Source organism: Corythoichthys intestinalis, chromosome 6 (assembly GCF_030265065.1).
Source record: "Corythoichthys intestinalis isolate RoL2023-P3 chromosome 6, ASM3026506v1, whole genome shotgun sequence".
Classification (NCBI taxonomy): domain Eukaryota; kingdom Metazoa; phylum Chordata; class Actinopteri; order Syngnathiformes; family Syngnathidae; genus Corythoichthys; species Corythoichthys intestinalis.
The window spans coordinates 31513615-31643931 of NC_080400.1; the positions used below are offsets into that span (position 1 = coordinate 31513615).

At 39.0% G+C, this 130317-nt stretch overlaps 4 protein-coding genes across 9 annotated transcripts; 2 read left to right on the plus strand and 2 right to left on the minus strand.

The window, feature by feature from the left end:
* Positions 1 to 9311: 9311 nt before the first annotated feature.
* slc13a5b (solute carrier family 13 member 5b) lies at positions 9312 to 24789 on the plus strand. The gene is made up of 12 exons (XM_057839948.1): positions 9312 to 9480; positions 9927 to 10055; positions 13797 to 13933; positions 14403 to 14608; positions 14674 to 14854; positions 14931 to 15053; positions 15126 to 15338; positions 15607 to 15713; positions 15774 to 15895; positions 16538 to 16699; positions 18488 to 18625; positions 23406 to 24789. Exons 1-12 carry the CDS (start codon positions 9382 to 9384, stop codon positions 23529 to 23531), a joined length of 1743 nt encoding a protein of 580 aa, XP_057695931.1. The 5' UTR covers positions 9312 to 9381; the 3' UTR covers positions 23532 to 24789.
* A 5165-nt stretch (positions 24790 to 29954) lies between these two features.
* slc47a3 (solute carrier family 47 member 3) lies at positions 29955 to 50560 on the plus strand. 4 transcript variants are annotated; one of them, XR_009063517.1, is made up of 18 exons: positions 29955 to 30340; positions 38867 to 38968; positions 39049 to 39117; positions 39199 to 39347; positions 39434 to 39476; positions 39882 to 39926; positions 40001 to 40098; positions 40535 to 40632; positions 41675 to 41788; positions 41865 to 41932; positions 42006 to 42114; positions 44711 to 44786; positions 44978 to 45047; positions 45122 to 45254; positions 46035 to 46122; positions 47524 to 47618; positions 48106 to 48139; positions 48314 to 48327. XR_009063517.1 is itself a non-coding variant. In XM_057839524.1 (17 exons), exons 1-17 carry the CDS (start codon positions 30212 to 30214, stop codon positions 48508 to 48510), a joined length of 1629 nt encoding a protein of 542 aa, XP_057695507.1. In that variant the 5' UTR covers positions 29955 to 30211; the 3' UTR covers positions 48511 to 50560. The 4 variants fall into 4 exon arrangements, 3 of the variants coding, with proteins under 3 accessions (XP_057695507.1, XP_057695509.1, XP_057695508.1); XM_057839524.1 differs by lacking the exon at positions 46035 to 46122 and having other exon boundaries at positions 48314 to 50560; XM_057839526.1 differs by lacking the exon at positions 46035 to 46122 and having other exon boundaries at positions 47562 to 47618; positions 48314 to 48426.
* Positions 47700 to 61979, minus strand: LOC130917805 (multidrug and toxin extrusion protein 1-like). Of its 3 annotated transcripts, XM_057839521.1 has the most exons (15): positions 61860 to 61979; positions 61206 to 61307; positions 60820 to 60888; positions 60593 to 60741; positions 60459 to 60501; positions 60343 to 60387; positions 57663 to 57760; positions 57489 to 57586; positions 57298 to 57411; positions 57141 to 57208; positions 56951 to 57059; positions 54727 to 54802; positions 53933 to 54213; positions 52984 to 53078; positions 47700 to 49757 (listed from the first exon to the last, which is right to left on the minus strand). In XM_057839521.1, the coding sequence occupies exons 1-15, from the start codon at positions 61968 to 61970 to the stop codon at positions 49485 to 49487; spliced, it is 1731 nt and encodes a 576-aa protein (XP_057695504.1). In that variant the 5' UTR covers positions 61971 to 61979; the 3' UTR covers positions 47700 to 49484. The 3 variants fall into 3 exon arrangements, with proteins under 3 accessions (XP_057695504.1, XP_057695505.1, XP_057695506.1); XM_057839522.1 differs by lacking the exon at positions 60343 to 60387; XM_057839523.1 differs by lacking the exon at positions 61206 to 61307 and having other exon boundaries at positions 61860 to 61960.
* Positions 61980 to 65932: 3953 nt separating this feature from the next.
* Positions 65933 to 97246, minus strand: LOC130917758 (multidrug and toxin extrusion protein 1-like; the record flags this gene model as incomplete). Its single annotated transcript, XM_057839426.1, has 17 exons — positions 65933 to 66614; positions 69076 to 69207; positions 69277 to 69371; positions 69451 to 69583; positions 69662 to 69731; positions 69877 to 69952; positions 70021 to 70129; positions 70215 to 70282; positions 76609 to 76722; positions 76902 to 76999; positions 82167 to 82264; positions 88124 to 88168; positions 88246 to 88288; positions 88363 to 88511; positions 88586 to 88654; positions 96948 to 97049; positions 97115 to 97246. Coding segments are annotated over 17 exons (1779 nt in total), but the record flags the coding sequence as incomplete, so codon positions are not given.
* Positions 97247 to 130317: the final 33071 nt, after the last annotated feature.

The window sequence follows — 130317 nt, forward strand, 5'->3', positions numbered from 1 at the left end:
GCAATCATGGCGCGAACAAATCGGCAGGCGTACTAGTGATTCAGTTCAATAATTTCCAAGGCAAAATTTTAACTACAGATAGGTAGGGGTGAAAGTGGCTAGAATTTCTTGCCGGAACTCCCCGAAGTGAAGGTCGCCACAGAGCCAGAAATTTTATTTATTTATTTGTTTATTTATTTATTTATTTTCTTTCATTGTGTGTGTGTGTGTGTGTGTGTGTGTGTGTGTGTGTGTGTGTGTGTGTGTGTGTGTGTGTGTGTGTGTGTGTGTGTGTGTGTGTGTGTGTGTGTGTGTGTGTGTGGGAAGGGGGGGGTCAAACCTCCTAAACTACTGAAACGCAAAGAAAGCTGTTTTAGCACAGATATTTCTATAACACATACAAAAACTGATTTTTATTCAAAATTGTAATTTTTCAATGATTTGCAAAATAAAAGTTAACAAAAAGAGCAATAACTCCAACCTCCATCTCCTAGTTTTTATTTTCCCTCATTTCCTCACATACTAAATGCCAAATCTCAATTCTAACTACTTAAGAACATAGGATGTATATTCAAATTGAAGTTAATGTAAACATTTATTTTTTGTGTTTTTTTTTTTTTTTTTAATAATAAAGATATAAGTAACATACATTCAGAAAAATAGGTACAAATGACTTATATTATGCAGAGTGAAATGGAATATATTTTGAAGATTGCGCAAACATTGACTTTTTTAAATCATAAGGAAATGAATAAGTAGCCTAACATAAATGAACAAATTTAAGTCCAAAGTGCACATTGACAGCTAAGATGTTCTGAACCTCCCCATCAGAGCAAATAAAACTAAATATGATAAATAAGCCTCTTCAACTCTTTCGTTGCTCTTAAAGATGTGATCCATTTTATGTTGCATTGCCCTTTTTGTCGCATCAATTCAACAACCTTTTTCCCTTTTTTGCTGTTCCAGAAAACATGCGGATTTGAACCAATCACAGCTAACGATCTCTGTTGATCACATGTCAGTATGACAGCCAATTGAACGGATAAATGAGTTCAGGCATTTTGCTTTGCTGCGTGTATTCGCACATTGACGTGACTCATCATCGTCAGACTTAAATAACTGCAGCAGCTGGGGAAACCTCCATTCTGTCTGTGGAATAAGAAAAATAACTAGGCCTGCAAGCAGGACTGAACGGGCCCTCGCAATCTAGCGCAACTCAGATGTCACGCAACTCGGACAGTGTGCAGGTCAGGGTGGTGGCAGATCGTCCTCTCTAATCATCTCATTAGAACCAAACATGCTCGAAAGTCGCCTCTTTACATTCACACACCTAAGAGATAAAAACCCCTATTGGAGAGATTACTACAAAAAAGGAGGGAATAAAGGGTCGTCACGGCAACAGACAGAGACATGTGGACATGGGCCGTAAAATAAGTATTTCAAAAGGTCTTGAAACTACAATGACCAACCTGAAAAGAACTGGACATATATTAGAAAAATCAGTGACTTTCTATTGCCACTAGTTGGCGCTGTAGGGTTGATGCAAATGACCCCTACAGGACCCTTCAGAGTATGACTCAACAAGCACGAGATGTTTGGCGCAGATATGTTGTAGAAGTTATGACTGTTCAAAACTTGTGGTGAGACGAAATGGCTTCAGTCATTTTCACTTCTCCTGTTGGACTCTTCTGCTTCAACCAAACCTCAGTATTTTTCATCAGGCACCTGAACACATGTCTTATGGCTCCCCTGATGCAGGTTTCAGGTGAATATATTTTTTTCCTTGAAGGAGGAGCCTGTTTAGTAAAAAAAAGGCATCTCCTGTTCCCACTAGGGGGCGCTAGGCCTAATGGGTAATGTTTCAATGCACTCGTGTTAAGGGTGGGATCCCGCACATACATGCCAAATATGAAAAAGATTGAACGTTGTGTCAAGGAGCTATTAGTCTTTTACTGAATTTGTCATTTTGCCAAAAAAATGGCCGACTTTGGCACCACGCCCAGGTCAGACCCATGAATAAAAACGCACCATTTTGAAAATTTTAGATCTCCTATGTCTCCTGAATAGTCTCACCAATTTTGAAGATGATCCAACTAACTCCCTCTGTGACAAGGTCTCAAATGTGCACCCTGTTAATAGATAAAAATTTCACATTCGATCCAAAATACCTGATTTCCTGTTGGGTTTGGAATATGGGTTCAAGAGACTTTTTGGAGCAGTTTTGCACAAGGTATTGACTCCCCAAATGTCATTGCTCTACGTTAAAAAAACCTAATAGGAAATGCCTTTTTGAAAAATTCGAGGGGGCGCCACTGAGCTATTTCGTTACATATTTTTGTACCATTGCAAGATTATCGAAATCCATGCAAAGCCGCATGTATGTGCAAAATTTGGTGAGTTTTCGTGCATATTCAGGCCTCCAAATGTAAACTATACTACAAATGGATAAAAATTTCACATTCGATCCAAAATACCCGATTTTCTGTTTGATTTGGAAAATGGGTGCAAGAGACTTTTTGGAACAGTTTTGCATAAGGTATGGACTCCCCAAATTTCATTGCTCTATGTTGAAAAAACCCAATAGGAAAGGCCTGTTTTAAAACTCCTTTCTGTCGCCACTAGTTGGCACTGTAGAGTTGATGCAAATGACCCTTACAAGACCCTTCAGGGTATGACTTTCAACAAGCACGGGAAGTTTGGCGCAGAAATGTTGTATATCTGCTAAGTTATGACTGTTCAAAGTTTTTTGCGAGACAAATTGTTGACCGTCATTTTCACGGTCCTGTTTGGACCCCGCCGCTTCAACAAAACTTCAATATTTTCCATCAGGCACCTGAACACAGGTCTTAAGGCTCCCCTGATGCAGGTTTAAGGTCAACAGATTTTTTTCCCTTGAAGGAGTAACCTATCTCGTAAAAAAAAAAGCATTTCCTGTTCTCACTAGGGGGCGCTAGGCCTAATGGGTAATATTTCAATGCACTCGTGTTAAGGGTGGGATGCCGCACATACATGCCAGATATGAAAAAGATTGAACGTTGTGTCAAGGAACTATTAGTCATTTACTGAATTTGTCATTTTGCCGAAAAAATGGCCGACTTTGGCACCACGCCCAGGTCAGACCCGTGAATGAAAACGCACCATTTTCAAAACTTAAGATTTCATATGTTTCCTGAACAGTCTCACCAATTTTGAAGATGATCCAACTAACTCCCTTGGCGAAAAGGTCTCAAATGTGCACCCTGTAAATCGATAAAAATTTCATATTCGATCCAAAATAACCGATTTCCTGTTGGGTTTGGAATATGTGTGCCAATGCTTTTTTGGAGCGGTTTTGGACAAGGTATAGACTCCCCAAATTTCATCGTTCTACGCTGACAGACCCTAATGTTATAGGCCAATTTTTAAATTTCAAGGGGGCGCCACTGAGCCATTTTGTTACATTTTTTTTGCAACGTTGCAAAATTATCGAAATTTACAATTTTCCGAAGGTATGTGCAAATTTTGGTGACTTTTCGTGCATGTTCAGGCCTCCAAATTGGCCATTTTCATTTGCCCTGAAAAAAAAAAAAAAAATCCTCTGCAAAACAATAGGGCCTTCGCACGCTTAGTGCTCGGGCCCTAATAATAATAATCCTTTGCAAAACAATAGGGCCTTCGCACGCTTAGTGCTCGGACCCTAATAAATATAGTTGAAACGGATTGCTACACAAGCACTTTATTATGCTTGTTGTTAACACTTGTGTATGTAAATCTGATGTTGGTAGATTGTTTTCTTTTTGGAGATGAAATGCATGAGTGGCAGCTGAGCATTTTTTTTCTTCCTTTTTTTTTTTTTTTTTTTTTTTTTACATAGCGTTTTGACAGTTGGCGTCATATTTTCGGAAACAAAGCACCGTGTACCGGAACAGCATTCTGGCCCTAAATCTTATACCGGAACTGCGTTCTGGCCCTGGATCTTATACCGGAACTGCGTTCCTGACCGTTCTGGCCCACTTTCACCCCTGCAAATAGGGACCCTTCAGGCCACTGCATTACTTATGTCTTTGAAACAAATGAGGATCTGCTCATTATTGGAAACATTTATGGTTACAATAACCTTAGCAAGAACAGAAAAATGACAGTTAAAATCAAACTGTAAATGATCTTTATCAAAGGTACCCTACTAAAAATCAAATTTTTGGTGGTGATTACAATATGGTGATGGATGAATGGCTGGATAGGTATCCATCAAGACACCAAACACATATTTACAATCCTGTTTTGCTGGATTTTTGTTAGAAATTCAATTTGAAAGATGTGTGGCACATTGAAAATGATAACCCAGATTCCCGAATTTATATTTGTTTCAGACCCAATGGTTCAATGAAATCCAGAATTGAATTCTGGCTTGTGCCTGAGTTTGACCAAGGGATGGAAGCAAAATTTTCAATTTTGGCTGCACCTCTAACAGATCATAGTATGGATAAAATTAATATCATTTCTTTACGCTCACAATATAAAAAGGGTTTCTGGAAATTTAACTCAAATTTACTGGAAAATGAATCTTTGTGCAATGCAATAATAGAGGTGATAAATGATATAGTTGGAGACACAAACTTCGAAACTTGTCGAGAAAAGGGGAGTACAGTATTTGAAATATAAGTTACGTCAGATTTCTATATCAAAGAGTAAATTGATAAACAGGAATATCAAGAAGAAAGAAGTTGAAATAATCAAATAAATAAACTGTATTTGCACTAAATTTTTAGTAAATGAAGATGACGGACAAAAACTTTTCATTTTACACTCTTCATTGGATAACATTTATATCTCTAAAGACAAAGGGGCCTACATTACTGTAGATCAAGAGTGAAATGGATAGAAGAAGAAATGCTATAGACAAGTTTTCGAGGTACTTCCGTTTTACTTCCTTATGTCTGCTAGCAACTTCCGTTGTAGAATTTCTTCATCCAAAACAACAGTGGAGCTGAAGTAACATTACTCATCGAAATCCCTTAAAGAAGACCATTTAGAAATTCTGCATCCATCTGCCATCATCATGATAGGGGAGGACAACATGTTCATGAAGGCAGATATGGAACCAAGCTCGTGCCACCACAAAGACCCGGTGTTTTTGTAATCATGTTGCCCCTGTGTTATAGAAGGTATGTTCTTCCCATCCCTGCATTTTCATATGTCCGGTGCTCAAAAAATACTAAAGCTAAAATCTTGTGCATGAAACGACTTGTCGCCTTTGATATTGTTATTACGATTGTGATTGTAATTATAATGATCTTTAATATTATTTTCTACAACTACTGTATCTGCTTCTAGCCTGTTGCTAATCAGTATTGTAGATGGCACAATTATGTCAACGCATAAATGCGTTACAAGTGTTTTGTTCGTTTCTTTACAGGTGGAAAACACTGATCGGCAAGGGAAGATAAATTGATGTGCCTCACAGCAACACTTACTGTACGTTGATGGACATATATCGAGACTACGTCGTTCTACCCGGGGATGGCCTACAGGCTGGGGCTGGAGGCGGTGGCTCGCCTCGCGGCGGACCGTCAGCTCAGTCCCAAGATCCAACTACGAGCTTTTAAACTGCAGCAACTTTAAGATACGCTATTGGAGCTGGAATTACCGAGGACAGCGGGAGAAACCCCGTCTGTAGGCCGCTGACGGTCTGCGTAATGTCGGGCCAAAGATTTGCGAGGATCTCAAGCCGCTCCGGAGCTCTGCTGTCACATTGTTGTATGCTACTTTTTCGAATAATTTTATAAATTGTGATTTATTGTCATGCTTTGCACATGCAACAATCGTTTTGAATAAAACAAGAAATGGAATCATGTTGTCCAAATGTTTTATTGCGATCAATAACTGCAATAAAAAAGAATTACATGCTATTTTTGTTTATATGTACAATACATACCTTGTAGTATTTGCTTGTAACAACAAAATCCGTGTCAGCCCTGCTGCATTCGGCAAATGTAATATAATTTGTAATTTCACCTAATTTTGGTCACTCAAGTGGCTGGCGGACCAATCTATACCTCACGTCAACACAGGTTGTTATAAATTTGTCCACGAGTGATCAACAAAGTGTTAAGAATAATCATACAATCTCATCTACGTCATGCTGAATCCATTTTTGGAGATTCCGTGAGTTCCTCTGCTTTAATTTTGCAGTTTTAACTTTTGTCAACACACCCTTTAATTCAACCGTAATTTATGTTGTTTTTTCTGAACCGGAAGTACAGAGTAGACATTGTCCAAGATGGCGCCACCTATATTTCGCTCAGGAAACTTGTCTCTAAGAAATTTATTGATAGATGGTCAACAGTGTACCGAGCCAAGTTTAATTTCTAAAGAAATCTTCAATTCTAATAGTAAACTTGTTGAATGCAACATCTATCCTCCTACATTGCGGCCTAAAATTTTTTGAGTGTCTCCATATTTTATGACTCCTTGCACACTGTCAAGGCACCTACTGCCAGAGGCAACAAAACGCCTTCAAAACATCATTGGACCTCCACCATGTTTGACCATAGGCTTTTTGTTCTTTTCTTTGTAGGCCTCATTCTTTTTTTGTGGTACTGGGTGCCTTGACAGTGTGTAAGGAGTCATGAAATATAGAGACTATCAAAATGTTTTGGGTCGGAATGTAGAGAGGCCTGTAATTGTCAACATGGGTAAACCTCAACCGTGAGAGACAGAATGTGGAAAAAAACACAGAAAATCACACTGTTTGATTTTTAAAGACTGACAGGGCTCAGAGAACAAACGGACCCAATAATGCAGTGCTCAGAGCAGATTTATTAACAATGGTTTTGAAAGGAAGAAGTCTTGGCTCTTGGAGAGGCACGGAAGGCTGTTCGAGCGGGGGGGACGAGCAAGGCGAAGGCCCAGGCAGGATGCGTCTAGAGCCGGTCCTGTAGCAGGGTTCAGGTCACAGAAAACAGGCAGAGGCACAGACGAGGAGCAGGCTAGAGGCAAAAATCCACAAGGTCAAAAGGTGTATCAAAAATCCGGCAAGACAAGGTATCTAGGAACGCTCGTAAGTGCAGTGAGGGCTAACAAACTCGCAATGGAGCAGAGGGCTGTGTGTGCTTATGTAGGGAGGCTGTGGTAATGACCAGGTGTGCAGAACAGGTGTGTGGAATGAGTGCTGATGACTGAGGAGAAAAAAAAGGAAAAAGGTATACAGGCCTGCTGTGGGGCTCAAACAAAGACTTTATTTCCAAATTACAGTGGAAAATAAGCATTTGTGAGTATTTGTCTCTCATGGTTGAGGTTTACCCATGTTGACACTTACAGGCCTGTCTAATTTTTTCAAGTAGGAGAACTTGCATAATTGGTGGTTGGCTAAATACTTATTTGCTCCACTGTATATATGTATGTATATATCTATATCTATCTATATATATGTATATATATATATATATATATATATATATATATATATATTAGGGCTGTCAAAATTATCGCGTTAACGGGTGGTAATTATTTTTTTTAATTAATCACGTTAAAATATTTGACACAATTAACGCACATGCCCCGCTCAAACATTAAAATGACAGCACAGTGAAATGTGTACTTGTTGTGTTTTTCGGAGTTTTGTCGCCGTCTGTTGGCGCTTGGGTGCGACCGATTTTATAGGCTTCAGCACCCATGAGCATTGTCTAAGTAAATATTGGCATCAACAATGGCGGGCTACTAGTTTATTTTTTGATTGAAAATTTTACAAATTTTATTAAAACGAAAACATTAAGAGGGGTTTTAATATAAAATTTCTATAACTTGTACTAACATTTATCTTTTAAGAACTACAAGTCTTTCTATCCATCGCTTTAACAGATTGTTAATAATGGTAATGCCATGTTGTTGATTTATTGTTATAATAAACAAATACAGTACATATGTACCGTATGTTGAATGTATATATCCATCTTGTGTCTCATCTTTCCATTCCAACAATAATTTACAGAAAAATATGGCATATTTTATAGATGGTTTGAATTGCGATTAATTGCGATTAATTACGATTAATTAATTTTTAAGCTGTAATTAACTCGATTAAAAAATGTAATCATTTGACATATATATATATATATATATATATATATATATATATATATATATATATATTAGGGGTGTCAAATGATTACATTTTTTAATCGAGTTAATTACAGCTTAAAAATAATTTTGACAGCCCTAATATATATATATATATATATATATATATATATATATATATATATATATATATATATATATATATATATATATATATGTATATGTATATGTATATGTATATATATATATATATATATATATATATATATATATATATATATATATATATATATATATATATATATATATATATATATATATATATATATATACACAATTATCGCGTTAACGCGCGGTAATTAACGCACATGTCCCGCTCAGACAGTATTCTGCCTTTTGGTAAGTTTTACAGCAAGGCTTTTTGTGCTAGCTTTGGAAAAAGTAGACGCTTCGGAGTGAGGACAGCATAGACAGATTTAAATGACAGTAGAGTGAAATGCCCACTACAGTCCTTATGTACCGTATGTTGAATGTACAGTGGGGAGAAGAAGTATTTGATACACTGCCAATGGATTTTCCCATTGGCAGTGTATCAAATACTTGTTCTCCCCACTGTATATATCCATCTTGTGTCTTATCTTTCCATTCCAACAATTTATTTTACAGAATATATATAATTTACAGAAAAATATGGCATATTTTATAGATGGTTTGAATCGCGATTAATTGCGATTAATTACGATTAATTAATTTTTAAGCTGTAATCAACTCGATTAAAAATTTTAATCGTTTGACTGCCCTAATATATATATATATATATACATATACATATATATGTATACACACACACACACACACTAATTGGCAATATTTAAGCTTTCTTTAATGACAAAAAAAAAAAAAATAGTCACTTGTCCAATAAGGTGTTCGAGAGTTAGGGTAAAGCTTTCAACTGGGGTGTCAACTTTTCAATAGCTGTCCACTCAAGTGACCACTGTGCTTGAAGTTGAAAGGGTTGATAAATATACTGTAATCACCACTTAAAACAGATTTTTATGTTTACTTAAATGAATGGTTTGTCTTTTTCAGATTGTTACATCTATATCTATCAAATTTACTATATGATCATTATGTGAGAACCTTAAATGAACAGAACATTCAGTGTCTTTTTTTTTTCTTCATGAGACTCAGAGACTGCACAATTTTGCACCGCCCCCTTTCCATTGTGCGCTTTCCCCCCTGTCTCTCTACTTGATTCGCGTGGGACTATCCTTTCTTTCATTACGCCTCAACCAACACGTATTAAAAAGCTCGACCAGTTCCCGATCGCGCCTTTAAATCAGAATGCCTTTGCACAAGCGTTTGCTGTCGGTGAAGAATGAGCTCATACTCTTCACAACTCCGCTCCTTCTTTTGCCTCTGCCGCTCGTTATCGCCACCTCGGTAATTATCTTTTTTTTTTTTTAATGCATGATTTTGTTCTTAAAACGCAACCCGAGCTAGGTGAGGTCCTCTTTTTGTTTCTTTAATATTTCTCTTTGACCTGCACCTGTTGCGCGTGAATAGGCCCACATGAAATGCATGAGAACGTGACTTTGCGGGAAAAAAGCTGTTATTTTAACATGAGGGGTCTCTTCCAGCGTGGGAACATTCTGTGTCCGCGCGAGTTGTGACAATGGTGACGCACAATCACAACGGTTTTGTGATTAGACTTCAAATCATAAGCTGCTTGTGGGTTTATAAACAAAGTTCAGAGATAGACTCATGAGTGCTCATAATAAACAATAAGTCAACCAAAGTTCTGATAACATTGATCAGCACTCTTTGACCATCATATCTTTTTATGACGTAAGAAGTGATTATTAATGGTCGGATGTGTTACTTTACAGCAAGCAGAATGTGCCTATGTGATCATCCTCATGGCGGTGTACTGGTGCACCGAGGTCTTGCCCCTGGCGGTGACGGCCTTGCTCCCTGCACTCCTCTTCCCTCTTTTTGGCATCATGGAGTCCCAGAGTGTGAGTGAAAAGTGGGACCAAATTTCAGCAGATGGATTGGTTTAACCCTCGAATATACTGTTGTATTTTGGTAATTGAGGGCAACAATGAACATAATCAGATACTCATTATATGAATGCAATAATATTAATTCTCAACACTCGATATCAACTGTAAATATTTATAAATGAACATAACAATATGATGGTGCACAGTACATAATATCATTTTCCCCCAGCAAATATATATATATATATATTTTTTAAATATGTGAAGTCATTTTTAGAGGTAAAGTATATATATATTTTTTAAAATAAAAAAAGTTTTTTACTTGTGAAAACTGCATAGTTACTGTAAATCATGAGGATTTATTTTTATATCGTTTTCCCCAAGACTTTTACCCCATATTTTTTGGACAGTTTTTAAGAAAGACTGATATTTTTAAAGTATTTTTTACTGCTTTGAGAAATAGAATATTATTTTCACTAGTCATATTTTCATTTTAAAAAAAAGAAAAGAAAAATCCTCATTCTTTTAATTTAAAGATAAAGTAGTATGTCATTCAGATTTTCATTTAAAAAAAAATCCTAATTCTTTAAAAAAATAAAAAATAAAAAAAAAGTGGTATGTCATTAAAGATCATTTATAAATAATTTGTGGGAGAAAAGAAGATATTTGAGACTCAATCTGCGTTTACCAAAATTAAATTGTTTCTAAATTTGGTAAAGGAATTTTTAAGGGTGTAGGTTTGGTCTCAATATATAGGAACGATATAACAGCATAACCTGCATGTACACTTTTTGCTGGGGACGGGACATTAATAAGACCAAACACATTTCTCATTAATAAGCTGTATTGATTTATACTAACTTTAACACTGCAAATTTACAGTATAACTTCTTAATCTGATATTTTTTCTTAAATCTAGTCAAATGATTTTATACATCTTGTTTTGAATGTTTAAGGCTAGCTATCAGATTAAGGCATCAGATTTTTCCACTTACTTTTAGTAAATATTAGTATTTGTTTATAAGCAGCCAACTTAGCACAATGTCACTTACAGCTACAAATCAAGTCAGAAACCTTGGCGTAATTATTGACTCAGACCTAAAATTTGATAGCCATCTAAAGTCCGTCACTAAATCCGCTTATTACCACCTAAAAAATATAACCAGAATTAAGGGGCTTCTGACTCAACAAGACATGGAAAAACTTATGCATGCATTCATTTTCAGCAGATTGGACTACTGCAACGGTATATTTACAGGTCTTGATAAAAAGTCAGGCAGGAAGCTGCAGCTAGTACAGAATGCTGCAGCCAGAGTCCTCACAAATACAAGGAAGCTGGACCACATTACACCGGTTTTGAAATCGCTACACTGGCTTCCAGTGAGTCAAAGGATAGACTATAAAATACTACTGCTCGTCTACAAAACACTTAATGGCCTTGGACCAAAATACATGCTTGATTTGTTAGATTCCTATGAGACATCTAGACCCCTAAGGTCGTCTGGAACGGGTCTTCTGCATGTTCCAAGAACAAGAACCAAGCAGGGTGAGGCAGCATTTAGTTATTATGCTCCTCACCTCTGGAACAAGTTACACGAACGTCTGAAGTATGCTCAAACTGTTAGCTCCTTTAAATCAGGGCTAAAAACGCTTTTTGTTTAGCACTGCATATCCATAACTGTCTATATATTTCAATCTACCTGCCTTCTATTCCTCTTGTGCTTATCTCTATTGCTGATTTCAATGATTATTAGTAGTAGTAGATTTTGCTTTATTTTTATTTTTGTTTTATTTTTATTTATTTATTTTTTATCTGTGATTAAATGCAATCTTTTGTCTTGGTTTTTACGTTGTGTTGATTTAAATGTGATTTTTATGGTCTTCATGTGATGTAAAGCACTTCGAATTGCCTTGTGTTGAATTGTGCTATATAAATAAATTTGCCTTGCTTTTGTTTATATTAAACCCATTCAACTAAAAGTCGGTAATTCTTCACCTAGAGAAAAAAATGCTTTCAAATTATGTTTTGAACAATATCTATTCTTGAACATTTCTGAAAAACATTTTTTTAAAGATTAACTATACAAACCTTTTGCTTAAAATAAGTCTGTTAAGCTTATTTTCGGCTTACTCTTATTCTTATTTCAAGAAATCTGATTAAAATTTACTTGAACCACTGGCAGATAATCTCAGTTATTTGGCAGTGCATATGTACTGGTTCTGGTGATACAACTTTCGATTCAAATCTTTGTTTTCAAAAACTACTAAAGAAAGATTTTGATAACTTCCTGAATAAATGTCTGGATTTTTAAAGCTAATTTAAATTGCATTATTTGAACACAAATTATATTAACATACACAATAAATACAAACTTGTTAATCATCTCTTAAGCATCCAGAAATGCAAAAAATAAACATTTGTCTTAATACCACTCAAAATTGTCTAAATAAATTAAATATAACAAAAACCCTTCTTAGGTAATGACAAAAATAAATAAAGTTTCAGTTTTATTTCTATTGTGCTAGTCGGCTATGGCTTGATGATACAAAATCATTCAGTGTCTTTTGGGGCTGCAGCTATCGAATATTTTAGTAATCGAGTAATCGACTGAAAATTCTATCGATTAATCGAGTAATCGGATAAAACAAATATATTTTTAGGTGAAGAGCAATTATAAATATACATGAGAAAACAAGACATTTCATCTAATTTTGAACCATTTTCAGTCAATCAATGTCTTTATTTTCGATGTATATTGTTGAAAACAGCCAACAATTGCATCTCAGATGTAACTAGAATTTAAAAAAAAAAAAAAAAAAAAAAGACTAATTCACTGCTTTCACTCAAAAAACTTTAGATCTTATTACAAAAAATATATATATATCTTACCTAAAAATGCCGTTACGCTTGATAACACACATCACTTAAAAGTTTGGATTTTTTCCCACGTCTTTCAATTGAATTTCTCTTTGTGTCAAGCCATTTTTAAGTTCTAGTTAAGTTTTAAGTTAGTCTAAACTGTAAGTCCTGATAGGATTTTGAGTTTTTGCAGTGTTCAAAATAAATGTATGATACAGGCTGTATTGGAGCACATTAGCACCAGTGCTACTTGGTGTTTTATCCAGCAATGACTACTGAGCTAAAATTGATAGTTAGCATGATTAAGTTTTTATTTTACACCCTCATCACTCCACAATGCTATGTTATGTTAAAGCCTGTATGTAAGACACGTTAGCCAAGCATCGACAGTGGTCATAATTAATAGAAACCTAGCCCTCCGCAGGGCTAACGTTACTTCAGAACAGTAACGTTAATCTTATTTATTAGCGCTTAGCGCTCTTTATTAGTGCTTAGCGCTCTACTGCTTTAAGATGGCGGCTGTTTACTAATGCTGCCCAGACGCGGCCGAGTCTGTCATTTAGCATCTAGTTCAACATACATGTGATCTCTATGAGACGCATGAGACGCTACCTGTACCAACGTAGCATCGTGCGGGCTAGTATTTAGCAACGTCGGCGTCGTTTGTGGCAGCTGTCGGCTGCAGTAAGTCCCCCCCCCCCCCCCCTTCTTCCTCTCCGCACGTGACAGCGCGTTGTCCCGCATTAAAAGTAGTCCGAGCAAAACGTGATGCTTAGAGCTGTCAAAATAAACGATTACTCGAGGTGAATAAAATTACTCGGATCAGTTTTTAAACTCGAGTTACTCGAGTTGCTCGAGTACTCGTTTCAGCTCTAGTGCCTTTTATCTCTCAGGTATGCATGCAGTACCTAAAAGACACCAACCTGTTGTTTGTCGGTGGTCTGATGGTGGCTGTGGCCGTGGAACACTGGAACCTACATAAGCGAATCGCCTTGAGGGTGCTCCTGCTCGTCGGCGTGCGTCCTGCACTGTGAGTTGAATCAGGCGTCCTGTTACCGCTGCCAAGAAGTTTGTCTGTTCTCAATTATTTGATTGTTTGCAACAAATGGTCTAGCGCAGGGTCTTTCAAATATATGTTTGTATTTGTTTAATGAGACAGTGCTAACAGTGTTTAAAAGAGAGTTTTAAAGAATCAACTGTCTGTGCTTCATCCCTTTTGTACAGGCTCTTCCAGAAACATGCACCTATTGGTTTTTAAAGGGCAATGAGGACATTTCTAAATATCAAAAGAGAAAAACAATCTAAGACTAATAATACAGAGCCTACATAGTAAACCGTAAGGTCAAAAGTCAAGTCAAAATATCAAAATAAGGTTGCAGGCGCCTGCAAAAAAATGTACATGAAATGTCGTAAATACATTTCTGTTTTCCATACACCTCCAGTGGATACGTGGACAGTTTGAGGAACACTGCAGTTGATATTTGGTATCTTGTCTTAAGGCTGATGCTGGGCTTCATGGGTGTGACAGCCTTCTTGTCCATGTGGATCAGCAACACAGCCACTACAGCCATGATGGTGCCCATCGTCCAAGCTGTGCTGGAGGAGCTCAACAACAGCGAGGGGCAGATGCCTGTCATCCTGAGCTCAGAGGAGTTCCAGAAGCCAGAAGTAGACATCAAGCAGGAGAAAACAACGGAAATGACAGGTAAAAGGCTGTTTGGTACTGTGTTTTTATGTTACAACGGTCAGACTCTGGTTCCCTGTTTGAAGGCCCCATTGTGGTGACTTTCTTGGACGCCTCCGTTGAAGTGACACGACAAAAGGAGGCACAGGAAAGACAGAAGATATGCAAAGGGATGACCCTTTGCGTTTGCTATGCCGCCAGCATCGGCGGTACTGCTACGCTGACGGGGACTGGTCCCAACTTGGTGCTCAAAGGACAAATGAGCCAGTGAGTACTACTACAACAACAACCTTTTGTTTTTCGAACCTAAAACTAATTTACCCCAAAATCTATTGTCTTTCAGACTGTTTCCTGGAAATGGCGATGTGATCAATTTTGCTTCCTGGTTTGGATTCGCGTTCCCCAACATGATCCTCATGCTGGTGCTGGCCTGGCTGTGGCTGCAGTTTGTTTTCATGGGATTCAAGTGAGTGAACGGATGGCGAGAAACCACACAGTGGGTGATTGTAAATGAACGAAGAGGTGTTGTCATTTCCAGCTTCAAGAAAACGTGGGGCTGTGGTGCTGAAAAGACAGAGAAGGAGGTGGCTGCCTACGAAGTGATCCGGGGGCAACATCGCCGTCTGGGGCCCATGTCCTTTGGAGAGCTGAGCATCCTGGGTCTCTTCATTCTGCTTGTGGTTTTGTGGTTCTCCAGGGATCCCGGGTTTGTGTCCGGCTGGGCCACACACATCTTTAACTCCAAAGCAGAGTACGAATCCCGCATTCACAACTTCACACCAGAAACTTTTATGAGTCTCTTTAGTTGATGAATGACAACAGATTATGGTATTTTCTGAAATCGAACTGGGGTTTGTAAAGCATAATTTTATGATTTAGAGTCCTATTTTTGTATGCCGCCTAAATCTGGACTAAATTGAGTCTGCAAAGTGAAGAGGCGTTTTAGGCCAGGTTTTGGTAATTTTGTGTCTTCATGTCTTGAAGTCACCTTCACAAGACAACTGCTTCTCTTCACTTAGGTATGTCACAGACGCCACTGTGGCCCTCTTCGTTGCCATCCTCCTTTTTATCCTTCCCTCCAGACCTCCACCTTTTTGCTCATGGAGGACACAAAGTTTTGACACAGGTTAGTCCATCAGTTGTCACCATGCAATGATACAACACTGACATTTCGCTCACTCTGTAGTATCCCATCAGACATCTAGCTCTGCTCCACGTCTGCTAACATGGAAGGTGGTCCAGAAGAAATTACCATGGGGAATTGTACTGCTTCTTGGTGGAGGATTTGCACTGGCCAAGGGGAGTGAGGTGAGAGGGGGACAGGATGATACAAGGGACTGAACAAGTTTGCGTCTTTTGTACCACCTCCCAATTTGTCTGTTTGTTCTTCAGACCAACTAACTTATTAAACAATCAAATTTATTAGTACTACTCACCTACTGTCTGTCAGTCAGTCTTTGTATGCACAACTTACTTAGTGTCTGTTTACCATTTAATCAGTGGGCCCTACCTCCCTAATTAATCTGTCTGTTGACTACCTAGTTACTTACCTTCTTACACATCGATCTACCTATCTAACTACGACCAAAAAGTATCTACTAACTCCTCTGTCAGTCAGTCCAGACATCTTATTTTACAATTTGCCCAATATATATATACCAGTAGTTAATAGGTCGGTCTTTACGCGACTAACCAACATTCTCGGGAATGTAAATAAACATATTTCTTGATAATACGATCTCAATTCAATAAGGTGCTTCCAGATGCCACTGAAAAAGGGGTTATGGTATTTCTTTGTGGTAACTTTTATTTAGTTGATTCCAGAATGAAGGTGTGGATGACTAACTTCCTGGTGGAAAGACTCTTCTGACGATCCAAAAGATGCATTCCTATAACATGATGCTTTATTTCAGTGAAGACTTGACTGTGAAGACCTATGTTCTTTTTAAGGTGTCAGGACTTTCCAGGTGGATGGGAGACCAAATGAGCCCCTTGCAAAGTATCCCACCCTGGGCAATTGCCATTATCTTGTGTCTCCTCATTGCAACCTTCACAGAGTGCACCAGCAATGTGGCTACTGCCACGCTCTTCCTGCCCATTTTAGCATCAATGGTAAGAAATTTATTGAACTTTTTTTTTTTAAAGGTGGATTTGTTTAAAGACAATCATGTCGCAGTCGTTCAGCAAGATTATGTAATTGTCTTTCATCAGATTTTCTCCCCAATTGGAGTCAAGCTTTTAAACCCTCCCAGTGGCACTTTGCCCATTCTCCTCCTGTTTTGTCACCCATCTAGTTGCTCATTCAAGCTGAATGTGTTAAGCCCCGTTGCCTAGGGGCCCCTCCTCCCATTCGTAACCCGCCAACATGCCAATTCAGGTCCCGGACCTTGCAATGCAGCCCTCTGTGGCGCGGGCTGAAGAATGGCATTACTGTGCACTATAGTCAAGGCCAGTGAGCTGGGTTGCAAAAGACAGTACCAGGTGTACTGAAAGGGATAATTATTCAGGGTGAGGACAAGAAAATGAAAAGAGAATCTCAGTTACTGTAGATTCAGTTGAAAGCGCGGGGGGGCTAAGTTATAGTGTGTGACTTCCTCTCAGAAACACAATTTGCAAGGTAAAAAATGTCTGGCTGGTGACATTGGATGGATTTTCACCAGACAGCACTTAATGCCAAATTGTCAACATGCAAGTTTGGAAGAGTTATTGAAGCCATACAATTTTGCCAGTAGGTGGCTCCTATGAATCTTTTCAGGAGGCATCATCACATTGAAGTGGGCCGACTTTAATGTGGCTCAAAAGGGGCCTAGAGAGAGTCATCAAACCTCACCACTATGCTCTACTTACATTCAATGACAAAAACTGTAATGGAAATGTGGCAGCTCCAACAATTTATTATATGTAGGTAAAAATTAGTGGTAAATATCTTGGATTAGTGCATTTTTGAAGGAATCCTAAAGATGCTGCTTTAAAATAAATACCGGTATACATCTTTTGGATGGTTACCTGCGTCACATTTGTGGATCTACTCATGATAAGTGTCTACCAAATTTCATATTGCTATCTTAAATTGGCTTTGAGGGGTAGAATTACCGGGAAAAACATCCAGTCGGCACAACCAATCATGATAAAAGTAAACTAAATTTTTTTGTTCCTGACGGCAACAGATATCAAATCCATTCAGCTGGGAGGTGTGTTCAGTGACACATTTTGGTGGATCTACTTATGACTGATATGACTACCAGATCTCATGTTGTTGACTAAAAGTGGCTTTGAGGACTGGGGGAAAAGCCTTCAAAATTATGAATTATTTAGCCCAGTAATGCAAAGTTATCCCTTTTGGCCGTCTTACCTTATATTACGGCACATGCATATCCACACTGTTTCACCATGGTCATAGTGGGTTCGTCTCAAATTCTACGTGTGACGTTTTTTCTCATAATGAAAACTGGAAGACCGAAAGGGGTGACGGTTTAGCATTCTTTAGTGTTTTTTTTGTGTGTGTGCGTTTTAACAAACTCCTTTATTGTTGAATTTGGTTGATGTGGGTCAGTAATTTCAAGTAAAACTCCATGACTTCTCTTGCAGAGTGTACATGTTGCTAGCCACAGCCTATGAATCAGTGCGGTCACGATTCCAATGAAGGGCTGTTACCTATTTGCTGTATTTTGAGAAGCAGAAATTACTGTTCCCTTATGAAGTGCTGTGCTCACAGAGTCATGTTTGTAGGCTGCTATTATTCTTAGCAATCTGACGTTTTTCTATTTCAGATGCCGTGAGTCAGCCCTGACTTTGCAGGAAAATGTCTAAATTATGCCCATCTAATAAGAGTTTTTGCTTTAGCGGTTACCAACTGACGTTGAGTGGAGGATTGAAGTTGATCCTTGTTTGATTCCACAGTCGCAGTCCATTGGAATTAACCCTCTGTTCGTCATGGTGCCTTGTACTCTGAGTGCCTCCTTTGCTTTCATGCTGCCCGTGGCCACGCCACCAAACGCCATAGTCTTTTCCTACGGATACCTCAAGGTTTCAGATATGGTGAGTGAGGCCTTAGTTTGTCATTCTGTACGTGAAATGGGATCACAAGGAACTAGCATCTAACTAACGGATACCAATATCTGGCAGTCTATTAATCAGTGCTCCTGACTTCCTATGTGTGAGTAAGTCTACCCGTTTGTGCCCCCTCAACTTTCTCCCGCCACTGTAAATTGCATCACTTGTCTATAAAATAATTATAAGTACACCTCTGCATGACATTGCGTCTTTGCTAACAATAAAGAAAAATAATATAGATCAACTTCCTATAAAGTATTACTTTATTAACATTGTTTTTGTTTATAATAGATAAGACTGAAAGCGCATCAATTTGCCTCAGTATAAAAAAAAAGAAAAAAAAAATCACATCACGATTGTAAACATACATTGAAGGTGCATTTTTTGACCACTTGATACTGAGAAATAAAATAAAATTAATATATTTATATATATTCAAATTGATTAGCAAGATTAACTCGGAGCACAATATGACAAACAATTTCACCGAAAAAAACCCACAAAAATTAGTTAAACAAAAATGACAGTGTCATTACACGGTTTTATGGTGTGGGGTTTTTTTTTTTTTTTTTTGCACCTTATATGATGCTAACAGTGCTCGCTGGTTTACTGATGTAGTACTTACAAAACGGGACGATTTTTGGCAATATTCATCATGTTTTTGCGGGAAAAAAAGCTCATCAATGTGATTGGGGTTTAATGTAGACATAGTCGACGTAATCGATGACGTAAATCCGTCGACGAGCACAACATCCCGTCGACGGTTAATGAAGGGTTAAAAAAAATATATGCGTGGAAAGTTAGAACGTCGGATGCTCTGTTTGCAAGCGGGGAAAGCGGCACAAAGCCAAAAAAGCGCACCAGAGTGTCCAAAACATTGCCTTATTTCAAAGAAACAAAGGAGAGGCATTGCCTTATTTCAAAGAAACAAAGGAGAGTACACTCTTCTTCTGCCCTGTCTCTTCAATGCCAAGCTTGGCTGCACGTCGGCCGTGAATAAACACCTCAAGCGCCTTCACGCAGTTTGTAAATTTTTTTTCATTTTTTGTACACCAGAGGGTGCTGTCGCCTTACTAAATAATAATGTTTCATTGACAATGTGCCTATAAGTGCTATTAGTATTGTTCTTAATGCTAATTGAAAGGTTTATTTCATGTTATGGTTTATTTTATGGTATAGAAAATTATATAAGGTTAAAAGGTCATAAATATATACAGTATATACAGTGATTGCACTCAAGGGAGAGATTGTCAATGATAAGGTAATAAATTAAGGTAAAGGCAATTCATATAGGCAATTCATTGATATATAAATAAGGTTTAAAAGGAAAAAGGTGAAAAGTTTTTGTTAATTTCTAATTGTGTTGCTTTATTTGTGTGCACCGTAGCTCTTACAGTGTGTTTACATCAAGGATGGAATAAAAGTTGTAAACCATCAGTTTAAGAGACCATCTTTTCAATCGGGATGCTACACTAGTTAATTCTTTCAGCATTTGAACTCATTGTTTATTTGTGATTTATTATTGTTATTTACGTGTTTATTTGTACTTTAATAAATAATTTGAGTGTTCCAATATGTTTTTTGTGAATTGATAAGCGCCAACAAAAATTTCATTGCTAAATTAGTAAAAAAAAATAAAATAAAATAATAATAATAATTATTAGATTAGTCGACTAATCGTAAAAATAGTCGGCTGACTAATCGGGAGAAAATTAGTCGTTTGGGACAGCCCTAGTTTAATGTCTTGAAGTGACGTCTTAATTGACTTGGCTTCATGCTGTATGCTGCCAACATTTTTAGACACAGTAAACATACCGGCAGGGCCGGCCCAGGCCATTTGGGGGCTCTAAGCAAAATAAAGCCAAGGGGCCTATATTTTTGTAAAAATGTGTTAAAATTGTAACCTTTTTTGCATCTTTCTTGATTCTTGATCTCAACTATGTACACCACATTGCCAAGCATTACCTTGAAATTTTTGGGGAAAATTTGGGGAAATCATCACCTTGTGAAGAGGACGGCACTCCACCTCCAATTCCAAGACACTTTTCAATAGTTCCTTTGAATCATCCGAAGTACAAAATAGGATTACATGGAACAAAATTCAGCCCAGGAAAATATTTGTCAACAAAAACGTGTACTGTGGGGAGTGCGCAACTAATTACCGGTAAGAACATTCAACGTTGGCTGATACATGGCATACTACTTTATAATAATGTCCGATATAAATGGAATGACTAGGCTACGTCTACACTAGGACAGATAATTTTGTCCAGCGTATTTTGCCCACTATTTTTGTACCTTTCCACACTTAGTTCAAGGTGCGTTTAGTCGGCATTGAGTTGGGAGGGGCGAGCCCCGCAGCTGGCTGATCCGAGACAACTCGGGAGACGAGCTCCGTAAAGAACGCTCCTCTCCACCTCATCCGCGATGGGAGGACCCCAAATGGGCACTGATTTGAAGCATATTATTGAGACGTAGTTTGAAGGTTCATGAAAAATGTGTGGAAAAGAAAATAGCAGGAATGCCACCTCGTGATCGCCCGCCTCCATTGTTTACGATGCTGAATATCCGAATGTTGTACGGTGACAGTAGTCCATATTAGGCGGCGCATAGGCGGCAAGTAACATTACCCGCCTACATTAACCGTCTTACAACTAATCCGGGTAATAGGCATACTAGTGAAGCCGACCTTTGGTATAGCCGACATGTGGTATAGTCCAAGTAATTACACGTTTAAGGCCATTATCCATCCTAATGTAGACGTAGCATTACGCTCTCCAGTCCAAATGCATATTATGCCAATATTTTGTTTTACTACAATCAGCGGAAGCCATACATTTGTCGTTGCCGACAGGTGACAACTTGCTTGGCTTTACTTGTTTCGCTCTGGGCCTTCGCCCTGCGGCTAGTTGGGCAAGAAGCTCCGACGTTCAAGCCGGAGTGTCTTGCACAACAACTTCAACAACATGCTCTATTACTATGATACTGTTGTTTCTTTTCTTCTCCAATTTTCTTCTTCTTTCGTTTCTCTGCTCCAAAGGATAAATTCTCTTTGACATATTCTTGCATCTATTTTCCAAGCAAGTTTGAGCACCAATCATCGCAAAGCAGGTTAACGTCACTCCCCAGGTTGCCAGATTGTAATGACAAGAAAATGGATTTTTGCATAGATAAACAGCAATGCGTGCCACATTATTCACGATGCTCTATTAACAACGTATAAAATGCGGTTGCCAGATTGGGGGCCCCCTAGTGGTGGCCCTAAGCAGCTGCATAGTCTGCGTATAGGCTGGGCCGGCCTTGCATACCGGTCGTTCTTTGTCTCCCACAGTATTAAAAGTGAAGCCAAATGCTACATAGGCTTTGTCATATTTCCTCGTCTTAGTTTGGGGAGACATCTCCAACAACCCTGTCTAATATATTTTCATGTTGTCTCGTGTGCCATGTCACTGAAGGGTTAAATTAATGCACTTTATATCTCCTGCTCTTTCCCGTGGGGCCTCCTCCCCAAAAGCATGCTTTTGTTTGGTGCAAAAATACTGCGCGTACTATGAAAATGAGAGCGCCACTGCCACCCTCTGAGTGGATGTGAAATTACACTTTATTCTTGTATAGAAAAAAGTATATTCCCGGAGGTCACATGTGGGGGCACACCCCACTATTAGAAAAGGAATGCTATACTGTAATATCCTATCAGTCTGCCTGTTTTCCTTTTGAGATTTCTGTCTGGTATTCAGGTCAGTCAGTGTCCTGCCATCTGCATACTTTCGATCAATCTTAACATATTTGTTTACCAACCTACTTTCTGTATGCTGGCTCCCATCAATTTATTCACCAATCTACCTCAGTCCATCCATTGGTCTATTAGGTTGCAACATATGCCAGTCAATCAGTTGGTAGGTCTGTCTCCAGACTAGATTCCTACTTACCTATAGTACCCACTCAATGACAATGAGTCTGTGGGTCAATGGTGTACCGCATGCTAAACAAAAGGGAGACTGACTATACTAGTATATACATACGGAAGGTAATGGGGAACGGGCCGAATCAATTGGTGATAAGGGAGGACATGAGGAAGGGTAAGTGCTCTGAAACAAGGAGGAAAAGACTTACAAAATAAAGCAGGAAATGACCGTGACACGACAAACCTCACCACGGTGTGATATTGGTTTCGGGAAACGTATGAAGTGAAATCTTTCATATGTCGTAATGTCTAGAGTCGTTTCTGCAAGTTCCATAACAGCAATGTTTGATCGGCATGTTCGTTTTTGAAGATTACCGGAGAAAAGTAGCAGAAATATAATGCTTTGCATGCTGCTTTGCTTCTGCTTTACGATGCGACGTCACGGTCTAAAAATAGCATTCGTGCGGTACGCTATTGGTTGATTTGCCCGCCACAAAACTACAGACAAAATTTGTCGTTACCCAACATTTACCTATCACCCAGAGTAGCTTTCAGACTGTCCATTGATCTGCCGCCTTGTCTGTCCATCAATCAGTTCATCAGCCTGAGTACTATCTGTCGCTCTGTCCTTCTGCCCATCTTCCCACTCTCTAGCTGCACTTTTTCCAATACTATGTCCCCAATTACTACTTACTGTATTTATCGATTATCGTCTTTTTGTCCATCTTATCTACCTACTGACCTACCTGCTAATCAGATCAGATAGTCCATCTGTCTCACTACCTATCGTTCAATCTTTCTGATGTGCTGTCTGCCCATTGATCCCTCCATTCATCTTTGTCTGTTTGTGTCATGTTTCAGGCAAAGACTGGAATAGTCATGAACATCATTGGCATAATGTGCATCACACTGGCCATTAACACCTGGGGGCGGGCCATGTTTCACCTGGATTCCTTTCCAACATGGGCCAACGCCACTGGGCCGTGACGCCGACCTGTTTCCTCAGCGCCTCGATCTACTGCTCTCTAGTCAGAGCCACAGCACTGTCTGAAATGATCTGTGCTGCTGAGACATAAGTCGCCTATCAAGTTTATTTTCCAGTTCAATGGGTAATGAATCAGTAGGAGAAAGAAACACCTTCATTTCTACTGGGATGAACAAAGATAAGGTTTTTCATGTTAGTAAAACACTTTGCATGAATAATACAGATGTCAACAGTGACGTCAGTGATACTTTGCCTGGTATCAGAATGCTGACATGGTTTTTTTTATAAGAACTAATCCAAACACTGCAGTATGAACATATCAGAAACAACAGTTCTGCATAAAAGGTGTGCTTTTAAACAAAGCCAAAAAGCCTTAAAAAAAAATATATATATATATATGTAGAATGCTGCATAACCATTCACACTTAAGTTATAACAATGCAGAAATAGATCACAGATCCTTTATTTTAAAGCTTTCTTCTAATTATTGACATTTTTTAATATATTTAATTTTTAGCTGCTAAAAGAAACCCGTCTATATGCTACATATGAAGAGACATGATCCCCCCCTCACTGTCTGACATTATTCTTTTATTATTACATTATTCTTTCAGGTGAACCTGAAAGAATAATGTAAGGATGTTGCTTTTTTTTTTTTCTTTCATAAAAGTCAAAAGTACACATTTTAATAATAGTATTACTAATTAGTATTGATAGTTTTCATACCATCAAGTTTAATTATCATGATGACTGAACAGCTGCTATTTAGCTATACATACTATTTTTCCATTCATTCATTCATCTTCTGAACAGCTTATCTTCACGAGGGTCGTGGGGGTGCTGGAGCCTATCCCAGCTAGCAGCAGGGAGGAGGCAGGGAAAAATAACTTTTTGTGTCTTTAGTATAGTGCATGTAAAGTTCAGGATTCAATTGTATATTTTGAATAACAGCAAGACTCGTTCAAACATTTTCATTTCCCTTCAAATCAGTGCTGTATTTGTGGCAGTTTGCAACAATAGTGATGAACTACTGCAATAAAGTGTTCTATCTATCAAGTTTGCTGTATTTTTCGACAGTTGTATATATTTTGTGTGTGAAATTGGTGAGAAAATAAAGTACAGTGGTACCTCTACATACAAATGTAATTCCTTCAGGACATTGTTGAAAGACAAAATGGTCGTAAATCGATTGGGGTATTCCCATCAGAATATTATAATTCAATTATTTGTTCCACAGCCCAAAAACCTTCATTAAACCCTTAATAAATACTGCTGGTACAAAAACAAATTGCAAGTACTCACAGAAAAACAAAAATACAAATCGGAACAGTAATATTAATGTAGCAAATCGGGTTCTAATGTGGCAGTTGAGTTTTGCATACTGTTCCTCAATGCACCGTGTGACTGACGACAGAGTGAGAGAGGTGCAGAACAGTTTTTACTTTCTCTTTTCATGTTGTTGTTGGCGTCTGCTACGGCCGACAGTAGCCTGTTGTGTTGCACAAGTTCTGAAATAAATGATTAAAAACGTGATAAAGCTGGCGATTGCCTTGCCGATGTTACAATAATAATAAGTGTCACCTTAACATATAAAAACTGGCAAACAGGTCTGAGGATGACCGTTGAGATCGTAGACATATTCGGGCCGTATTGTTGAGCCAGTTTACTGGCGCACACACCACACTCCTATTGCTCTATCATTTCCATCCTAATTTCAATGGTAAGCATCACCTTTTTTCACCACCTGCATCAACCTCCTTTGTACCCATATTGATTTATCTCAAAAGAAAATCTGCTGTACGTCCATCTTGTTGGAAAACAATGAATTGCGACACTTAAATTGTCGTATTTCGAGCATATCGTCATATGTCGAGACAAATGACGAGTCAAATTTTACATTGGATGTCGAAAGGATCGTATGTCCACGCGATCGTTTGTGGAGGTACCACTGTATCTTTTTTTCCCAACATGATAAAAGGTGTTTCACTGAGGTATTTGATTTCCATTTAATATTTTATACATAAGAGCAATTTGATTCCTAATAAAAGTAATTTTTCTCTTAATTTCTAACGGAAAATACAACCTTTTTTTTTTTATCTCTGGCTCACAACAATGAGAAAAGACCGAGAACTGGTTGATCCATTCTTAATTTCATAGGAACACATAACTACTTCTTGGCTTGCGTTTGGGTGTGCAATCCAGTAAATACAGTCAGTTTGAGTGAAGCGGTAATGCTTTGATAGAAGACAACTCCTATTGTGTCAGGTTTTTTTTTCTTTTTAAGTGGTTGCGCAAAATGACCTTTGCTTGCATAAGTCAGCTATGTACAGGATAGCATAAATAAGCCATTGAATTTATACTGCTGTTTTGTACACCTGTACTTCATTTGAGAATTAATTACTAGTTCCTACAATTCTTTTCAACTACATTTGAAAACATCTCTCCGTACTTTCTTACTTTCAACACGGGCATGTTATTTTCTACTATGTAATAAGACACACTGGAGAGAGGTCAAGTCAACAGTGAGGTCTTATATAAGGTGAAAAAAAAGAAAAAAGACAGCAGTGGAGGAGGCATGAATATTGGGTTAATTGAGGACTTCAAATTTTCTTTACTTGTTAACCATTGGTTACTCCTCAAATGGGAGGGCATACTTAGTAAATAACTGTCATAGGAGTGAAAAACTACATTCCTAGGATCATGTATCAGTTGCACTGGAGGACAATGTAGGCCCTGCGATAACATCATGTTAATTGGGGGGGAAAAAACAGAAGGTTTGTCCTTGTATATCAGCTGCTTGAAGGATAACAGAGGCTTTTTCTTCATATTCAGTGAGCTGAAATATATCGTATTTCACCTAAAGATACGTTTCCATCAAGTGGCATGGTTCATTTCAAACTTACATGTGCGATTGCGGAAGGCGTGCATGTGGCTTCTTGGCTCAACTAGCAAAGACAATGTCGTCAAAAAAGCTATGGTAAAATTAGCACGATTCATTTCTTGACTAAAGAAACAATAAAGGTCCTACAATTTGTGTGCAGCACAGTAACAAGACAATGGTTGTTCTCTTTCTGTTGTTCTTTTGTTTGTCCTATTATTTATATTTTAATGAATACACTTTGGAAATGGTTTTGGGTTTTAATGCATGCAGTCATACTATTTAATCTCATTAATTTAAAATGACGATTAATATATTTTTTACAAATGTGTATGTGTGTGCATGCAAGGGTATAGGTTTGGTCTGAAAATTGGTAGGGACGATATAACTTAACCTGCATGTATCTTTCTTTACGAAAAGACTGGGTGAACGGCAGTCAGGGCTACATTTCTCCCCAAAAAGAACCAAATTAATTGATAGGCTAAATGAATAATGCAAAATAAATCTGTAATGATTTATACTTTCACACTGCAAATTTACAGTATAACGTCTTAATCTGATAATTTTTCTTAAATCTAGTCGAATAATTTTATCCATCTTGTTTAGAGTGTCAAACACTCATTAACACATTGAGGTGTCAGATTCTTCCACTTACTCTTTTTAAATATTAGTATTTGTTCTTATTAAGCCCATACATCTAAAAGTCGGTCATTTTTCACCTAAATTAAGCAAAAACTGCTTTCAAAGAATGTTCCGAACAATATCTATTCTTGAACATTTCTGACAAACAACTTTTTTCTAAGATATAAACATTTTGCTTAAGATAAGTCTGTTAACTTATTTTCAGCTAGCTATTTTTCTTGTTTCAAGAAATCTGAGTCAAATTTACTTGAAACACTGGCAGATAATTGAACTTATTTCTATTAGATTTACATTGAAAACAAGGGAATTTTTGAAAAGAAGTTTTTTTTTTTTTTTTAAGGTAATGGGTTTTTGCAGTGTATATGAATTGGTTCAGGTGATACTCAGTTTGAGTCAAACCTTTGTTTTCAAAAACTACTAAAGAAATGATTTGAAAACTTCCAGAATAAATGTCTGAATTTTATGGCCAAATTTAAATTGCAATATTTGAATACAAATTAGGTTAACATACACAAGAAATAGAAATTTGTTAATCATCTCTTACAGTGTATCACAAAAGTAAGTACACCCCTCACATTTCTGCAGATATTTAAGTATCTCTTTTCATGGGACAACACTGACAAAATGAAACTTTGACACAATGAAAAGTAGTCTGTGTGCAGCTTATATAATAGAGTGAATTTATGTTCACCTCAAAATAACTCCAAATATAGCCATTAATATCTAAACCCCTGGCAAACCCCTGGAGGAAGCCTCTTCTGAAGACGGTACACAAGAAACAGTTTGCGAAGACAACAAAGCAGTTGGATTACTGGAACCATGTTCTATGGTCTGATGAGACGGGCGGGCTTTCTTGTGTACTGTCTTCAGAAGAGGCGTCCCCCTGGGGTGACAGCCATGCACACCAATTTGATGTAGAGTACAACGTATGGTCTGAGCACTAACAGGCTGACCCCACACCTCTTCAATCTCTGCAGCAATGCTAACAGAACTCCTGTAACGGGTCACATGACATTTTGATGAGAAAATGACAAGCAGTACTCAATTTGGACATTTAGGGATGTGCATTTTTTCATAGGGGTGTACTCACTTTTGTTGCCAGGGGTTTAGATATTAATGCCTATATTTTGAGTTATTTTGAGGGAAAAATAAATGAACTCTATTATATAAGCTGCACACACTACTTTTCATTGTGTCAAAGTTTCATTTTGTCAGTGTTGTCCCATGAAAAGATATACTTAAATATCTGCAGAAATGCGAGGGGAGTACTCACTTTTGTGATATACTGTAAGTGTTCAGAATGCAAAAAAAATACATAAACAAACATTTGTCTTTCTACCACTCAAAATTGTCTGTTTGAATAAATTAAATATAACAAAAAAACCTCTTAGTAAGGGAATAACAAAAATAAATAAAAATAGAGCCTTCTTCAGGTAAAACACTATTGCTTTTGTCCACAAGCACAGCCAAACTCAACAAAAAATGAAAGCTACTTTGGGCTGTTTTAAGACCACATAAATAAAATAATAAGTAAAACTGGGGGAGAAGAGCGTAAACCTTGGTTCATTACGTTTCTTACAGTTTACTTAACGTTAACAGTTGAAAACATCTGGGAGGATATTTCTCTCAAAGCAGCTTCCTCCTTGAGTTCGAGAAATTCGCACAGATGAATGTTATGCTAACTCTGATACAGGTCGGACTTTCAGTAGCAAAATTAATGGTGTGTTCCCCACTTACATAACATTTAAATTTTTACATTACTTACAGTTATCATGTTTTTGTTCTGAGTTGTTCTTCATGACATGTTTGTGTTCTCAGTTGTTCTTTGTGACGCATTAAGGCGCACACTATCTTTGTGACGCATTGCAAGTGCACTGTATTTAAGGACGCTTTTGTGTTTCAGCTGTGTCGAACGATTGCCTTGATTACCGCTCTGTGTGCCCTCATCTTCATGCTCTCCAACGTTTCCTCCAGTTTTATCCTACTTTGGTCATTTGTTTTTTCATGCTCTATTTTCTATTAGACTTTTATTAAATACAAACTTATTCGCTATTTCTGGTCTCTGAGTCTGTGATTTAAGAGCCACATAAGCGGGGGGTGAATGCATGTGCGTGTGTGGGGGGGTAGTCAAGTGATCAGCCAATCAAACGTGCGTTTGAGGGGGAAAAAATGGACTGGCACATTCAGCAAGTGTAATGGGGTCAATATAAGTCTGAACATAATTAAAGTACCGTAATTCACTTAATAATGGCAGCGTCAATTCTATCCTTACAACATACGGGAAGACAAACTAAATTACCTATATAGTGAAGTCATTATATAATGCCAATAAGGTTGCTTAAAGGTTGGTAAGGACAATTTGAGCTTCCTGAAAAGTTGGTAGTGTTATGTCTCTACCGTCCCTATGCAAAGCTACGCTCTGGTGTGCATGTACTCATATTTCAATGTTTTTTTTTTTCCCACCACGTTTCTTGCTATTTCAATAAATATCAAAATGCATCCAATTTCTATTCAATAAAATGACAACTATTATTATTTACTGATACAAGAATCATTGGGAATAATACGATCAGGAGCAAAATAGATGTATGTATAGTTTATTATTGATGTCAGTGATAACAAGATTTATTTATTTATTTTGTATTTTTCTTTTTATGATTTGAAATAACTTCCCGCAATGGTACTAACAGCATGAGTGTTGTGATTTTTTTCCTGTTCTGTTTGGTGGCATTAGTTTCCCAAATACACATTCACATCATTTTCATATGGTGTCAGAAAGTTCAGAGCAGGATTCAAATGCATGGGCCTTAAAATAATAGTTAAAAAAAAAAAAAAAAAAGACAGCAGCGCCATCTCCTGGCAAAGGCATAAATTAATTTTAATCCAACGGACAATCTATAATCATTAACCCAGGAAGTAGTTTGTCCGAGTTCGTTTACCAAACCACGCGAAAGCCCTCTACTGGGTGTTAATATTTCATTCATTTTTTTTTTCTATGACCATGTTGTCATTGAACAGTAAATCCAATGGACGTTACCGGCACGAACAGTTGCTCTTTAGACGCCGGTTTATACATGTTTTTTGGGTCCTCTTTTTTATAGTTTACTACGTCTAACCGATAGCTTCCTTCGTCATATTTTACTGGGATATTTAAAAACAAAAATGACGGAATGTGGATCCATGTTTTCCTCCGTATGGAGAGAAGCTCGTCTACTTCGGACAGTACGCTCGCTTTTCCCTGTGGGTTTCACAGAGGAATTGAAAGAAATAGCTATTTTGGCTGCGCCTGCGGTGAGTACACTCACCACAATCCATCGCTAGTCATAAACTGGGATTTATATCCCCAAGTTTTAAGACGAATTCTAGGCATTTTAACAAAAAGTACTCATCTTTTTCCACAAAATAGAATGAAAACCAAAAATTCCAGGTAGAAATTAGGCTATAGCGGAAAATAAGAACTGTTATTTGGCATTGAGACAATAATAAACCTTATTGTTTTTTTTTGTGTTTTTTTTTTTAATCCAAATTGGGATCAGTTTTGGTAGATATTAATGTTTTAAACCACATCTCAGCCATTTAAAAATCTTTAGTACATACTGTACTCTTTATGACATGAACTTCATGTACTTGACGTTTGACCTGACAACTTGACCTTTGACATAATTTAGGCACAGTCCAGGTACTCGCCAATATGGCAAGGCATTGAATTTTATGGCATCATCAGACCAACATCAGATTTCACATACAAGTACTATAAGATGTAAACAACAACATAACAGGTAAAAATCAAACCCAGACATCCTTTTTCATCATCATTCTGATGATGAAAAAGTGATGTCACGATGACGTCATCGCGTATAGCAACGTGTGAATGAATGAATGAATGAATGAGAATGCTTTATTTTGGACATGAGAAAATAAAAGTAATAAAACAAACAAACAAAAACAAAACAAAAAAATAGACAAACCAATTATAATATTTGAGATTAACAGCAACAATATTTAAGATAATAATAGTAATAATAATAAATATTAGAATTTATTCATTGTGTCCAAAAAGGAGTAGGATGAAGCATTTGCTTATTAAAACCTACCCCCTTTTCTATTCCTCAATAATATCAGTCCGCCCTATTTAATTAGGCCTCATATCAACAAAGAAATAATGCAACCATATACATAAGATGCAAGACAAAATAAAAATAAAATGAAATAAAAAGTACCAGCCAATAACAGATATGTGAAAACCTCCTGTATTAAAACCCTTCCTCTTCCCTATACCATGTGAAAACCATGTGTTTGTACCACTTCCTAAACTGGGTCATGCTTAAAACATTGCTTGAGCCCCTCATCTAACTTATTCCACAGCCTTACTCCACGAACAGAAACAAAAAATGCTTTTTAATATAGTCCGTACTCTCTGATGCTGTAAGTGAAGCTCCCCTCTCAAACTGTAATGACCTTCTCTGTTAGAAAACAACTTGTGTATATTGCCAGGAAGTAACATGTGGATAACCTTATACATGAGCTGAGCTCTTTGAAAATGAACCAAGTCCGTGAGTTTTAAAGTTCTGGATTTTAAAACTAATATTTTAGTATGATCCCTATAACCAGCATTATGTATTATTCTTATGGCACTTTTTTGCAAAATGGGTGTCGCCATTTTGAGAGGGGGGCACGCACAGGTAAACATCCGTAGACAAACGTTGTCTGAAATTCATATACTTCAGCTGTGTTTTGTGTCTTTTTTTCATAAAAACGTATTAAACATGACTTACCATTATCACGAGTCACTGCCGACAGACGTGAGGAGGCGATACAACTTAAAATTAGCGTGTATTGGCCTGCAAATCTGCCCATACAAAGTCGCAGCTGATAGCTGGATAAACAATCCAAAGGAATTGCCTGCAGTGGAGTTCGGAAACATCTTCAACTACCTCATAAGTCACCCAGTAAGTTTACCTTCATCAATTACGTGGAATGTGTACTGTGTGGAACTAAGAAAACTGGTAGCATATACGGAGTGATTATTTCTGCCGTAACCGGTAATTCGCTTCCAAGCATTATTTAGCCGTGAACACGTCACAGCAAAATAACCAATTCCCACTAGGCCAATAATATACCGATTGACCGATCAGAGCAGTTTACGGCAAAAGAAAAATAACGCTTTGCGAGTTGTCGGTTCCGGTAATAATAACCACTGCCTAGTCTATTGAATCCGAGCAGGTAATTCGTGAAAAAAAAAATCAATTAAAGTTTACTCACCAGTAATAAAATGTTGGCTGCAAACGTAAACGTGCCTGGTCCACGGAACCGTCTTCTTTTACTGTTCCTCGATTGATTGCTTTCAGCCAATTGCTTGTCCTTTTCTTCTCCTAAGGAAGAATAAGGTACTTCAAATGCGGCTCCGAACTCTTCCTTGTGTTACAACACGCAACACGGCAACTTTTCGTCATTCCGATGGGAAAAAAGACCGCAAATAAGACAAAAGTTCAATGCGTTTGTACTACAATGCTCGACAGAGCAACTGCTTGTGACTCGTGTTTTGCCCCTATTTCAATATGGCGACGCTTTGTTGTGGCTGGTGACGCCATTAATGCCCGGATGTCTGACTGCGAGAATTATGGCTTTGAAAAGTTCTGATGATTGAACATCATCAACAAGTGACCTAAACTAAACACAGCACGCAGCGGTGACGCCACCATGTTGTGTCAGCTTTATAATCAAAAACTGTGACCCAAATAAGTGACTAGGTGCACAGATATGGCTTCTGATCTAAGCTTCCGATAATTCGACAGGGAGAGTTTGAGGTTTCGAGGACCAGAGATGGGTAGCATAGGAAAACTTTTTATTCAAGTAAGAGTAGCATTACTTCTAAATAATATTGTAAATAATGATGATAATAATAATAGTGAATATATAAAATCTATTTTTAAAAATATATTCAAGCAAAAAATTTGTTGAAAATATTTGTTGAAAAGAATACTCAATTAATGAGTAACATTGTAATTAACCGCTCATAATGTCTGATTTTTTAAAATAGTATTTTTTTTCTCAGCAGCACTTCATTTACATGAACTGTTATTATTATACTGTACTATAACCTATTACATGGCCCTATCACGCCAAAAAGATGACACAAAAATAATCGAATTCAGACCAGAACAACACTTGAAATGTCACCCGTCAAAAGAGCATGAGCACCCTTTAGTTGAAAAAAAAAAAACATTGTTACCTCTGATAAAAGCATGTGCCGAAGGTATGATAACCTTAAGCAAAAATATCACTGTCTCACGGTATCACTGTATTGCAATTAAAGCTCTAAAATGTGTTACTTATATCTGGGTTAAAAAAAAAAAAATCCATTGAACAGAATTTTTATTTTTCAAAACATATTGCCAAATTGGAACATAAGTATAATGTTAAGTTAAAAAAAAAAAAATAATAATAATTAAATTAAAATTAAATTAAATTAGAATAAATGAAGTCCTTTAGGTGAGCCTAAACCAACAGCCAAAGCTCAACATTATTATCGTCAGAACAAAAGTAATTGAATTATTGTCCATAAAAAGCATGTGTGTATGACTCATATCATGTTTACATTATACACTCGCTTTCTTACCACAGACAGTTGCCAGAGAGAAAAAACATGTTTTACCACCGCTAGACACACTAAACACACTGGAGTTGCTAACCTTTAATTTTATAAAAATGCGAAATCATATTGGATATATTGCCTCCATTGCAGGCACCCTCCGCAAACATGTTTTACATGTCTGTTGGCCCTCCTCTAAGCCGCGGCCATCTGTAACTTTTCTGTGGCCGAAGTATTCCCATACCTTTGATTTTGTTTTCTTCGATGGGGGAAAAAGTTCAGGAGTTTCACCTCCTCCAGCCATTATGTCGCACAGCTGACTCACTGACACTGAGAAACAACCGGTGGTGGAGGGTTGAGCCTTACAGCTGCAAGCAAGGGATTTCTCCATGCATTTTTGCGACATAAAAAAATAGCTAATACAATGGGGCAAATAAGTATTTTGTCAACCACCAATGGCGTACCGCAAGCAACACGTCACTTCCACTCATTAATATTCATGACATTAGCTACTGTTGCTAAGTAGGGACAAGCCGCCGTTTGTCCCTAATAGGAAATGAATGGAAATCGTGTACGAAGGAGATGTTTACTGAGCTAAACCTACCAATTCTCTCCGAAAATGATGTGCCTGGTGCCAAATTCACTGGCAAAGATGTGGAAGAACATAAAAATGTCCAGTTAAAGAGATGGCTTGAGTGTCGAAGGCTGAAAAAGACGAAAAAAAAACGAGCCGACCTAAGCATAGCTTTAGGTTTTTTATCGACGCGACTGACAATGACATTCTCCTGTTTCAACAAGCTATCCTTTACCATCAGCCCTGTCTTTCTTATATATCCTCTTGTTGTCCTACGTCTCTTACCGTTCTTGAAAGTAATTTAGTTAGTTAGCTTTGTGTAGCGATCGCAAATGCTACTCAGTGACAGCCAACGAACACTTAATTTTTTCATTGATAACACATCTTAATTCTATAATTTATTTACACTTCCCCTTTCCTAAAGTTGTTATATATATAACAGAAACGGTAACAGTGGCAGTCCAATACCATTGTAATTCTTTTCAGGTCATTCATTGTCAGACAGAAGCAGTACGGCACAACGTTACGCCAAAAAATAAGTTAAAAATATAAAAATGGCTTACCTGTTTATCCTCTGAAAAACCATGCCAACCCAACATAATGTTTATTGCATATGAAATGTGAATGGATTCACCGAGCTGGTGTTAAAGTCCGCGCAAGTCTTCACATTATTTCCTCCTGAGTTTTTGGTTTCCGGAAACGTATGAAGAAAACGTCCTTCATGTGTCGTAATGTCTAGAGTCTTTTCTACAAGTTCCAAAAAAGCAATGCGTGATCGGCATGTTCGTTTTTGAAAGATTACCGGAGAATAGTAGCACAAATTACGTTGTGTCTATGCGAGGGCGGGTCTATAATGTCCCACTTCGGCTTTACTTCCGCTTTACGATGCGACGTCACGGTCTAAAAATAGCCTGCGTGCGGTACGCCATTGTGCAAGTTCTCCTACTTGAAAAGATTAGAGAGGCCTGTAATTGTCAACATGGGTAAACCTCAACCATGAGAGAAAGAATGTGGGAAAAAAACAGAAAATCACATTGTTTGATTTTGAAAGAATTTATTTCCAAATTAGAGTGGAAAATAAGTATTTGGTCACCTACAAACAAGCAAGATTTCTGGCTGTCAAAGAGGTCTAACTTCTTCAAACGAAGTCTAACGAGGCTCCACTCGTTACCTGTATTAATGGCACCTGTTATCGGTATAAAAGACACCTGTCCACAATCTCAGTCAGTCACACTCCAAACTCCACTATAGCCAAGACCAAAGAGCTGTCGAAGGACACCAGAGACAAAATTGTAGACCTGCACTAGGCTGGGAAGACTGAATCTGCAATAGGTAAAACGCTTGGTGTAAAGAAATCAACTGTGGGAGCAATTATTAGAAAATGGAAGACATACAAGACCACTCACTGATAATCTCCCTTGATCTGGGGCTCCATGCAAGATCTCACCCCGTGGCGTCAAAATGATAACAAGAACGGTGAGCAAAAATCCCAGAACCACACGCCAGGACCTAGTGAATGACCTACAGAAGGATCGGACCGCAGTAACAAAGGCTACTATCAGTAACGCAATGCGCCGCCAGGGACTCAAATCCTGCATTGCCAGACGTGTCCCCCTGCTGAAGAAAGTACACGTCCAGGCCCATCTGCGGTTCGCTAGAGAGCATTTGGATGATCCAGAAGAGGACTGGGAGAATGTGTTATGGTCAGATGAAACTGAAATAGAACTTTTCGGTAGAAACACAGGTTCTCGTGTTTGGAGGAGAAAGAATACTGAATTGCATCCAAAGAACACCATACCCACTGTGAAGCATGGAGGTGGAAACATCATGCTTTGGGGCTGTTTTTCTGCAAAGGGACTAGGACGACTGATCTGTGTACAGGAAAGAATGAATGGGGCCATGTATCGAGAGAATTTGAGTGAAAATCTCCTTCCATCATTAAGGGCATTGAAGATGAGACGTGGCTGGGTCTTTCAGCATGACAATGATCCCAAACACACAGCCGGGGCAACAAAGGAGTGGCTTCGGAAGAAGCATTTCAAGGTCCTGGAGCGGCCTAGCCAGTCTCCAGATCTCAACCCCATAGAAAATCTGTGGAGGGAGTTGAAAGTCCGTGTTGCCCAACAACAGCCCCAAAACATCACTGCTCTAGAGGAGATCTGCATGGAGGAATGGGCCAAAATACCAGCAACAGTGTGTGAAAAGCTTGTGAAGAGTTACAGAAAACGTTTGGCCTCAGTTATTGCCAACAAAGGGTACATAACAAAGTATTGAGATGAACTTTTGGTATTGACCAAATACTTATTTTCCACCATGATTTGCAAATAAATTCTTTAAAAATTTAACAATGTGATTTTCTGGGTTTTTTTCCACATTCTGTCTCTCATGGTTGAGCTTTACCCATGTTGACAATTACAGGCCTGTCTAATATTTTCAAGTGGGAGAACTTGCACAATGAGTGGTTGACTAAATACTTATTTGCCCCACTGTACCTTAGGGACGGTATGATGGAAAAGTTTTGTGGTTTTGAAACCATGACGTTTTCATACCGCGTTATACCTTGAAACCGGTAATCGGCACATGCCTACTCTGATTGGTATAATGGAGCCATGTGGTTACTGTTGCGATGTCTCATTGGTGAAACTGAGAACCACGGTCGGCATCGCTGTCTAAAATAAAGTCAATATGTAGAATAAAGAGGAAAAATGTAACGACTCTAGTTTAGCCCAAAGTAGCAGAGTAAGAGCAGGGTTTCTTCTTCGCAAATCTACTTGAGTAAAAGTAAAAAGTATTGCGTGGTAAAAATACTGTAAGAAGTACATTTTTCTCAAAAAGTTACTTAGGTAAATGTAACGGAGTAAATGTAACGCATTACTACCCACTTCTGTCGAGGACACATGTATTCATCGTGTGTCGTTTTTTCACGTTACAACAAAAAAGGGTGCGATACAACACTGTAGTCGGCTTTTTAAGTGAGAGGATTTTATCGTCTCATTAAACACATTAAAATCCTTTTTTTTTCCGCTTGTTGCATGTTCTACTTCTGTGTCAGTTACACGTAATAAAGAAATTGGGAACACCATTGTTTGTATTTTGCTTTATTGCTGTTACTGCAGTTGGTGCGGCGCAAGCACTGGCCTTGAGCGCTAAAGCCGAAAGTGGTCCACCCTCTACGGCGACGACAATGAGAAGTAGTGGCGAGAGGTTCTGAAATGAATTTTCTTCCAAAAATACCCATGTCGGGTGGCCCAGTAAGTTAATGCCAGAAACCAGTCTCACATGGCTCCACTTTTGGCTTTTTGGCAACAACAACAACAAAAAAAACAGTGGTATTTAAGGGTAGAATTCCCAAAATCTTTATGTGAATACTGTACGTTTATCTGTGCTGCCTGTCACACAGCAGTGGTGTTGTTCCTGACCATATTCTCTTGCATAAGCGTAACTGACAAAACAGAAAACACAACAGACGGAAAACAATTATTTAATGTGCTTAATGTGACATTAAAATTTGTTTGCTTTTAGACCGGTTTTACAGGATCGTCGACAGGAAAAGCATGGAAACTCACTCAATCTTGATTATAACGTGACGAAACAGCACACAGCAATTGTTACTTACGTCCTCGTGGCCTGTATGGAATATAGCCTTTTTTTCATCAGTGGCGCCTCCAGAAATTGTTCATAGGGGTGGCTAGACAGGACCACTTAAAATCTTGGGGTGGCACACCAATGCCCTTCAAAAAAGATATAGACAGTGATGAGGAATAAAAAAATGTGGAAGCACAGGCATAAGTGAATGACTTTGCTGTGTATAAGGTAACGGTTAAAGTAATGATTATAGACCTGTCTGTCTAAAATGCCATGTTTTTAATCCCCCAGTTATACCAGTGGTAAAGCATTATTTATTATTTATTTATGATAACACTAGCAGGTTTAATTCTTTTTTTTCTAGAGCTGCTGCATATAATTAGTATTTTTTGCTTGTAAGATGTTTACATTGAAAGTTTGCACTTAAATTACTTACCTACTGTGTTCAAAACACGAGAAAATACAGTAATTAAATTACTGCACTTTATTGTTGTCTGTCACTGGAGTTTTATTTTATTATCAGTCCCATCCAACAAAATCACGGTCATATAGTAAGCTTTATTTTTTTTCATTTAAAAAAAAAAAAAAAAAACATAACATTGGTATGAAATTTTGTTGTTTAATCTTTAATCTTTTTTTATATGTTTAAAATGCTGCACGAACACTCACAACAAATGTTTACTATCGTATCGTTTTCACTCTGTATTGAACCGTATCGTTCTTAAGCTGTATCGAATCGTATCGAATCGCTCGGCCTTAAAAATGTATCGTTTTTTTAATCGAATCATAACCTGTGTATCTAGATACATATCGAATCTGCTTCATGCCAGAGATTCCCAACCCTAATTAAAAGGTCCAATAAGCCTCGGTTTAACACCAGGGGGTGCTGCAGCACCCTCAACACCCCGCTTCTCGCGCCACTGTTATACTGACCACTGAGGTGGCCAGTACGGTGGCCCAAAAAATTATATGGGGGGCCGTGGCCACCCCTGGCCACCCCCTGGCGGGGCCATTGTTTTTCATGCTCAAGCGGCTCATTCCTTAAACATTTTATCTGGCTGCACAGTGTCTGGCACATCTCATGGGGCTTTCTGTGAGTTTTATTAGCACCATGTTCTGTGGTCATTTGGGAAGGGTGGAGCTGGATGCTGTATCTCTGGCCATAGCAGTAAGTGTCACGTTACACAACACCGGTCTGATTAATATGTGGATGACGCATGAATAGGCATTTACTTATTTCACCTGCAGGTGGTGAATGTTACCGGCATATCTATTGGTGTTGGACTATCATCAGCGTGCGATACTTTGATTTCTCAGGTATGAGAAATGAAATACTTGTGCATAAAGACCATAACAGCTTTTAATAGCTGTCCTCTGTAGTGACTGATTTATTGTCAGATTTATGGGGCTGGTAATCTATGGAGAATTGGGGTGATCCTACAAAGGGCAATCCTTATCCTCATCCTGGCCTGTTTCCCCTGTTGGGCCTTACTCATCAACACTGAGTCCATTCTGTTACTTTTTGGACAAGAACCAGAGGTTGCCAGGTCTGCCGATTTCTTCCTCTTACATGTTGAGCCTTTTTTTTCCTTTAAAGACATGTGTCTATCACTTTAATTTTTGCTCTCCTCAGGTTGTCTCAGGTTTACGTTAAGATCTTCATGCCAGCACTTCCTGTGAGTATTCAAGGGAGTAACAGAACAATGAACTCACTCTTGAATAATGGTAATGCAATGCAAGAGCTTTATCAAAAACTCGAATGGCCATACTTAGTAGTTTGGGTTTATGTGCCAGGAAAGAATAAAAAAGCGATCGAAGTGGCTTTCAAATTTTGACACTTCACAACCTGAAGTACTGTAAATAAAGCTGTATGAAAGTCTAGTGTTAATGTCTGAAATCTTTTAAAATACATTGCATTGTATTCATGAGGTATTGGTGTCCAAAGAATCCATATCCTATTGTATTCTCATGAAGTTGGTGATTTACACCTCCAAGAGGAACTAAATGTTTCAATGTGGTAGAAGTTTTCCACTTTTCTGTGCATTTTGTGTTCATTAAAATATCGATGTCTTTGTTTACAGGCTACATTTATGTATGAACTGCTAACGAGATACTTGCAAAATCAGGTAACATCAGCTGGTTCTCTACTAAGATACCATTCAAAGCTTTGTAACGTAATAATCTTGATCATCTATTTCAGGGCATCATTTGGCCACAAGTGATCACAGGCTTTGTGGCCAATCTCCTCAATGCTCTCATAAACTACATCGTTCTCTTTTCATTAAACATGGGAGTAGTGTGAGTACTGAATATTGATATTGCTTTGCTTCAACTTGAACGAATATAACATTTCAGCCCCAGATTCAATTTCAATGTAGCAAATTGGCGTTATCATGATTTGACAAAAAAAAATGTTTTAAACGCAAACTAATTCCCCCAAATTTTGTCCATTCTCGACAAAAAATTGTGCCATATGAAAAGTAATAGCAGGGCAATGCTAAATCATGGTGGAGTAGTAATTTGGTGGTGAAAGTTTGATTGCTAGCCCTAAAATACAGAACTCTATTAACTCAAAGGTCGTATCTTATCCAAACATGTAGTTTTTTAAAAATGTTTGTACCATGAAAACTTTTTTATCTGTACGTTAAGAAATGTATAGACTTTGATTCAGAGTTCACTTGGGTCTTGCATTCGTAATGTTTAGCCTTGACTCATTTGCTCTTATCTCTGGTAGGGGTTCGGCTCTTGCCAACACCGTGTCACAGTTTTTCATGGCTGGCATCCTATATGCTTACATGCTGTGGAGACGTCTTCACAAGGGGACCTGGGCAGGTGAGTGCAACATATTGTGGCGGAGCTGTGTTAAAAATGAATATAAATGAATAATTTCTTCAAGATGGTCTTACTGTATGACTTCAAATGGAAGCTTTCATAGTTATTCCATCCAAAACAATGCATTAGAGAACGCCTCAGCAATTGTGGGTGTGACGTCACAACCATAATTGATGATCATACCTAGCTTACTCGGGCTGCCCTAACTAGTATATGCTGACAGAATGACAGAAGCGTCACACGGCAACAACAGAATTATAAAAAGCCTATGGATAGCATACAAGCCGACATTAAAACTTCAATCCATGTAGATGATCCAAGGTACATGATTTGGAGTAAATAGTCATACATTTCCGAACATATAGACAAACTTGATCACTCACGGTACTCTGCTTGTCATGCTTTGTGTGGGATTAACGGCATTTCAATTCCAATCCGAATTTCAACTCAGATCGGATGAACTCAAGTCATCTGAGAATGGACTTGACTGTTGACTAGTTACAATGATGAGTTCGTACACTCACCCTGTCGATAAGCGCCCGAACAATGTAGCTCAGCAGCGAATCTCCAGGTAATGGCCAGTCCTCCACCCTCAGTGGCACATGGATGCTGTCTGTTGACTTCACAGAAAGAAACACAAGATTAAACCAGAAGACAAAACTCTGCTCTGTGTGTGATCTTCTGTTTGGAGATTTTTTTTAGTGGGCAAGGCGAAGGTAGCTGAGAAAGGAGGGCTAATTAGGATCTGGATTTGAATTTACAGAAGAGGGGAAAAAAGGATGTACTTTCATTATTAAGCCTTTTTTGTAGTTTTTTTTTATAGGATTTGTGTCAAAAATATGGTCTGATATCATTTCGCTGCTATCATGTCCAAGCATTTCATAGCACCTTTAAGTGTAGTAAATACAGTACGAGGGAATAAAATCATATTTGAATACCAGTGAATGATGCAAGAGCTCAGCATAGAGATAACATGTTATTCGATATAAATATGAATAAAGCCATTAAAAATATTGTACACATTCTTGAACTGTCACCACAGGTTGGTCCATAGAGTGCCTCCAGGACTGGGGCTCATTCATAGACTTGGCCATCCCCGGCATGGTCATGATGTGTGTAGAGTGGTGGACTTTTGAAATTGCCATCTTTTTAGCAGGTACTGTAGAGCAGCAGATTATATTATATTAGAGTAGGTCATTTACAAAAGAAAATCACATTTTTCCTCTGGATAGGTCTAATAAGTGAAGTGGAACTTGGAGCTCAGTCAGTCATCTATCAACTCTCTAACATTGCTTACATGGTGACTGGAATTCAATGATTTATTCGATATCGATGATGAGAGACTATTGATGCTGTGTGTTTCTGTCTGTCAGTTTCCTTTAGGTTTCAGTGTGGCAGGCACTGTAAGAGTGGGAAATGCTCTAGGAGCTGGAAAAACCCAGCAAGCCAAGTTGTCTGCAAAACTGTCAGTGTTCTGCGCAGGTTAGCCCGACTGTGTAAACAATGTTTCCTTTTTTTTCCCAAAAATTATATATGGCGTAAAACACAGACAAGACTGAAAAAGCTGTTTCTGCTCTTGCACTCCTCTTTAAAAGAAACTGCTGTATTTTAAGCCAAAACAACTGTTGTGTTTGATAGAACAATATGTCTGTAGGCTGCCATAGCAGATTCATGGCACATTAAGCCGCTGAACTATTTTTAATTTGTCCGTTTTACCCTGGAAACCCCCGTTTACAGATGTCGCACAACCGCTTTTGTTTCAAGCCAGCCATAAAACGATGGTAATTAATTTATTATTCAAAATGTCTGTCATTTTTAACTTAGAATCATTAATTGATGTCTTATATTTCGTTTGAAAAAAAAAAAAGAATGAATGAAAAAAAATGGTGTACGTAAAAAAGTCACGGATATCTACCTCATAACTATCGCTTAATTGTATTTTTTTGGTTACTGTCGCATTTTCTCCGATATGTTAGATGATAAATAATCGATCCCAACAAAGAAAAATTGGGAAAAAAAGTTTAAGAGCGTAAATGAAATGAAAAAGAAAATCTCGACCGCTCCTTGATGTCTGCGATTTCTGCATCGTGACCCTTGTTATATTACCATGATTCACCCATAAAATCCCCCCAAAAAATCCAGCTCTGGCCATTCACAGCTTTGTCTTGAAACTCGGTGAAACATGCTACATGGAGTTTTTGGATCGAAACAAGGTAAGTATACGATAATATCTCGTTTAAGTTAAGGCGTCTGTAATTCTGCTCTTGCGTGCTCTCACCTCCAGATAGGGTTTTGCTGTTTAAAAAAATTGTTTTTTAAAAAACAAAAGCCCTTCTGTTCACAAATTTTTTCTTCCCCCAGAAAATTGTGATTTTAAGCTCTCCAATGATGTATCACACGTGCATATCAGACAATTTTGAAATGTGGCCAAACTGGGGGTCTCAGAGCAGAACTTCAAGTCCCCTTAGTGTTTTCCGCCATATATAAATAAGTGTTGATGAAGCACCACTAAATCTTTGGTTTACCAAGTATATTTGTCAAGTAGTACTCAGAAAATTAGAATATCCTGAAAAGGTTGTTGCATTTCATCAATTCAACTTACAGTACTGTGGGGCAAACTTATTTTCCACTCTAATTTGGAAATGAATTCTTTAAAAATTCTTTAAAAATCAAACTGATTTTCAGTATTTTTCCACATTCTGTCTCTCATGGTTGAGGTTTACCCATGTTGACAATTACAGGCCTCTCTAATCTTTTCAAGTAGCAGAACTTGCGCAATTGGTGGTTGACTAAATACTTATTTGCCCCACTGTATAAGGTGAATTTGACATATTAAATGAATGAAGATATTGAATATGAATGATTGAATGCAAATCAATATATTTCTGGCTCAATAAAATTGGTTGGTTTCATCTTTTATGTTAAATTGCCAAAGGTAAACAACTTTTATTTGATATTCTGATTTTTTTGGGTAGTGCTGTATGTTATTTAACTGGTAGTCCTGTAAGATGCTTGTCAATATCAAGTATGAATCCTTAGGTAGACATTTATAATATTTCCCAAAATAAGTAGAGAAGGCACTCAATTTGGTTGAAAAGCTTGCAAGGAGAAAGAGGAAGCTAATTAGCTTCAGCCATCGTTCTAAAAAACTCCTCCTTCCCCCATCTTTTTATTCGGGATAGCCCTAGCAACAAGAGAGGTGCCAACCCTAAAGGGATGGGGAGCAAAGCGGGCGACACCTCTATGAATTTGGTTGGTTATTTGTATGCATGCAGGTGGGATTAATACATGTGTGTCAGCACATTCCAGCAAAGCGAAAACTGTCTTCTTGTTGCCTTTTGAGCTTGGTAGGGCAAGAGTCTTCAAGGCTTCTTCAAGCAAAACATTCCCTCTTCGTATGTGTAATAAGTAAAGCATTTCTTCATTGCAAGTAGCTTTTGATTTGAGCAATTATATCCTAAACATCTCAATAACTATCACATCAAATAGATTTCATGAAGCAATAGCATTTGACAAGTAATAAGTTGCAACAATATGATTTCTTAAATGTCCCAGATAGTTTAGATCTCATTGTCTGTGGCTTGTCCCTTGAAGTTGACCTGTGGAACCTGGGCCGTTTTAAACCGGTCAGAGTGACATCGCAGTTTTATCAAGAACTAAACACGTCTATACACTGTAGTTATCAATCACTAAAATGTCTCTCTACTGCAATCAATACTTATTTGTGAGCCTTCATTGGTAAAATCAAATATTTAATAACCATTTAATAATTATCAATGGTCTTGCATCACTTTATATTTTATTTCAGCACAAATTCTGAGAAGATAAGATTAGGTGTTGATTCTCGTCACTTTAATCATTAGAGAGAAATGTGCTGGGCGTATGTTGAGTACATTATTTTGCCATCAAAGCCATTTCTCAATCTTGATTTGGCATTTTACAGTTTTGGTATAAACAAAAGCAAAACATATTATCATCAGAGTCACTATAGTGCTTGTAGCATTTCACCAAAACCTCCATTTACTTTTTTTTTGTCGAACTTATAATACTCTTACAATAATATTCTTTCTCCCAACAGTATCAGTCTCTATATGTTTTGCGGTCATCATTGGGAGCCTGAGGAATTACATTGCTTATATCTTCACAAATGACGAGTGAGTATATCAGTAACATTTTATTGAAGATTAAAAACCTTTGTTCACGCCAAGAGAAATCATGACCCGGGCGAACTTTTGCTGTAAATATTAACTCTGTAATGCTCCTGGCAGCTGTCTGGCTCATTGATAAACTGCAGAAAATCATGAATATTTTTGCACGTCATGCTGAAAATGCCCTTGTGTAACAGACAAATCCGGCTACTGGTTAGTGATGTTGTGAAGTTCTATGCTCCGTTCTTGCTGATGGAGGCAACTGCAGTAAGCATGTTTATCAAATTAACAGCAAACAGCGAATTGTGCGTTTGCGGCAATCGCCAAGTATGTTTTCACAGTCGGCCGCCGGAGGGGTCATCAGGGGAACAGGAACACAGAAGGTCGGGGCTCTCTGCAGCGTTCTGGGTTACTTTGGTGTGTGTCTACCTGTTGGTGTGTCGTTGATGTTTGCCGCCAAACTAGGAATCAAGGGTATGTGATTTTTTTAAAAATACGGTGATCCCTCGTTTTTCGCGGTTAATGGGGACCCCTACCTCCCGTGATAATTGAAATCCTCGAAGTAGAGGTTTAGCTTCTTTACATTTAAAAAAAAAAAAAAAAAAAAAGGGGGGGGGGTGTTTAATGTATTTACAGTCGTATGAAAAAGTATTTGAACCTTTTGGAATTTCTCACATTTCTGCATAAAATCACTATCAAATGTAATCTGGTCTTTATCAAAATCACACAGATGAAAAATAGTGTCTGCTTTAATTAAAACCCTCCAAACATTTATAAGATTTCATATTTTAATGAGGATAGTATGCAAGCAATGACAGAAGGGGAAAAATAAGTAAGTGAACCATCACATTTATCCGTTTGTGCCCCCCCCCCCCCCTTTGGCAGCAATAACGCTTCCTGTAGCTGCAGATCAGTCTGGCACATCAATCAGGACTATTCTTGGCCCATTCTTCTCTACAAAACTGCTGTAGTTCAGTCAGATTCCTGTGATGTCTGGCATGAATTGCTGTCTTTAGGTCATGCCACAGCATCTCAATGGGGTTCAATAACTTTGACTTTGACTTGGCTACTCCAGAACTTGTATTTTGTTTTTCTGAAGCCATTCTGAAGTTGATTTACTTCTGCGTTTTGGATCATTGTCTTGATGCAACATCCATCCTCTTTTTAACTTAAACTGTATGACAGGCGGCCTCAGGTTTTCCTGCACAACATCCTGATAAACGTTTGAATTCTTTTTTCCATTAATGATTGCAGGTTGTCCAGGCCCTGAGCTAGCAAAACAGCCCCAAATCATGATGCACCCGCCACCATGCTTCACGGTGGGGATGAGGTGTTGATGTTGGTGAGCTGTTTCATTTTTCCTCCACACATGACATTATGTTTTACTCCCAAACAATTCAACTTCGGTTTCATCAGTCCACAAAACATTTTGCCAAAACTTCTGTGGCGTGTCCAAGGGCATTTTTGCGACCATTAAATGAGCAACAATGTTTTTTTTTTAAACAGAAGTGGCTTCCTCCGTGGAGTCCTCCCATGAACACCATTCTTGGCCATAGTTTTACATATAGTTTATGTGTGCACAGAGATATTGGACTGTGCCAGTGATTTCTTTAAGTTTTCAGCAGAAACTCTAGGTTTCTTCTTACCTCTACGAGTATTCTGCGCTGAACTCTTGGCTTCATCTATGGTGAACGGCCACTCCTTGGGAGAGAAGCAACAGCGCCAAACTCTCTCCATTTGTAGACAACTTCTCTGACTGTCGATTAATGAACAGCCAGACTTTTAGAGATGGTTTTGTATCCTTTCCCAGCTTTATACAAATTAACAATCCTTGATCGCAGGTCTTCAGACAGCTATTTTGACTCAGCCATGATGCACATCAGACAATGCTTTTCATCAAGACAATTCTTACCAGGTGTGTTTTTATAGTGGGCAGGGCAGCGTTAAACCACTCATCCTTGATTGGGCACACACCGGACTTTTAAATTGTTTGGTAAAAATGGGTTTCAATTGCTCTTTAAATCTCCTTAGGCAGAGGGTTCACTGACTTATTTTTCCCCCTTCTGTCATTTTTTGCATGCTGTTCCCATTAAAATATGAAAACCTATAAATGTTTCTGTGGTTTTAGTTAAAACACACTGTTTTTACATCTGTTTGATTTTGACAAAGATCAGATAACATTTGATGATTTTATGCAGAAATGGGAGAAATTCCAAAACGTTCAGATACTTTTTCATACCACTGTATTCGGATTTAGCATTGAAAAGAGATACATGTAAAACATGATTTTCCCCCTTTTTTCACCAAAGTATAATTATTAAATGCTTCAGTGAGTCCTCTCAAATTAACTCATGCTGCGTCGACCAGCACACAACACAACACTATGAGTTGCCATACCACACTACAGCCAATGTTTAACAAGTTAAACGAATCGGTGCCTTTTAAAGGTAGTACTCTCAAGCTTCCCTGGCAAGTTCAAAGAAGCTCCCTTGTCACTCATTGTTAACTTTAACCAGCTGCAGCTGCCTGGTGAGAAAGTAAAGCTTCAGAAGGCAGAGTGAGAGGCTGTACATGATTGGATGGGGCATCTCTATAAAATCATGCGTTTATTTATTTTTTAATTAAAAAACAATCCATGATGGACTGAGGCCGCGATGTTTGAAGCACGATTTAGTGAGGGATCACTGTATAATTATTAGATTATTTTCACATCCTTAGCTTTGTGATGTTCTGTTGTTTGCAGGCTTGTGGACAGGTTTCTGTTCCTCTGTGTCTCTGCAGAGCTGCTTCCTGGTTGCTTACTTGGCAATAATGAACTGGGACAAAGTTACACTTGAGGTAATGCTTTTGAGATCTATTTTCTGCAAATAATGTGTACAGTGGTGCTTTGAATAATATTTTATCAGAGACCAAGAACAAACATGATATATTATAGTAATAACAATAAAATGGAGAACAACAGGCTAATAGGCATCTCTTAATGTAACACATTTTCAGTTATTCAACTTTAACTACTGTACAGCCTAAACAGAACATTTACCAAACTCTAGATTACACTGTCAAATCAAATAAAGTCTTCATCTTTAGTATTACTTCAACTTACTACAACTCTGCCAAACCTGCCTTGACTTGAATTGTTTGCTGCCTACAGTGCCGTGGATCAATTGTTGTTTACATTTCCTTCAAAAAAAAAAATGCCTGTACAGTGAATAGTATCTTGAAAAATTTTAAAGGTTACTTAAATCTCAATGTACCACTGTATTATTAGTATTATTATTGTTATCACCATTGTTGTAACTATCCACTGATTTTTTTTCCCATCCAGGCTCAGATTAGAGCTGGTGTGAACAGGACGTCAGGTAAATTTCAAACGATGTTTTTTAAACTGTTTGCAAAATCAAACTAGCATATGAAATGCAATATCAAGTTAAGAATAGAAGAGAAATTTAAAAAAAAAAACACACAACAGAAATATCAGAAGTTGTTTAAATGACTGACATTTGCGACTAATTTATGCCCCTTGTCCACTGTAGATGAAGATGGCCAGGAAGAAAGCGACAGCAACATGTCAGAGCTGCAGTTCATCGACGAGGACGCGGGAATCGGGATAACCCAGTATCGCGGCCGTAGGAATTTATTCCTGCGTCGTGGTCTCGTCGGGGTCCTCATGCTTTTCATTCTGGCTGCCGGGATCGTGCTCAACCTGCTTTTGAGCAAGCTGATCACGTGATTTGACATTTGTCACATCCATTGAAGTTCATTGGGATTAGATTGACATTTTATGAATTCCGGTTGTGCCTATTGACCGCTCATCTATTTAATGAAGCATAACCGTTTTATACTGCTCCGGTAACAATGCTCAAGACAAACATACATGATACAAAATAAATTGTTGCAAGAAAAATGATGAATGCAGTGCATTGATCCATTAATGCACCGTATAATCCGGTGTGCCCTATGTACAGGAGAAAAAAAACTCGTTCACTGATGCTGCGCCATACGATTTGGTGCGTCCGAAAAATGCGGATGTAAACTACTACTAGTCAAAGAGCTGCAGTTATAAATGACAAAATCTTGCAAAATTCCACACGATCGGGACATTTAATTACATTTGTATTAATGTATTTTTATGGCACAAAATATCAGTGATTAAAAATACTACCATGTATTAAATTTGCTTTTCAAGAAAAAATGGAATATTCCCTACTTTATTTTACTTATAAACTACAGGGCTGTCAGCAGGATCTGATGTTGCGCTATGGAACAAAAATATATGCATGTGTACATCTTAAACAGAAAAAATATAAACAGGCCACCCCAAAAATAAATAGAAACAAAGTAGTAATATTAATTATATAATAATAATATTAATCCCTATTCTTGATTTTGAGCAATACATACCAATTTTTACTGGTATTCCTATAATGGGAAAAAAAAGAAACTATTTGTAGCGACGGTGCACTTTTTGAGAATCCTAATAAATATACAGTATGTACTGCATGTATCGCATACTGTATGTATAGCGTGTGTGTGTGTGTCTATATATATGTATATATATTATACAATACATACATACAATAAATTTGGTAAATTATCACAACTATTAAATATACAAATGACTGAAAAACATTATTTATACAGCAGTTGCCTCTAATACTAAACTATGATTTACATAAATATGACAAGCTTTCCATGACCACAGGATTAATAGTGTGTGCTATTGCCCCATTCTATTGCAGTCAGATTACTTTTGGAGGGCGGGGCCTCCGGGAGAGGTACCAGCAAGTACACGCAGGTGCCGATTGCCAGCAGAGCGATGGCAGCCAATAGCGTGAGACCTCGCCTGAGCAGCAGCTGGCTCACTGGGAGCTGGTCAGCATTAACCTGTTGCTGTGGTACTGCGTTGGCCTCCCACATGACGGGCTGGTACTGTTCCTGTTCGGCCACATGTGTATTTTTTTGGGCACGCTTCACAGCCTGGAAATACAGAAAAGATTGCAATTTCTGTTGCAACTACTCACAAATACTGACAAGCATGTGAACAAATTGAATCAATTAATTTTTGTAATGTAGACCATGAAATTTTAAGTTCTAATCATGAGAATCAAGTAAAAATGAAATATTTTAAAATTTTACTGCGTGACTGTCCCCTTAACAAAATTATTCTCCTAAGGTATGAGTACAAAAGCACAGCGCAGCTTTCCAAGTGAGGTTTAAAAAAAAGTCATCTTGCATTACAAAATTAATATTTAGACTTGCTTCTCATTTCTTTGACTCCCACCCCCAAGCCTGTTCGAACTTTGGTTCCCATAGAGAGCTTTCCGAGTCATATTTGTATCCGTCATGGAATGTGAGCAGGCAGGTGGTGAGTGACCCAAGTGCAGGGAAAGCGAATCGAGGCAGAAAGGCGGTGCAAAAGTAATTTAATTACAGCAGACAGAAAAACAAAGTATAAACCAAGACTGTGGTGATCCCAAAAAACACAGTAGCAAACAAAACCCAGGGTATTGACAAAAGACCGGATTCAAAAACGTACTTACTTACCACAAGGGCTGAGACTTAGGAGCGGACAAGAATTAAGAATGAAGACAATGTCGCGACAAGACTCAACAAAAACGGGGAGCTTATTTAGACACGGACACAGGGTAACAAGGCAACGAGGAACAGTTGGGTGACACAGGAGGATGTAGGTTGGACCATACACTAGTAGCAGGCATAACCGCTAATATCAATGGGCAACCACAGGGACAAGTCACACTAGGAGGGAAAAAAAAACACAAAACCTAACAGCATCTTCCTCAACTGTCCGCTGTACAACTCAGTAATTAACAGACCATGTAAATCAGAAAATTTAAAAGTCAAATAGTGTTTCTGCTCTCACACTGTTTTGTTTACAAGACACTGGTATCTTACTGTGATTGTGTCATTTGGAGCGCCAAATTGAATACTCTAACACCTTTGTTTCAAGGGCGTATGTTTGGTCTCAACATTGGTAGGGAAGATATGGCATAACCTGCATGTACACTTTTTGCTGAGGACGGGACAATCTTAATGATCAATGCAAAATAAATCTGTATTGACTTATACTTTTATGTGTATTGGTTCAGCCTACAATAACAAACATTTGTTTTCAAAAATTACTAAAACATTTTGAAAACTTCCAGGAAAAATGTCTGGATTTTATGAGCAAATTTGAATTGCGTTTTTTGAACATAAATTATATAATCATACACAATAAACTACCTACTAGAGTTTTATGTTAGGCTAACTCTGATGCGGGTCAGACTTTCAGTAGAAAATTAGCGTTGTGTTCCCCACCTCCAAAACATTGGCGTCTTTTAAAATTACATACAGTGGCTGCTGCTGGCCGAAAAAAAACCTAATATCCCTCCTCTTCAAAGGGGATGGAGGAGGCGGCATTTTTTTTCACAGGTATTTCTTTTGGGGCTGTGTGAGTGTGCGTGTGTCAGGGTTTGGTCAAGTGATCAGCCAATGAAACATGCGTTTGAGGTGGGAAAAATGGACCGACACATTCAGCAAGTGAAAAGTGGTAAATGTAAGTTTGAACATTATGATAATATAATGAATATAATGAATAATGTTAAGCTAACTCAGATGCAGGTCGGACTTTCAGTAGCAAAATTAGTGGTGTGTTCCCCACTTCCGCAACATTTCTTATAGTGACTGCTGCTGGCTGAAAAAATCTATATATCCCTAATATCTAATGGGTATGTGTGTGCGTATGTGTGTAGTCATCAGCCAATCAAATGGGCTTTTAGAAGAAAAAAAATGGACCAACACATTCAGCAACTGAAAAGGGGTGTCAGTTTGAACGTGATGAAAATAGTTATGAATATAAAGAATAATGTTACGCCAACTCTGATGAGGGTCGGACTTTCAGTAGCAAAATTAGTGGTGTGTTCCCCACTTCCACAACTTTGACATCTTTTTACATTTCTTACAGTGGCTGCTGCTGGCTGGAAGAAAAAAAACCTTCTAATATCCCTAATACCTAATGTCTGTGGGGGGGTGTGGGAAGGGGGGGGGGTCAAGTCAACAGCCAATCAAATGTGCATTTAGGAGGAAAAAATGAAAACACTCAGCAAGTGAAAAAGGGTACCTATAAGTCTGAACATAATGAAAATAACTAACTTAATAATAGTGGGTTCAGTTACAACAATTAAAACATATGGAAAGACATTCAAAATGACCTGTATAACTGAAGTCATTATATTACGCAAATAAGGTTGTTCAAAAGTTGGTGGGGACAATTTAAGCATCCTGAAAAGTTGCTAGTGTTTTGTCCCTACCGTCCCTATGCAAACCTACGCCCTTGCTTTTTTTGGACTGGACACTTCTTTGTTTAATGCAAAGTTGCCGAAACGAGATTCAAAGTAATACCTTTCACATGCCAACACCACTGTTGACAGAGCTACTGTGCATTAAAAAACAAGTAATAATCATGAATAGGAGTACGGTACATGGAAGAACTCAAAGGAGGCAGCTGTTGGTACTGGAACACATTTGCAGAGCACTTGTACGTACTAGTATACATTCAGTGGATAGTTGTTTGGAAGCAGTGTTGTTTTCGTCAACGATGATGATAATGAAAATATTCCGTCAATGACGACGTCACGATGATGAGCTAAAAACGCATCTCCAGAGACTAAAAAGAAAGATGGATGCCAGTTGTCGTCTGACGAGACGAAAATTTTCCATAGTTTCCGTCATAAGTTCGCTTTTTAGCAGTGTTTGGTCGTGTCAGTCATGTGACATGCTGCCCCTCCCCCCACACTCCGCCAGTAAATGGTGTTAAACTTGTATAGCGCTTTTCTACCTCTTAAGGTACTCAAAGCGCTTTACACTACATTGCCATCTACCTACTGGTGACACAGCACCCAGTAACAATCAGAACTTCTTAAATTCCAGGATGTCCCGCGCAATCCGTAGCAACCCTTATCCCAACTGTGAATCATGTTGGAAACAGCCTTGTAGTATGGGTGTGCTTAGCTTCCTCAGGGCCTGGACAGCTTGCCATGATCAATGAAAAAAATTAATTCACAAGTTTGTCAAAAATCAAAAGCAGGGGGGGGAAAGTGATGGTATGTGTCCAAGGGCTTTCGTAACAATAGTGTTCCAAAAACAATTACAACGATGTGGACCCAGGTCTAATAATAAAATTTATTGGCAAAGCGATTATTACCTCCTCTGTCATTCTCTCCCAGTCTAGCCTGAAGATGACAATGATGAAAAGTGTGGACTGCAAGATCACACATATCAGAATCCCCAGCCAGAAACCTTTGAACATAATATATATATGTATAAGTTACATCTGTTTGTGCATTCATAAAACGTTGTATCACAAAAGTGAGTACACCCTCGCATTTCTGCAGATATTAATATCTTTTAATGTGACAACACTGACAAAATGACACTTTGACACAATGAAAAGTAGTCTGTGTGCAGCTTATATAATAGAGTTAATTCATTTTCCCCTCAAAATAACTCTAAATACAGCCATTAATATCTTAACCCCTTGCAACAAAAGTGAGTACACCTCTTCGCCGGTCTCATCAGACCATAGGACATGGTTCCAGTAATCCTTCAGCATGTCTTCAGCAAACAGTTTGCAGGCTTTCTTGTGTACCGTCTTCAGAAGACGCTTCCTCCTGGGGTGACAGCCATGCACACCAATTTGATGTAGAGTGCGGCATATGGTCTGAGCACTAATAGGCTGACCCACCACCTCTTCAATCTCTGCAGCAATGCTGACAGCACTCCTGTAACGAGTCACATTATATTTTGGAGGGAAAATGACAAGCATTACTCAATCTGGACATTTAGGGATGCAAGTTTTTTCAAAGGGGGTGTACTCACTTTTGTTGCCAGGGGTTTAGATATTAATGGCTATATTTTAAGTTATTTTGAGGGTAAAATAAATTCATTCTATTATATAAGCTGCACACAGACCAAGTGTCATTTTGATAGTGTTGTCCCATGAAAAGATAGACTAAAATATCTGCAGAAATGCGAGGGGTGTACTCACTTTTGTGATACACTGTAGCTGCAGGAAAATAAGACAACAATGGGTGTATGAACCTAGACCAATGCCTTTCAGACCAACCTTTCTGAACATTAGTGAATTTCATTACCCAAAATTCGGAGCTTTGCCACAAACATGAGCGTAACGCTCAATGTGAGTCCAATGCCGTAGTATCCGACAAAGTTAGCCACAGCCGGAATTTTCTGTTTTCCAGCTCCCAAGAAGATGCCCGTGCACACACACTTATAAGAGGGTGAAAATGACAAGTATTGATTATTTTTGTTCACTCTGATTAATAAATGAACAAGCTCGAGACTCACCACAAGGCCATCAAAGAACTGAAGGAAGCAGTATGCATTCATCAAGAGGGACACCAGATTGACAATCTTCCTGTAATTACATATTTTTTATCCCAAAAAATTAAAGCAATAAATTATTTCATGACGAAGAGATATTTAATTTTTCATTGGCTTGTTTTTCAACACTTATTGTAAAGATGTACATTGTTGCTTTTCTTTATTGTGATTGCGTCTTTGCCACATGAGACTGAATAACACAGACATACATAAACAGTCATATGTAAGTCTTACGTAAAACTTTCTAAAATTGGTCTCTCCTTGTAGAGGATAAAGATAACATGCTTTTGAAGTCCAGATTTAATGAGAAAAAAAATTGTGAGAGAACTCGGTTAGGTGAACATTAATGCAAATGTAATTTTTTTCCCCCTTTTTGTTTTTGCCAAAGCTATGATCAAGTTTTAAGTTCAAAACCTTAAAATATCATTGTTAAATGTCTGCGTATACAAAGGTTTCAATTTAGTTGCAGTTTGAGTGGAATGGAGGAATGGATTGTGTTTTGTCTTTAAAGCTCTCCCAGTACCTATATGAAGAATTGTCCACTCACTGATCAGAAGTGAAGATGTAGCCAATCTTTGATTTAGTTGCACCAAGCACGATACCTTCAACCACTGCAAATGCACCTGAAGACAAAATGTAAACACGCTCTCTAATATACCAAGGACTATTGACAAGAAGACAAATATGATGTAAAATATGAAGAACTATGAGGAAAGAGTGAAGCTGGATTTCTTGTTAGGGAAATAATGCATTGTAACAAGGACTAAGTAATAAGAAGATATAACAATGGTTTCATTTGTATTAGAAAAAAGGTCCCAATCTAACTGAAATAAGGCAATAAATTGCAATCACTTGAAAATTAATTTTTTTTTAAAAACTATTTTTCGAGAAATGTATGTAGTTTTGATGAAAAATTATTATGATTTTGGCAAGTTTTTGTCCTTCGAAGTAGCAGGGGGGAATTTAGCTAAAGCTATACCTAATGATGAAATCCTTCATTTACAAATTTTATTTTAAAACTGATGTGAGCCGTTTTTTTAAGAAAACTCATTTTCTGATAGTTAAAACCGTAAAAACAGCGACCCAATTTAGTTCATGTAGTTATTCAGATTTAGCACTGGAAAGATATAGGCACAAAACACAGACAAGACTGAAAAAGCAGTTTCTGCTCTTGCACTCCTCTTTCAAAGAAACTGCTGTATTTTAGCCCAAAACAGCTGTTGTGTTTGATGGAACAATATGTCTATATGCTGCCATAGCAGACTCATGGCGCATTAAGCTTCGGAAATATTTTAAATTTGTTCGTTTCACCCTGGAAACCCCCGTTTACAGACGTCGCGCAACCGCTTTTGTTTCAACGAAGGTAATTATATTTATTATTCAAAATGTCTGTCATTTTCAGCTTAGAATCATTAATTGCTGTCTAATATTTCGTTTAAAAAAAAACAACTTTAAAAAATTATTCACTTGCATATTATAAACTTTTAATCAAATGACATCACAATGAAAAAAATGGTGTCTATAAAAAAGTCATGGATATCTACATAATAACTATCGCTTAATTGTATTTTCTTTGTTACTGTCGCATTTTCTCCAATATGTTAGATGATAAATAATCGATCCAAACAAAGAAAAATTGAAAGGAAAAAAAAGTTTAAAAGGGTAAATATATGAAAAAGAAAATCTCGACCACTCCTTGATGTCTGCGATTTCTGCATCGCGACCCTTGTTATATGACCATGTTTCACCCAATAAATCGCAAAAAAATCCATCTGTGGCCATTCACCTCTGTGTCTTGACACTCGGTGATACATGCTACATGGAGTTTTTGGATCAAAACAAGGTAAGTACGCGATAATATCTCTTTAATGTATTGGCGTCTGTAATTCTGCTCTCGCGTGTTCTCACTTCCAGATAGGGTTTTGCTGTTTAATTTCTTTTTTTTTAAAATGCCCTCCTGTTCAAAAATTTTCTTCTCCCAGAAAATTGAGATTGTATGTATTGTATTGAGATGATGTATCACACATGCATATCGGACAATTATGAAATTTGGCCAAATTGGGGTTCTCGGAGCGGAGCTTCAAGTCACCTGAGTGTTTTCCGCTATATACTGATGTTTTTTTTAAACACTTAAAATCTAATATCCTAAGTTTAAAAAATGTTACTGTCCCATGGAATTATTTTTAAACAAGATTAAGGAAGATGCTTGACTTTATTAAATGCTTCATTGAGTGAGTCCACTCAAATTTGCTCAAGCTGCTCACTTACACACAATGAGTTGACACAGCAACTGTTTAACAAGTTAAACCATGATTGACGCATGTGGCGCTCTGAAGTTCGCTCCTCTGGCAAGATCAAAGATTAAACGTCTGTCAATCATCGTTAACTTTAATAAGCAATCCAATGCACTTACTGCCTGACCAACAAAGAGCAGGGAGAGGGAAGGAGGGAGAGACTACGCGATCGGCTCGGGATAGCTCATCTTTATTTTTTTTTTAAATCGAAAAAAAAAAATCCACGATGGACTGAGGGCGCGAAGTTTGAAGTGCGACGTAACGAGGGATCACTGTATATTATTTGGTGAGAAAACAAGCAGTTTTGTTGAGGAATATATGTTACATTTATGGAATGGAAAAGTCTGAAACGTAACCAAAAGCCATCAATTTCTTACATTACTTTTATTTATCCATTTTTTAAAAATATTTATTTAAAGCTCCTTTCTACTAAACACATTATTTTGCTGGTTAAATCAAAATAAAATCTCAAGTGACCTGCAAGGGTGAGCGACACCTTGCAGGCGATGATGGCTCTGCCCGTGTCTCCTGCCCCGAGGGCGTTGCCCACCCGAGCGCAAGCAGCTGCCTGGATGCCGAAAGGGAACTTGTGAGGGGGAAAAAAGTGTTTGAGGTTATGTAAGCAAACAAGTGTGTTTGCCAAATACAGATTACTGCAGCGATTTACCATGTAGGCCAGTAAAGTCACCATCATCACTGCATGTTGGGCGGCAAGCTCATCATCACTCAACATGCCTGAAGGGCAAAATGACTTAATTACTACAAATCTGCAAAATCAAACGGTGTATTGTTGGTAGATTGGCTGTAAAAATGTCAGTAGTTACCAGCAAAGAATCCCCCAAACTCATAGATCCACCACTCAAAACACTTCATGAGCATGCTTGGAACAGCTAGCCTCATGTAGGAGCCCCATTCCTGCAAAGATTCAACTGACCAGCCTATAGGAGAAGACAATTAAACAGTCCAACTGGGGAAAACAAATGTCTGGGTGGGCACACGGGGTCACCAGTCTCACCTCCCCATGTTGATACATGCAACTTCTTCCAGTGAATGTAAATAAACAGCGAAGCACAGATGCAAATCTGAGAGAAAGCGTTTACAACAGCTGAGCCCCTAGACATATTGACGTTCCATTAATAGTGTGTTTGCAAAAGTGCTGCTTGACTTCTTCAATTAAAAAAACACTTACGTCACACCTAAATCGAGCCAGTGTAAGAAGACATAGTTCATCAGCAAGTTGACAACGTTTGCCATGGCTGCAGTGTACATTTGTGGAAGTATTATACCCTAAAACACACATAGACAGGCCTCTTAGATGTTGCGCTACCAAGGATTGTTAGGGCTGCAGTGAACAGGAAAAAAAACAAAGCAATGTAAATGTAATTTGTGGACAATAAGGCCCATCTGAGCGTTAGTTGCACGCACCAAACTTTACCCCCCAAAAACTGCATATATCAGGGGCGCTGGAAGTCACTCAGAAGTCGCTGAGGATCTTTCTTAGTTTTTCCCATCCAAAAACAGCCGTTTTGGTCCAAATTTGTCATGCTCACGCCTTTTCTCCATTCAGGTCATGCACAATGGCACTACACATGCATGCTGGATAGTTCACATTCTACTACTAGGCTACTAAAAAGACAGCATTCTATTTCACCTATAATGTGTGTTAGTTTTTGTATTGGAAACAAAAACGTCCGTGTATTATAATGCAAATCCCCGCAGCTAGACGGCGCAATGACACACAAACCCATTTGACAACTAAAAGGGCCAATAAGCCTCGCGTTAACCCCCCTTTTCACAGCACTAAAATAAATTGCACACGAATATCCAACAGCGCTCTGCACGGCGGAAGCTCAACAGCAACAAGAAACAATTATATATGGCTACAATGCAAGTATGTCTTATCTATTTGTAGACACCAACTGGACAATCATCTTCATTTTCAACCTCGAATTTAATTTGAGGAAATGTCGCTTTTAAAAAGAAAAAAAATCGCTAATTCATTCAAAGAATCTAAGAATCCACCTAAACACTTTTTTTTCTCCCAAACACCAGGAGGTGCTCCAGCACCCTCAGATTTTTTTTTCCCCGAATTACAGTGTTAAAACTAGGGTTGTTCCGATCATGTTTTTATGCTCCCGATCCGATCCCGATCGTTTTAGTTTGAGTATCTGCCGATCCCGATATTTCCCGATCTGATTGCTTTTTTTTGCTCCCGATTCAATTCCAATCATTCCCGATAATTTTTCCCGATCATATACATTTTGGCAATCCATTAAGAAAAAAATGAATAAAACTCGGACGAATATATACATTCAACAAACAGTACATAAGTACTGTATTTGTTTATTATGACAATAAATCCTCAAGATGGCATTTACATTATTAACATTCTTTCTGTGAGAGGGATCCATGGATAGAAAGACTTGTGACTTTGTATATTGTGACTAAATATTGCCATCTAGTGTATTTGTTGAGCTTTCAGTGAATGATACTGTAGCCATGCCCAAATGCATGATGGGAAGTGGAACCATGACTGTGCGTAGTGCTACCAATTGATATATCTTTTCTGCGTTGGGAAATAACATAAGGTGTGAAGAAAAAGATCAATTGCTACCTTGCTTCCCCACATTGCTTCCCATGATATTTCTAATCGTAGGGAGAGGGATTGTAAGGCTTTAGCCAATTAAAAAAGGGCTCCAAAGGCTGCCAAAATTCACTCTACTCATTTTACGCTGCCTTTTATCTCTCTATATAGGTAAAATGGCACCATTACAGATTGAGCACAACAATGCGTGAGTGGGTCGTGCAGCGCATGCATTAATTGCATTAAATATTTTAATTTGATACATTTTTAAATAGATTAATTACCGCCGTTATCAGGATAAATTTGATAACCCTACCTAGAGCCTAAACTAAAGACTCTGGATGAGAGTAACATATTATGTCTGTAACGTTAAATACAATTAGAAAAGGATTTAATTAAAAAAAAACATATATATATATATTTAAAAAAGGCATGGCCGATATTTTTTTTGCCGATTCCGATACTTTGAAAATGACGTGATCGGACCCAATCGATCGGGACATCTCTAGTTAAAACCTAACCTTTCAAAATTTGGCCGTCACATGTGTGAGCCTTACATGTGTAGAAATCCACTTTTTGAGCCAATTAATGTAAAAATATATATATAATTATTTGAAATATTTCTTTATTATTATTTTTAAATACCATTTAAAATTTTAAATTTATACAATATTCATAATAACGAATATTTTTAAAATTAATATTCTGTTTTTTAGTTTTATTTTTACAATTATTTTAAAATGTAGTTATTTTAAAATAAAAAAAAATAAAAAAAGGAATAATTAAGGCTGAGTATTGCGGCTTGGAGCTTATTCTGATATGATCCAAAATGGCAAAGGTATATTGCAATATATTAGTCATTGCTTGTCAATATTTTTTGTTTACAAATGAATGAAAAACAGAAAACAATGTTTAACTACATGATTCTATTTATTACATGTTACTGCAAAAAAATGTCAGGAATTATAGCTAGTTGGCTATAGCCAACTAGCTAGGCCTACATATTTGACATTTGTATCAACCAGTAAAATTGGTTAAAGAAAGGCAGAAAATGGCCGAAACACCCAATGATGTCAAACCGAAAAGTGATTTTTACATGATAGGATTGGATAACTCGTTGCCAAAAAACGGTCATTGATTTATCTCCTATAAAAATAAAAAAAAAATCATTTGTGGCAACCCTGCTCTACACACTTTTGCGTGTATACACAAACCTAAAAGGCAAAGTAACACCTCTAAAGTGAGGTTATCCCAAACTATTGCAAAACCTTGAACAAACACTTACCTGGTTCTGCAAGTAAGACACTTGAAGATTGTGTAGAAACATTGCCTAAAAGAGCAGACTACAATATGACACATTCTTAATGAGATCCAATAAAGCACAGTAATGTTGCAACTCACTGGCACAGCTGGTAGGAAGGCAATGATGTACACTTGTGCTATTCTGAAATAAAGATGAAGGCTTATGGATTCAAATACACATGCTTATGTAATATGAAGTACTAAAGCAGCTCTATGGTGAGTGTGTGTGTTACCGGGTGACCTCAGGGTCCTGGCCCATGAGCAGCAGGAGGCTCTGGGCGTTGAGAAGCAGACCCCAGCAGGGCAGACAGAACAACAGCAGAATTACAACACCTCGCTGAAGGATCATTCCCACGCGCAGCAGGTTTTTACCACCAAAGGTCTGTTGTGGACACCATTTGGTGGATATTTGGATTAAATAAGAAGATATTTGTAACATCACATGAAGGCTTTTCAATACCTGGGAGACCAACGTATCACAAGCAAGACTAAGACCGTATCCGGTAGCCGCCGTGGTCACATTAATGGTCTGAAATGGAGCATAAACATGTGAGTTCAGACATCTACCATCGTCAATTGTAGCGAATACGATGTAATAGTTTCTACAGTGTAATAAACAGATAGACATAAATACGAAGGGTTTCCTAAAAAACTGACACTAAGATTGTAGCGTAATGGTCTTTTAATTTGATTCTTGGATGTGCGTAGTGTTTTCTGAAGTGTGAGTTCATCACAATAATTCCCAAAATAACATTTAGATACAATAATTTCCTGTGGGATAGCGAGTGCGTCAATTATTTATTTTTAATTTTTATTTTTTTTGTCAAAGAGGAGACAACCACTTACAGCAGAAGCTAATCCAAAGCCTGCCATCACATCATTGCCCAAACGTCCGCAGAACATGGTGACCACGAAGGGAAGCAGGTAAATGAGGACCCTAGAGAGCAACTACAGAGACATAAAATGTATCAAATATTTATATGAAGGTTTTATGATTTTTTTTTTTTTTTTTCATTTGTCAGTTCATTTTGCAGGGGAAGTATTTATTTTGGGGTACCGCAGGGATCTATCCTGAATCACATTTACTTTTTAAAAATTTTTTTTAACAAAACAAGCTAACTATCGTTTTTTTTTTACTTGAAGGTTTTTGTTCATTTATGTATGATATATATATATATATATATATATATATATATATATATATATATATATATATATATATATATATATATATATATATATATATATATATATATATATATATATAAAATTATCATAAGTTAATCAAGTTTTTGGAGCTTTAGAATGATTTGGGGTTGGGGGGTGTTGTGGGCCTTGATGTGTGGCCATGTGTTACTTGATGGAACTGGAAATTATCCGCACAAATAAGCATGCATGAATAGCTCTATGCCAGTGTCAAAATCGACATTATTATACACCTGGTCAACGTACATACAAGTATTTAGAATTTGGTGTCAATAAATACAATTTCCATCTTACCAGAGGCCCAGTCATCCTTAAAATGTGGTACATTTCCTCTCTGTGGTTCAGAGGCATCTTCAGACAGATCAACCTACAGAAAAACATCTTGTCGCCCGATCTCCCCGCCATGTCTTCTTCTACTAAACACAGTCAGGTATGCTCCACTCTGACGTTTCCCGTCTCTTGTTGTCACATCAAAAGCCACTTCCAGGATGTCAGGGAGGATGGAGCGCTTGCTTGCTTGCTTTCTTTGGAGCCCCACCAAGTGCAGCTGAAACAACTCAGATTGATGAAAAAGAAGAAAGCACATGTTGCAATCCGAAACAATAGCTCGCAAAAGTTCATGTTGCGTAGTGTTGAAAATAGTGCTTTGGAAGATTTGGCAACATTTTTACAACTTTTAATTCTGCTCGGCAAGGAAGATGTTTCCGAAAGAAGGATTCAATTACTGTATTAGTATGTATGTATGTACTATGTATGTACTATGTAACTATGTATGTATGTATGTATGTATGTATGTATGTATGTACGTACGTACAGTGGTGCAAATAAGTATTTAGTCAACCACTAATTATGCTCCCACTTGAAAATATTAGAGAGGCCTGTAATTGTCAACATGGGTAAACCTCAACCATGAGAGACAGAATGTGGAAAAAAAACAGAAAATCACATTGTTTGATTTTTAAATAATTTATTTGCAAATCATTGTGGAAAATAAGTATTTGGTCAATACCAAAAGTTCATCTCAATACTTTGTTATGTATCCTTTGTTGGCAATAACGGAGGCCAAATGTTTTCTGTTACTCTTCACAAGCTTTTCACACACTGTTGCTGGTATTTTGGCTCATTCCTCCATGTATATCTCCTATAGAGCAGTGATGTTTTGGGGCTGTCGTTGGGCAACACGGACTTTCAACTCCCTCCTCACCCCGTAGCATCAAAATGATAACAAGAACGGTGAGCAAAAATCCCAGAACCACACGGGGGGACCTAGTGAATGACCTACAGAGAGCTGGGACCACAGTAACAAAGGCTACTATCAGTAACACAACGCGCCGCCAGGGACTCAAATCCTGCACTCCCAGACATGTCCCCCTGCTGAAGAAAGTACACGTCCCCGTCTGCGGTTCGCTAGAGAGCATTTGGATGATCCAGAAGAGCACTGGGAGAATGTGTTATGGTCAGATGAAACCAAAGTACAACTTCTGGTTATAAACACAGGTTCTCGTGTTTGGAGGAAAAAGAATACTGAATTGCACCATACCCACTGTGAAGCATGGGGGTGAAAACATCATGCTTTAGGGCTGTTTTTCTGCAAAGGGACCAGGGCGACTGATCTGTATAAAGGAAAGAATGAATGGGGCCATGTATCGAGAGATTTTGAGTGAAAATCTCCTTCCATCAGCAAGGGCATTGAAGATGAGACGTATCTGGGTCTTTCAGCATGACAATGATCCCAAACACACAGCCAGGGCAACGGAGGAGTGGCTTCGTAAGAAGCATTTCAAGGTCCTGGAGTGGCCTAACCAGTCTCCAGATCTCATCCCCATAGAAAATCTGTGGAGGGAGTTGAAAGTCCGTGTTGCCCAACGACAGCCCCAAAACATCAATGCTCTAGAGGAGAACTGCATGGAGGAATGGGCCAAAATACCAGCAACAGTGTGTGAAAGGCTTGTGAAGAGTTACAGAAAACGCTTGGCCTCCGTTATTGCCAACAAAGGGTACATAACAAAGTATTGAGATGAACTTTTGGTATTGACCAAATACTTATTTTCCACCATGATTTGCAAATAAATTCTTTAGAAATCAAACAATGTGATTTTTTTTTTTTTTCACATTCTGTCTCTCATGGTTGAGGTTTACCCATGTTGACAATTACAGGCCTCTCTAATATTTTCACGTGGGAGAACTTGCACAATTAGCGGTTGACTAAATACTTATTTGCCGCACTGTATGTATGTATGTATGTATGTATGTATGTATGTATGTATGTATGTACGTACGTATGTATCATAATATTCAGACTATAAGCCACACCCGACTATAAGCTACTACCCACCAAATTTGACACGGAAACAGCATTTGTTCATAGATAAGCCACACCAGACTATAAACCGCAGCTGTCTTCACGGTATTATGGAATACTTACACCAAGAGATTAATCGGTAACACTTTATTTGACAGTGGCATCATAAGACTGTCATAAGACCAAATGAACCACAATGAAGCTTGGAACCAATCGACTGCAAAGCTTCATTGCTTCAAGAAGCTTCATGTAGCCATCACTGCTTCCCTGGGGAGACAGTCAACCTCTGTTGCCACCGGCTGTCAACACTGTTTTCGTCCAACATGCCTCCTAGTATGCATTGCAGCGCTACAGATGTAAATAACAATCTAAATTCATGTTCTGTGCTAATTATTTCTTCAGTTACTGTTCCAGTTGTTTAATTAATTGCTAGTTATGGTATTTGGTAGCACTTTATTTGACAGTGGTGCTAAAGGACTGCCATAAGACCATCATAATTATGACGTGACACTGCCATGAGAATTAGTGAATGCTTATGATAATGTCATTTTGGGTCCTCCGGCAAATTATGTCACTTTTGAATGGATGTAAAAGATCCAAGCTGGACATAAATGGACATAAATGGAGTTCGTGACATAATTTGCCGGATGACACTTAATGACATCCGTCATATGCATTCATTAATGCCAATGATAGTGTAATGTCATAATTATGACGGTCTTATCGCAGTCTTATGACACCGCTGCCGTAAATAGTGTTACCTATTAACCCAAATAAATCAACAAATAAGCCGCAATGGACTATAAGCCGCAGGATTCAAAATGAGGGGAAAATGTAGCGGTTTATAGTAAAAAAATTACGGTATGTATAAGTATTTGTATGTATTTGCTTCGCAAAATAATAAATTTAGTATGACCTGCAGTTCAAAAAAGCTGAACCCTATTCTGGGACAGTGGACATCTATTCAACATTTAGCATTAGCTTAATTCGTTTACTGTGGTGGTTGGATGCAAACATTTCCCTTTTACCCCTTGATGTTTGAATTTACATTGACCAAATAGACATTTAAAAAATGATTGGGAAATACATAGATGTACAAATAGTGATTAAAAAAAAACCACAGACCTGATCAAAATCTTTAGATCAGTTTAAAAAATTTTAGACCTTAATAAGGTTTTAAGTAGAGTTACAATATGAAAAAGCAAGAAGGGTGTGTGTGACAAAAAGCACTTTGAAAAATGATTTAAAACAAGAATTAGACTGAAATAGGCTGTGTATTAGCTAATCTGCCACTGAGAGTGCAAGACGCTTTATCCGAACGTTCATTCATTCGCTGCCAGCCCCTCCCACTTCAAATGGATTGGATGTTTACTCGTGACAAACTCATCGATAAAAGGATGATTTGATGCCACATGATTGGACATTAGGCATCGTCAATGCCACTGAAAGATTTAAATGTAAATTCAAGCATCAAGGGATTAAAGCAGGTGGGAGTCAAGTAAACTTTTGTATGACAATAACATGAGCATTTGTAAATGAATTATAAATTCATTCATTTTTTTCCCATTATTGATACCGTATTGGCCCGAATATAAGAAGGCCCTGATTATATGACGACCCCCTCTTTTTCAAGACTCAAGTTTGAAAAAAGACTTTTTGAACACCAAATTAATTTTTATACAGAAAATAATTACAGTACATCCGAAACAAATGATTATAACAATATATTTGAGAGAAAAAAACTGTTATTTTGCCTCATTCAAATCTTAATATATGAACATTTACATATGTAAACTAAAGTGCAATCACATTCATAAATGAATGGCTTCTGGTTTTTGAAATGTAAATAAACCAATCTATTGTGATAAAACAACAAAACTGCAATAACTGCATTAACCATCAAAGTGAGGTCTAACTGTAACTGTAGTCTTGAAACAAATATGAAGAAGGAAAAACATTGCAATAAAATCATGCAAACTAATTAAACTTCAGAGTAGCTGAGATCTGTCATGACAGAACATCGCTTCAATGATATCTGGCGCCATCTAGCGTCGTGAATGGGGAGAGTAGCTGAGATCTGTCATGACAGAACATCGCTTCAATGATATCTGGCGCCATCTAGCGCCGTGAATGGGTGTAATGTCTAGACCGCGAATATAAGACGACCCCCTCTTTTTCAGTATTATTTTGATGCAAAAAACACTGTCTTATATTCGGGCCAATACGGTAGATTTCGTATTCCTGTTTTTCAAATAGCAAAAAAAAAAAAAGGATTCTTCATAGGGTTTAAGTAGGAAAGCCATTTTATTATATATATTTTTTTCACTCTATAAGACAATTAATACAAATGAGAAGCAAAAGTAAGTCAAGCAAACTAGTACAAATGCACTTACAGTGACCTTGTGGCTACAGAGCACAGAGAAAAAAAAGTGATCAACCTTCAGAGTCTTATTTCCTGTATGACCTAGACAAGAAATGAATTCTGAAGTTGCTTCTTGTCTTCACCAGTCCAGCATTGTAACAGTTTGAAGAGGACTGTGTGTGGTGTTGACGCTTGTCAGGTTGGACTCAAGCAGCAGCGGCGTGTTCCCGGGCGGCGGCACCAGGAAGTGTATGCAAGTGCCCACCACAAGGAGGCCAAACGCTGTAACCATGGTGACGCCTCGACGGAGAACCAGTTGGGAAACAGAGAGATACCTGGCGTCCTCCATGTTGCTGAGTGGGATCTTTGCACTGCCCTCTGTTGACTTGGGAAAGGTTTAACCATTACTTCATTTTTATTTCGTTTTTAATCACAATACACCGCATTAGGCACTTTTAGGTGTACATTGTTAATTGTTAACTTTCTTTAGTTAGTTAGTAGGTTAGTCAGTTACTAAGTTAGAGTGTAAATCAATTTCAGGATAATAAAATACAATATCGATTCTTTGGACACCAATACCATATTTGGCGTTATTGTTAAGACTGCAACGATTCGATTTCAATTCGATTCAAGGGCCTCTGATCCATTTAATACAATTCATATTTAACATAATAAGTTCATTTCACCCGATGCAATAAAAAAACACATCGATTTTGATGATTTTGACAATTTTGTTGATTAAACTTTTTTAGAGATTTAAGTAAGCCTTCTTATTAAATAAACGGCATATCTATAGAATGACAACAGTGATCAATGTTTTATGGTTTAGATCAGGGGTGTCCAAACTTTTTGCAAAGGGGGCCAGATTTGGTGTGGCAAAAATGTGGGGGGCCGACCTTGGCTGACGTCCTTTTCGTAGACCAATATATTTAAGCAAATTTTAGCAAGCCGTTCTGTGTGTCACATTTGTTTTATTATAGGGCTGCAGCTATCGAATATTTTAGTAGTCGATTAATCGATGGACTAGTTAGTTCGAATAATCGAGTAATAGGATAAGGAACATGAAAACTTAAAACACCTGAGCTGAGCCTCAAATGATATAATTTAATTTTAAAAAAAGAGGATCTGTGTACAACAAAAGAACAATTGGCTAACTTGGATAGAAAAGTCTGCTAGCTTAAATGCTATAAAATGTTAAAGTCTTTTTTTTTTTTTTTTTTTTAAGAATGCTCTTAACAAGTGGTTCAGACACATATTCCCACAAAAAACGGCTAAATATACCTACAAACTAAATTAAGAATGCATTAAAAAAACATTCACTCAAACAAAAACTTAGCTTATGTTGGTCTTAACAGGGAGCAGTTGGATTCAGCCATGTGAAAAGAGGCAGACCAGAGGACATTGTATCCACCCTCATCAGTAAAATTAAACGCAAACACTTTTAAAATCAACCATTACAATGCCACTTTAATTAAACGAATACTCGAAGCAACAAAATTTAGTTCGAATATTTTTTTCTAATCGAAAACTCGAGTTAATCGATTAATTGTTGCAGCACTACTTTTTTTTTTTTTTTTTAATTAATAATTTCAACAATTTTGCAAGTAGCCTTTGTGGTGTTCTCTTTCGACTCTCGGGCTCTTGCGAAATACTGCTGCTGTGAAAAATAAACTAGCTTCAAGTTGCTTCAATTTCTCGCTACGTAGTATCTACCCTGTAATCTTGTCGTACATGTCAGCGTGTCTTGTTTGGTAATATCGCCTCATATTGAACTCTATAAAAACAGCGACTGTCTCTTGGCAAATGAGGCAGACACAGTCGTTGCGTATGTTAGTGACGAAATAGCCCAGTTTCCACCTATCTTTGAAGCGCCAGCCGTTGCAGTCAACTTTTTTTGTTGTTGATTGTCGCCATTTTAGAAAATTGGGAGTAAAGGGTCACATGTGGTAATGTTGCTTAGAGTGCTGCTCCCTTTTAGTGGGTAAATGAGGAGCAGCATTTAGTGTGTAAGCTACTTCATATGCTTGTAGCAGTACTGCTGACCAAAGTCTGTGTGCGGGCCAGACATTATTGAATTTATGACAGAGGCTGGGGGCCGGATGAAATCCGACCACGGGCCGCATTTGGCCCCCGGGCCGGACTTTGGACATGTCTGGTTTAGATCAATCTGATAGGATAGTTGCTTAACCAGTTGATGCATTGTTACATCAAATACATTGATTCATTGGACAACGAAATGATATTTGCTGATGTTACTGTCTGCCACGATTCAAGACGAAATTTGATTGATGTATCGATCCAGATCAAATGCCTAGTTTCACTTTTATCAGTAAGTTGGTCTCCCATAGTGATTTAGTTAGTTATTTGACCGGAACTGAGACAGTTATATAGTAAGGTAGTTTTCGCTTTCATACAGTGGTATGAAAAAGGCTCTTTTGAGCGAGCCATGATGCACATCAGACAATGCTTCTCATCAAGACAATTCTTACCAGGTGTGTGTTTTATAGTGAGCAGGGCAGCTTTAAACCACTCATCAGTGATTGGGCACACACCTGACTTAAAATGTTTGGTAAAAATTGGTTTCAATTGCTCTTTTAGTCTCCTTAGGCAGAGGGTTCACTTATTTATTTTCCCCCCTTCTGTCATTGTTTGCATGCTATCCACATTAACATATGAAAACCTATAAATGTTTGGGTGGTTTTAGTTAAAGCAGACACCGATTTTACATCTATGTGATTTGGACAAAGATAAAATCACATTTGATGGTGATTGTATGCAGAAATGTGACAAATTCCAAAAGGTTCAGATACTTTTTCATTCCACTGTAGTTTAGAGCCGTTTCAGGCTGAGTATGTACAATGTATAAATCTTTGACCTACATTGAGCTGGAGTTGCGTCTGTTCTCCACTGTGGTTAAGAACAGCATCACCCATGTTAAGTAACGGCACATTTATCTTCGTCTTGGCTCGTTTGACTGCCTGGACTCAGCAAAAACAGTCAGCTCATTGTTAGACTCATTAGAAAACCCTGAACTTCAACACTCGCACCTCCTCTGTGATGCTCTTCCAGTTGAGTCTGAATATGACCACAATGTAGAAGAGTGATTGTAGAACCACACAAATGAGAAGCCCCAGCCAGAAACCTGCGAGAGAAAAAAACAACCACCACAGTGAAAGACGAGCCCATCTAGTTAGTGTCAAGACAAGTTCTCAGGTGAACACCTAAAATGGCGAGTTTGGCGACAAACATCAGAACAACACCGATGGAAAGGCCGAGGAAATAGTAGCCAATGAAATTAGCCACCGCTGCTATCTTTTGCATGCCCATTCCCATTAAGATGCCACTGGATATACCCTGGAGGAGAGCGAACAAAAGTGGACGGTGCACTTTTTAAAATGCAATTCTTGATCTTTCAAAGTATTTGTTACGCACCACAAGGCCATCAAATATCTGGAGGAAGCAGTAAATGGTCATCAAGGGAGACAGCAGACTGATGATCTTTCTGTAAGTAGCTAGTATGTTAGCAAAATGCTATTGAAATATTTCAGTTTTAATTTTTTAACTTATTTGACTTTTAGGTGAGATGACACACACACACACAGACACTATTCACACAAATTAATGGCTTCATACTCAGAGATACTCACGGATCAGATGTAAAGAGAAAGCCAATGACAGATTTAGTGGCTCCGAGCACGGTGCCTTGAACAACAGCTAAGGTGACTGCACCAAAACAAATAAAACACATGATGTTGACCGCTCACACCATCTGAAGGTGACCAGCTTCTGACCTGAAAGAAAGTACGCCACCTTGCTGGTAAGGAGCGCTCCTGCTGTGTCACCTGCCCCAAGGGCGTTGCCAACTCGAGCGCACGCCGCCATCTTAATGCCAACTGTTACCTGTCAGTTTGGATGAAAATTTTTACAGTGACTGTACTGTATGAAGACACAAAATAACCACCTGAATGAGAGTTCCTCACTATACCATGTAGTTTAAATTTGCCACCGTTATCAAGGCATGATAGACTGCCAGCTGGTCTTTGTGAAACATCCCTGTCACATAGAAACACAAAGACAGCAATATTCAAATTTAGACTACTTAAAATTATATTAGTACTGATAGTAATATCAAATGGGCAGCATAAAGATGAAAACTAAATACTTTAGACCATCAACTGTGCATGCCCTCATAGATCTTATGGAAGAAGATACAAACAGTTTGGACAAATACCAATATGACATTGAAATCTTTATGGATGAAAAAAAAGCTTTTGATACAATTGCTCATAATATACTCGTAAACAAAATGTCTAAATATGGCATACAATTGTATGAAAAAGTATCTGAAAATTTGGAATTTTCACATTTCTGCATAAAATCACCATCAAATGTGATATGATCTTTGTTAAAATCACACAGATGAAAATACAGTGTCTGCTTTCACTGCTTTCAAAAATTTTCATATTTTTTAATGAGGATAGCATGCAAACAATGACATATGGGAAAATATGTAATTGAACCCTATGCCAAAGGAGACTTAAGGAGCAATTGAAACCAATTTTTACCAAACGTTTTAAGTCAGGTGTGTCCCCATTCACTGATGAGGGGTTTAAAGCTGCACTACCCTCTATAAAACACATCTAGTAAGAAATGTCTTGATGAGAAGCAGCGTGTGATGTACATCATGGCTCGGTCAAAAGAGCTGTCTGGAGACCTGCGATCAAGGATTGTTGATTTGTATAAAGCTGGGAAAGGATACATACAAACCATCTCTAAAAGTCTAAATGTTCATCAATCGACAGTCAGAGAAGTGTTCTACAAATGGAAAGAGTTTGGCACTGTTGCCTCTCTTCCAAGGAGTGGCTGTCCACCAAAGATGATGCCAAGAGTTCAGTGCAGAATACTCAGAGAGGTTAAAAAAGAACTCTAGCGTGTCAGCTAAAGACTTACAGAAATAACTGGCACAGTCCAATATCTCTGCACACATTAACTACGTATATGTAAAACTATGGCCAAGAATTGTGTTCATGGGAGGACTCCTCAGAGGAAGCTACTGCTGTCTAAAAAAAAAAAAAAAAAAAAAAAAAAGACATTGTCGCTCGTTTAATGTTCGCAAAAAGGCACTTGGACACTCCATAGAAGTTTTGGCATATATTTTGTGGACTGATGAAACCAAAGTTGAATTGTTTGGGAGTAACATACAACGTCATGTGTGGAGGAAAAATAGAACAGCTCACCAACGTCAACACCTCATCCCCACCGTGAGGCATGGTGGAGGGAGCATTGTGATTTGGGGCTGTTTGCTACCTCAAGGCCTGGACAACTTGCAATCATTAATGGAAGAATGAATTCAAAAGTTTACCAGGATGTTTTGCAGGAAAACCTGAGGTCGTCTGTCAGACAGTTGAAGCTAAAAAGAGGATGGATGTTGCAACAAGACAATAATCCAAAACACAGACCTAAATCAACTTGAGAATGGTTTCAGAAGAACAAAATACACGTTCTGAAGTGGTCAAGTCAAAGTCCAGACTTGGACCCCATTGAGATTCTGTGGCATGACTTCAAGACAGCAATTCATGCCAGACCTCCCAAGAATCTGACTGAACTACAGCAGTTTTGTAGAGGAGAACGGGCCTGATTGATGTGCCAGATTGATCTGGGGGATGGCGTAGCTCAGTGGTAGAGTAGTTGTCCCCCCAACCCAGAGGTTGTGGGTTCAATTCTCTGCCCTGATGAACTCGCCTAAGTATCCTTGAGCAAGATACTGAACTTGAGCACCTTGAAAGGTGGAAAAGCGCTATACAAGTATAACACCATTTACCATCTGATGCTACAGGAAGCATCTGGTTGAAATTATTGCTGCCAACCGGGGCGGCACAAAATATTAAATGTCTCTTCTGTCATTGTTTGCATATTATCCTCATCAAAATATGACAACCTATAAATCTTTGGGTGGTTTTAGTGAAAGCAGACACTGTTTTTTAATTTGTGTGATTCTGACTAAGATCAGATCACATTTGATGGTGATTTTATGCAGAAATGTGAGAAATTCCAAAAGGTTCAGATACTTTTTCATACCACTGTTAGAAGAAATCCACTTAAGTGGTTAAAATCTTGCATCTCAAACAGATAGCAGTTTTCATCAGATACAAGTATGTTAAATGTGAGGTTCCCCAGGGAACGGTTCTGGAGCCATTATCATTTATCTTGTGCATTAATGACTTATGCAGTCTCTCAAAACAACTGAAAATAGTTCTGTTTGCACAACTGTCCTATGCAGTGGAAAGGAACTGTGACAGCTTTTGGTTGATGTAACTGTGGAAATCGACAAATTAAAAAATTGGTTCAACTACAACAGATTGTCTCTTAACCTAAAAAAAAACAAAAGTAATGATTTGTGGAAATACAAAACATAAATAAGATATAAGTAATAAGAAATAAGAAAGTAAATATGGAAATTTATAATGACAACATTGAGTGCCTAGAATAGGTACTCAGTTCCTTGGAGTAATACTTGAGCAAAAGCTGTCCTGGAAATCTCAAATAGCCAAAACCAAGTCAAAGATAACTAAATCCATCACTCTTATGAGAAAACAGAATTGTATATTAAACTGAAAAACCCTATTTACCCTATTTATTGCACATTTGTATTACCATAATCAACGTACTGTCTTGAAGTTTGGGGGAAGTGCTTATAAAACCAATCTAGAATCTAGAATTTATTCATTTATTTATTTGGTTTATTTATTTGTTTTTACAGAAAAGAGCTCTTTGCATCATGCACAGCTCGGGTTTCAGGGAACACACAACCCCATTGTTTTTAAAATTTTGTGAGTTGGAACTAGAAGATATGATCAAATTTATGTACTGCAGATTCTGTTTAAGTAAAGACTGTATTTGCTTCCTTGCGAAATCCAAAAATTGTTTGGCAAGACACGCAAGTCTATAATAGAAGATAAAACTTTCAAAAACTGGGATCTTCTACTGTACAACTTTGGGGGAAAATGTATCACAAGGAGAGTAGTTGATTTATAGAATGATTTTGTGGGAGACCTAAAAAATAGGACTTCTCTCAACCAATTTAAATGTGCAAACTGAAAATACTCTACTTTTATGCCAGTAAAAGGGAAAGCATTTTAAAACTACGTACATTCACCTGTAGACAGACACCCACGCTCCGTGTGGGAAATTCATGTATGAGTCAGCAAAATTTTTGCTTCTAAATATATACTATATTCAATATTCCTGTAAATTTTTCTCTTGCAAAGTATTATCTACCTTTGTAGCAACAAAAATGCTTTTACTTGATAACTATCAATTTTGAAAGTGGGAGGCCACTATTATCTTCAATTGGCATCTGTTCACAATAATATGTATAAATTTATATTTACATGTACCTATGTACTGTTGTGCAATAACATGCTCAAAATAAAATAAAGAAATGAAATATGAAGAAAATGACATGGTTCTCAAAGTGTTGCACAGGTAGCACCAGTAGTGTGGAGGCTCCTTCGAGTGGTGCACTAAAAATCGACTGAATTAAATATTTAAATGTTTTTTTTTCTTTTTTTACATTGACAACAGTGCATTTATTAAGCTAGATTCTGTTGCATTATACATAAACCACTAAAAAAACAGTTTTTTTTTCAGCACCAGTTGCCAGTATAGTACTTATTAATGCCGGTACTTCTTTATCTGAAAAATGTCCCTATGTCAGACTACTCTTCCTTCCTCGTGACACCGATTATTATATGCATCTGAGCTTTAAACTATCAATTGGCTTCATTTACGCGCACATATTTATTCAGATGAAAAACTCGTTTAATGTTCACACCCCATTTGGAATATTCTAACCAGATCAAACCCATTCCAATCAAGATATTATTCCAAACAAGAGGCGTAGTTTATGCCGATATACTGTAGCGAGCATGAAAAGACTTATTCCATAGTTTTGGAAGTCTTTACGGCGCATGTCTCTGATGTCAGTATACATGTTTCTGATATTCCCGGAAGTTAGTAAAAACAAGACTGTCGCAAGACTGAACTGGTCTGTATCTGACAAACACGTTGCCAGGGATGTCAAAAGATCCTACAATTGTTGAGAGACCTGACAGTTGAAAAACTGGAAAAATATGTGAAATAATGCAAATTTTAGAGTAGAAATGGATTTCTACTACTATTTCCTGTATATTTGGTCAATCTGCGCATGTCAAAATATTATGTTCCAACCGAATGTGTGATACCTGAACATGCAAATCCTAGTTTGTTGTGTTCGTCAACGATGACTATAACGAAAATAACATTTTTTTCATGATGATGACGAGACGATAATGAGCTAAAAACGTGTCTCTGGAGACTAAAACAAAATGAATCCTGTTTCAGTCTGATGAGACAGAACGAGACGAAAATGCGCCATAGTTTCTGCCACATGTTCACAATGTGAGACATTTTTATGTGTAGTTAGCTTGCATCGTAGCAGTGTCTGCTTGTCTCGCCACCCCCAACTGGTGTTTTCTCCATGCTTGCTTGTTTTGGAACACACAGTAAGACATGCTTTCTCATCATGGCAAGAGAAAATATGCAACTTCGCTTTACAGTAGTCTTTGAAGTTCTGTGCTGAGTGATCATCACACACCAAATGTAACTCATAGCATTAGCATAGCATTCGCATTGGCATTAGGCTAATGCTGGTGTGTTTTCTTAAAGTCTCAGACTTTTTTTTTTAGACACTGTACAGTCCAAGTCGGTATAATTATTGAAAATAATGTACCACTACCAATAATGTATCACCAGGAAGTTTGCATTGTCCTTGTAGAGCTACAATATGTGCTCGTCTGTCAATATTCATTCGAACTTGATGGATTTTATTTTTGGACTAAAACATTTGAATTTTATAGACGAAAACATTGAGTAAAGGTTGACTAAAACTAGATGAAATTTGTCTGAGTTTTGGTCAACGAAAAGTAGACGGGGACAAACACATTTTGAAATGACTAAAATAAGACCAAGACTAATAAATATTTTCATCCAAAAGACGATGACTAAGACGAACATTAAAAAACAACAACCAGAGGTTGGCAGAGTAGCCAGAAATTTTACTCAAGTAAGAGTAGCATTACTTCAAAATAATATTACTCAAGTAAAAGTAAATGTAGTCATCCAAAAATGTACTCAAGTACAAGTAAAAAAGTATCCAGTGAAAAGAATACTCAAGTAATGAGTAACATTGTGAGTAACTGCTGATATTTTGGATGGATTTTTTTTTTTTTAAACAGTGGTATTTTTTTCTCTTAGCACAAACTTATCGAAAGTATATGAACAGTTGCTATAATGATACTGTACAATAACCCATTACATAACCACATTAATCCAAAGAAATGGAAAAAAAAAAAAAAAAAAAAAAACTTAAAGAGAGGGGGGGATCAGCAGTCATGAAGCATTATTTGTCCAAAGAGCATGAGTGCTCTGCCCTCTAGTGGGGAAAATAGTTCCTAGTTTGAGTAGTGAATACTGTGAATACTGTTCCTTCACAGTTACTATTATGAAATTAAAAGGATCATATCTCCGGTTTTCCATGGTCAATCGGTGCCAAATAAAAACTGGGAGAGAGTTTTAAATCCGCGATTTCAAATCATGTTGAGGGCAGCGCTCTATGTCGAATACTTCATTTGTTATGGTGCTTTGAAGATACGTGATTGAACCGGGTTGCGTTATCATACAACGGCTAGCTTGCGTCTGATTGGTGTAATGGAGTTGTGATTATTGCTGCGACGTCTCATTGGTGAAATTAGCACTGGCAATAGCATCTCTAGCAAAAAAAAAAGAAAAAAAATCTAGTGTGTTGAATAAAGAAAATTGTAACGACTCTTGTGTTGGCCAAAGTAGCAGAGTTGCGTTTTTTCTTCTTCACAAATCTACTCAAGTAAAAGTAAAAAGTATAGCTTAGTAAAACTACTTTTAGAAGTACATTTTTCTCAAAAAGATACTCAAGTAAATGTAACGGAGTACATGTAATGCGTTACTACCCTCCTCTGTTTAAACCTCTACACTTTTGTGAACATTTTGTGCTCAGGTATTTTAGTCATTACCTTGCACTGCGATAGAAGTCCAAACCATTTTGACTAGGGGTACTAGCAGCGATCATTTACTGACAGCCTCTCCTAGTTAAAACAGATAGGACCTATAGTACCATCAACGGCAAGAAATAAGTAAATGTTGACCCTGCTGATCTTATTCTATACTAAGCGTTCTTTGCACTGGTACTTGCCGTAAAATGTTTGATAAACCACTTTGTAAAACGGTAACAAAAGTGATAAAATGAATAAATAAAAAAATAATAGTATAATTTAAGAAAACATATATATGAATAACATTTTTACCAGCAAAGAAGCCCCCAAACTCAAAAATCCACCATTCAAAACAGGTCATGCATGTGCTTGGTATCGCCAGTTTCATGAAGGAGCCCCACTCCTGGAGCGACTCCAAAGACCAACCTGCAGAGGGCGAGAGACACACATTTATAGAGACACTTGCCAGCCACAACATGAGGGATGATTCTGTCGCATCTGGACATTGGTGTACTACTTTCTAATCTTTCGCACTTTGCAATACTTTGATTTAACAATCAGAATTCTTAACTTTTGATTACGAAGGATTAAAAATGTTACATTACCTCCCCATGTGGACGTATAGAGCTTCTTCCACCAGATGTAAGCAAACAGAAAGGCACAGCTGTAGAAGTCTGCCAGGGCGTTGGCTGCTGCAGAGCCACTGATATTAAACATTAGAAATGTCTATGCCATGACACATACTAGTCCTTATAAAAAATAAAAAAAATTAGCATATTGTGATAAAGTTCATTATTTTCTGTAATGTACTGTTAAACATTAGACCTTCGTATATTTTAGATTCATTACACACAAGTGAAGTAGTTCAAGCCTTTTTATTGTTTTAATACTGATTATTTTGGCAAAAAAAGTCAAGAAAACCCAAAAATCCCTAAAAAAAAAAAAGCATATTTCATCCGACCAATACAAAAAAGTGTTTTTCAAAACAAAAAAAGTCAACCTTCAATCAATTATATCAGCTATGCACTCAATACTTGGTCGGGATTCCTTTTGCAGAAATGACTGCTTCAGTGTAGCGTGGCATGAAGGCAATCAGCCTGTGGCACTGCTGAGAGGCCCAGGATGCTACGAAAGCGGCCTTAAGCTCATCCACAGTGTTGGGTATGGTGTCTCTCAACTTCCTCTTCACAATATCCCACAGATTCTCTATGGGGTTCAGGTCAGGACAGTTGGCAGGCCAATGGAGCACAATAATGCCATGGTCAGTAAACCATTTATCAGCGGTTTTGGCACTATGAGCAGAAAATGAAATCTTCATCTCCATAAAGCTTTTCAGCAGATGGAATCATGAAGTGCTCCAAAATCTCCTGATAGCTAGCTGCATTGACCCTGCCCTTGATGAAACACAGTAGACCAACACCAGCAGCTGACATGGCACCCCAGACCATTGCTGACTGTGGGTACTTGACACTGCCCTTAAGGCATTTTGGGATTTCCTCCTCCTCAGTCTTCCTCCAAACTCTGGCACCTTGATTTCCAAATGACATGCAAATTTTGCTTTCATCTGAAAAAAGTACTTTGGACCACTGAGCAACAGTCCAGTGCTGCTTCTCTGTAGCCCAGGTCAGGCGCTTCTGCCACTGTTTCAGGTTCAAAAGTGGCTTGAGCTGAGGAATGCGGCACCTGCAGCCCATTTCTAGGTTTCTGCAAGTCCCCAAAGGTCTGAAATCGGCCCTTCTCCAAAATCTTTTTCAGGGTGCGGTCACCTCTTCTGGTTGTGCAGCGTTTCCTGCCACTTTTTCCTTCCCACTAGGGTTGCCACCTTTCAGAAATAGAAATAAGTGACGCCCCCCCCTCGCGCCCAAAGCCTTACAGGCGAAAAAAAGGGCCATCCCCAAAACTCCTAAAATGCATAGAAATGTATGTATTTTTAGATGAGAAAACTGTATTGTGCACTTTGTGGGCATGGCAGTTTCCTTGCAGAAGATTGTTTTTTTTTTTTTTTTCAGCAGGTTAGTGAAAACGGAGTTGTGAATATCGTAATTAACATTTGTGTTGTCGGCACTGAATCCGGTCATGTGATGCATTGACAAGCCAAATATCTTAAGGGAATGTTCCAGGATAGCTACAATTCCAGCAGCTGACTCGTCTGCATTCTCTATGAAGTCCAGCATTTTGTTGGTGAGCCCAGACTCTGGACTGAAGTACTGGACAGCAAGGGGAACATCTTCCTGCTCAATTTATTCGAGGCATCGGTCTGTATGGAGAATGGGATGGGTGACGTGGTAAGATCTTGAGCACATCACCCACTGCCTTTGGACCCAGGACTTGTTTCAACAGTGCCTCTTGCTTGTTCTCCCCAAAGTCATTTTCTTCACCATTTTGGAATCACATAAAAATCTTCTGATTGAGCCTGTGTTCACAGTCAGCACTATTGTAGCTCTGGCTGGCTACGTTTTACTGTGTGGTATACCTGTGTCACCTCAGCTGCAGTAATTTAGAGGGTAGGAGTGGGATGATGTCAAACTCACTATTAATCAATCAATAGATAGCATATATTTGCAGTAGGACTATTTATTCAGTGTTTATTTGCTGTTAATCTATTAGGAATAATTCCAAATGAGTAGCATTAGTTAGTGTAACAAAATAACATGTTCTTTATGGGTACATAAATTCATTCCATATTGAGTGATAATAAATGCATGTTTAAAAAAAAATCAACATTCCTAAAAATAATCAACCATACTAGCAACTGAAATAGCCGAGCTATGCTCCTATCAATGCAAGATGTATGAAGGTAAATATAAATATAGCCTACAGCCGGGAGGGTTAGGGGTTTTCCCATTGGCAGTGTATCAAATACTTGTTCTCCCCACTGTATATGTTATACATATACAAGAGCATAATAAAATACCAAATCAAGCTCAGGGGATGTTTCAGGTACAAAGAATTGTGACGAAGGCTCTTCTGGGATCTTATATTCCATTTGTGGAGGTCCCCTGCAGCATGCCGTTTTACACTTCCGTGAGACACTGCAAAAACTTTCCTGCCTGCCTTGCAGTTCGCGTTATAATCATCATCATCGGTGACTCTATCGAGCCACTCCAGTCTATTTTTTGGAGACGTTTCCCCTTTTGAGGATGACGTGGGGTGTCCTGAACTCCTGATGTTGAAGAGACATGTTAGTTTTGAAAACGCGCGGGGCGGTGCACTGAGCAGAGAGAGCGAGGTAACTAGGCAACGAACCCGGAAGTGGGGCGCAGTGCAGGGCAGGCAGATAACTATCTTGCTGTCTTTAACCCTTGAGAGTCGAAGGACGCGCCGGCGCGTCCTCAGCGCACGTCGTCTTTGAAGCGCCCTCGCGTTTTAATTACGTCACCCACATGCCGTTGGTTGATCTCGTTTTAAAGTGCGGAAGTTGCGGTTTACTCTCGTTGTTATTTGAAGTCAATCGACCAACTAAAACTTGAGATATTGTCATTTAAGTTTTACAGTTTTATTGTCCTCTCAAAAAAAAATTAAAACGCTGCATGGATCATTTGTTTATGTCTATATTTCCATCATTTCTTGTCCTTTTTCAAAACGGAAGCTCCATGAAAAAAACACAAATCAAACGAACCCTTTCGAAGTCACAGTGGAAGCACAAAATGCGTTTTTTTTTTTTTTTTTTAATATAACTGCCGTGCGAGGTTCCACCGAACGAGATGGAGGAGTGTTCTGAAGCAGCGAGGTGGCGACCGACGGCCGTTTGAATCGAGCGACTTTGTGTGACTTTGAGTATGAACGGACAACTAAATTTAGCGCAAGCAATTGTGCTTTTTGATCAACTTGAGGAAGAGGATGGTCCAAATTCGTCATCATCGCCTTCTTCGGAAGCGTCCTCGAGTGAAGATAGTGACGGATTTGAACACGTGGGTGACGCCATCGACGAGCAGAGGTAAGCCAACTCACTCTTTTTTTTAATGCTGAAAACGTTTCTTTTGAAAGTTTCTTTTGATATTGCAAGACAAAGTTAATTTTGATGCAATATAAGTGTGTGTTTGTGTATATAATAATGAAATGTGCATATCAGATCAAAGTCGTACGTGCACTGTGGGTATCCCAGGCAGGAATTTATAATTTGTGGTGTTCTTCTTTCTATATGAAGATTAGGGATGTAGCACATATTCAGCTGTGGTATTCTTTCTATTGTCATACATATAGATTTCCATTATTATTTATTTCTGTATATATTTTTAGTTTATACTTTATTATTTTCATAAATACTGACTTTTTTTTCATGTACATTTATAGTGACAATGAAAGTAAAGTGAAATGAAAATGGAAGGGTGGAAAGAGGACCGACACCCCATGGAAGTGTGGGCTGTGTGATGTAGCTCTGTGTCTAATTCCAGGACGGAACTGCTTTTCGGAGTGGCGTGCCTGAAAAAAATTTAACTTGTTTATTGTAAATATTTTTGAAAATACTTTTTTTCCCAGTGTTATATATATTTTTTTTCCCCCACAATCAGTCTTCTCAATTTGTGTATAAAAATGTGTGTTCAAGAAGCTTGATTGTGTGTACATAGTTTTAATCAGGTGATGGGCCGCAATACCTAAACTCATAAAGAGATGGCCTCTAAACACTTTCTGTGTTAGATGGTATATTTTTTCACTGTTCTTCACTGTTTGGTCTGCTGTATATAACCTGTTTTGACTAGAGCACGTATAAAGGCAAAAAACGCCTATGGCTATACCTGTTGTTTATGTTGAATTGTCAAATATAAGACTATTTATTCTAAATTTTTTTGGTTGAATGTTCATCCTAACATGTTGAATAAATATTACAAAGTTTCAAAACGGTTCGTTACGCATGTTTGGTTGTCAATTGGTCATCAATATTAAAAATTTTGACAAAACGATTTTGGAATTTTTGGTCTTTTTGGGCCCAAAATGATGATTTATAATTGGTCAGTGAAGGAAACAACAGTTTGGACATGAAGTTCAAGGTGTCACAAAAAAAGGGACCAAACCAGGCCATCGTAAACAATTCTTTCTTTGAAATATAAAGGCAACTTCAAAGGCATGCAAAATCCGACAAAATAGGCCCAGACCTTAAAGGGTTAATATCTCCTGCCCTTTTTGTTCATTATTGTTGGCTCAGTGGTCAGTCATGAGCGCAGGTGTGTGTTTGTGTGTGACAGACGTGCATGGGCTGGGCGCACCGCCGCCCGCCACGCAGGAGCCGCGGGTCGCGCGGGGTCGACCCATGGGACAATTGTGAAATACGGAATAAACTGCGTTCCGTATTGGTTCCATACAGAACGCAACTTTTAATTCCCAATTACGGAACGATTCCGTATTTCAAGGGACGGGTGGCAAGCCTACTTCCCACTGAGGTGCCTTGATACAGCACTCTGGGAACAGCCTATTCGCTCAGAAATTTCTTTCTGTGTCTTAGCCCCTTGCTTGAGGGTGTCAAGCTGCATTCTGGACAGCACTCAGGTCGGCAGTCTTTCCCATGATTGTGGTTTTGAGTAATGAACCAGGCTGGGAGTTTTTAAAAGCCTCAGGAATCTTTCGCAGGTGTTTTGAGTTAATTTGTTGATTCAGATGATTAGGTTAGTGGCTTCTTTAGAGTACCTTTTCATGATATGCTAATTTTTTGAGATGGAGATTTTTGGTTTTTCTTGTTTTTGCCAAAATCATCAATATTAAAACAATAAAAGGCTTGAACTACTTGTGTGTAGTTGTGTGTAATGAATCTAAAATATATGAAAGTCTAATATTTATCAGTTCATTACAGAAGATAATGAACTTTATCACAATATGCTATTTTTTTGAGAAGGACTAGTATAGTAGGATCTGTGCGTGTGTGCATGTGTACTCACTACACTCCAAAATCGAGTACGCTGATGAAGATGTAGTTTGTCAGTAAGTTTGCCACGTTTGCCAAGGCAGCAGCGTACATCTGTGGTAGTATTATACTCTTGAACAATGACAGAAAAGTTCAATATGAATGGATGATCTCGAATATGTTGGCCACTCATCGTTTAGGTGTTTTCACTTTTGTTAATTTTACTTTTGAAAAGTAATTAATTACAGTTACAAATTACGTCTCCCAAAAAGTATTTGAGTTAGTAACTCAGTTACCTGAATTTATGAGTAATTAGTAACTTGGCAATGTGTTACTTTTCATGTTTTTTTCCCCTCATTTAAAAAAAAACAAAAACAAAACATAGGTCACACATGTATGTGAAAAAAAAAGTTTAACTAGACACAGTGGCATTGCGGATATGGAGATAACTAGATAGTAACCTTTGCTATGTTTGAAAGTCATTTAATGTTGTAAAATCAACTGATGACGCTGTTGAAATTGCTCTCGTTATTGCATTAGTGCCCTTCTGTCTACTTTCAACATGTGAACGTTTTAAAACTTTCATCATTTAAAGATAGATTCAAGTCATGATTTTGCCGATTTAGGAGTATTTTACATAAAAAGTTACTTAGGTTCGCTAGGAAAGTTCTTTACAACAGAGCCTTCCTGAGATGTCTACTGCTTTAAGATGGCGGCTGTTTACTAACAGCGACACCTAGTTTTCTATACAATGTGCCGACGCCGCCGAATCTGTCATTTCGCATCTAGTTCTATACACATGACATCTGTAGCATCATGTGGGCATAGTTTGTAGGCTATCATCTACAGTCATGTATTATTGGAGCCACCTAGCATCACGTTTGCAACGGCGTCACAACTCCCCTCCCTCTCCCCCACTCCCGCTCTGCTATCTCTGTGAGTACTAGTCTCTCACTTTTCTCGCGTCATTCAACCAATGTATTAACGCATAATAACGCACGCTTCTGCATCCTCAGTAACAGTAACGGCGTTGCAAAGATGAGAAAAGTAATTACCGTAGTGGCCCGAATATAAGACAGCCCTGATTATAAGACGACCCCCTCTTTTTCAAGACTCAAGTTTGAAAAAAGACTTTTTGAACACCAAAATAATTTTTATACAAAAAATAATTACAGTACATCTGAAACAAATGATTATAACAATACATTTCAAAGAAAAAGCATGTTATTTTGCCTTATTCAAATCTTAATATCTGAACATTTAAATATGTAAACTAAAGTGCAATCACATTCGTAAATGAATGGCTTCTGGTTTTTGAAATGTAAATAAACCAATCTATTGTGCTAAAACAACAAAATTACAATAACTGCATTAACCATCAAAGTGAAGTCAAACTGTAACTGTAGTCTTGAAACAAATCTGAATAAGGACAAAAACATTGCAATGAAATAATGCAAACTGGTTAAACTTGTAGCTGAGATCTGTCATAACAGAACATCGCTTCAATGATATCTGGCGTCATCTAGCGTTGTGAATGGGTATAATGTCTAGACCGCGAATATAAAACGACCCCCTCTTTTTCAATCTTATTTCAATGCAAAAAACATCGTCTTATATCCGGGCCAATACGGTAATTAGATTACTCACTACTGAAAAAAACAATGCCATTAGTAATGACGTTATACTCTAACGCCGTTATTAACAACACTGCTGGCCACAGCAAATAGCATCTGTCATGTGATTTAAATCGCTTTCAGTTAACGCATGTTTTAATGCAACTGGTGCATATAGATAATATAACAACACTTACTCAAAGGCATGCATTCTTTATCCTCTGCGAAGAACTAATATTACCACAGCTACTTTGAGAATTCTGAACAGCAGTGAAGCCTATACACATTGCGTTGTTCGTATTATATTACTGCCTGGTGGCCAAGGTGTGCACACAAGAAAGAGCAGCACACTTACTATTGAAATAAAGTGGGGAAAATGGTTTCCTTACATTCCACTGAATAAAGCTGGTGTATGATTTTATAAAGAACATCATGTAATTATTTTTTCTTCATTGATTAAAACCATTGTTTTTATTATTGATTTTAACACGTTTTTTTTGGGGGGGGGTGCAATGCATTATTGGGCATTTCCATTCATTTCAGCGAGCACAAATGATTTACGAAATGAGTGTTTTGAGCAGGCACGTGCAGAGCGGGGCGGAGTGCCCCTTTTGACTGGGCTTTTTTTTTTCTTTTTTTTGTATGTTTATGCTGGCCACCGAGTACTTTTCCTGAACACCGAAAACACATTTAAAAAAAAAAAAAAATTAATTTAAAACGCCGTCTGTGTGCCGCTAAACCGACGCATAAACCCTCTCACCCTCCCCTGCACGCTGTTCCTCTGTTACCTGGGTGTGTGGTGAGGAATTTGGGGACATCTGGTTGTTGAAAACAAACGGTGTTACCCTATTAAACCGTGTTCGAGCAAATACTGTAGTGAAAATACTTACACCAGGTTTATTGTGGGGATTAAAAAAAAAAAAAAAAAACCCGCATGTCTCTACTCTCTATAGGCAACCATATTTGTCCGTTCTCTTCACATCGTTATCTAGAAAGGTACATATCTTTAAGTTCTCTAATAATGAAATAACAGTTTTGAAAAAACTGTACTTATGATGACTCAGTGAACATCTAATTTGGTTTGTTCTCAGATGAACAACAAGTTGAGTAAAGAAGTTTTGATTTAGAGGTTGATGGAAGAAAAGAGGCAAAAGAGTCACAGCCAGAAAGTGTTGATGACAGTGTTGATTTCTATCCATTGTTCCCCCCTCCCAATTAAAGTCTGCCACAGTCACAGCCACTTATACTGTAAAGCTGGTTAAACTGGAAGTTATGTTGTTGTAAGGTGTATTAAATTATTGTTCATGTGCCCCTTTTGATCTATGAGCACCTGCCCCTCCATCGGTCTCTGCACGGCCCTGGTTTTGAGTGTGGGGCGTAGTACTAAACTCATATCTCAAAGATCCATTGCACATATCAATTTTTTTACCATCTCAAATGAAATATTGTAGAGTTTGAAAGAGAGCAAGAGAGAGAGTTTTTCCCATTGCACTTTGAGGCAGTTAAATTTCAGCCCCTTGGTAACATTGCCTAGCAACAAGTGACCGTGCGAAACCAGGAAATCTTTGGGAGAGTTGAGGTATTATAGTTTCCTATTTTATGGCACGTCATCAAACGCCACTGCCAGACTTCACCCAGTCTCAATGAAAAAAAAACGTGCATTTTTCCATACGTCTACCAAACCTTTTGAGTCCATTTTTCATTTAAAAAAATCCCAATGCAGACCTCCAGCAAAAAAAAAAAAAAATCAATTTCTATTGTCTTCATTGAAAAGGAATAAATCAAATCAATTTTTACTCACTCATTGTGACACCTGGGCTTGTTGTATTGCAGTAGGTATCATTGAATCTTCAGTGAAAGTTAATCCTGCAATGTCCTGTTCTTCTTTACAGTCTATGGAAAATCCCACTGAAAGATAGCTTTCGCTATATTGTCTCATGACAGAGACCTTCTGCGAGAAAACATTATTTGCTTTCTTTTGACTGCCACTCAAACTCAAGCTTTTATCGGGGTCAGAATTTTGTCCAGCGTCCAGTTCTGAGTTAACATGTTTCCTTTTGAAAAACGTTTCCATCACTGTAACAATTTTGCTAGCGGCTAGTCACAAAGCCACTGTCAGCTCCTCCACCAGATACATCGCTAAACAAAGTATCAACACTAAAAGACGTCTAAAAGAATTGGCAACCTTTTTTTTTTTCCCAAACACTGCTTATTATGACTTATTTTGTGTGTCTTTTTGCGATTGACATGCAAATCCAATTTCATGTTATTATGGTAACCTGGCTTAGAATTTTCAAAACTACCAAGAGTCATTGAACTTTGCTTCAATGCGCTACAATGTTACTTAATCCACCTGTCTAGTGGTTCAAATTGGGCTGCAAGACTCTTTTGACTTTGATGGATTAAATGATCCTTAAATTAGGGTGACCAAAAGTCCTCTTTTGCCCGGACATGTCCACTTTTCACGTCCTGTCCGTGGCGTCCGGCTGGGTTTTATAAATTCATGAAAATGTCCAGTTTTCATTATTTTTCACAGAACCAATCCGCATGTGTTGAAACTGACTGACACTTTGCACAGAATACTACGGTACTGTGCTGCCTGTGACGTGTTCCCAGAGAGCCTGCCCAGTTAAGAGATTTTTTTTTACGATCAATACGTATATAATCAAATGCTCATGTACCCAAAATAGTAATTAAGTCAAAAATACCTTCATTCTACTTTGGATACAAATTTGTGCATGCGTGCGCAGTCACAGACTGGCTTTATCATGGCGTTAGCTGTCAATTCTCATTTACAAACAAACCTTCGTCACAACAGGACCTCACATGCTACAGGTACACTTGCTAAACTTACTTTCTGGCAACTGTTGACTTCTGTCAAAGCTTTGTACTGGTGTGATCTGTAAAATCCCGTTTGGTGTTGCATCGTTGTACTGCCGACAAATGTAAATTTTCATAGCAATGTTTGATTTTGACTCGGCTACCGGTGCTTGCTAACAGGGTAGCTATTAGTGAGCTAAGCCACGCTAGGCATAATGGGAAATATAGTTTTGAACTGCTGCATTTGGAAACGAGCTGGTTGAATAGTTGATTTATTTCAGTTATTGTTTGCGTGCAATCTACAATATTGAATGAGAATAACAAGTGAGTGGGAATAGCAATTCGTCAACGACAGTTGTGATAGTAACTTATAAAAATGATTAGTTGGCACATTGTCTACTGTCGGGATGGGAATCGAGAACCGGTCCCTACAGAGAACCGGTTCCGTGTGTTTTAATTCCATGGAATCGTTTGGCAGTTTATCTAACGATTCTCTTATCAATTCCAACCAGCACGATTCAGGTCACATAACTTACGCATGCTATGCACTTTCGATTCAGTAAGCAAGACCACGTGATTACTTTCATAGAAGGGCTACTCACCAAGTATAATCTGGAGAGTCATCGCCGAGTGATTTTGCATTGAGTTTCACAGACCATGTCATCATTCATGAGACTACTTATAGAAATGATGATTCCCCCCCCCCAAAAAAAGTCTATTAATGGGTCTATCGTATTTCTCGTTGAATACTTTAAAAGAAAAATATAACCTATATGCATCTAAAATAATCCTAAACGATATTATTAGCAATTTTAATACTTCTGTTAAAAGGGGTTCATGTGTATGCGTTTGTTCCCATGGCAACCAGTCAGTTACTTCCTGTTATTGTCCTACGTCACACGTGCTGCGTATTCTGGGACCGAGAATAGGCGTAAGATGCGCATTTCGGGCAGAGTGCAAATGTAAGTATTTCCTCTTCATGTCATAAAGTTCTTACTATCGATTAGTTAGAGCCGTCATAAGCGCGACCATTTCGTGTTTTTACTGTTACTGCTGGTTGCTCCCACTCGTCCTCGCTGCGTCGAGGCGAGCGTGGTTTACATTATATTCGCATTGCACATTTGTGTTACGAGGGAATGTGCTAGTTTAGCATCTTAAGATGATGTTGTACATCCATATAAGTGTAAAGTGCTTAGTTTTCGCCTCTTTTATTGAACATATTGAACCTCATACAGTCCATTAGTCCAAATTAGAATCGATAAGAGAATCGCTGAAGAATTTAATCGTCAAGCAATATCGATAATGGAATTGGAATTGTAAAAATCTTTTCAATTCCCATCCCTAGTCTACTGTGTATGTATTGACTGGACTACATTTCCATGAGTCTTCTCGGGCATAATAGACATATCTCTTAAATTTTAGTATGGCTAATTTAAATTATCCTAAGGGGTCAACTCTTTCAACTGGACGAAAGGGCACGATAAAACCCCTCAAACTGTTGCCTCATTTGGTGACGAAATGATAAAAAGGACCAAATATGATGAAAGTGTTCACTCACCTGATTCTGAATGTAAGACACTTGAAGGTGATACAGAAACATTGCCTAATAGACAGACAGATAGTCACACATTTATGATTTGTATTTACCAATAAAGTTATTATCGTAAAATAACAACCTACAGGTATTGCCGGGAGATACGCCGTGATATACAACTGCGCAATTCTGTAATCACAAAGTCCATTGTGAGGACAAGGAGGCGTTGCTGATTGCGTCAGCGGTGCTGAGGTGTTAATTACCTGGTGACCTCAGGGTCCTGGCCCATTAGCAGTAGGAAGCTTTGGGCGTTGAGAAGCAGACCCCAGCAGGGCATACAGAACAGCAGCAAGATGATGACGCCTCGCTGCAGGATCACGCCCACACGCAGCAGGTTTTTACCACCAAAAGTCTGTTGCACGTGGTCTTTATTTAGCATTCAAGGCCAGATACAAGAGGTGTCATTGTATGTAAATTTTCCCAGACCTGAGCCACCAAAGTATCAAGTGCCAACCCTAAACCCAGACCTGTTGCTGCTGTAGTCACATTAATGGTCTACAAAAGAAGGACAACAAACAGCAGTCGATTAAACATTTAAAGAGTGATTATGTTCGCACATTGATTAAATCACAATGTTACTCAGTGATAAGCATGTTCTGTATCTCTAGTGAAAAACATTTACAAAGGCTTATGGCCTGTCAAGTCACAACCAGAGTAGTTGTTCTTGTTCTTGTGGACACTAACTTTTAAGTCCTTCTCTTCTGTCATTCGAGAACCAATAGCGTACCGCACCTAACACGTCACCTTTGCTCATTAATATTCATGATGTTAGCAACTCTTGCTAGGGGGGTCAAACTTGCTTTTTGTCCCTCATGCTAGATGCATGTAAATAGTGCACGAACGTGATGTTTCCTGAGCTAAACCTACCACTTCTGTCCGAAAATGATGTCCCTGGTGCCAAATTCACTGGTAAAGATGTGGAAGAACATACAAACGTTCAGTCAAAGGGACGGCTTGAGTGACGAAGACTAGAGATGTCCCGATCGATCGGATCCGATCACGTCATTTTCAAAGTATCTGAATCAGCAAAAAAATATCGGCCATGCCTTTTTTAAATATATATATATATATATATATATATATTTTAATTAAATCGTTTTCTAATTGTATTTCACGATACAGACATAATATGTTACACTCATCCAGAGTCTTTAGTTTAGGCTTAAGGTAGGGTTATCAAAAATATCCCGATAACGGCGGCAATTAATTTATTAAAAAATGCGTCACGTTAAAATAGTTAATGCTATTAATATATGCGCTGCAGACCCTCTCACTCATTGTCGCGCTCAATCTGTAATGACGCCGTTTTACCTATATAGAGAGATAAAAGGCAGCGTAAAATGAGTACAGTGAATTTTGGCAGCCTTTGGAGACTTTCTTCTATTGGCTATAACCTTTCAATCCCTCTCCCTATGATTAAAATATCATGTGAAGCAGTGTGGGGAAGCAAGGTGGCAATTGATCTTTGTCTTAACACCTTAAGTTATTTCCCAAAGCAGAGAAGATATATCCATTGGTAGCACGAAGCACAGTCATGGTTCCACTTCCCATCATGGTTCCACTTCCAATCATGCATTGGGGCATGGCTGCAGTATCATTTACTGAAAGCTCAACAAATACACTAAAGTGCCTTGCAAAAGTATTCGGCCCCCTTGAATCTTGCAACCTTTCGCCACATTTCAGGCTTCAAACATAAAGATATGAAATTTAATTTTTTTGTCAAGAATCAACAACAAGTGGGACACAATCGTGAAGTGGAACAACATTTATTGGATAATTTAAACTTTTTTAACAAATAAAAAACTGAAAAGTAGGGCGTGCAATATTATTCGGCCCCTTTACTTTCAGTGCAGCAAACTCACTCCAGAAGTTCAGTGAGGATCTCTGAATGATCCAATGTTGTCCTAAATGACCGATGATGATAAATAGAATCCACCTCTGTGTAATCAAGTCTCCGTATAAATGCACCTGCTCTGTGATAGTCTCAGGGTTCTGTTTAAAGTGCAGAGAGCATTATGAAAACCAAGGAACACACCAGGCAGGTCCGAGATACTGTTGTGGAGAAGTTCAAAGCTGGATTTGGATACAAAAAGATTTCCCAAGCTTTAAACATCTCAAGGAGCACTGTGCAAGCCATCATATTGAAATGGAAGGAGCATCAGACCACTGCAAATCTACCAAGACCCGGCCGTCCTTCCAAACTTTCTTCTCAAACAAGGAGAAAACTGATCAGAGATGCAGCCAAGAGGCCCATGATCACTCTGGATGAACTGCAGAGATCTACAGCTGAGGTGGGAGAGTCTGTCCATAGGACAACAATCAGTCGTACACTGCACAATCCGGCCTATATGGAAGAGTGGCAAGAAGAAAGCCATTTCTCAAAGATATCCATAAAAAGTCTCGTTTAAAGTTTGCCACAAGCCACCTGGGAGACACACCAAACATGTGGAAGAAGGTGCTCTGGTCAGATGAAACCAAAATTGAACTTTTTGGCCACAATGCAAAACGATATGTTTGGCGTAAAAGCAACACAGCTCATCACCCTGAACACACCATCCCCACTGTCAAACATGGTGGTGGCAGCATCATGGTTTGGGCCTGCTTTTCTTTAGCAGGGACAGGGAAGATGGTTAAAATTGACGGGAAGATGGATGCAGCCAAATACAGGAACATTCTGGAAGAAAACCTGTTGGTATCTGCACAAGACCTGAGACTGGGACGGAGATTTATCTTCCAACAGGACAATGATCCAAAACATAAAGCCAAATCTACAATGGAATGGTTCAAAAATAAACGTATCCAGGTGTTAGAATGGCCAAGTCAAAGTCCAGACCTGAATCCAATTGAGAATCTGTGGAAAGAGCTGAAGACTGCTGTTCACAAACACTCTCCATCTAACCTCACTGAGCTCGAGCTGTTTTGCAAGGAAGAATGGGCAAGAATGTCAGTCTCTCGATGTGCAAAACTGATAGAAACATACCCCAAGCGACTTGCAGCTGTAATTGGAGCAAAAAGTGGCACTACAAAGTATTAACGCAAGGGGGCCGAATAATATTGCACGCCCCACTTTTCAGTTTTTTATTTGTTAAAAAAGTTTAAATTATCCAATAAATTTTGTTCCACTTCACGATTGTGTCCTACTTGTTGTTGATTCTTGACAAAAAATTAAAATTTTATATCTTTATGTTTGAAGCCTGAAAAGTGGCGAAAGGTTGCAAGGTTCAAGGGGGCCGAATACTTTTGCAAGGCACTGTATATTTTCAGGATCAATAGCAATATTTAACATATCATATACTAGTCCTTCTAAAAAAATTAGCATATTGTGATAAAGTTCATTATTTTCTGTAATGTACTGATAAACATTAGACTTTTATATATTTTAGATTCATTACACACAACTGAAGTAGTTCAATGACTTTGGCAAAAAAGTCAAGAAAAAACAAAAATCCCTTTCTCAGAAAATTTGCATATTTCATCCGACCAATACAAAAAAGTGTTTTTTAATACAAAAAAAAGTCAACCTTCAATTAATTATATCAGCTATGCACTTTTTTTCTGCACCTTTTGCAGATATGACTGCTTCAATGTGGCGTGGCATGGAGGCAATCAGCCTGTGTTATGTAGGCCCAGGATGCTTCGATAGCGGCTTTAAGCTCATCCACAGTGTTGGGTCTGGTGTCTCTCAACTTCCTCTTCACAATATCCCACAGATTCTCTATGGGGTTCAGGTCAGGAGATTTGGCAGGCCAATTGACCACAGTAATGTCATGGTCAGTAAACCATTTAGCAGTGGTTTTGGCAATGTGAGCAGGTGCCAGGTCGTGCTGAAAAATGAAATCTTCATCTCCATAAACCTTTTCAGTAGATGGAAACATGAAGTGCTCCAAAATCTCCTGATAGCTAGCTACATTGACCCTGCTCTTGATAAAACACAGTAGACCAACACCAGCAGCTGATATGGCACCCCAGACCATCACTGACTGTGGGTACTTGACACTGGACTTTAGGCATTTTGGCATTTCCTTCTGCCCAGTCTTCCTCCAAACTCTGGCACCTTGATTTCCGGATGACATGCAAAATTTGCTTTCATCTGAAAAAAGTACTTTGGACCAATGAGCAACAGTCCAGTGCTACTTCTCTGTAGCCCAGGTCAGGCACTTCTGCCGCTGTTTCAGGTTCAAAAGTGGCTTGACCTGGGGAATGCTGCACCTGTAGCCCATTTCCAGCACATGCCTGTGCACGGTGGCTCTGGATGTTTCTGCTCCAGACTCAGTCCACTGTTTCTGCAGGTCCCCCAAGATCTGGAATTGGCCCTTCTCCACAATCTTTTTTAGGGTGCAGTCCCCTTTTCTGATAGTGCAGCGTTTCCTGCCAGACGTTTTCCTTCCCACAGACTTCCCACTGAGATGCCTTGATACAGCACTCTGGGAACAGCCTATTTGTTCAGAAATTTCTTTCTGTGTCTCAGCCTCTTGCTTGAGGGTGTCAACGATGGTCTTCTGGACAGCAGTCAGGTCGGCAGTCTTACCCATGATTGCAGTTTTAAGTAATGAACCAGGCTGGGAGTTTTTAAAAGCCTCAGGAATCTTTCGCAGGTGTTTTGAGTTAATTTGTTGATTCAGATGATTAGGTTAGTAGCTTCTTTAGAGTACCTTTTCATGACATGCTAATTTTTTGAGATAGGGATTTTTGGTTTTTCTTGACTTTTTTACCAAAATCATCAATATTAAAACAATAAAAGGCTTCAGTTGTGTAATGAATCTGAAATATATGAAAGTCTAATGTTTATCAATACATTACAGAAAATAATGAACTTTATCACAATATGCTAATTTTTTTAGAAGGACTTTGTTTTTGCCCAAAATACCAACTTATTTTTCTCTTTATACTGCATGTTTTCAACAGCTAATAAATCACCCAATTTTTCCATCAGAAACTTAATGATTGAGGAAAGCGTGCGGAATAAATTATCATATATATATATATATATATATATATATATATATATATATATATATATATATATATATATATATATAGTGCATGATAAGTTAAAACCTCAAAAGTTAATTGCAAGTATAAAATCTAAATAAACAAATCTCAGTCTTGATTCTTGGTTAAAAGCAAAAGAAACTGTGCAGGTAGTATTTATGTTACGTAAATATGGCGAATGTGCGGCTCGTCTGTAAGTTCACTGTGGCGCTGCCTTACTACAACAAAGAGCGTTTTATGTTAAAATTCTTGTGAAAAAATGCTTAAATCCCTGAATTATTTATCGATATGGACGTAAAACAGGCTCGATTCTTGATTAAAAGCAAAAGAAACCGTGCAGGTAGTATTTATGTTACGTAAATATGGCGAATGTGTGGCTCGTCTTAAGTTCACTCTGGCACTGCCTTACCACATCTCCACAGCAAAGAGCGTTTTACGTTGAAATTCTTGTGAATAAATGCTTAAATCCCTCAATTCTTTATAGATATGGACGTAAAACAGTCTCGATTCTTGGTTAAAAGCAAAAAAATGGGTAGTTTGAATTTACTTTACGTAAATCTGTCGAAGAATTATGTTAGTCTGTGGGCTCATTGTTATGATAAGGGGGCTGCCACAATGGCTTTTTCTGTTCAAAATTCTTGTGAATAAATGCATAAATCCCTGAATTCTTTATATATATGGACGTAGAACTGTCTCTAGTCTGTTAAAAGAGAAAAAAAAAAAAAAAAAAAACGGGCAGTTACAGTGGAGCAAATAAGTATTTAAGTTCTCCTACTTGAAAAGATTAGAGAGGCCTGTAATTGTCAACATGGGTTAACCTCAACCATGAGAGACAGAATGTGGAAAAAAAAAAACAGAAAATCACATTGTTTGATTTTTAAAGAATTTATTTCCAAATTAGAGTGGAAAATAAGTATTTGGTCACCTACAAACAAGCAAGATTTCTGGCTGTCAAAGAGGTCTAACTTCTTCCAACGTGGTCTAACGATGCTCCACTCGTTACCTGTATTAATGGCCCGTTTTAACTTATTATCGGTATAAAAGACACCTGTCCAGAAACTCAGTCAGTCACACTCCAAACTCCACAATGGCCAAGACCAAAGAGCTGTCGAAGGACACCAGAGACAAAATTATAGACCTGCACCAGGCTGGGAAGACGGAATCTGCAATAGGTAAAACGCTTGGTGTAAAGAAATCAACTGTGGGAGCAATTATTAGAAAATGGAAGACATACAAGACCACTGATAATCTCCCTCGATCTGGGGCTCCATACGAGATCTCACCCGGTGGCGTCAAAATGATAACAAGAATGGTGAGCAAAAATCCCAGAATCACACGGGGGGACCTAGTGAACAACCTCCAGAAAGCTGGGACCACAGTAACAAAGGCTACTATCAGTAACACAATGCGCTGCCAGGGAATCAAATCCTGCACCGCCAGACGTGTCCCCCTGCGGAAGCCAGTACACGTCCAGGCCCGTCTGCGGTTCGCTAGAGGGCATTTGGATGATCCAGAAAAGGACTGGGACAATGTGTTGTGGTCAGATGAAACCAAAATAGAACTTTTTGGTAGAAACACAGGTTCTCGTGTTTGGAGGAGAAAGAATACTGAATTGCATCTGAAGAACACCATACCCACTGTGAAGCATGGGGGTGGAAAAATCATGCTTTGGGGCTGTTTTTCTGCAAAGGGACCAGGACGACTGATCTGTGTAAAGGAAAGAATGAATGGGGCATGTATAGAGAGATTTTGAGTGAAAATATCCTTCCATCAGCAAGGGCATTGAAAATGAGACCTGGCTGGGTCTTTCAGCATGACAATGATCCCAAACACACAGCCAGGGCAATAAAGGAGTGGCTTCGTAAGAAGCATTTCAAGGTGCTGGAGTGGCCTAGCCAGCCTCCAGATCTCCCACAAAAAATCTGTGGAGGGAGTTGAAAGTCCGTGTTGCCCAACGACAGCCCCAAAACATAACTGCTCTAGAGGAGATCTGCATGGAGGAATGGGCCAAAATACCAGCAACAGTGTGTGAAAAGCTTGTGAAGAGTTACAGAAAACGTTTGGCCTCCGTTATTACCAACAAAGGGTACATAACAAAGTATTGAAATGAACTTTTGGTATTGACCAAATACTTATTTTCCACCATAATTTGCAAATAAATTTTTTAAAACAAAAACTATGTTATTTTCTGTTTTTTTCCCCCACATTCTGTCGCTCATGGTTGAGGTTTACTCATGTTGACAATTACAGGCCTCTCTAATATTTTCAAGTGGGAGAACTTGCACAATTAGAGGTTGACTAAATACTTATTTGCCCCACTGTACACATCTAGTTTAAGTATATATGCCGAAGAATGACGCCAATGTCGTAGCGGTTCCCATTCTGCCATTAATTTTTTTCACTACGTTTCAGAATGCATGCATGGTACGAAAAATAAATTATTTACCTTGAATCCTCGAACAAATCACTCCTGAGACAATCCCTTCTGATGGTATGCAGTACAGCTTTCGTAGTTCTTCCAAAAATCCAAGCTTAAATCTAGCTTGGATAGAGCGTGTGCCGTCATCGGTTGACTATTACTAAATTAACCTTCAAGCTCGGCCCCCTATGGTAAGACGTGACGCAAAGAATGACAAAGTGTCATGTCAATAGATAATAAAGTCTATCAGCAGTGTTTATTCGGCATGTTCTTTTTTGAAAGATTACCGGCAGAAAACAAGCAGTACTAACATGGGTTGTATGCGAGCGCGCTTCTATGTTGACCCCCTTCTGGTTTACGATGGTGATGTCATGCAGCTTTGCCGTCTAAAAATAGCATTCGTGCGGTACGCTACTGTCTTGAACTTGGTAGCTGTGTGGCGTGGGCTTGTATCAATCAATCCTCGGAGCCCAATTTTTTATTTTTTTGTATAAAAATATGTATAATTAATTGTGGACTCATCGTTTCCCTGGATTATGAGTTGACAAGGGCATGCTCAGTCTCAGTCACAGCCTTCAGCCTGTACTGTGCTGCAGCACACTCGTGCTTGTTTTGTTTAGAAACGTGATTCTCTCAGGACAACGTATTTTGTTTACCTAAGAAAAGCATGTGCCCCAACGAAGAGTCCATCTGTAAGTCTTTTTTGTTTGGGGAGGAAAAAAATCATGTATTTCCAACATCCACAAAAATGTTTTTTTCTTTTTAGAAAAAAAGGCAGTGTCCAATAGAAATGCATTACAAAGAAGTACAAAATTACTTTTTCCACTTTCTGTTGAAAAAAATGTTGGTGCTGGTGAGAAGCAAATCGTCAAACAGTGGTGTCGCTTCGCTTCCCTCAGAAATCATTAATCTCCAGATAAATCCATGAAAATGTTTTGCTGTTATTGTTTTATAAAAAAACAAAAAACTAAACTGTTGCCCAATGGCATGTCTCGTCAATAAAATGTCTGTTTTCAAAAATATGCACAAAAGACAGAAAACGCTGTTTTGGGGATAAAACTATGTTGTCCATCGAAAAGCATGTATTTGCAAATAAAATTCAGTCAATTTAAAAAAATTGCACCCAGTTTTTCATTCAACAACATGAGAAATGTTCAATTTTAGACCTGAACTACATGTTCAATTATTGTTTTTTTTTTTTTTAATGTTGTTATTGGGAAGTAAAAAAAAAGGGGCAAAAACATTTTTTCCACAAACACAGTGTATACCGTATGTTCAAATTATTTATATAATTCTGGGGCAGGATTGAAGCAAAAATGATAATCCATACTCTTATCTGGAAAATGGTAATTTTTTTCTTGCACAATCATGACTTACAGCAGAGGCTAATCCATAGCCAGCCATCACCTCATTGGTGAGGCGTCCGCAGAACATGGTCAGCACGAACTGAAGCAGACAACTGAGGATTCGAGTCAGCAACTAAGAAGAAATGATGTTTAGCGACCCCCTCAACTACATGGCAAAGCAAACCATTGTGGGCTTACCAGTGGGCCCATCATCCTCAGGAGGTGGTACACCTCCTCCCTGAGAGGCCCAGGGAGTTTGCGGCGTATCCAACTGCAGAAGAACATCTTGTCACTGGCAACTTTCTCCATGTTTGTGGAGAGCGCGTAGTCTCACTCTCTCTCTCTCTCTCTCTCTCAAGTGCAGCCGTTTGACACTGTCACCGTGTCTACGTTTTATTATGCAAACCTTAAAGGTTACTAATTAATCCCACGGAGGCTAGGCAGTTTGCCACTGTGCTAACCCAGTGGGTGGTCAGACAAGCTTGATCTTCACACCCTTAATGATCTTTGTATTCTGATGATGATGATAACCCTGTTACAATCTAAATACAATGTGTAGCTTATAATGATGTTACCTTAATGTTATGTAGCCTACTCTTTAAAGCGCTTTTTGGCTGGGTTTGAAAGAGTTACATAAGTAAACTTGAGTTGGTCTTAATTTAACTACTGTATAAAGATAATGTTTAAAAAAAAAAAAAAAAGTTAAAAAGTTACGAGTGTTTTTGTATTGTGTTGTACAGGTAAATCTAATATATTGTTTGACCCTTTCATACATACACCCAAACTTTTTTTTCCACCCTTAGCGTGGACTCATATAACTCACTAGCAGTGTTGTTAATCTTACTGAAAAAAAGTAATTAATTATAGTTACAAATTACTTCTCCCAAAAAGTAATTGCGTTAGTAACTCAATTACCTGAATGTAAGAGTAATTAGTTACTTGGCAAAGTAATTGGTGATAATTACTTTTTTTTTTTTCCCTCAAAAAAAAAAAAAAAAAAAAAAAAAAAAAAAAAAAAAAAAAAAAAAACATCGGCCACACTATGTGAAGTTTTTGTGAAGGTTTTTGGTACAATTGGCCCGAGCCCAATTCTTTATCCTAATTTACCCTTTACCCTGAATCAACTGTTAAAAGTTGTTAAAATTGCTCCCATTATTGCATTTGTTCCCTTCTCTCTACTTTCGACATATGAAAGTTTTAAAACTGTTTCATTATTTAAAGATAGATTCAAGTCAAGTTTTTGCCGATTTAGAAGTATTTTAGATAAAAAGTTACTTAGGTTCGCTAGGAAGGTTCTCTACAACAGAGCCGTCCTAAAAAGTCTACTGCTTTAAGATGGCGGCTGTCTACTAACGCATTTAGTGCCATGCAGTGTTGTTAATTTTACTTTAAAAAAGTAATTAATTACAGTTACAAATTACTTCTCCCAAAAAGTAATTGCGTTAGTAACTCAGTTACCTGAATGTAAGAGTAATTAGTTACTTGGCAAAGTAACTAGTGATATTTTTTTTTTTTCCTCAAAAAAAAAAAAAAAAAAAAAAAAAAAAAACACAGGTCACACAATGTGAAGCTTAAAGGGTTTGGGGGACAATTGGCCCTAGCCCAATTCTTTACCCTCCACTTAACTAGACACAAGGGTATTGCGATAACTAGCTAGTAACCTTTGCTATGTGTGGAAGTCATTTAAAGTTGTGAATCAATCGTTAAAGTTGTTAAAATTTCTCCCGTTATTGCATTAGGTCCCTTCTGTCTACTTTAAACATGTGTAAGTTTTAAAATTGTTTCATCATTTAAAGATAGATTTAAGTTAAGATTTTGCCGATTTAGGAGCATTTTAGATTTTAAAAAATTACTTAGGTTCGCTAGGAAGGATCTCTACATCAGGGCCTTCCTGAGAGGTTTACTGCTTTAAGATGGCGGCTGTTTACAAACGCATGTAGTCCTTAAAACATGTTGGCAATGCAGCAGTGTCTGCCATTTGCATCTAGTTCTATAATATGATATCTACCGTGTCATGTGGGTGTAGTTTGTCGGCTATGGCTGCAGTCAGGTATTATTGGAGCCACCTAGCATCGCGGTTGCAACGGCGTCTTCCCCACTCCTGCTCTGCTCTCGTCCCCGTGAGTCCGTTTCTCTCAGACTTTTTTTTATTCAACCAACTTAGTAACGCATAGTAACGCACGCCTTTCCCGCCTCAGTAACGGTAACGGCGTTGCCAAGAAAAGTAATTAATTAGATTACTCATTACTGAAAAAAATAACGCCGTTAGTAACGCCGTTATATTGTAACGCCGTTATTAACAACACTGCTCACTAGCTGCCATTGACGCAGTGGCTCCTCCAGAAATTTTTCGTAGGGGTGGCCAGATGGGGCCACTTAAAATCTTGGGGTGGCACACCAAAACTAAAAGCCATAATTTCAGGTTTTCATTATATTATTGCAGTAAAAAGGTCAGGGGAAAACTATCAGAAAGACTTAAGGACACGGCTACTGATATACTTTGGTGTATTGTGTAATATTTGATGTTACTAATGATTTAATGTGCATAGTCCATAACTGTCCAGTCAACATTTTGAGTTCCACAACAATTCTGTTTTATTGTGTTATGTATATATTAGGCATAAGGTGTACATTTAACAAAACAAAATAATTACTGGGGAAAAGCAGGTGCTGGCAGATTTGCATTTGGGATGAAATGCATAACTGATGCTACAACAATCTAATGATATACTGGCCAGCGGGGTGGCCAGTGGGGTGGCTAACAAATTTGGCCACCCCCTGGGGGCGCCACTGCATTGACGGCATTAGACGTCCATTCATTTTGACTGGGGGAATTCAATGAAGATAGCCAGTCAGGCCAGGTAAATCAATAAGGGAAGCCTAACAGGCCTGTCAGGCTGGCGTCCAGGGCACCAGATGTGAGGCGACCAAACGGGTTGCTCGGGCGGCGTCCAGGGCACCAGACGTAAGGCGATTTAACGGGTCTCTCGGGTGGGCGTCCGCGATGATAGTAACTGGCGTGGGGGTCTGTGCTGCCCGGCCTTGGCAGGAGACGTGTTGCCGTGGGCACGACATCGTCGAAGCAACGATCAGGAGCGGGCGCCTGCCGGAGAAGGTGCGGCACCAGCATAAGCGGATCTACTATTCAGGCGAAGTAGGCGATCGCCTTAGGCCCCCAACCAGTAGGGGGCTCCCAACAATGTTCCCTCTAAGCTGCGCGCGTGCGCAATCGCGCACTGCTGGCACCTACTCTGCGCACAAGAAATTCAATGCTGCGCACAAAAAAAAAAAAAAAAAATCAACAGAAACGTGTGTTGTAACTCAGTGAGTGACAGGTGTCCAGCAAATGATACGATAAGGTTCACTTCCGCTACGCAGCCAATCATAGCATTGACATTGCTTGTGTATTGCCCAGCCTACACGCGCGGTGTAGGTTAGCAAGCTGACAACAGTGCGTGAGTGCAGCGGAGTTGAGAGACGTAAAGGCCAACCCCTTATCATGGCGAAACGAACGGGCAGCGACACATCCACTCACCAAGCCAAAGTAAAAAAGAAATGCGGTCCATATAAGAAGGAGTGGCTGTCATAGCATGTGCAAATAGACGAACAAGCGGTGAAACTGAAGCCAAAGTGCCAAGTGAGTTTTCAGAGGGAAAAATGTGGACTGAATGGAAGTTGGACTACCTCAAGTGTCATATTCAGCAGAAAAGTCATTTGAAAGCTGTTGAAAATGACAAAGACTCATGATGCGACAGGGGATTGGTACATTATTGCGGGAGAATGCAAAAGACCGACAGAAGAGAAACAAGCTGTCCCACAAAACAAAATCTGACCCAGAGCAAGTTGAAGTTCTCATTGACAATATTTTACTCACCATCGAAATGAATGCTTCAATGGTGTCAGTTCAACAAATCCACAATCACATGGCAAAGTATGTGAGTATACCAGAAAGCTGGCGAAGTAAAAACTATGCCTTTGAATTTGTAAACTCAATCAATGATATAGTGGAGAACGAGACTATGTGCAGTGTTAAAAATGCACCCTGGCGTACACTGATAGTAGATGAGAGCACTGACATATCAGTACACCAAATGCAAGTCCTATATATGTTAAGACGTGAAAATAAGGTACAATTTAAGTCAGATTGGTGTGTATTCCAGTGACATTTATTAAGATATTTTAATTATGGATATTAATCATTAAATGCTCTTACTAATGGATAATTTACGGGCAGTAGAAATGCTAATAGGCATGAAAAGGCATGATACTGTTGTGTGGCCGCTATGTACCGTATTTTTCGGACTATAAATCGCAGTTTTTTTCTTAGTTTGGCAGAGGGTGCGTCTTATTTTCTGGAGCGACTTATATGTGAACTTATTCATACATTATTATATCATTGTTGCTAGTTAGCATGTTCTTTATGCTATAGTTATCTGAATAACTCTAAATAGCTATGTTACATTGACATACCAGGCATGTTCTCAGTTCGTTGTTTATGAGTCATGTAATGTTATCATACCGTACACTTATTCAGCCTGTTGTTCTCTATTATATTTTTATTCTAAATTGCCTTTCAAAATGACATGTCTGTTTTTGGTGGTGGATTATACCAAATAAATTTCCCCCAAAAATGCAACTTATACGCCAGTGCGACATATAAGTTTTTACTATTTCATTGCGCATTTTTTGGCTGGTGCGACTTATAGTCCAAAAAACACGGTACACATCTGCTGTTGCTCACCGTGGGCCGCAGTGTGCTCAGGGAGATTGTGTGTTTGCTCAGGCACATGAAAAATTAGAGGGAACATTGGCCCCCAACCAGCTGCCCTTGCCCCAACGAGCAACGGCTTGGGCCACCGGAGCCAGCAGCACCCCCAACTATTCGTCATGTATAATTATGTCAGCATACCAAACAAACAAATAACAAAACAAAAAAGAAAGCCATTTGAATGCTGCATTTATATTATCTCTCCCCCACACACATGCACTACAATGGACTGTTCCACGACTACGGACTGAGTATCAGTCACGTAGCTTCATTTAGCGCCGGCGTAGCTTCATTTAGCACCGTTTAGCTTCGCTTAGCTCCGTTTACCATCGCTTAACTCCGCTTGGATCCGTTTAGCATCGCTTAGCTCCGCTTAGCTGTTCGTTAGCTTCACTTAGCTCTCCTGCGTTTTTCACGCCACTAAGCTCGCTATTTTTACAGCTCACTCGCTACTTTGCACGTCGGCTATCATTTATGTCGAACACATGAGCGAACATGCTCTCCATGAGAGCCAAAGTGCAGTGAGGGAGAAGTTGAGAACAGGCCGCTAATGCCTCTTTTGACTTTCTTCTTCTTCTTCTCACCGAACATAAAATAAATGACAGCACACCCTGTGGCGAAACAATGCAGTACAGTTCCAATCAGTCATACAATAACACTCAACAGCTGGTTAACAGCATTTGCTAACAAAAAATACATAAATCTATTAGTGTAACCACAAGCAATGACGAAGAATGTGTTTTTACGGAGTGTAAAGCTTTCGGTTAGCGGTTTAGCGAACGTACCTCCGGTGAACATTTCAAAATAAAAGCACGTCATGTCGTCACATAAATAACGATTTCTGGAGTTAATCCCACATATTTCAGAATTAGTATTACAATATGTTGAGTAAATACTACAGAATGCAGATTCTACACTAAGAATAGCTTTCAAATGACACTCTTTATGGTAAATATGATTGGCAATGAATAATTATTATAATTATTATTCTACTATTATATATAATAGTATACTATAATAATAATGCTAGAATTTTTTTAAGAATTGTTTTGAATAATGTTGGAAAGGCAAAGTCACTGTTCTGAATATGTTTACTTCCCATTCTTTTGCACTAGTAAATGCTATCAGCATTTAACCTCATTGTTTACTTGTGATTAATTATTGTTATTTACATGATCATTTGTACTTTAATCAAGAATTTAAGTGTTCCAAAATGGTTTTATGAATTAATAAGCGACAACAAAAATGTCATTGCTAAATTAGTAAATAAAAGGAAATTATTAGATTAGCCGACTAACCGTAAAACTAGTCGGCTGACTAATCAGGAGAAAATTTGTCGTTTAGGACAGCCCTAGTGTACCGAAACATATTTCCTCCACACCCTTCTCACGTTTTTAACCCCTGACCCATGAAGAGGGCCCCTCGATATGTTCGCCTTAGGCCCCAAAATTGCCAAGTCCACCGCTGGGCACCGGAACTGGAGCAGGCGGGTAGTTGCAGCTGTGGGGAGGCACCCGCAGGAGACGGGGCGGCACCGGAGCTGGAGGGACGTTGCCGCCAACGGGAGGTGCCTGCCGGAGAAGATGCGACATCGGAACCGGAACGTGAGTGTCGCCGGGGAAACCAGCAGCCAGAACTGGAGCTGCGTCGCCATCGGGAAAACCAGGGACCGGAACGACATTGCCGCCAGGTGGCGCCGGCCAGACCGGACCAGGATGGGAGCTTGACGGCGAAAAGCCGGGAGGTCTGTACGGGAACCTCGGGAAGCCGGGACATCTGTACAGGAGCCTCAGGCTGCCGGGATGTCTGGACGGGACCATGCTGTCGGCGTGGACGAGCATGCTGAGACTTCTGGACGGTGGTCTCTGGCAGACTTGATGGCACGTTGCATGGTAAAATCGAAGGAGGGGTGTAGGCCACCATGCCGTGGTCCAGGGAAGATGGCCAACCGGGAACCCAGGTAAGGGTCCAGCGAGGAAGGCTGGGAAGGGGACGTGGATAGAGGGAGCTGTGACAAAAACTGAGAGGGTGAAACAAAGGGCGGGAAGTCATAATCTGGGTCCGAGTTCGAAAGGAGATTTACCAAATCGAGGCCTTCTCCACAATCAGAAAAAGTTCAGAAAAAATATGATAGGGGGATGCTTGTGGGGGGACGTGATGATGGCGTGGCTGAGTGATCAGTTGACAAAAAAGTGACGAAAGCATGAGCATTGGTGGCTGATTACGGGCAACAGGCTGGTGGCAGGCAGATGGGCGTCGGCGAACACGCTGATGCCATGTTTTTCCCGATGGGACCATATGTCGTTGCGTCGTTCTGTCATGTAGTGGAGGCGAGGTGGAAAAATGGTGACGGGAGGCAGGGTGGCAGAAAACTAAAAAATGCTTTAAACAAAACCAAAATTAAAAAAAAAGACCAAGGGGTCAAACAAAAGGTATCAAAACTTACTAAGGTGAAGCAGCAGGAACACGAGGGCTTGGACGCTGAAATCGGCAATGACACAACAAGATCAGACAGCACATGGGGAACTTAAATACAGACATGGGGTAACAGGACAATGAGGCACAGATGGTTGACACAGGAGGCAGCGAAGTAGTCAACACATAACGAGTAGGCCACAACAGGTGAAATCAATGAATGGGCAATCGCAAGGACATGACACACTAGGGCACGGAACTCGACTCAAACCATGACAGTTTGTTTACTTTTTTTTATCCAAACGTTGTTTGTGACGTCACAACCAGAAGGCACGACTGTGCCTCGCATTATGTGCTGCGCTATTACACGTAATACTCAACAAACAAGTCGCACGGCAACAATTGAAAAGAAAACCTATTCGTAGAATTCTTGCAGGCTGCAAAATCTACAGTTCGTTCTGGTTGAGACGTTTGTGAAGTTTGGTTTGGAGACACTGCAAGTTTGATACCGTTTTGTACAATTAGTGGTACGACCAGAGACACTTCCTGGAGGGCTGACACACATTTTTGGGCCTATGACGCTGTTTGAAATTTTTAAAAAAATTCGGCCGTGGTACGTTGCTCATTCGTTGGTCCAATTTTTGTGAGTCCGATGAAAAATCTCTGTGCTCCGCTCACCCTGCCCCCCTTCGGACAATTGAGATTCTCAGACTGAAATGATTCAAATTAATGAGGGGGCGGTGCAGACGACCGACACGGCTGAAAAGCCTATAGACAAGTTTCTGAGGTACTTCTGCTTTACTTCCTTAGGCCTGCAAGCAACTTTCATTTTAGAATTTCTCCATCCAAAACAACAGCGGAGCTGGAGTAACATGACTAATCTAAATCCCTTAAAAAAGATAATTTGGAAATACTACATCCATCTACCATCATCACGACAGGGGAGGACAACATCTTCATGAAGGCAGATGTGGAACTAAGCGTGTGCCACCACAAAGACCAGGTGTTTTTGTAGCCATGTTGCCACTGTGTTATGGAAGGTATGTTCTTCGTAACCCTGCATTTTTATGTGTCCAGTGCTCAAATAATACTAAGCTAAAATCTTGAGCATGAAACTACTTGTTGCCTTTGATATTGTTATTACAATGATGATTGCAATTATGATGATCTTTAATATTATTTACTACAACTATTGGATTTGCTACTAGCCTGTTGCTAATCAGTCGTATAGCATGGCACAATTATGTCAACGTATAAATGCAAATGTTACTAGTTTTTTGTTTGTTTGTTTGTTTACAAGTGGAAAGCACTGTTAAGCAAGGGAAGACAAGTTGATGTGCCTCACATCAACACTGACTGTACATCAATGGACATATGTCGAGACTGCGTGCATTTCACTCTGGAGTGGCTGAGAGGCTGGAACAGATGGTGGCTCGCCTCGCGACGAACCGTCAGTTTGATCCAGAGATTCAACTACGAGCTTTTTAACTGCAGCAACTTTAAAGAGTATAAAAACACCTGGGGAAACGCTAATATTCCATCATTTATCCATAAACCCGTGCCTTTTGGATTCATACCATGCCACTTCGCGTAATTAAACACATCGCAACACCAAGGAAACAATAGAAATTTGGATCGATTGTCAAGCTAAAACGACCGGCGCCCAAGATCCCGGAAATCTAGCATATTGTGTGCGTGACGTCACAACTAGGAAACAACCGGCTCAGTGCTTAGTACTGAATGGCGGCGATGATGGCAGACAATTTTGTTTCTAGTTGCAGCAACGAATCCGACATAATGAACGTTCTTCTAATGGTGACGAGGAGAGTTATGAACCTTTCTTTGGTGTTTTGGGTTATCAATTTGAGCCCAAACGAAAGCCAATGCAGACTAATGAAACGATCATTGAGGGGAGCATTCACACTGATGAAACACCGGCAACAGATCATGTGGGAAACACCGAATGGTTTGTTTTGCATTTCTTTTTGTGAAACTGACACACCGTTACCGCAAAATAATGTATAGAATAATTATCATTTATTGTGCTATCATAGGTTTTCGCTCTGCCAACAGATACAAATATGAATGGGATTAGAGGATTTGTTGTGTATATTTTACGAGCGATAATTTATACGTGTCCAGTCCTATATCCAATGCGTGATATGTTTTTTATTATAAAAGAGTACTCACTCTGGCCATTTCGAGCTTGGCTCCTTTGCTTAGCCTGGGGTGGTGGGGTAGTCTCATCAGTGCCAGTCATCGTCCTCTTTCTTGATATCTCGGGACATTTAGGTGGCTGCGCGTGTATGGTGGGCACCGCATGTGCTTTCAGCAGCAATTTCTTAGCAAAACCTGATTTCATTTGTCCATAGTTCGAATAGCTTTCAGGTGTATGCGCACCACACAAAACCGTGCTGGAGGCTGGGTCTGCAAAATTAGCCCTCTTTGCACGGACAAACTTTACTCATTGTCTGCATAGTCCAGCTCTTTTTCTTGCGTTCGGGAACTCATGGGTACTACATTGCGACAAATGGCTATTTGTACACCGCATAGCATGAACCATTTTAGCAATTTTTTGGTAAAACACGAACGCAATTCTCTCGCGATAAAAAACGATGGCACCTGCCTTGACCTTTTGTTTCCTGGCTATGACGTCAGAGCCCCATTCGGCTGTTTTCGGAATACTTTCGGAAATGTTCACAATTTTCGATCTATTTTCAATAATTGCTCTTGAATGTGATTAATTTTTTTGTTAACTTTATTAATATTTGTTATCTTGCCACATAACGGTTCTATTGATATCTCACAGCCCCTTAGTATTATAATTCTCTTTAAGATACTCTCTTGGAGCTGGAATTACTGAGGACAGCGGGAGAAAGCCCGTCTGGAGGCCGTAATGTCGTGTGAAAGTTTGGCGAGGCTCCGGAGCTCTGCTGTCTGATATCACATTCTCATGTGCTATTTTTTCTAATAATTTTATAAATTGTGATTTATTGACCTGTTTTGCATATGCACGAATCAATAAAACAAGAAATGGAATCATGTTGTCCAAATATTTTATTGCAATCAATATTTTCAATAAAAAAGAATGACATAGTATTTTTGTTTATATGTACATACCTAGTAGTATTTGCTTGCAACAACAAAATCCACGTCAGCTCTTCTGCATTTAGCAAGTGTTATATAATTTGTAATTTCACCTCATTTTGGTCACTCAAGTGGCCGGCGTATCAGTCTATACCTCACGTCAACACAGGCTGACAGGTTATTATAATTTTGTCCACGAATGATCAATGAAGTGATAAGAACAATCATACAATCTTATCTACGTCATGCTAAATCCATTTTTGGAGATTCCGTAGGTTCCTCTGGCTTGATTTTGCAGTTTTAACTTCGTCAACACACTGCTAACTTCAACCGCAACTCATGAGGTTTTTTTCTAAACCAGAAGTTGGAAGCAGAACTTTTGCAAGATGCCACCGCCCATATTTCGGTCAGGAAACTTGTCTATGCAGGTTGATACGGTGGAATTTAGAAGAATAACCAACATGTTTATTCACTAAAAAACCTGTAAAGCGTCAGCAAAAACAGGTACGTCGACAAGCAATGTCACTAAAGTGGCAGCGGCGCCATGTTTCATGTGCGTGCACACGCGTGTGTATGTGAGAGAACTTAATCAATGAGTAGACTAGACTCAAATTTACAGTGTTGTTTGAGGCAAGCAACTGTTTTTCTATAAAGTCAATTTGCAGTGCTACAGTTTACTGCATAACTATTATTTCCACAATGTTAAAAATTTATAACAATTTATATTTGTATGTATTCATTTCCCCACGGTGGGATAAATACCGTTTTTTCAAATTTCATCTTATGCTAAACTGTTAACCATGTTTTTGAAATTCGTAGCACCAAAAAATACAACAGTAGTTAATTAATTAGTTAATAATAAATACATTTTTAATAAATTAATTAACATCATGTGTGCGGCGTATAATTTATTCAACTGCGAATGCAATTTAAATGTATCGACAATTTTTCGGTTGTCAATGGACTTCACAACATTTTGAACAATTAAGCAAAATGTGTAGCTCCCTGTAGCATAGCTATTGACATTTTGGGCAACCAAATCAGAGTCAACGAATTATCACACATCTTATTTACTTCATGTGGTAAAACGCTCCAAATGAAAAGTCTTTCGCTGCAAGTCAGTTATCTGAGTTTAATGGGCAAATTCTCAGTGACACTGTTAACATCCAATGCGCTGTTGTTTTTGTTCGCAACTCAATTAATAATAATAATAATAATAATAATACATTTTATTCATCAGGCAAATACATATTAGCGTATACTGCCCCTAATTTAACATTCTCTTTGACACTGCACAGTATATCTGTTTGCAGCAGGACCTCTCACTTGTGCATTACTTAGCAAGACAGCTCCAATGAAATGAGGCTAAGCACTTATTGATGATAACATATAAGAATTTCTCCCAGTTTCTTTTTCCCTGAAGTGGCTGCAGTAAATAATTGTACCGAGCTTAGTACCGGCACTATTCGAAGAAATACACAAACAGCCTGCTCCTTACAATCTTTTGGACTATTCACAGATATCGTTTTCTAATCATTTTAAAGCCTCCCTTTTCCCTCCTCTCAAATTAAATCCTTTATATTTCCCAATACTGAAAATGATTGCATATTGCAAAGGTGAAGCAACCGCCATCAAGTGACAGCAAAACATAATTTCCACGTCTGGGTTATTGAAGATGATGACGCACTCATCTTCTACCCATCGAAAAGCGTCCAGATTTGCCGCCGCAAATGCGATCTCATGCCGACTGGGGATCATTATTTTCCTCACAGGTGGCTGTAAAATACACAAAATGATTTCCATGCGTGACTGAACGCTGTCTCGCGCTTCGTCTGATTGGGTCTTGTTGAGATACGCTCCAAAGGGCCTTGAAGCACTCCTCTGGAGAATCTAATTTTCACTGGATGGCCGCAAATGTGTGGCGGGGCATGAGGCAGGGCGTCATTTCGCCTGTCAGCACAATATCAAGTAAATAACAAGTAAAGGGTCCAAATATGGAGCCACCCAGGTGTCTCCATGGAAACAGAAGCACGGCAATGTGTAATGTCGACGTTGTAACTCCCAAAAGAATCATTGTTTTTAAGAAAAAAAAAATCAGGAAATGATCCCAATCAGGTAATGAGTCTGAGCATCAGCCATTCTGGTTAATAATCCTCCGAAGTTGCTAAGACAAGCATGATGGTCTCAGGTGTCACTGTAAGCATTAAAACAACTAACAAATAAAGTGGAGGCCAGTACATAGGTAAATATGGTACGTAACAAAAATGTCATTAAAAATGCTGGAAGAAAACATCTTCAAATTCGTATCTAACAACAAGATCATTCAAATACGTATTGTAATAATAAAAACAAAGAACTGTTTCGTTCACATAGAACAAAGCGTGACGCTGAGTGGAAGTGACATCTTTGCTCAGTGCAAAACGACATCACGTCCACTAGCATGTTGTGTTTGACGTGCAACGAGTGCGACAAGCCCTAAGAGCTCCTGGCTTCAAATTAATTAATCAGCGCCAGTGGCTGCAATGTGAACCGGGCAGCTTCACATATTTGGATCTGCCACTTTTTATCTACTTGTGCACCGTGACTAGCTTGTGTTTTTTTGTTTTTAGCTTTTCGACCATTGAAGGAATACATACAGTGGGGAAAATAAGGACTTAGTCAACCACCAATTGTGCAAGTTCTCCTCCTTGAAAAGATTAGAGAGGCCTGTAATTGTCAACATGTGTAAACCTCAACCATGAGAGACAGAATGTGGAAAAAAAAACCTGAAAATCCTATTGTTTGATTTTTAAAGAATTTATTTCCAAATTAGAGTGGAAAATAAGTATTTGGTCAACTACAAACAAGCAAGATTTCTTGCTGTCAAAGAGGTCTAACTTCTTCTAACCAGGTCTAACGAGGTCTAACAAGGCTTCACTCGTTACCTGTATTAATGGCACCTGTTTTAACTCATTATCGGTATAAAAGACACCTGTCCACAACCTCAGTCAGTCACACTCCAAACTCCACTATGGCCAAGACCAAAGAGCTGTCGAAGGACACCAGAGACAAAATTGTAGACCTGCACCAGGCTGGGAAGACTGGCTTGGTGTAAAGAAATCAACTGTGGGAGCAATTATTAGAAAATGGAAGACATACAAGACCACTGATAATCTCCCTCGATCTGGGGCTCCATGCAAGATCTCACCCCGTGGTGTCAAAATGATAACAAGAACAGTGAGCAAAAATCCCTGAACCACACGGGGGGACCGAGTGAATGACCTACAGAGAGCTGGGACCACAGTAACAAAGGCTACTATCAGTAACACAATGCGCGCCAGGGACTCAAATCCTGCACTGCCAGACATGTCCCCCTGTTGAAGAAAGTACACGTCCAGGCCCGTCTGCGGTCTGCTAGAGAGCATTTGGATGATCCAGAAGAGGACTGGGAGAATGTGTTATGGTCAAATGAAACCAAAATAGAACTTTTTGGTAGAAACACAGGTTCTCGTGTTTGGAGGAGAAAGAATAACTAATTGCATCCGAAGGACACCATACCCACTGTGAAGCATGGGGGTGGAAACATCATCTGTTTTTCTGCAAAGGGACCAGGACGACTGATCTGTGTAAAGGAAAGAATGAATGGAGCTATGTATCGAGAGATTTTGAGTGAAAATCTCCTTCCATCAGCAAGGGCATTGAAGATGAGACGTGGCTGGGTCTTTCAGCATGACAATGATCCCAAACACACAGCCAAGGCAACAAAGGAGTGGCTTCGTAAGAAGCATTTCAAGGTCCTGGAGTGGCCTAGCCAGTCTCTAGATCTCAACCCCATAGAAAATCTGTGGAGGGAGTTGAAAGTCCGTGTTGCCCAACGACAGCCCCAAAACATCACTGCTCTAGAGGAGAACTGCATGGACGAATGGGCCAAAATACCAGCAACAGTGTGTGAAAAGCTTGTGAAGAAATACAGAAAATGTTTGGCCTCCGTTATTTCCAGCAAAGGGTACATAACAAAGTATTGAGATGAACTTTTGGTATTGACCAAATACTGTTTTCCACCATTATTTGCAAATAAATTCTTTAAAAATCAAACAATGTGATTTTCTGTTTTTTTTTTCCACATTCTGTCTCTCATGGTTGAGGTTTATCCATGTTGACAATTACAGGCCTCTCTGATATTTTCAAGTGGGAGAACTTGCACAATTAGTAGTTGACTAAATACTTATTTGCCCCACTGTAAGTACATGAAATCAGGATTAAATCATTCACTGGCTTTCACGGTGATAATACATCAAGTCCATTTCAATTGGGATGACTCACTGCCAACCTTCCCAGTCAAAATGGATTGGATGCCTATCACCGTTAATGACAGACAACCCTTTAATATCTGACGTGTCAGCAGCGACACGTTTAAGCATGCGTCGACGCGTCCTGCGCAAATATCACCTTTGAGGCCTCGTCACGCTGTAATTAAGTCACCCACGTGCCGCTGGTTGGTCTCGTGTGAAAGTGCGGAAGTTGAGGTCCACACCTGTTTTCACTTGAAGTCAATCGATCAAGTAAAACGGAACATTATGTCATGTGAGTTTTGTAGTTTTATTGCCCTCACTAATAGGGTTGGGAGTCGATTGAATTTGAACGGTTCCAGTTCAGATTCCGATTCCAAGTTTCGATTCGGATTCTAAACGATTCTCAATACCGATTCTTTTAATGGGCAGGATTAAAAAAAATGCATAGTTTTTATTAATTTCTTAACTCAATTTTTTCTTAAATTATATGAACTTTCAACTAACTTTGCTATGAATTTCTCACAGGGCTATTCTTAACTGCATGTAAATATCAGGCTTTTAACTTGAATATGATGAAGTTTCTTTGCACAGGAGTGCACGTTCACAAAGATGCTTATTTTTCAAAAGCTCACGGAGAAAACATTTGCACATATTTGTTTGCTTATGTTTTCGAGTGTCTTATGCTGCAGGTATTTATTGTATTGCGTTGTTTGTTTTAGGTGGTATTTCTACAAGTTAGTTAAGGGCTGACATCTTGCAAATGTCAGGCGGCAAGTGTTCTGTCCCTCTTTCTGAAAGAAATAAGAAAAAAGAATTCCTGTGCTACAGAGAAAAGCAATCCCAATATGTATTTTACAAATGAAATGCCTCAATTATTATTTATTATTATTATTATTTTTTTTTTTTTTATGAACGGCTTTCAAACGCTTTGGATTTTCTCAACTTAAAGCGCCACGCAGAAATGAATAAATTTAATTGTATAAGCAGGATCTGTGTATTATTCTTATTATTTAATTACAGGTATTTTGGCTCGTTTCAATGTATTCAATTTTTATGGGCTATTATTTATTTTATTATGTATTTATGTTTTACAAATGTTTATGTTGTATAATTTTAGTTCTTATGTGCATATTAGTTCTTCCTTGTTTTGTTGTGGTAGGAGGGTTTTGTATTGAACACGGGGGTACTGGTACACGTTAAGCCACCTCTGGGACTTGTCTAAAACGCGGCCACACTGCGACTGGTGTGCATTGGCTGATTCACTTTAATGGCCGCGTTTAACTTTGTTGAAATGGCGGCATCGTTGTCGCACCGTAGACGTGCCTAGGGTAGTACTGGGGTTACTGGAAGCAGCAGGCAAAAAGAACTTTTTTTTTTTTTTTTAACTTATTGCTTTAGTTGGAATAGAATCCTTGAGGTGTACAGACGCTACACACCTCCTCTGCACTACACATCGTTGGGAACGCTTAATAAAACAAAGTCTGTAAATTTGCATGTTTTAACAGAGGGTCTGATATCATTTCGGTGTGTTTATTTTGTTACTTTGTTGTCATTTATGTGAAGCGAAGGAACACGTTTTTGTGCTAAGCTGAATTAGCCACTTCATATGATTTGCTCTTAACGGAGCTAGTCTTCATGTGGCTTCTTCTTCGTGGTGTTCGGCTGCTATTTTTTCGGGTCGGCGGTCAGGGCATCGAAACTTGGAATCGAAATAATAAAATTGGAACGGTTCCGGGAGAAGAGAAGTGTTAGTCCCGGATCCCATGGATGCTCAATTCCCAACTCTACTCATGAATAAACATTAAAACGCTGCATGAACCATGTCTTTATGTCCATATTTCCGTCATTCCTTGTCCTTTTTTTTAAAATGGAAAGCACAACAAAAAACTACAGTGTATCACAAAAGTGAGTACACCTCTCGCATTTCTGCAGATATTTAAGTATATCTTTTCATGGGACAACGCTGACAAAATTACACTTTGACACAATGAACCCCTGACAACAAAAGTGAGTTCACCCCTTAGAGACTATGTACATCCCTAAATGTCCAAACTGAGGACTGCTTGTCATTTTCCCTCCAAAATGTCATGTGACTCGTTACAGGAGTGCTGTCAGCATTGCTGCAGAGATTGAAGAGGTGGGGGGTCAGCCTGTTAGTGCTCAGACCATACGCCGCACTCTACATCAAATTGGTGTGCATGGCTTTCACCCCAGAAGGAAGCCTCTTCTGAAGACTGTACACAAGAAAGCCCGCCGTCTCATCAGACCATAGGATATGGTTACAGTAATCCATGTGCTTAGCTGACATGTCTTCAGCAAACTGTTTACGGGCATTCTTGTCATTTATAATTTATGTAATTCTTTTAATTTAATTTATTCTTGCAATTTAATTTCGAGTGCGGCGAAACGAAAAAATAACAACTGATCCAGTTGAAATGACAACTGAGCCACCATCATCACCATTAATCTCACCTTACCCAAGAGGACATTTTTTTTTCTCTAATTTTTTCATCTGTTGTGCTGAATATTTAGGGACTCTCACAATCTCACGATATATATATATATATTTTTTTTTTATTGGTAATAATATTTGTACGTAGTTATGTATTCCCAAAATGATTTTCACTTTCATTTATACTGTATTATTATATGTAAACTTAAACATCAAGGGGTCAATGTTCTTTTTATTGAGCTCAAGCCCTCCCAGTTTGAATGGACTGGATGTCGATTGCTGTCATTGGCAGTCTGCCACTGGCCTTGAGATGATGCCAGTACAATGTTCATTGCAAACATTTGAGAGTTCAAATCTAATTTCATTCATATCATAAAGATAACAGCGGGAAATGGCAAATGCCAAAGTCAACTATGTTTGAACTGAACTGCACCTGACAAGCCGAAAGAACCCATAAAGGGTGCAGCTTCCGTAATTGGCACTCGCAAAATAGTCGCTGTTGATGACATAAAATGTAGAAAATTTCCCCGTTAAGAAGAAGAAAAAAAAAAAGTTTCTGTTTTTAAGATGGTTACCACCAGCATTTATAGGACAGTCCTTCAGTCAAGTAAAAATTAATAAATTGTTTCACTGGGCAAATTTATTTGTTATCAAGCCTGCCAAATTTGAATGAGTAAAAAAAATGTTGAATATATGTAATACGGCTTTAAAAAAGGAGAAAATGGGGCTCACCTGTCAGGTCTCTGCAGTTTTTCAGTTAATTCATGTTTTTCTCATTGTAGTAATTTAACCTCTCCCAGGATTGTACATCTATGGCTCCGAAACATTCACTGCCACCCCTGTAGTTCAACAGGATCTCTGCAGGGTTCAACAAGCCAAATTTTAATTTTTAAGACTTTTAAAGAGACCATAATGGATCAAATTTAAGACCCATTTCACACCGATACCTGCAAAAAATGTACAAACGATTGGAAGGACACGGTAATTTTTGGGCTATAAACCGCTACTTTTTTCCTTCATTTTGAATCCTGCGGCTTATAGTCCAGTGCGGCTTATCTACTGATTTATTTGGGTTAATAGGTAACACTTTCTTTGACAGCGGCGTCATAAGAAATGTCATAATTATGACATGACACTGTCATGGGCATTACTGAATGCCTATGACAGATGTCATTAAGTGTCATCCGGCAAATTATGTCACTAACTCCATTTATATCCAGCTCGGCTCTTTTACATCCATTAAAAGTGACCTAATTTGCCGGATAACACTAAATGACATCAGTTATAAGCATTGATTAATGCTCATGACAGTGTCATATCATAATTATGATTGTCTAATGACAGTCTTATGGCACCACTGTCAAAAGAGGTGTTACCAAATACCATAACTAGCAATTAATGAAACAACTGGAACAGTAACTGAAGAAATAATTGTCACAGAACATGAATTTTGATTGTTATTTACTGTAGCGCTGCAATGCATGCTAGGAGGCATGTTGGACAACAACAGTGTTGGCAGCAGGTGGCAGCAGAGGTTGACTGTCTACACCAATGGAGCAGTGATGGCCAAATGAAGCTTCTTGAAGTAATAAACAATTTTTAGCATCATATGATGCTGCTGTCAAGTAATCTGTTACCAGTTAATATCTTTTGGTGTAAATATCCCATAATACAGTGAGGACAGCTGCGGCTTATATATAAACACTTGTCGTTATCGTGTCAAATTTGGTGGGTGGCGGCTTATAGTCGGGTGCGCCTTATAGTGTGAAAATTACAGTACTTGCAAAGTATATGAATTTATTCCCAGCTTTTTCCCACACTGTAATACAAATGAGCACAAAGTACTACTAGTATTATTAGTAGTTAAGTAGTAAAGTAACATCAATAGATTTTTAAGACCTTTCAAAATTGTTTTCAAGACTGTTTATGAGATTTTAGGAGAATTTTAGACATTTTAAGGCCTTAAATTCAAATTATCGGATTTTACACTTTTTAATACACAGCGGATACCCTGTTCAAATTGTTTGCACGTCTGTCGCTGTCAATAGCAGTAAAATTTTTGTACTTTTCCTTTTTTTGTAATTTCCACTGATGAGGCTTCCTTTTCGATAACCACATAGATGAAATAAAATGAAGCTTTATGTTTAGAAACAGTCTTCATCAGGAGGCAGACAAGAGTACAGTTCACGTCAAAAATGAGGGGAACTAAGGACAAAATGGACGTTAATAAATGTGATCCCATTAAATATGAATGAATAAATCATCTACCGAAATTATTCCATATACACAACAAATTTGATGATACCTGATTGTGAAATCAAAAGCCCGTAAAAACCTATAATGAAATTAGTAGCCAAGAAAAGCTCAAAATATATCAATTCTTTGTGACAACAATCTGCAAATGTGTTTTTTTCAGCAAGAAATGTGATGAGTTTGACACCTGTGTTATACTATACAGCAGGGGTCCCCAAACTTTTTCCTGTGAGGGCCACATAACCCTTCTCTTCTCTGATGAGGGGCCGGGGTCAGTTTGTAACAGAAAAAGTGTGACGATTGCAGGAGTGCCTAAATGTAAAAATGTATTGTTTTTCAGAAAGCCACAATCAAATAACCCTTTCTGGATTCTTCACGGAACCAAAGTAAATAAAATAAAAATGATATAATATAATATAGTATAATATAATATAATTAGGGCTGTCAAACGATTAAAATTTTTAAGCGAGTTAATCACAGCTTAAAAATTAATCGTAATTAATCGCAATTCAAACATCTCTAAAATATGCCTTATTTTTCTGTAAATTATTGTTGGAATGGAAAGATAAGACACAAGACGGATATATACATTCAACATACTGTACATAAGTACTGTATTTGTTTATTATAACAATAAATCAACAAGATGGCATTAACATTAATATTCTGTCAAAGCAATCCCTGGATAGAACGACTTGTAGTTCTTAAAAGATAGATTTTAGTACAAATTATAGAAATTTTATGTTAAAACCCCTCTTAATGTTTTCGTTTTAATAAAATTGGTAAAATTTTCAATCAAAAAAATTAACTAGTAGCTCACCATTGTTGATGTCAAGAATTACACAATGCTCATGGTGCATAAAATCAGTCGCACCCAAGCGCCAGCAGAGGGAGACAAAAAACACAAGTAACAAGTGGACATGACACTGCTGTCATTTTAATCTGTTTGAGCGGGGCATATGCGTTAATTGCGTCAAATATTTTAACGTGATTAATGAAAAAAATTAATTACCGCCCGTTAACGCGATAACTTTGACAGCCCTTAATATAATATAATATAATATAATATAATACAATATAATATAATCAGGGGTGCACATAATTTTTTTGCCCAGGTTCTCAGAGGAGGACCTGGAGATGTGACTTGGTCCTCATTGAGCTTGAGAGCCGACCCACCTGATGCGATAAATTTATGACAAGCTTTACTTAGAGCCAATTAACTTTGATTAATTATATTAACAGTTAATGCTTGATTAACATCAACTGGCACAACAAAATTGCCATTACTTTGAAGTGAAATGTAAAGAAATAAACATAAAAGCACCAATTCAAAATAAAGGGCATTATGCGGCTCCCACATTAACTCCAAGCCTTTTTAAAAGTGGGATGTCCTCCTCATAAGACCTCATTGAACGTGTATGTTTAGCTTTGTAAAATGCGAGCAAAAACACGTTTGTCAGTGCATGTCGCTGTTCATTACCTTTATTCCGCCCTATTCCGCCACATGTCCATAGGGCGAGTGGGGTCCTGTTTGACATCGATAGTTTGCTTAATTGCCACATGCTCTGTTTTTTTCGTGCTTTTCAAAGTTTGGATGGCTGAAATTCTTTGACCCTACATAAAATGCGTTGCTCTAATCGGCGACATTGGGATTCTCACGGCACATTTTGTACCGCATTTCCGTGCGAGCATCATTCACTTCTAGCCATGGTACCTCCTGTAGCCACTTTTCAGCAAAAGTCCTTTTTTTCGGTAGCTCCGGTGACGTCTCTGTCGTCTGTCTGTCTTTTGACGGGGGTGGGGGAACACGGAAGTAATTACTCAGTGTGGCCTGCCTCATCGACATTTTGAGAAGTTATTTTCTCGTGTCCGCCGCAAATAGTGGTCAGCCATCGGTACGCAAAAGCGTATGGAAGCCGTTGAGGGCCAGCGCGTTTGTCTACGTCCAGTACGCATGTGCGGACCACTTATGTGCACCCCTGAATATAATATAATATAATATAATATAATATCATGTAATGTAATATAATATAATAATACTGTATTAATTAAATAGATAATAACCAAATAACCATTGCTCAGTTCTTCACAGAAAAAAGCCAGGACATAAATAACTCTATTGGAAAAAAAAAAAATAATAATATTTTTTTTTTTTTTTCAATTTTTTTTTTTTTTTTTTGTTCAGGGGGCCGGACCAAATGTGGCTGCGGGCCGTATCCGGCCCGCGGGCCGTAGTTTGGGGACCCCTGCTATACAGTCTCCTGCTTAGCTCCTTATCTGTGAAACAGTCTTCAAAGGTTTTCCTTTCAACTTTGGCTCACCTATGTTTACCTTTTGAAGAAAATGCTGTTTATTGGTTGTCGTATAAAAAATTGCAAAACACTGAACTGGCAAGATCAGCTTTGCAGAATCTATTTTGGCTTTGTATAAGCAGAAGGGGGAAATGCGAAAATAATACAAGAAAATGGGATGAACTAACACAGACAAAACAAAACAAGGAATTAAAGTCTCGTGAGTGAAGTACGGCATATATGTAGTTAAATATTAATGCTTTGTTTGCAATACATTATATAATCTCATTAGTGGGGGCACTATTGCTGCACTTTACAACATCAAAGACAGATAATACACTTTATAAAGTAGGTATTAAAAAAATCTACACGCTTCTTGTCATTTGCCAAGTTTTTATGATCGGTAAAATTAGCACTGGGAGAATCAATTCCAAACACGTGACCAATAAAAATGAATAAATATACCGAGATAATGTGGTTACCAGTGTTGTCAGTAACGCGTTATGTAACGCGTTATGTAACGCGTTATTGTAATCTGTGTTACAAGCCACCGTCAGAGGTACTGATTTAGTCATTTCATATCCTGTTTTATTTTGGTAGGGTACTCTCTGTTCACTTCAGTCAGCTTTGTCATCCTCCCCTAATCACCTGAGTGCCTGCACCTGGTTCCTATTAGATGCACTCCTTAAAAACCCTTCTTGTCTGTTGTCATTTGCCAGTGCGTTTTCAGTGTTTAGAGATCATTTGGAATCTACGCCACAGCCAACCTTGAAATTAAGTTTTTTGCCTTGCTATGTTTTTGCCTTTGACTGTTTGTGTTGGAACTTTGAATTTTGTCATCACGTCCTTTTTCCTGAATTAAATGTTTATTGGACAGTGTTAATCTCTTGTCTCGTGCATTTGAGTCCAGCCATGTATGCCCCAATCCTTGACAGAACGCACTGGCCAACATGGACTCAGCCGAGACAGAAAGACTAAGGGCCGCTCTGGGCGCCCAAGGAACCAGATTGAAGAAGCAGGAAGAACACCTCCATGCACTCAGTCAGGCAGTGGAGCAGCTTTCAAAAGAACAGCGCGGAGGGCAAGAGGGTGTGGCTCTTCAGATCCAGCAGCTGGCTCAAACCCTGCAGCTGACATTGAGTCGCCTGGAATCACCACCAGTCACCACCGCACCTGCCGCTGCTTCAGCGCCTGCCCCTCCTTCGCTGGCTCCTGGGAACGGGCGGGCTTCGCTCCCCCACCTAGCGCCTCCTGACAAATTCTAAGGGGAAACGGGTGACTGTCGCACTTTCCTTTTTCAGTGCGACCTCCACTTCAAGCTCATGCCTCATGTTTATGGAACTGATGCTGCCAAGTTAGCATTTATGGTCTCTCATCTCTCGGGCCGAGCAGCCGAATGGGCGACCACCGAGTGGGACAGACATTCCCCAGCATGCCGCTCGACAGAGGATTTCACCTTGGCCCTCCGAAAAGTGTTTGATCGGGCAGCCCCAACAAGGGAGGCAGTGTGGGCTCTGGAGAACCTGCGGCAGAGTCGGCTCAGCGTGGCAGACTACGCCATCAAGTTTTGGGCTGCTGCAGCAGGAAGTGACTGGAACGACGCAGCGCTGCGTAACTCATTCCGTCGAGGCCTTGCTAATACTATTAAGGACCATCTGGCACCGCACATCAGCGTGCGTCATGCCCGGTAATAATGTCACGTTTGACTAGGTCTCCTCCTATCAAAGTCCTAACCCACAACACAACTAACTATCCGCTGCGAACACCCACAGTAATCATGTTAAAGTTGCGAGCGCACCAACACAAATTCAATGCACTCATAGACTCGGGAGCAGATGAGAACTTGATAGACCGTTCACTTGTCAAAACCTTACACCTGACTACTGTTCCACTTGCCACCCCTGTCATGACGCGCGCCTTGACAGGGAGGGACCTGGTATGAATCACCCATAGAACAGAGACCATGACCATGATCATAGGCAACCATGTAGAGAGACTGGCGTTTCATATAATTAGTTCACCAATGCACCCATGAGTTCTCGGTTTCCCATGGCTAAGGAAACACAGTCCAACTGTGAACTGGTCCACAGGGGTGATTACTGCATGGGGAAAAGAGTGTGATAAGGGGTGCCTGGTAAATGCGGTTGGTCTTGAATCCAGTTCCGGGGCACTGGACGGGCCAGGTGTGAGTGAGACCCTGCCCAATGTGCCTTCGTGCTATCATCACCTGCGTGAAGTGTTTAGTAAGACCAAAGCTATGTCGCTGCCACCTCACCGTGAATTCGACTGCCCTATTGACCTTGTTCCTGGGTCACCCATACCAAGGGGGCATATGTATTCACTTTCCCACAAAGAAACAACAGACATGGACACTTACATTAAAAACTCATTAAAATCCGGGATAATTAGGCCGTCATCTTCGCCAGCAGGCGCGGGGTTTTTCTTTGTTGACAAGAAAGATGGTTCTTTGCGTCCATGTATCGACTACAGTCCACTGAATGCTATAACAATTAAGAACCGCTACCCTCTCCCTTTAATGTCAACTGCGTTTGAACACCTCCAGGGGGCGCGAATTTTCACAAAGCTCGACCTGCGATACGCATACCATCTGGTCAGAATCCGAGAGGGTGACGAGTGGAAGACAGGGTTCAAAAACACCATCTGGTCATTTCGAATACCTTGTAATGCCATTCGGGCTTGCTAATGCTCCAGCGGTTTTTCAGAACATGATAAACATTGTATTACGAGATTACCTAAACCGCTTTGTTTTTGTATATTTGGATGACATCTTGATATATTCTCAGTCTCTCGACGAACACATTCACCATGTCACGCAAGTTCTCCGAACCCTGTTAGAAAACAAGCTGTATGTAAAGGCTGAAAAGAGCGAGTTCCATGTGCACACCGTCAGCTTTCTTGGTCACATAATTTCACCTGGCAAAATGGAAATGGACCCCTCTAAAGTGAGCACAGTTCGGGATTGGCCCGTGCCCACCAATAGGAGGAAGCTGCAGCAATTCTTGGGTTTTGCTAATTTTTATAGAAAGTTTATCCGTAATTTCAGCACCGTAGCAGCCCCACTGCATGCTCTCACGTCGCTAACTACGCCATTCAGATGGATGCCGCCGGAGCCTTCCGCCGTCTGAAAGAGGCATTCGTGTCGGCGCCAGTGCTCACCATACCAGAACCGCAGCGACAATTCGTGGTGGAGGTTGATGCCTCAAACGTGGGTCTTGGTGCAATCCTCTCGCAGCGGTCCGGGAAGGACAACCGCCTCTGCCCGTGTGCCTTCCTATCTCGGAAAATGACACCAGCTGAGCAAAACTACAATGTCGGTGACAAGGAGTTGCTTGCGGTCAAAGTGGCACTCGAGGAATGGAGGCACTGGTTGGAGGGGGCTCCTCTTCCCTTCATCATGTGGACTGACCACAAGAACCTGGAATACATCCGTAAAGCCAAAAGACTCAATCCCAGGCAGGCCATTGTTTTTTAGTCGTTTCAACTTTGCGCTGTCTTACAGACCCGGCTCTAAGAATGGGAAGCCGGATGCCCTCTCACGCCTCCATGACCCGACACCCATGGCCAAAGACCCCGAACCCATCCTTCCACCTTCCCGTGTGGTCGGAGCGGTGTCTTGGCCTATAGAAGACCAGGTAAAACGCGAACTCGGTGCGAGCCCGGTACCCAGGGGTTGCCCCCCTGGACAACTGTATGTACCCAATGGTATGAGGTCGCAGGTCATTCATTGGGCTCACACCTCGCGGCTTACTTGTCATCCTGGTTCCCAAAGAACTGCTTATGTTCTAGAGCAGCGTTTTTGGTGGCCTGGCCTGCGGCGTGACGTCAAGGAGTATGTGGCAGCCTGCACAGTGTGTGCTTGCAACAAGACGTCGACAAAGCGCCCCTACGGACTACTCCAACCGCTCCCAGTGCCTAGCAGGCCATGGTCACATATTTCCGTTGACTTTGTCACAGGTTTGCCACCCTCTAAGGGGAACACAGCAATCATGACTATCATAGACCGGTTTTCAAAAATGGTCCATTTTGTGCCCTTATCCAAGTTACCTTCGGCCAAGGAGACTGCTCAGGTGATACTCAGCCAAGTGGTGCGGCTCCATGGAATCCCAACGGACATCGTATCGGACAGAGGCCCCCAGTTTACATCAAAGTTCTGGAAGGAGTTCTGTTCCCTCCTGGGGGCCTCAGTCAGCCTAACATCTGGCTACCATCCGGAGTCGAACGGTCAAACTGAACGAATCAACCAGGACCTGGAAACCGGCCTCCGCTGCCTGGTGTCACAGAACCCCACCACCTGGAGTGAACACTTGTTGTGGGTGGAGTACGCCCACAATTCTCTGCCTACTGCTGCCACTGGTTTTTCCCCTTTCCACTGCGCCCTAGGCTTCCAGCCTCCCACATTCCCCAGCTGCGAGGGGGAGGTGCGGGTGCGCATGCTATGGTTAAGAGATGCCGGCGGGTGTGGGCAGCTGCGTCCAAGATCTTGATGCGGGGGGTCACCCGCATGAAGGCTGCAGCGGATCGCCGGCGGCGTCTGGCACCGGGATACAAACCTGGGCAGCGCGTATGGCTCTCCACCAAGGATCTACCATTGAGAGTAGATTCGAAAAAGCTTGCGCCTAGGTTTGTGGGACCTTTTCCCATTTCGAAGGTCATTAACCCTGTCTCTGTCCGCCTCCGCCTGCCCAGGTCTCTCCGTGTTCACCCGACCTTCCACGTTAGCCGACTCAAGCCCGTGTCTGAGAGACCCTTGGTGCCGCCTGTCACCCTTCCTCCACCGCCAAGGATGGTGGATGGCGGTCCGGTCTACACCGTCAGAAAGCTCTTGGTTGCCCGGAACCGCGGCAGGGGTCGCCAGTTCTTGGTGGACTGGGAGGGATATGGGCCTGAGGAGAGATCGTGGGTGCTGGCCAGCAACATCGTCGACAAGACCCTCATTAAAGATTTTGACCGTGCTGCCTCTTCTCGGCGTGGTCCGTCGGGAGCCAGACCTAAAGGGGGGGTACTGTTACAAGCTGCCGTCAGCGGTACTGATTTAGTCATTTCATATCCTGTTTTATTTTGGTAGGGTACTCTCTGTTCACTTCAGTCAGCTTTGTCATCCTCCCCTAATCACCTGAGTGCCTGCACCTGGTTCCTATTAGATGCACTCCTTAAAAACCCTTCTTGTCTGTTGTCATTTGCCAGTGCGTTTTCAGTGTTTAGAGATCATTTGGAATCTACGCCACAGCCAACCTTGAAGTTAAGGTTTTTGCCTTTGACTGTTTGTGTTGGAACTTTGAATTTTGTCATCACGTCCCTTTTCCAGAATTAAATGTTTATTGGACAGTGTTAATCTCTTGTCTCGTGCATTTGAGTCCAGCCGTGTGTGCCCCAATCCGTGACAATCTGACTACTTTCTTTCAGTAACGAGCAATCTAACACGTTCATTTTTCCAAGCCAGTAATTTGATTAAAGTTAGTTTCCTTAGTGTCTTACTATTTTGTTGTTGCCTCATACTGTATGTAGAACGAAGAATACTGTAGTCATGTACGAAGAGCATTTGAATAGAAAATACTGCTCTTGAGTTTGGGAGTGACACCACATCTCACGTTTTCTCATCGGAAAAAAAAACAGTTCACGTGTATTACCATGCTGTGTGCACGCCGTCTGCCACGGTGGTCAACAACATAGCCTGGCTACCTTGTCAGAATACTGTATACCACAAACGGCTGCATTTGCTCAATGGAAATACAGCCATTACTTCACATTTCTATCCAGTAAAGATGACAAAAATATCTCCGCGCATTGCAAACTCTGCGCTGGCTCAGAAAGACTGTCGACCGCTAAAAACTCGACATCCAATTCAACAAGGAAGCACTTAGAATTACAGCACGACGCGAAAAAACTCGAAACAAAGCCGACAGGTAACGAGACAGCCAGCACTTCTACAGTTTGTAACCAGCCTTTATAATATGTGTAATTATGCACATTTTATAGTTAGAGTTTGTAATCATAGGCAGAGTTTTACATTTGTGGGACTGGGGGGAGAAGCATGTTGAAGACTCTGAAACAAAAGTTAAAAGTTTGGACACACTTCATCATTTTTGCGTTTTATATACTTTCACTACTATTGTAAATTCTTACTGAAGACATGAACGAACATGTGGAACGGCAAAAAATAAAATAACTGAAAACAGGTTTTGTATTCTTTCTTCAAAGTATCCACCTTTGAGGTGTCTCCAAACTTTTGGCCAATACTGTATAAATATGCACATCTTGACACTGTTCCAGTTCAATCAACTGTTCAAGTTGTTGTTGGTAGCGTTTGAAATGTGAGGTTTAAAAAAAGTCTAAATATCCATTTTGCCTCCTCTGGTGTAGTTTTGGCTAAGCAAAGCAAAGGATAGTCTCCAAGGTGCTAGTCACATGATCTGTTCGAAAAAGGATTTTGACCCATTATGAAAACTGTACGTTGTCGGGTTTTTGTTCATTTCATTAATTTTTGTTGTTTCTTTCATTGCTTTACAACTCTTATAGACAACATTTTAACGGCTAGGTCTTTATTTCAAAGGGGAAGTTCATAATTTTTTACATTAGGCTTATTCTTGAAGTTAACGGGGGTTTAATTAGTAGTTGGAGTTGATTTGAATAAATTTCGTGCAGTTTTTCAGTTATTTGTCAGTTTCAGGGCTCCGGAATGGCTAAGCTAGGGCGAGTCAATGGTGGTTGGAATAAACTCCATCGACTAATTAAACCCCCGCTAACTCAAAGATTAAGGGGCCGTTTACATGGTGACTCTCCGAGAATACGAACAATTTCAAATTTGCATTTGCGTCTCCATTTGAACAATGTCACAATTCTGCATGAAAACGGTGTAGTATTCATGCCAGGCCCTAGGGGACAGGGCAGATTTACAGGGCGACAGAGAATGATGCACTTTGACCCCACCAAGCTCCCTCAGCCCGGAAAAAAATATGCCCGCCCACTTGAAGCAGTCTCATTTTTCATTTGTTCAAAAAGGCACAAAAATTTGAACGTTCAACATATTAAATTTAAAAATATTATTAAAACATAAATTAAAGCCGACATTCCGCCATATTTGCTGTTTTTAATGTTTAGTAGCACCGCTGCGCACGTCCAATGTGACGTGTACGATCGCTGACGTTAACGGCGCGGTCACGCGCCGCAGGAGCCTTTGATATGCATGCCGAGGAAGCCCCCCTCAACCCTCCGCAATCGGATTCTTCTACTTTGGAGGCAGGATTCAGAATTTTTCGTCTTCGCCGACACCGTATGCACGCGAGGAGAGTCCGCTACTCAGTAATTGCGTCTTTGTGTCGCAGAGTCGCCATGTAAACTGCCCCTAAGCCTTATGTGAAAAATTCAATTACACGCGATGACATTTTTGTTATTTTTATGTTGAGGCAGCAAAAGGAGAAAAATTGGTAAAAAATTAACTGATAAGTTACTTTTAAAGTAACTTAGTTACTGTGATAATAAAGTAATCAGTAAAGTAACTAGATTACTTTTTTGAGGTGTAATCAGTAATCAGTAATTAAATTACATTTTTAAGTAATCCATGACAACACTGGTGGTAACACACCCTCTTATAACTGGGATGTGGTTATAGAGAGTTAAGCAATCACATTTGAACTCATGTTAAATGAGAATCAGCACACACCATTTAAGGTGCCTCTACTACCAAATAAAATTTAGTTTTGTCTATGCCAAACAGGCCTTTAGGAATTGGGGTAAAAAAAAACAATAATCATAGGTTTCATGGGACCACAGTGACGCCACAGCATGATTAAAGTAGTATTTTTGTTGTTGTTTGTTACCGTGTGAACTGAAAATGGATGGAGAAAAAATATCTTGAAAAATATGTGGCTTAAAAACCTTTCTTTATTCATTGCAATATTCATTCAAGTGTAGCAAACACGACATGTTCTTGTTCACCATTACAAGAAATATCTGTATGCAATCTGATTTTTCGCATAGAAGTGCCACCATGAAGTGTGAAAGCAACAATTTTGCATCTTTAATGCAATATAACATTCGAAAATACAGTACATCACAGTGTACACTTACCAGCCACAACGTCATGTACACCTGCACAATATTAAAAATGAAAAACAAACGCAATAATAAACACATCGCTGAAGATTTAACCTCTCCTAACAAAACAGTAAAATTGGACTGATTGCTTTTTTTTGTTTGTTTTTTTTTATTTTAAATTATATATAGCCTAGAGTAAATGCAATGCTTTAATATTTAATTGGATCTTTTTAGATTGTGGATGTGTATCTATTAAAGTGTCCTAATAACATAATTCCTCCAGTCCAGAAGGACAGTCAACATCCTTAAAACATTGGAAGTTTGTCCACAAATGTATTTACAATGATGGGCAGTAAACTGGACACTAGTAAATTAAACGCACCATTTAATGTTATGACTGTTGTTATAATTTGTCCACTTTGTATTTTTTAATTGCGTATAGCAACATTTTGTACACTCAATAATTTATACATTATTGTACACGCAACACTAATTGGTGCAATTTGACTCTTGGGAGACATTCTCTCACTCTCTCTCTCTCTCTCTCTCTCTCTCTCTCTCTCTCTCTCTCTCTCTCTCTCTCTCTCTCTCTCGCATACACATACACACACATCAATAACAAATCTAATCACTAGACTAATAGCATGTCTGGATGGGGAAAGGCGAGAATGATCATTGCCCAAGGTTGTTGTCTTTGCCCATCGAGTACCTCACAAGCCGCGGTCAAAAACCCTCCTTCAAAACTATTGAAAGAAAAGAAATCATTAATATACTGTATACAGCCACTCTCTTGCTCAGGCACACAAACAATCACATAACAACTAGAAAACACACTTTGCACTGCAGCGTACTTTGGTCAAAGAACAACATCGAGTTTGACTTAAGGCAAAAAAAAAAAAAAAAAAAAAATGCAACAAGTTGAGACTTTTTCAAGGTTCCAAAAGACAACGATTTTTTTTTTATTTACAGTATTTGCTAATAGAAAAATAGGTTTTCACAGAGTGATCACTCTTTTCACAGTCAGACTCTTTTTAATTTAATCCTTACACGTTTGCTAATAGCTAATATGTAAGATACGACAAAGTTAAAGCAAATAGGAAAAAAAGCGATTTGTGCAGTCTGTGGATGCTAATGCTAAAATAAAAGTCTAACTAAAAAGCTTCTTTTAACTGGTGCAAGCACACCCTCGACCAATTTTTCTCGTTTAGCCAGTTATAGAAGCAAGCTTGTACTGAGCAAATCACATCTACGCTACATAACAGTCAAAGCAAAGAAGGGATTTGTGCAATTTGCGGATGTGGAATGCTAATGCTAAAAAAGGCTACCGACAAAGCTTATTTGTATGGTGAAAGCACACCGTCAAGACAATTTCTTATCTTTCAACAAGTTAAGTGTATCTAACTAGCCTTGTATGTACCAGAACGGTTTACACCAGTGGTCCCCAACCACCGGGCCGCGAACCGGCGGCGAGCCGCAGAGAAATAAATAATTTATTAACGACTGCAATCTGGCCTATGACTCTTGACACATCAATATCCCTGTCTACTCTATAGAACCCATTCACGTGACGTCACAACACCGCCCCCTGACTTGTGCCTCCATATTCTGTCAGCTCATCGTGTTTACATATTACCGCTACGTACATTCCTCCTATTACTGTGTGTTTTTCTGCTTGTCTAAGGAATCACCGCCTCGTAAACGAACCACAAAACCTTCCAATTTTTAACATTGATTCATCAAAATGGTTGAGGCATGTGTGGCGGTTGGTTGCAGTAACAGAGAAGATAAACGGTCATTTTAGTAGTTACTGTGTGCCCATTGTTATAAGGGCAAATCTCTAAAGCAGCACGTTTTTTTTTTTTAAATCTCGGTCCATGATGCGTTTGTGTCGACAGCCGTCAGACAGCGGCGAAAACATCAACAGTCGTGATGCCAACACGATCGCAGACATCATCAGACGGAGACAATGAAGCTTGTCGCCACGGTCGCGCAGCAAGAAGGTGAGCGCAACAACAGGTGTTGTGCCGAAAAATAGCAGCCCCGCATGAAATGTGCCCCCTGACGGGAGCGCCCACACGGAAACGACTTTCTTGTACCGTGAATATGTATTATTTTACTTTGCTTGAACTAATAAATCTTGTACTGTGAATATGTATTATTTTACTCTAATAAATGTCATACCTGTGTGATTGTCATTGGGATATGGTCGTGAAAACCTGTAGATTAATACATTTTTGTTCAAAGATGGTTATGTGGCCCAGTCCACGATTTGTTACTAAAATACAGTACTAATATTTTGTGTAATTTAATTATTAATTTAAAACTGATTTTACAGTCGTAAATCCATGACTGTAATGCGTCCATGAAAACATTTGATGTTTTCACTTCAATAAAGCGTTATAAATAAGCGCTCCCGTCAGGGGGGACGTTTCACGCGGGGCGGCTATTTTTGGGCACACACCGGCCCGTTGTCGAACCGCCGATCAAGTTTCATTTTACGATTGTGACAATGGTGACGCTCAGCTGCCCAAATGTCTGTTTATATTCGGGCCGGTGCCAATTTTGGGTACCCGACTCCTCATCGTGACATAAACTGGAGTATGATTGGAAATTTTGTGGATGAGCTCTGACGCACGGGACAGGAGCGGACGGGAGGAAACATCTATTTGGGCATCAAATATGGATCTGGCGACTGGATCGACCGAAGCTTTTCCAAATAACGGCTTTTATGCAACTCATCCAATAAGTTTACAGCATCTGAAGGCAACGGGGCTTCCATAATTTGCAAGTGAATCCACCTTTAGAAACTACGATCATTGACAATACGGACACACAATGACAGACAATATGGCGGCACAATACAGCAATCACGTGATTGTGTGACGTTGGTGATTGGGGTCTATAGACTAATCCGAGTTGTAGAGTTGACGTCACATCGTTAAGCAGAAGTAAAGTAGGAGTGGGACATTATAGACCCGCCCTCGCATAGAAGCAATGTTAAATCTGCTACTTTTCTCCAGTAATCTTTCAAAAACGAACATGCTGATCGCGCAATGCTTTTTTGGAACTTTTAGAAACGACTCTCGACATTAAGGAAGTTTTCTTCATACGTTTTCCGAAACCAAAAACTCAAAATCAACTTGCGTGGACGTTTTAACACCAGCTAGGTGAAGCCATTCACATTTCATATGAAGTAAACATTTTGTTGGGTTGGCATGCTCCTTCAGAGGACAAAGAGGTAAGCCATTTTGATATTTTTAACTTATTTTTTAGCGTGACGTTGTCCCGTGCTGCTTCTGTCTGACAATGAATGACCTGAAAAGAATTAAAATGGTATTTGACTGCCAGTTACCTTTTCTGTTGTAAAAAAACAACAACTTTAGTAAGGGGGAAGTGTAAATAAATTATAGAATTAAGATTTGTTATCATTGAAAAAATTAAAAGTGTTCGTTGGCTGTCACTGAGTAGCATTTGTGATCAATACACAAAACTAACTAAATTACCCCCAAGAACGGTCAGAGGATAGCTTGTTGAAACAGGAGAATGGCATTGTTAGTCGCATCGATAAAAAAGCTAAGGCTATGCTTAGGTCTGCTCGTTTTTTTCCGTCTTTTTCAACCTTCGACACTCAAGTCATCTCTTTACCTGAACATTTTTATGTTCTTCCACATCTTTGCCAGTGAATTTGGCACCAGGAACATCATTTTCGGAGAGAATTGGTAGGTTTAGCTCTGTAAACATCTCCTTCGTACACGATTTCCATTCATTTCCTACTAGGCACAAACAGTGGCGTATCCCCACTTAGCAAC

What these genes read in the sequence shown, in the direction of transcription:
- slc13a5b (XM_057839948.1), top strand. Translation starts at nt 9,382, where the DNA reads ATGCCTTTGCACAAGCGTTTGCTGTCGGTGAAGAATGAGCTCATACTC. An exon ending in GCATCATGGAGTCCCAGAGT is followed by an intron (nt 10,056 to 13,796) that starts GTGAGTGAAAAG and finishes TTTATCTCTCAG; the next exon opens with GTATGCATGCAGTACCTAAA. An exon ending in TGCCCATTTTAGCATCAATG is followed by an intron (nt 16,700 to 18,487) that starts GTAAGAAATTTA and finishes TTGATTCCACAG; the next exon opens with TCGCAGTCCATTGGAATTAA.
- slc47a3 (XM_057839524.1), top strand. Translation starts at nt 30,212, where the DNA reads ATGACGGAATGTGGATCCATGTTTTCCTCCGTATGGAGAGAAGCTCGT. An exon ending in CGAGATACTTGCAAAATCAG is followed by an intron (nt 39,927 to 40,000) that starts GTAACATCAGCT and finishes CATCTATTTCAG; the next exon opens with GGCATCATTTGGCCACAAGT. An exon ending in TCTCTAACATTGCTTACATG is followed by an intron (nt 41,933 to 42,005) that starts GTGACTGGAATT and finishes TCTGTCTGTCAG; the next exon opens with TTTCCTTTAGGTTTCAGTGT.
- LOC130917805 (XM_057839521.1), bottom strand. Translation starts at nt 61,970, where the DNA reads ATGGCGGGGAGATCGGGCGACAAGATGTTTTTCTGTAGGTTGATCTGT. An exon ending in GCTTTGGATTAGCTTCTGCT is followed by an intron (nt 60,889 to 61,205) that starts GTAAGTGGTTGT and finishes GCTCCATTTCAG; the next exon opens with ACCATTAATGTGACCACGGC. An exon ending in GGGAGAGAATGACAGAGGAG is followed by an intron (nt 49,758 to 52,983) that starts GTAATAATCGCT and finishes CTGTATTTCCAG; the next exon opens with GCTGTGAAGCGTGCCCAAAA.